Raw genomic sequence first — 141,921 nt, forward strand, 5'->3', positions numbered from 1 at the left:
TTTTTTTTTTTTTTTTTTGTATAATCATTATTCGATTTACACGTAGCTCTTATTATTGTTTTTGTCCACTTGGTGTCCGAGAACTATCGATCGGACACGGGTCGCGATAGCCAAGCGAAGAAGATTTATTCGACCTGACATATTAATATATCATTGTGTAAAAGCGTATAGAGCATGCATATATTGCAATGACGAGGTAGAATTTGATAATAATCACGTAAAAAAAAAAAAAAATATTGTAGCGTAATACATTACATTAATGAGGCGTTGATGTCTCATTGTTGCACCCCATTTTCTTTTCTAACTGATTATGTATAAGTGTGAATAAAAATTGATATGTATACATGTAAACCAAAAGATTATAAAAAATTTGTGACAATAGTATATTTTAGTATTATTTACTAGTTTTTTTAAGTTCAAATAATTTTTCGAACACTAGATCTAATATTGAAAATTGTATATAGCCTAGGTCCAGGCTAGTAAATATTAATAAAAAATTATTTAAAATTCACATTAAATAATTCGTTTTGGTGTTTAAGATAATCCGATTTTCAAAAAGTTGATTTAACTTTGAAATGTTACATTACATTAAGAGCGCTAAAAAATGTGACTATCAAATACTTGGCTTGTTTCCTTTTCTTCTGTTACCTATTGAATTGTCTCCTTTAGTGCTTATTATGACGTAAATTATATAAGACCAAACGTCGAGACCGGACGGGAGGGTGTCGGCTGATAATGGAAAACGCAGCAGCTTATTACACACATAGATAATGTCACGGGGAAACATCTCATAATGTACCCTTTGTTCGTGTGGTATAACATTCATCATAAGTACTGGTTAGTATTATTATTATTATTATTATTACTGTCTGTGTGTCCATCTCTCTCGTTTTCCAAAACCCGATCCATTAACGGCCACACGCCTCTTGTTTATGGAACGAAAAACTAAAAAAACCTAAAGAATGATCAATAAGACTGTGTGTGTAATACGACGATAATCGTCTAAAATGGGATTTACCACCAAACCCTGCGGTGCAGTTGCGGTTTATGGCTCGGACACCATATCGGACCGCAATCGATTTCTTCTAATAATCCTGTAGTAACACCTCCACATAGGTAATATGTACATTAATATTTATGATAACGATAATACACATCAAGTGATGCGGTTGTTGTTTTTTTCTGCTTCGTATGGTCACAAAGTCATTCAACTCTTAGACGCTATCAAAAATTCTTTACGCGGCTTAAAACAATAATAAATTCGTGTATCGATTTAGGAGTAATACCGGAGGTCTGAGGCACGACGTCTGTAATCCGAGTGAACTTTAACGGTACTGTTAGGGTCAGCTCTAGTTTTATAAGGTTTATCGAATGCACGCACATCTATATTGTATAGTAATTCTATATTGAATCATTATACAAGTAATGTTAATAAATGTAGAAAAGTTAAGTTATCAGAAATGTTTGTTAAATTACATCTAAAAAATGTTTACAGCGACATTTATATTACTTAAAGAAAATTGAACCGTTTACTTCCACTTTATTGGATTTTAAATGCGAAATATTTTATGTTAATCAATTCACCGAGTTGAATAAGTGGCAGATATATACATAATGGTATGTAAATATCTGAGGCACTTTATTGACTTTGGGAGATAAAAATAAAGAAACGTTAAACAATTGGCCGTCGATTAGCTCCTAAGGTTGTATTATACGATAAAGTTCGTCGGTCACGACCAAAACGTGGACACGACTGTGATTCGACGTAAAACACTACGGTCTTGAAATCCAGTCTAGATAAAAATAAGAGTACGTTGGAAATAATATATTACATAAAATATGGACGTGTGTACGACCGGTCGTCATTCGTCTACAGCTGACCACGATTACATTTGTATTATTTCATTATAATCCGTAAAAATGTAAAATTCATTATACTTATTCATTATAACCAATTAAAAAATGGTCACCGCGGCAAAAAGAAAAAAACGTCAATTTCATCTCGTCGGCAGCATACACAGCAACAGACATCGAAAAAATATTCAATCACGTAGTAATGTAACTACATTAATTATCACCTACAGTGGTAAGAGCGTGTAATGTACAGTTAATGTACAATGTGTTCAAAGTTTGGGTTAGGTAGAGAGTTATCGTTATTATGATTACCAGGTGTGTAATACGAACATGTAACAAACTGCAAGGGAAACCGTGGAATACACGAATAGGGGAAATAACGCTCATGGCTTTCAGCGGGTGCACAGAGTTCGGTTTTAAAGGGTTTCTTCGGGCACTACGATTTTTCAAGTGAAAGTCCTCCGCAGCCGTCACACAGATGGTGACTATAATATAGAACAGAAGAAGCCTCGGACTCCAACAGTGTAATCAACCGTAAACGTTAAACCGAGAGCATCGGATGATGTTTCACCGCGGGAAGACACGAGTCTTTCGGTTAAAACATTTAATATTTTTTAAATAAAAATGATTAAACCGCCGCTGTTATGTTGTTGATGCACACCCGTAATAGACTTTCGGCTCAGGTTACACGGTGTTTTGTACACATATGAGTAAACACTAGCAAAACGTCGTTTCCGTGAAATCGTATATTATTGTACGTAGGCTGTGTTTTTTTATTTATAATCATTTTTCTTTATAAAAAAAAAACCATGTATAGAATTTCGTGCGGTGTTCACTAAATAACCAGACGCTAAACAAGACGATACCATGTTCGACTTATACGCTGGCCGGTTAATTATGAGTGTGTAGAAAAGCGGCTTAAAGGAGAGTTAATCGTTAGTAACAGTATGATCGCGGTTAACGTTTAGAAATTGTCCTCAGACTGACGGTGGTTATTGGCTGGAATGTATAGAAAATAAAACCAGGGCAATTTTTTAACTATGTATTTACTTGTGTACATTCGTGGTCTGTTGGTTTTATACGCCATGCGATCAGTGCACCGCAATAATTAGGCGTGTATAAACGAAAATAATATTTACATATAATAGATGTGTACAATTATTTTTCTACGGTTTTACGATAGCGCAGAAGACTGACTTTCACTGGCATTACTTTGGTTGTCCATTGACGACCGTTTAACGAGAGCTATTGAGTCATAGCCAGTGTCACAGACATGGAGTTTAGCATCGACGAGTCATGTCGCGCTTACCGACTTCGGCCGCACAAATACACACACACACGTGTTATGAATGCGTTCGTATTCAGGTAACGTACAGGAAATATAGTTTAATAGCGACCAAACGCGGAATCGTGGCGACACGATGACGGCCGTGCTTAGGATAAGAGGATACCGCAAACTGGCAGGAGTGGCGTCCGTCAGATTGCATGGAACGCGCGTACGCTGCAAGTCTTATGGGCTTGCATTTTTCATTACTACATAAAAGTATTTCATGTGTTCCCGGAATAGTGAACGGCGAATAGTGAACACGTGCCGTGGCCGGCGGGCAATATAAAAAATAAAAAGCAAACAATGGTAACGAACAACTATTGTAATTATAAGAACGACTGCAGATGCAGCCAATACTTGTGACGTATGAGGGGAAACTCGTGGGCACAACTTTCGATGATTTTAGGTGCCTCACAAACCGAGTACATGTCCGAATAAACATCTTTAGTCCATCTTTGTTTTTCCTCTGGTCGAAACACTCTGGGCATGGGTGGAAAAATAAACGCTAACTGCTCGGGCCGTCTTTGCCGACGGGTACTTAATTAACGGCGTCGGTCTAGCGGCGTCATTTATCATCTAACTGCAAACACTATATGGTTAGGAGGTTATCCTACACATGCACAAGCCGCGACGGTATTTAAAAACCCGTTGGCCGCATAACACTATTGTTATTATTGTTGTTGGAACACTTGAGAGAAATCTGTTTGGCTCGTTTAAAATAAAAACCGTTTGATTAATACAATAAATACTCAGAGACGGTACTCGTGTGTTTCACTGCCACTTTCGTTTGTATACAGTACCGGCGTTCAAGTCATCGTCACTCCGGCCTGTGTGGGTTAATGATGATGACCAACGGCTCAAAAAATCGCGGGCGTCGTTCGTTATTTGGAAGCCTTATGGATATATTTGTTATTAACGCTGAAAATACGTTTTGTCGAGCTCATCGTCGGGCTTTTCTCTTTGCGGCGCGCTTCCTAAAGAAGAAAGGATATCGAATTGTACGAGTTGGTATTAAGGTTGTGACGTACGCCGTCATTGACGAGGATGTCCTCAAGGTTATGTCGCGTCGACGAGGAGTTTCTGTGGACCGAAACGCATCCTGGCTGTGTCAAATCTTGCGGAAATCTGACATTTCTGATCTCACCAGTAGAAGAACCGACAGAGGATAGGCCGCACCAAAATATATTCCGGTTTCAAAAAATTACAGTTTAAAAATAATAATAATAATAAACACTAAGCCCGCGGTCGAGAAAATCGTTATAATATAAACGTCGCCGTTCATCCCGAATTCCATCTGGTATTTATTATTATTATATCTGTATATGGTCCGGTGATTATCGGTCAACTCGCGGACCGGTTTTGTTCCCCCTTGACCTTCTTCCGTTCGACCCGTACAGTGTAGTACCGTCTGTGAGAAGAAAAAAACACTAACTCGACCCGAACCGAGAGGTGTCAGCGTACAACGATTAGCGGCTTTCACGGGGCGGACCCGATCGGCTACCGGTGTTTGTTTGCAACGTGCAATGACAACAAATTCTCAGTCTTCGTTTATGTACGCCCAAAAAACAATAATTAGTAATTATTATTATGTATAGTTATCGATGAGTAATTATTCACTCGTCGGAATAAATTAATAAATTATTGGTGTTTATGAACATAAAATACCAAACACCTTAAGTTAGGTTTAGGCTCAACTAATTTATGCTTGGAAATTTTAATTAAGTAAACTTAAAATGTGTATCACTAATTTAATTTGTTTACAACTAGAATAACAACAGAGACTATTATTTTTTTTACGACGTATTTCTAAAAATAAGTAATTGGTCTTCCTCTAAATGAAATTTGTATGATTATTCAATGAAAGAACATGCACAAGATAGGGGTGTATTATATATATGAAGTATACTTTTTTTTCGGCTCGTTCAAGTTTCGTTCGGTAACCTCGTTGCCGGCACATCATCCGAATAAAGCACCTAATAATAATATATGCAAACCAGTTTTTTTTTTTTTTTTTTTTGAGTTTAGGATGATTACACAGTGTTCGATCGAATCAATTATTTACATTTGATAATTTTCAAACGGATGGGTTCGAGTCCCAAAATAAATTATCATAATAATATTGCTATCCACATATTTTTATATTAAATGCGTAGTAATTATTAAAATGAATCTTCGGTCGACTGTCGGCTATCGCAATGTCGCCAACCCGGAATAGGTTTTATACCTGCGGCTATGGTAAGGTATTTATAAAATAAAAAAAAAACAACGATTTAACATATCTAAGCGCTGTGAAACGGTCCATGGGTACCTATCATAGTCCTACTGATTAATTGATGGCGCATCTAAGACTTCATGGAAACGTCGCCAGTCGGTCGGTAAGACCGGCAAACAGTACACGGACCGCACGACTGATCGCCGTGTCTATTTATGCGTTCCGGAAAGTTAAAAGCGAACTGCCCATGTTTAATACAACACAACATTATTGCGTCTTCTTGCCGGTGAATTATTACTGTTATCACAATCGTAAAACAATAAAAGCCAACGCGATACTCAATATAGGCCGAGCGTTACCACGATTCGACATGAAACCAGTTTCCGGACTTGTGTATTCAATAATATATTACTCTCTCGCAAGGTACACGTGTAAATAAATAATAATTTTCTATATGTTTTGTGACAAGAAGCGACTGTAGAAATAACAAATGGAAAGAAGAAACGTTTTGGCGATCTACTTTTTAGAGGACGCGACCGGTTTAAATGCGTCCGGCCGCACGTGGTGATTTTTTTCCCAAAAGGAAACTGACTTGTTGAGAGTATAAGCGCGCGACTACTAAGCGTTTTCGTATGACAGCTGTTATATGATTGTTGTTTATTGTATTTGTACACTTAGTCGATGATGGACGCGCGGCATATTGCAGTGAAAGCGAAAATTCTTGCAAAAAACCAACGAGCCTGCAACGTCGTATGACGGTGATTTTCATATTATTTTTTACTATTAGATGTCCATACATAATGTATAACAATAAAAATAATCGTTTTTAATATGGATACCGTAAAAATATCGCAGTCCGGCTTTACCTAAAATTCGGTCTACTTACGTCGGTACATAAATATTTTTCCGTTGGTATTATTATTATTATACAACCAAACTATATGTTGTTGGCTGACAGCAATTACCGTTTGGCTATTTTAATATAAAATTATCGTATCGGTTTAGAAAGACGGTCAGATCGATAATAATATACGTCAACAACTTGGTAATAAATTATATCATAACAGTTGATCACTTTTAATATCAATTAAAATCAAAAATATATTTTAAGTATTAATTAAATAAAAAGGGCTAAACACATACTGTTATAAGAAATTCTATCGGAAGATCGCATTTCGTAAAAAATTATTTCAAGATTAACCAAAGTCGGAGGAAAATTCAACAGAATCTAAACGAATATTCTAGAGTAAAGCTTTCTCACTCAAAATGCATTACCTATTGTCTATATACGGGTGTATATCTAATTTACTATTGATAAGAGTCTTACCTCGATATTGTTTATGATGTGTTTGCAGTTGGCTGGTGAGACGGAATCCTTAATTGATATGACTACGTTATCGTAGCCGCCCGACCGGTAAACGGCCGGCGAAGCGGTCGCTAAGCAGCAAAGCGCCGCCAAAAACCGTAAAACGGTAGCCATTTTTTTAATATTATAATAAAATTGTCAAAAACAGTTTTTTTTTAAATGTTCAAAAGTATAGACTTGAGTCTTGTGGCGGGTTCGTGGATATCCCTAATTTAATGTCGAGACACTGGTATTTCAGAAAAATTTGACTTCATCGTCGACCCGGTTCAGAAGGCACGACCATTAAATTATTATTTTTTAATTATTAGACTTTCAATACTTTGATAAAATAAAGGCAGCCAATGTCCGTTGCCAAGTGACGGTGTAATCACACGCACAAAACACAATTATAAAAACAGTTTATCGATCAAACTCGAACTGCAAACTAGACATTAAGCCGTATATCGACCGATGGTATTTTGTAACAAAAAAAAATTTTAAATCTTAATGTCAACTCGACCGAACACGACACAAAAAAACCAAAGGTACGAGACAAACGCAATGCTTTCAGGTCGCGACGAACACGACAAACTGTACGGCGACGGAGACGTGCTTTGCCAGCGACGTAGAAAACTGAACTGAGCAGTCGAGTGCTTTACGGCGGGGAACAGGTACACACTGAACACCAGTCACCGACGATACCGGCCGCTCTCGTCGGGAGGCGCTGTTGTCGGCATCACGATCAAATGGTTAATATATTTATTGTAAACTGTTAACAACGTTATATTTTTGTGGTGATTCCAATATGGTTCAGAGAATGGGTCAATCGTTGTCAACAAAACGTTATTTGTGAGAAATTTGTTCAAAATTTTATAAAGTGAGCACTGTACGACATAATTTAAATGTTTTTAAGTATAACATAATTTATACAATATTTTCTATAAATGAAAAAACTGCCCAGAATATGGACCCGTAATTTTTTTTTAATGTCTTTAATCTGTGTTTAAGAACACACATAAAGTAAAATTACATCATTAGTAGGTTTCAAACGTGATAAACAAGCTTTTTACAGGCGTGTAAAACAATGTCTCGCTTGCAAAAAAAAAAAAATTAAAAACTAATTGCTTTGGCTGCACCTAAAACCATCCGGTAGAAACAGGCTGGGAACTCTTGTATATGTTAACTAAAGAAAAATTATCGAGTACATAATAATAGTATTGAAATAATATTACTAGGTAATATTATAAATTATAATAATAAAGCATATATCAATTTTGTAATAAAAATAAACGTGGCTAATAAACTATTCATTTTTCAAATTATAATTGAGGTCGCATCTAAAGTGGTTTTTTTTTAACTCTCAATTTTTTTTAACAAGTTTTTTTAGAAATCGATAAGTGCGCTATCCGAAGATGATTGAGAATTATTAGAAAACTTACTGTCGATGTAATTATTCAAATCCGTATAACACTAGTGATTTATTGCCGGAAACAATATTGGGTAGATTTGACTAAAGTTTTTCAAAATTTAAATTCGTCGAATATTATTAATTCATACGCATAGATAAATTATTAGTAATACTATGAAAACGTATTGGTTTTAGTTTTGTCTTTTATCTCATTCAGTAGTTCTATTGCAGGTAAAGTATTCTAATATATATTTTCTGTTCCTAAAATATTTTAATAGAAAATCGATGTAAGATTAAAAAAATGTCAAATACAATCGTACAGGTAGTAATATTATTTTCGATGGTGTATACGATTATAATAACTATAAACGGATAGCCATTGATATGTCGGGTGGACTTTATAAGGGTTTTATACTACTCTTTCGTTCGACAATAATAATTTTATTGAAACTACTATAACTAGCTGTGGGTACTGTCTACAACTTGCTAATCAAAATTCGATTATGTCCGTGGCCCGTGTACTGTGAAAATCAAGTTCAAGAATAGCTTCAGTCGATTGTGGTTTGCTAGGTTTTATCATGTGCTAGTACTGTGTCGCATAGTAAACCAATAATTGATAAACTATCGTAGCTGACTACTTGACCGATTTTCTCTGCCGGGTCATCGTCGTGGAACAATGTAACATATATTTGGTAGTAATACATGCAGAAAGTTAACTGATTTTACTTGGCTGGTATACCCGTGCAAGGTATTCGTCATTTTTCGCCTAATGAATTGCGGACGTGACTTAACTTCATTATGCGGTTTGCGCGCCGCTCTATTACTTATTCTTACCGTTGTCTGGATCTTTTTAATATGGCTTTCCATTTTTTTTTATATTGTCTATGACTTCTTTAAATTCTCCTTAGTCTTTCTCGTTTGCCGCTATTTCCATCAATGACAGTTTTAACGGTAGTAGCGCATACATATAAGTGCCCAATTTTATTAAGTACACAGGATATGTATCACACACGTCCTCCAGTGGTCAGTTGAACGAATAGAGTCAGTCTTCGTTGTTGATACGCCCAAGTCCCTCGGTTAACAGGCTATCGCATACAAAAGGTTAGGCTAATTTTTCATTCATTACAGTTCAATTAACATAAAACATGCAACTAAACGAGTACAATAACGTAATTTGACTTTTTGTTGTTTAGATTTAATGGTTGTTATATAACATGACTATTAGACAATTTCGAGGTGTCATAAAAATTATAACACTGGAAGTCTCCGAGTAATTTTTTTCCAAAAAAAAATAAAATTATAGTATAAGAGAGTAATTTTCAAACGGTTTTTTTAAATGTCAAACTGAAGAATATGAACGTTTAAAAACGTGATTGTATACTCTGTACCTAAACTAAGACTATCGTGTATTATTTTCTTTAGTATCCATTAGAGCGACTAGTATATGAAATGCCATAGGCTACTTGACGCAGTAATACTTATTTCAGGACCTTTTACCACACGTCAAGAACCTGTGATTATTGTCACGGGATCATTGTAGCGTGACTTCTTTTACCTGCAGACATTTCTGCACCCTCATCGATGGAAATCGCGAATAAGGTACCTGTATTTCGAGGGTCGGTTTGATGTATCCCGAACTAAGTGGCTTCATTTAGCTAGCAGGGATAATGGGTACACATAGGTGGTAATCGAAACATTTTTCGATTATTATTTTGTATTTGTTTGTTTCCCCTATTTATTTTTGATAATATCAAATGCGTTTTATGGACTCAGTCGAAACACTCATAACCCATAAAATTTACTCTACAAGCTTTTTACAAACACAAACAATGTAGAGTGGCTTGGAATAAAACCATTGAATAAAAGCACAGGTCGAGTATAACTGTACATCACGCAGCAGCACTTACTCATACACAGGTGCACATTAAACTTGAGCTTATATACATGTTGTATTATAAGCCACGTAATACTGTAGTGTACAAGGGTGTGCCATTAACACACGAGTAAATAATTTTTGTTAACAAAACACATACGACGCAAAATTATATAGAAACGCCGGCAAAGTGTTTTCTATGAACTACATCGCCGGTCGGTCTGAGCCAATGGACAAATATCACACCGTTATTGTCATAAACGCCATTCATAAGTCGGAAAACGTGATTTTTTCAATTTTTTTTTTTTTTAATAATTTGTTTACATATGCACAACTTGAGGTCTGGTTTAGCCCAGTGTAGTGGTCGGGCCGTGTAAAATGACAAATTCCATTTGTTAGTGACAATTGAAATCCACCATCGAAGGGATCATTAGAAGATCCCGTACAAACATAATATAATCATTTTGGAGGACCAAACGTATCGGACCGGATGTCCGTGCACACGTTTATGTTGCTAACGGAACACACAAATCCTAAACATACACACGTACAGCGGAGAAATCCCTTACCACCCGTGAAGATATTTTCTTGAATTGCTATAAGATTATTTTGGGCGGTGTCGATCATTCAGTGCGTTATCGCTGTGTTCGACTATTGCACGCGTCACAGCAAATGGATTAACATTTCCCCTCTTGTGCAAAACACTAACCCACGTTTCTGGTAGTACCCCGTGCCGTTGATCAAACGGGTGCCTGAAGTTTGCGGGCGACAGGTCGGGTGGCGAAAACGTTATTAAAGATTCACTAGATTCGTCCGACCCTTGTACTCGCGACTTAATCGAAAAGCCGTTTTCAATAGCGCAGTAAAAGTAATGAAAAAAGTTATTTTTTCTAAAAGTAAAAAAGGTTTTTTTTTTTTACAAAGAAAAAAAAGTTTCCTTTCTGGTTTATCATTACAATAATAGCGTCAACGTTGAAATATTACATTCTCCCTTCGGCATCGACTCGTTTGACGACTCTTTCTACCACCTCCACCACTACCCCTTTTATGGGTACAATCGAGCGAGACAAATATAAATGTAAAAAGGAAACGTACCGGGTGACACCACACGCAGTAAACAACCAAACAGGATTAGTGTATCTCTTTTAGCTATTCTAACCGCTTATAAGAATTCGTGCATCCTGCTTAAAAAACATGAATTGTGTGTGCCTTATAATTTATTTCACTCTTTTGTACGCTGCTCGAGCTGGGGGTGACAGTTATTCGGGCGGCGGCTACCGGTGGCGCGAGGTTAAACGCGCACGTTATTTTCATTTACATTATGATGTGTTGGCGACTTAATTTTATTTTTTATGACATAAAAATATCTGCAACGGGTACCGGCACATCGATTAATGCAGTGTTAACGTTTAGTAGCAGGACGTGTTTAGGGGAACGTAGTCTGGGGGGGGAGGGTAACGGAGACAAAGTCAAATGCAATTGCTTGCACCTACATATTGAGTTTGCGCGTCGTCCGCAGGCGTTTCGCACCGTTGCATTCGAACAAACACAGTTTAATTGAAAACGTGACCTAACGTTGTTCACTTCAACCTATTTGGTCGCTTATTTTTCAGCTTATCAGTAAACAACTCGCACGGAGGAAACATGAAATTGTAAAAAAAAACGTTCTTTGAAAATTGTAACGGAGACGTATATTGTGACTTATGAACAATTATGTGTAATATATTTTGTTGTTTTTGTTTGTTAAAATTTCACATCGTGTGTTATGTTTTCCCGTCGAGCCTATAGTTGTTGAAGTTCTATGAAATCGTTAAGTGTTTTGGTTAAATTACATTTTTAGAAGTTTTTCTAGTTGTTTAAAGGTTATTGGTATAGTAAAATTATTAATATCCGACCGAGTGATATGGTCGTCTTGAGTATAATATTATTTTCCACATATTTTTGTTATAAAAAACGTTTATTTTAATGAATTCGAATAAAATTACATTATTTTTGTCGACATAGAAATATGATCACGATGAAAAAGTCGTAAAACAATTAAAATAGTTGTAAGAAAAAATGTTGTTTATAATAAATTAAACATTGCGGCGACCAAGGTCGTTTCAGAAATTCTGTGTTTGCTTTTATAGTCTTGGTTGGTTCGGTGTGTGTCTATCTATTTGTCATCACTATAAATATATTACACGGCGGTTTAATCGATTTAAGTTTTGATGAGAAGAAAAAAATTCTAAGTATTAACAATCTTGTTTGTGATTTATTACTACTCACTGACATATTGTTCTTTATCCTAAACGGATAGGCGGATTTTTTTTACTAATTGCCCAATTAGATTCAATAATATCTACTTTTACTATCACTGACTGACTTCAATGGACCGCATATTGTTCTAATGTTTTGCATGGTTCAACTGTTTCGATTAAATTGCGTTTTAATAACATTATTAAAGACCGTGTTTTTTTTTAATATAATACTCTTCAAACCATGTACCGGTCGACCACGAGTGTGGTTATGTCGACTGACCAAAATTTTTATTTGGCTTTCACTTGTCTAAAAATTTAACTGAATAGAACTCAGACAACAGCAATTGTCTCTTGATGTTTTTCAGACAATCGTACGGGGGAGAATTCAACTGCACACTTATTAGTAAAAGATTTGCCGTAATAATTTTTGTGCGGACGTGATGCTGCGACGAATTCCTCCGCATCTTCGGCGTCGTCACGTAACCAATCATTGAACAAAGATCTGATTACAAGCTAACCCTTTGATTGAATTTCAGTTATGTTTTCATAGCTCCGGCCGATGCTGACACCTTGACCCGTAAGTGGTATCTCTTCGGCCGATCGCCACCGACGGTCTATCCAACGCCGTGTACTTCGACGACAACCCACGGATATCATCACACTGCAATCGACAAGTATTTCATACGTCGAGTTACTATCTACAGCATTTCATCAAAATTGAAGCCAACCAAGCTTACCGGTCATAATATTGTTGATCACACGGTTCGTTTGTTTGAAAAACATAAGGTTGTCAAAAAATCGAAAGTCACATTGTATAAACAATGACATGTTACAAAACACCCCAACAGTTGTTATTTATTAAACTTCTGGGTGTACTATAAGACTTATAAGTTCATGCCGACCTTTAGACAGAAAATATATTCATTATTTATTTATAACCTTTTGGTTTACTCCTGCTGCCGAGGGGTCAGCTTAAAGTTACAATAAAAAAAAAAAATACGCATGGTCTCGCTCTATTCTAACTTTCTTTAAAAAGGCGAAGCAATGACCCTTTCGCAATTTTTCGTAGTCGTCGACCGACTTAACCGTTAATATTGCAGTTTTAATAGCCAAAACCGAAGTTTTCGTTATCTATAGACAAACTTCCATTGAAACATAGGATAGCCGAGGAATGATCTGTTTGTATCTAACACTGCAATATTGTGTTTTAATTAACAGAATTACACAGGTGTTCATGAAATGGGGTTTCATAAGGTCTCGAATTAAAACATCTTCGTGATCAATAACCGCGGCACACTTCACTTTATAGAATACAAGAGACCGCGAGTTATCAGGAGGCCTTCAAGCAATATCACGTACCAATGTAGTGCGTCTCAAAGTTGAAACAAAAGTCGACAGCAATACATTTAATTAACGCACTCTATTGTTACCAAGTATTTTACCGAGTGTTTCGTATTTCATTGTGTTCATCTAGTTTTTTTGTTTTTTTTTTTTGGGGTCGTCATATTTGAATGATAGTTTGAACTCATCGCTTTCAATGTGTCTCCGGTGGCATGGCGGCAGGTGGCAGAACCAAGAGCAGGAGCAACAACGCCCATATATACACACTAACATGTATATATTAATTATCATTGCATTATTATTATTACTTGCACTATCTCGGTATAAAGCACACATGCGGTCTTCAAAAACAATAGATTTTCACGGACGCACTGCCTGTTTTATACATGTATAAAAAAAGTTTTCTAAAGGAAACCACATGGGCGCTGCCTTATAGGACAAGTGTGCACTATAAATCTAACGTGGTGCCTAAGAGAAAATAAATGACAAACCAAGAAGTCTTAACAAATAGGTCGTAAGTATGTATAATGCACAAGCTTGGTCGCGTGCTTCGCTGCAGGATTTGAGGTTGGATGAAATAGGATGCGACGACCCTCCACCGTTGCCACAGAAAGTCTTTTTAAAAGTCGTTTCGCGTGTAAAAAACAATACAAATATTTTATTGTGTAATGATACAGCGTTTTGTTCAGAGGGGAAGAACCGCAAAAATTACGTAAAGTCTATAGAAGACTATGCCACGTATTTATGAATAGCACTTAAATTGATGGTTGTATAACTTTGCATTTCTTATATATTTATAATAGAAATAAACTATTACAATTAATACGTTACATGAATATCATTGACTCGATTTACTGTCCGTGGAAAATATTTTCTTTATTCAGAATACAAGTTTAACACTGCCAGTTGTGTAATACCTGAAATAATTTATATTAAATATCTTTTTAGATATTCTTCGAATTACTGCAACCGCTAGTATCAATTGTGGTTCATCACTAGGTTTGTACATACTAACGTTTGTCGCGTTTCCCGTTATTGTTTTACTATGCAAATTCTTTGAGGTAATATTAAAAGGGAAACTATAATAGTCCATTGTGACGATTGCACGCACAATATGTCTGAGTTCATGATCATTTCTTCTTATGCTTGTCTACCGTGATCATTTTTCAACATACGTTTTAGCACGTTAACTACATAATGATGCGGTTAAAAAAAAAAATAGAGGTAAGATCCTCGATGTAGGAGGATCATGTGCAGTTATTTGCAGTGAGAAACTAAATACCCAAAGGTTTTTACGAGGATATCACGGCGTACAAATCGGCGCTAAAAGCCAATGCCGACGGCTATTACCCTCAGACATTCGTGTGAACTTTATGATTGACTACACAGAGTACAGTTTTAATGTACGTTATTACGCTTATTAGTGTATTGTTTGGAGAAAAACAAACGTGAAAGAGGAAAAAAACGACAAAACAATTGTGCATATTTGTATCCAAACGAGATACTAATGAGACGTTACTCGGATAAACATCGCCAGCAAACCGATCGGTCTCTGCTTCGGTTACAGGTTATAATTTCGACCACTATCGTCCGTATGATTTACAGTACATTTGGTTTAATGTATGAAGGCTACGATCATGTTTGCGGTGCCATCGAACCCAATAAGAATTTTCAGAGTTCACGAAGACCTGCTTATCTTTCCGTAAAGAACATTGTTGTTGAGATCCGAGAATTTATTCATGTCTGCTGTAACGTATCACCGTTTTCGAAGTGAGCAAACGTCTCATTAATTATCATAAGTACTTTTCATAACTTTGTTGTGTCATTTGTAAAGCTCGCGCATACATAGGTANGAAAAAAACGACAAAACAATTGTGCATATTTGTATCCAAACGAGATACTAATGAGACGTTACTCGGATAAAAATCGCCAGCAAACCGATCGGTCTCTGCTTCGGTTACAGGTTATAATTTCGACCACTATCGTCCGTATGATTTACAGTACATTTGGTTTAATGTATGAAGGCTACGATCATGTTTGCGGTGCCATCGAACCCAATAAGAATTTTCAGAGTTCACGAAGACCTGCTTATCTTTCCGTAAAGAACATTGTTGTTGAGATCCGAGAATTTATTCATGTCTGCTGTAACGTATCACCGTTTTCGAAGTGAGCAAACGTCTCATTAATTATCATAAGTACTTTTCATAACTTTGTTGTCATTTGTAAAGCTCGCGCATACACGATCAAATGAGCGGGTGATGACGAAGGTAATTTCAACGAAAAACGCAATTAATAAAGAATGTTGTACGTTTATTAATTACCAGCAATTACTTTTGTCTTTTAGAGTTTTGTGTTCGTGCGCTATGATTACCACCGCAACGCATTCCATTCCAGCACATTGTTTTACTATTGATTGTAATTACTGGCAATGAAATTATACGCATCACAACAGTTGACACGACAATACATTACTAATATTACTGAATGTGATAATTGATATCTCTAAGTATGACCAAAGAGTGTTGTTGTTTACTAAACGGGTTGATGTGCCGGCTGAAACNTTTCGAAGTGAGCAAACGTCTCATTAATTATCATAAGTACTTTTCATAACTTTGTTGTGTCATTTGTAAAGCTCGCGCATACATAGGTACACGATCAAATTTGAGGGTGATGACGAAGGTAATTTCAACGAAAAACGCAATTAATAAAGAATGTTGTACGTTTATTAATTACTAGCAATTACTTTTGTCTTTTAGAGTTTTGTGTTCGTGCGCTATGATTACCACCGCAACGCATTCCATTCCAGCACATTGTTTTACTATTGATTGTAATTACTGGCAATGAAATTATACGCATCACAACAGTTGACACGACAATACATTACTAATATTACTGAATGTGATAATTGATATCTCTAAGTATGACCAAAGAGTGTTGTTGTTTACTAAACGGGTTGATGTGCCGGCTGAAACACTTGTGGATAAGGGCTCAATCTTAATTTTTACATGATGTTACTTTTGACGTTTGACCATATCCACTTTACACTATGAACAAGACGATTATGTACTCATGACACACTCTTGTACACGTCGTTTATTTAATATGAACCGCGTATAAATATCTTTGTGTCGAGACCAACCCACCTTGGGCGAGAGTACACGAGTATTATCTTTGTATTACTTCATATAATGTAATGCTCATTAGGCAACACACGTTAACTAGACGTTGATAAGACATATGATCTAGCGGTTGACTTGCACGCGACACGTCCTACTTTGAATACTTCGAACGCTCTTTTAGTACCGAGATTCTGTCAAAATGTCGTGCAGTAGTTAAAAGCTTTAACATGGCTGCCGAATCTATTATTCAGTAGCTGCACCGATAGTGCAAATGCGATGCGTTCGGTCGTACCTGTTGTCCTTGGTAACGCGTAACTGAGCACATAATCTGCAGTAAAAAACGTCGTATAATTTTAGCGCAACCGTCAAACCGATCATTGAAAAAACGGTTCTCGGTCGTCCCCTATCACACGAGGTGTTGCGTCAACAAACCGATAACCGTCCAGTGTATTCTTCATAAATTATATAGAACCCATTTAACCGCTATCAGATAATCGTTTTGTTGCGTAACCGAGTTACTAGGCAATCATTTTCTCTACGCCGGTCAAAGACTCGTATTTCTGGGATTTTTTTTGAAATGTTTATTAGATAAACAAAACGTATACGACATTAAAGTAATTATAGACTTATACCGGCCGATGAACATAGTGTTCTGTTCAAACGTTTATCGGTAAACAACACTCTTACTAAATGTTTTTTAGATTGCGCCATGGTAACCTTTATGTACTAGTCGCACTGTAAACAAAAACGTCCGTCGATCTTTTCAAGCTGTGTGTTTTCCAGAGCCTCTCTGTATTTCCGATAACATCAGCGCTGTTATTAAACAATATATTATTGCACCTGTGATTTTGCAACCAAAAAAGTACCCGTACAAAAGAAGAATTGTCAGTGCACTTTGGGGAAAAAAAATGAACTGACACAAAAGTTTTAATGGTTTCGTTGAGAATTCTTATGAATCGTGTGTTTTTTTTTTTACTCGTTTGTTGTTTGTCTGGTTGTGTTGTTTGACAGGCTTTTGTCTAATTGGGCGGACACCTCGTTTTATGCGTAAACAACTATAGCCCCAAACGAAACAAGTAGGTCGTACACGGTAACGATATTCTTAACACGCGGACTAATTTTCAATAGCTTACGGATAAAACAATAGGCGACGTCGTGTACGGTTAATATTTCTTGACAGTAACATTAGAACGCGCAGCTTTGTAACAGTATAGGTTTTCAGTTTACTGGTAACGTACGCAGAAGAGATTTCTATTTATTAATTATTGTAATATTGTGACGAAAAAAAAAAAAACAAAGCCGTCGTCTGAGAAACACTTAAGTGCGTGTGATAATATACGGTCACAAGACCAGCCACTTATACCATTAAAAAACCAGTGTGGTTATTGTTAATAACAGAAAATCAACTGTATTTACTCGTACTAGAATTTTAACTATACTGACGAAAAACAACAACACGCTCTTGGAGACACTTTTAACACGGTTTTTTTAAGTCGGACACGTGTGTTTTTATAAGACACTGGACTGTTTTTTGTACGATAAATTAATGTCCCAGTTTACAAAGTGGACAGCGTCGGGGTTTGAACAGTCGAAACGTTTGTGTTTAGGTACAAATATAGTCGTACGTTGTGGCGCACAGACATACGTTTTTGGGCGGGCGGCTAATGAAAGTCTGGAGATTAAAGTATCGCCGATCAGATTTTTATCGTACCGTAATCAATAGACTTACAAAACGTACCAGCGTCGAGCGGCCACACGAACGGATCGTGTTCACGGTGTGGTGCATTATGCGACAACCAGAGTCATCGCGATTGTGCCATAGAGTTCAATCATGTTAGAGCGTAATGGACATTCCTGCGGTCGAAGATTTTTGCCAGGCAGAGAAAGGCGAGCGGGTCACGCCGTTGGAGTGTACGTTTGCGGTAATTAAGCAGCAGCAGCAGCCGCCGCGATTAGTCGTTTAATAAATCAACTCGATCAAATTATACGCGCCGTTTAATGATCGACAAAAAACTATTAGCCGTCCGATTGGTTAATAGGCACTGGCTACTATTACATGACTGCACTGCGATGGCCTGCTGCTATTGATAGTGAAAAATAAACAAAATAAAAATATGCCATTAGCGAACCAGCCCGGAGACTCGGACGCGCACATTCGTTAATGCTTCTCCGTTAATCGGCCGCCACGACGTTACTATTTAAATAATATCGGGCTGCGAGCACCGCTCACTGTTGCTGCCGTTTTAGGCCGGCGATAATTAATCATTGTATTACAACCAAAACCAAAAGCTTGTTGTACATGAATATGCGTAACATTTAAAACGCCGTCCAAACCGAAATGTTCTATTAGGCGTAATTATTATTAATATTAAACGGATGGTGATAAATGATGCGGCCAACGGAATATGGTAATTCCATCATAACCATTAAGCGCCCATTAACTCGTTAATTGTTACCGATGTGAGCCACAAAGTCCTGTGGCAGTGATAACATTCTCGTCGTTTAATTAATTAGAATAAGCGTTATGTTATGGGACAGATAATCACGGGCTCATCCATTTTAAATGTGTATAGTGTCGAACGGACCAAAGTGTAACTCTGTGGTGATCCCGTAAGCGTATAATTCCCATGTTTCGGAGAGATGCCTCAGAGTCTTACCAGCGTCGGACTGGTCGGCGCGAACGCGTTTTTTAAGCTTGCCGGACGATTACCATATTTTTTACCATTATAGTTTGCCGAGAGCAAAGCCACCTCTGTAATCGTATTACTAAGAGTCTTGCGGTCACGTTAACATAGTTCAATGTTGTTGTTTGGAACGGACTCGAGTTATGAGGTTACGCCGGTAAACACGTCGCGGTGCCGGTCGCCGAGCGGTTTCGTCCAGTAAAAAGCGCTAAAAGACAAATAGTTCCAAGAGGTATTTCCGCACGGGAACACGGTGTGCCGGACGCTTTTTCCACACAGTAGCTGTCGCACAGGACGTGTAGCGTCGGCGTGACAACCGCCGTTTCAATTGACACGCCGTCCGACGCGACGTGTATTTATGAGCTCCCTCGGTCGATTGTTACCGTATGCGTGCATAGACAGCATACAATCCCGGCACAATAACAACACCGGCGTATACAATGGCAGCGGCGGCGTCCGGCTAATTATTGTGAACGCGAGTAGCCGTCGGGTGACAAACGCGACGTCACATACGGGGTCCCTTGTCCGTCCGCTGTGACTTCGGAACTACGAGAAAACGTCCGTGTGCCCATTCGACGCGTTCGTCCCGGCCAAAAGAACGAACAAATACAACAAACGTCGTCGTCGTCGTCGTATTGTGACCGTAGTCGGGTTACGTAAACGCGGTAGCGGCGCCTTAGCGTTGTCAACGTTGGCGGTGTGTTGTGTACGTTTGTCGTTGCCCCGTTGTCGGGACGCAGTTGCGTGCGTTGGGAAAATTTGTCAGTAGAAATAAATAACAAACGACCGACGGTGTAATTATACGTGTAATAGCCGTTCGTTTGTACGCGCCGAGATTGTCGGCCGAGATACGCGGACACACTAACCGTTCGATTGGTAATATTTTAAGTTGGACGATACAAACCGAATGCGGTCCACTGGCAATGCGAGTTTATGGACCGACTTTTGTGGCCTGCACATAAATCGTTGCCCGTTAATCGGTCGGCGGTCGGTAGGTTTTCCCAAACCAAAATAATAATATAATATCATGTGGTTGCTTATCGAAAAACCGCAGCCGTCCGTAAGTGTTAACAAATGGGGAATTTACCGTTTTCGTGGACGGGGTGCGACTTTATGCGTCGCAACGTTCTGATTGACCCAAGTAAGCGGAGAACGTTTTTTAACTGGAAGAGCACATGGTGCGTTTTCGTCCCACACTTTTAAAAAACGTAAACCTCTCAAAGGAGACGTGTGGCGGTGCTTTACACCCAGCCGAGTGTACATCCAGTAAATCATTACTTTACAATCAAAACAGGCGCATTCGAAACATAATATTTACACGTTCGAACGGTTTGTGCATAATAAATCGTGTGCCCCGAGCGTTTGAAAGATGGCACTCGGCTTATATAACTGTTTGGAATTCTTAGGGATGCGCCAACTGGTTTGACTATAAAAACCAATTCATTCGGGTTATGACCGTGTTGGTTTTCAGCGATGAGGAAATGGGCAATACGCCTGTGTATAATTTATAAAATACCGTACGCGGATAGCTTAACAGCGAAAGTAACCGGCTGAAATAAAACGACGGCCGTTTGAAAGTAACCGATTCGTGAACTTCGACCTCTGCGCCACGACACGAGTGTTTGCGTATCACACACGTCTGTTACTTTTCCCCTGTGTGCGCACGCGCTACACACGAAGGCTTAGGTCAAGAAGGTTTAGCAGCTATCAATCACCACAGTTTTATTTTGCCGAATCCGATTGATTCGAACGGATGTAATTTCAATAACTATACATTTGTGTTTTCAGTACTTTGTTAATGCACTGGCAAATAATAAAAAATTACCCAAATTATACAGAAGAAATTGACGAGAACAGTAAAAGTTAGTTTGCACAATTATTGGTGGTTACGTTACAGTTAATGATTAGTGTTGTTTTTCTTTGGTTTCTTCTTCTACACTTTGAATACAAACGAGAAAAAATTGGTGTAATTTCCGGTAAACAAATCAAACAACGATGGCCGCGTCCATTTTAAAGTAAATTCCATGGAAACTGTTTTTTCTTTTGTCTTCGCGTATTTATAACAGTCGGTTTCAGTTCGGAGAAAAAAATCACCATAACGAGTCAGGTTGTCGCCAAAACGATTATATACTGAAAAAACTGCTTATACGCAAAACTAAATGAATTAAAACGCAACGTCATTGATCCTAAAAAAACATACATCATGATTAACATATTTTGTTTAATAACGTGTTGTTACATTAATCACACGAGACTTTCCTCGTGTCATTAATGTAACAAATGCAATTGAACGGACGTTAAAAAATGACAATTACAAAGGAATAAAACATCAAGTTGAATGACCAAAATAAAATGTGTAAAACGAAACGTTATGCGGTTAATTTGTAATTTAAATATAATATCAAATTTTATGGGTCAATAAAAAAAAACATTTTGTTTGCGTAGTGAAATATCGAAGATCGTTTATTTGTTCAGCGTTCAAATGTGTTTGTGCAATAAAATCGCAAGTTATTAATTGTAATTAAATCATATAATCCATTTAACCAAACTGGTATCGGGTTTTTAAGTGCATGACAATTTTTTAAAAGCAGCAATAAAGAGAATATTCATGATGGACATAAATAGCTGTCAGTTGAATTTTCTTTTGTAAGTGAGAAACGATTACATTATACCTAATCGATTATCATCAGCAATAGCACCCAGTTGAATATACAGAAAAATTATACGTGTCATTACTTTATACCTATCGTCTGATAATAATAAAGGCGATAAATTGCGTTCTCTGGAGAAAAAACCAACAAAGTTTTATATGGTTCAATGTGTTGTTAAATCGCCGATGCAAATATTAGAATAATAAATTACTTTAAGTTTTAAATGTGTCAATATCATCCACGAAGTATTTGAAAGACAAATGCATTTCTGCACTGTTTGATTTAAAAAATATTTATTTACTAAGTACGCATTGGATATGTTGTTTTATTAATAAAAAAAGTTATTAATTAAGGCATCTCAAATTTACAAATTACACAATATTTATTTATTTTTACTATAAATCACTTTTGAGCAACGAAAGCCTGCAATATTTTTTTTTGACCTTTATTTACTAGATAGAATGGCAACGTTACGCAATTATCAATAGTTTTGCATACACTTATCTCTCAGTAGTGATGTCCAGTTGGTGTTGTAGTAAAATGTTCTCTATAATCGTATAAATATTTTGGATCAGAGCCGAGTATAGAAAATGTTAGGTACGCGTGATGATCATATAAATCGCCTACCTTATAAATTGTTTTACTTTTTTGGCTTTGTTCCAAGCAAACGCAATAACTTTTTGTATGTACAAACGATTCCGACACATGAACGACACGAAAAATATTTATAAAATACTTTGAGCTGCCGCCTGCAATTCATATAATCGTATAGCTACTCTATGACATAAAAAAAAAAAAACACTACACCACAAAAGGAAAATGATTTGAAGAATATGTATTGCAAATGACAAATGCATACCTAATGAAGAAATTTGATTTCCTGGGGCTCTACTGCGTTGAAATTTTTGTGGGAGGACGCATATCACTATACACTGTTTAATTAATTATTTTCGATGATTTCGACAGAAGTAGGTGGATATAACGTTACGTTATTGCTGCATAAAAAAATACTTTCAATGTATCAAACAATCTTGTAGTGTTTCAAAACTGTAATGAAATTGTCTGTTTTTTTTTTTAAGTTTCAAACGACGATTGGTCAATTTTGAATGCATATAAATATTTAAGATGTATGAAATCATTTAAATAGACTCAATTATATTAAATGCATTATTAATGAATTATTTTCGTTCTTTAATAATCATTATCTTTAAGGCCTTAATTATGTACTTGGTGTCCAAAATAGTAATAATTTGGTTTCATTTAAAGCCGATGTTTTTATACGACATTAATAAAATTGAGGTTTATTATTTCTCCTAAGTGTTTGGTACTAAAACTAGAGTAAAAAAAATATATTCTATGAGATAAATTTTGTTATTATTAATTTGCACAATTTTTTGTCTTTTTGAGAAATATTTTAAGATGTTTACTATTAACAAAAAAAATTGTACTCAATGGACAACAATTCAAATTTTTCGCAAATTTATGTCAAACACAAAAATTATTCAGTGAATTGTGTTTTTTGTCTAAAATATTGTATTTTAAACAATTTAATTAAACCTTCAATACATTTCTCGGTTCAAAAAAGTATTGCAGCGCCAGAATATTTATATATTTTAATATTAGGGATCAGTTTTTATTTATTTGAGTTAAGTAAAATTGTTTTTTAAATATTTATTTTGTTTCCCAAAATGATTTTATTTTTATTCGACTTCCATAAAACAGTTCAACTAACATGACGTTATTTAATAAAAAAAAAATATGTTTGTAGTTTCTCGGACTAAGTATGTGATTTTATTTTTGTTTTATATTAAATAAGACATTTCAGACATAAAATGACTATTAATCATGTTTTATCTACTTAACCGTCTGACTTACAACTCGACATAAATTTTCCTCTATTCTAAAGCTAAGGTGGNTGACATAAATTTTCCTCTATTCTAAGGCTAAGGTGGTTTTGAATTACACGTGACGATGCAAAAAATATATTCTGTCGTATTTGAGCGATAACTGCATTTTATAATTATATGAGATCATAGTTATTTATGTTAATTCATGTATTTATTATGTTTGCTAAAGTAAAACATTCTGTATTATTCTAATATTATTATGGTTAATTAAAAATATAGAGTACTACTTTAAACATCAGTATCTATCGAGTAAAAACTTAAATAAACTTATAAAATAACATTTGGCATATCAATTACAGAAGTGTGGTACAAAATATATATGGAGGGTGGATCAATTTATTTCTAAAAAATTAATAATAACACTGTTATTTGATTGTACATGTATAGTAGGTTTTTATTTAAATAAATTTATTTAAAATTGCTTTTATATTTTCTAAACGCAAATGATCGTGACGTTGTTAATACTTTAGAGGCTATTTAATATGAGAAAATTTTGAGGTGAAATTTAATAAAATTTTCAATATCAATTATTATAACGGGTTTTTTTTATTACATTACGACTTGTTTCCATGAGATTATATTATTCGGCGGTCGTTAATTTGCGCTGAACAAATAAATTAATAAAAAATATGTAAGAATTTTTCGCAGTAACGAAATTAAAATAAAATCGATGAGGAAAATCTTTGATCTAGAGTATGAATTTAATTTTTTTATCGTCAAGCTGTTTTCACGATCGTTAAGTAATATTTATTGCAAAATTACACAACGTTTCAAGGACTGTATGAGCAAGTAGGTTTAATGTTTTTTTGCAGGACGTGCATCGATATGAGTTCGTGATGATGTCAGAAAAACGCCCTACTCGCCATAAAACTTTATTAGTATAAATTAACTTTCTATGCACTTGGACGTATTATCTTTCAAACTCATTAATGAAACATGCCGTCTAACTGCTAGCGGATCACTTTGGGCAAACAAAGAGTTTTGTTTTTTCGTTAAGCGTATAAACTGCATTTTGCTGCTGAAAATTCATTTGCTTAGCTATTTCTATTTCGATGCTGACCCGGACACAGTTTTTACTTGTATTCCTTTGGGTGCGTGATTATTCTGTGTATTTTGGCATAACGGAAACCACTTGTTGAATACTATCATAAACCAGATGTGATGTGTGTTTTGGGACAGAAACGTGACAATCCCTACGTGATGCTGCTTATGGGTGATATCCTAACACGGTCCACAGACAAAACGACAACGCCGGTAAAGCAGTGAATGAATGGCAGTGAGAATTATTATTACAAACGATGAATATGTCGATTCGAGGACAGCTCCAGGGGACTTTTCTGTGAGATACTGAACACACGTATTCCAAGTGAACGACACTTTCGCACGCTAATGACAAAACTACTTGTTCTAACATAATTGCAGTACTTCCTTACTTATTCCGCTTTGGCATCACGACAGTAAGGAGAAAAAAACGGTATTCGTTCATTTTCTGCCTTTTCCGCATTTCTCACAAACTCATGCATCTTAATGGTTTTCCAAAAATCTTTTACATTGACATATAATCATAATGACATTATGACTGGACAGCAAGTTTTAGTTTCTAGTACAATTACGATGGGTGACACGTGTATCCGGATTTCTTATTTTTTCTTGTTTATTCTTACCCTTTCTTTTTAGAAAAATTCAAACGATTCCAGATAAATTGTAAAAGATTCAAAACAAATGAACACCTTATCATAGAACTCTAGTGTCGATACTGCGTCGTCTTGTTTCTTTTTTCTCATCGAATGTTGACCCTGTACGTGACTTTTGACTGGTTTTAATCAATCGTAAATACTAAGTGCACTCTAATACATGTGAATGTGCTTATAATTATTTATCGGTTCCAATAATAAAATGAAGACATTAAGAATTCAAGGATGATATTTTCATTTGATTAAAATTTAATACTAAGATGTTGAAATACTTAAATGGAACTTCAAAAAACATTTACTATTAAAATAGTTAGCATTATTCATACAAAAATTTGTAGTTACATCAAAATGTGTGATCATTTCGTGAAAATCTTAGAAATAAAAATAAATTGTTTTTTTAATTCTAACTTACATAATATTGAGTCAATACATAACATTTTTCATTATCTTAATAGTCTATAACGCTCGTTATAGGAAAGAAACTGTCAATTAATGAAAAGTTATGAGTTTTAAACACTATGTAATTTATATGGTATATCACATATCTTGCTACAATATGGATAACATTTAATAGCATGATAACAGTAATATGATAAGTGTTAAATATATATCGATATGAAGTTACACATAATAAAATATTTAAAAAATATTTATATATATATATAAATTGTATTTTTAACAATAATGATTTAATTTATTTTTTAACATATAAAAACATTTTCAACTGTTTATAATTGCATTTTAATTAAACTGGAAAAAATTTCTAAAACATTGAAAGTATGCGGTTTACTAAACTTAACAAGGAAGTTTAAACAAGTTGTTCAAAAGTATTAAGTTGTCAATATTAGGTGAAATGACACATTTTTTTTCATTTACTCTTCTCCAATAACGTCACTGAACAGAACGAACAATGATCAATAATCCGACCGATGTACAATCATGTGTTATGAGATTTGTACTTATCTGTGTGATGATTGCAACAGTAGAGTTGTAAACTTATGGATAAGGATCATCCAATAAGACAGCTGTTGATGCGGACTTAATGCTGTCGAGTTTGATTGTTGTTTTTGTTCATGGCTGAAAATGTGTGTAAGGTTTGCCATGGAGCATTATTATTCTGTGCAAAACCATCTGCGACTATCGAAAAGGGTTTTAGACAGATATAGAAGGATTGCGAGGGCGAAAAGGTATCCCACAATATGTAAACACCAATATGGATTTATAGTACATTGTTACAAATCGATTTCATGGGAACGAGGATGGTCTAAATGAGAACATGTGGGGTGACGATGGTGGATTTATAAGAAAGCAAATACCAGGTTTTCGATAAGCCGATTCCGGTTTGGTTTGGCGATAAAAAAAAGACTAGTTGCAATGGGTGATTTTTTTATTTATCGATGTAACAATAGTATGTAAAAAGAAATCATATCTTTGCGGACAGCGACTACACCCGGAAAAGCATTGTATTTTTTTTTGGTGAAAAAATAACATTCAACAACCAGTTGCTCGAATACTGTTTATTTTCCAATATATTATTCGTTAGTATTATTAAACAACACGAAAAGATATTTTTGTAAAATTTATTTTGTTTCTTTATTTATGAATCCACTTTAATCCAACGTCCATCATAAGCTATTCATTTTCCAGCCATTTAGTACATCATAAGTAACAATGTAGTATTTTAAATGTTATACGGCCATTGACTTCTGCTGCATACGTTTTTTATGAAACAATAGCGTTGAACTTTATGATTGTTGCGGAAAGTCATATAAAACGATGTTAATAGTTTTTATTAAATTATCGTTGCACTGGAGAACTAAGGTCATAACGAAAACATAGTGGAGGGTATGAAACCTCTTGGTAGAAAATTAATAAAAGCTGTAGGCAATAACGCGAGTTCGACTGCTACTCGTCTCGGCACTTATTATACTCTAGAGAGTATAATAATTATTAATAGTGTACTCTTTTGTTGCTCATGGCGTATTATACACCACCTTACAGCCGAACGTACTCCAAGTTCCTATACAATATTATTATTACTATCATGCTGTGGTTTTTAATATGTGGTGACGAACAATAGACATTCAGTCGGTATCAGAACATCATCATATATTGTAAAGGACAAAAAACAGAGGTCTCCCCGAGATCATTCTACTCTTTCTTCAAGGATAGACAATTATTATTATTATTAGATGTTTTGGTTTCTTACACGCGTCCTACGTATACAGATACAATATCAACACGTTAAGAGCATTAACCAATTGGATAATAATAATTAAAACGAAGTATTATTAAATCCAATTCCATGTACGGACACCATCAAGTGCTGTCTCGTTTTCTAATACAAACGGATCAGACGAGCGTGTTTCGTTTCAATGTTGTTTTATTACATTCTGAAACAGAACGGACGACACACAGGATATCAAGTTTTTGATACTCTTTTGTGTGTTATTATGCAAAAGGTAGGGCGTTTATACACGTTATAGAACAACGAAACTGTCGGAAACGTGAGCATCTGTGATGCAGAACATACAAATTTGTTCAACGCACGCAATATCACCGTTTGTTAAATGCTTTTAAGCGAATACAGTCCATTTGGTACTAAAATTTGTATATAATGTCGATGTAAAGCATCAATACACGTTGCCTGGTGCTATACGACTAAGTATTATTTTTTAATGAAACAAAGTTTTTTGTCATAATGTTCACCCCTAACCAGAGGGATGAATAAAATCCCGTAAATTATATAAGACTTGACATCGACTCTTTTCAGGAAATGCTTAATTATTTCATTTAAATGAACCTATTACGCAGTCATTCTTTGGAGTCGATCACTAATTATAGATCCCAACAAGATACAAGAGAAATGCTGTTAATGTAACTGTCAACAACAAAATCCGGTTTTGACGCAATTTATTTGCTGTCATTTGCCCATTTTCCATCGTGTAACCCTAGGAGGGGCCATTTCAAAATCAATAAACGTCTATTTATGAAATTTAATTTTCAGAAAATAAAAATATTTTACTGAGATAACTCCTTGACTAGACCTTGTAACGAGATGTTAATGACTATAAAGTATATTTTTAGATGAAGGAATCTTTGTGCTTTTTACATAAAATAATGGGAATTCTTTTTTCTAGACACTAAGTTGAAACAAGTAAGGTTAATTATAATATTTTGTTTACTTCAAATTTGCACGGTGAAGATGTAATTAAATAACAAGGACGTTGGAACAATATGGTTTAGGATTACTTGTTTATTTATATAAGGAAAAAATTTCAAATAGCAAAAAATGTATTGAATAGATGCAAATAACGTAAACAAGACAGAGAATGTTGAAAAAACAATGTAATTAAAAATGAACGCTCGTTGCAAACTATACATTCCATGTTATATTGTTCTACGATAATTATTGAAAAAAAACACAGACATTATATACCAATCATATGTAGCTACCTATAGGATGATAATGATACTAGCTACAGTGAAACTATTGTTATGATTTTACCGAGTAAAAAAATGCAAGTAATAGTAAACATATTAAATCAAATCAAACCATTCCAAAATTAATTTCCGGAGGAAATTGATTGAAATGAGAATTGATTTATTTTATCGATACCAGCTGATGCATATGTTCATGGTGACACGTCTTGACAGTGCCCATTTATATCCATTTGTCTTTAGCAATGGAAAGAAATATATCGGTCAATCTTCTTCACATATTTTTCGACAGTTTGACTGATTTAAGTGAACCTTGTTAATGGTTTCTAGAAAAAAGGGATAAATTCGACGGCGTGACGATTGAAAAGAATTACTCATTTTGTCGAGAAATAAACGTGAAGGTCATTTTATCAAACGACCGTCACAGTGTTTTTTTATGGGGTCATCAGATAGATGATAAAGAAAACTATAGTTCGGTTATCAACGGAAACGATTTACGGACGGATTTCGTACAAAATTATCTGCAGACACTGACATTACGCGTTGACCATCAGAACTGGGGACTCTGACCATGCAGACTTTGCACGTGCACCGGCAGACATAATATGCGTGTAGGCACCAGTACCTCGTGTAAGATACATTATTATACAAATATAATAAAATGGTTTATTTTCGGACAAAACATACCGACACACTCGGTCAAGATTCCGGGTGTAATTAGATGTTTAGCGGTGACTGACGGTGGCGGTCGTGGACCGGAGGAGGATGGATCGTGACCGGCGACTGTGGCCAAGGTATTAACAAGGAGCTCTTCTAATACGGTCAACATATTCTCAGTCACGATGCGATGAAAGAGACCCGTGAGGAATATGCACACAAAAAAAAATTCTACCGCGTGGATGAAGAAAATATCAAACTCACAAAACGTATTTGTCCTTATATCTGTTATTTTCGGCTGTACGTAATATAATAACGTGGTATTCGATGACTGGGCACGTATTAGCCGGCCTGGGTCAGTCTTTATAATATGCACGCACGGCACATGCATATAAATGTTTACTACCATTGTGACGGTGGACGTTTAAAGGCTATACGTGTATCAAAAACCTATACGTATTACTATCGCACCCTCGCAGCTCTTTAATACCTTTTATATACAATCACGTTTAAAAGGTCATATAAAAAGTCAAACGCACCCGTCTCCATTAACAACAAAATGTGATTTTTTTAAATGTATTTTTAGAAAGAATATTTTCCGAGTTAACCGATTATACCGGACCTTTAGAGAACCGATCATGCAAAATCGATTTTACCGTATTATTATTGTTATTACTTACTGACTGTAGCTCATGAATTCATCGAGAGCCAAGAGAAATACTTTGGAATTGACTAAACGACGAGCAATATACAATGGCTGGCAGATTTAATGTACTTAAGTACTGGTTTTCAAAATGTAGTTTTGAAGTATCTTATTTTAATTTATAAACATACGCATCGCTGCTTTCCTATAACTATTATAAGAGTTCTATCTGCTAATAGTTATTTTATATAAAATCTATTTGTGTATTTTTAATCGAATGCATATTAAATTAAGTGTAGGTTTGGTCACACAAGTAGTATTTAGTTAAAATTAAGTTTATACGAAATTACTTCGGTAAACAATATCTTAAAAACGTTCCTGTTGCATTTTATAAAGTTGTGGTTCACTACTTCTCAATATAATTTAAGTTTTCTCTTAATAAATAAATGTGTGCGATAAATATTTAACAGTAGTATTCAATTATGTAAAATATGAATACATGATACAATAACTAGGAAAGAGCGTAGAAACGAGCTATTTAAGATGTAAAACATCATTCAGAGAAGAATGATAACATTGAAACCAGTATAACTAGCCTTTTAACTTTCTCACATATCATTAATATCGAATTAGCATAAATTTTATAGAGAAAATCCGTTTAAATGCAGAATCATTAGCATAAAATAGCATCATTAGTGCACCACAATAGAGTATTATAGTGCTACGTGGACATTAATCAATGATTTAATAGGCTTACATAGGATAACAGTGAATCAAAAACCAAATTTGTTTTAAAAGTTTGTTTTTTTTTAAATTACCTAATGAATTCTATATAGATGTTTGCCTATTATTAATCATTTTCGTCTCATAATACTAAAATGTTTTTATTCCAAGTTACAAGAGTAACTGATAACAAGAATGAACTTCACATTGACGTTTTTTAGCTAAATTTATCTATTTTTATGGTTTTTTGAGTGAATACTTTAAGAAATACAACGCGTTTCTTAATGTTATGAATTTTTTTGAAGAATGAGATTTCACCTGATTCAACCCACGCCTCATTTTACATTGAATGTGCGTGCTTGTAAAAAATAAAACAAAAAGTGCTCTTAATAAACAGCCGATACGTGTTTAATACATGAATAGTATTACACGCAGTACATTATAATGTGACTGGAGTGGTTTTAATTCGACGCAATCGGCTGTTCTCATCATTAGACGTGCTCCGGGTCGGGTGTATCGTTTTGAAAGGAGAGCACGTCAAAAAGGTTATAATATTCTTGGAGACTTCAAGTGGCAACGGCGGCACACATTACATAGTCGTCCTCCCATTCTTCGGGGCTATGGCCGGCGGTAAAGACGACTGTCTAGTGCAACGATAAGTATCTGCTTGTCCCGGCGCACCGTATCGCTGCTTAACGCGTGTCGTAAGTAGGGCTTCTCGCATTTGCATAAATCCATATCGAATCGACCTCGCACGCTACAACGTTAATACACAATATATGCATCCCATACCCACTCGCGCACTCGGTAATCGTTCCATCGACATCTCGGTACTTGTGTACAATGCCATGTCAACTCCAAGTGCATCATACAGAAGCACCCCGTGTTCGGAGACAGACATCATTGTTTCGTCCAATCGGATTTATTTCTTAGAACAAACAAATTCATCAACTCGGAGTAATTCGCAGTAAAAACAACATTATTGCTATTGTGGTGGTCACTCGTTGCGCAGGATAAGCCCCAGCAGGGGGTAGGAAAGGCCAGCGATATAAAGAGTGTGGGCTACAAAAACAACGACGTTCGGCCACCCACTGTATTCCTCTTCATGCGCTCGGGAATCTCTCTTGAATCCCGTCGGTGTTGGCAGTTATGACTGATAGTGTGGTCATGATAAGTAAAACAATAACACAGATATTACATAAGGTCGATTTATATGGTTCTCCAAGAGTATTTACTATCTGACCAGGCAGTCATGGGATATTGCGTATTTGTTGTATGTATAGAGTCACTGCGTGGTTAATATTTTATGGACTAGAGCAGTGTTTCCCAAACTTTAAATATTTACCGCCCACTANGTTCGTTATTACTGTTGCGTTCCAACAGCAATATTTCTCCATAGATTGGTCGTGTAATTGATATTAGCGATTATTCAGCCAAGGACGAGAACAATAATCACCTATTATTTCCTCAAGAGAGTCCAACGGGCGTTNACTAGAGCGTTAGTTATTACTGTTGCGTTCCAACAGCAATATTTCTCCATAGATTGGTTGTGTAATTGATATTAGCGATTATTCAGCCAAGGACGAGAACAATAATCACCTATTATTTCCTCAAGAGAGTCCAACGGGCGTTCCGAGAATCGAGGAAAATTGTATAGATGAGCACACAGTACCGACAATATTATAGTTATAATTTTATAGAAAGATAACACAGTTCGTCTTCCAGCATTGCATTTCAGTACCTAAGAAATTTGTCTAGAAGAAAAAGTAAATCTCCAAGTTTGAAATTGTACAATAAATTATTCCCAGTAAAAACGAACTGAGCGCACAAAATAGACGAATAATTTGTAAACAGAAGCAAATTCAATTTATAATGTTTGAATATAAATATAATTTAAGATACCAACAACTATGACTTTTGACCACCCGTAGATACGTAACTAGTTTATATAGTAACAAAAGAGTGAATAAATTTTCCTGCAAAGTGAAATATTTTTGGTGTCTTATCCTAAAAATAAATCTCGCAAAGTTATGACAGCAATAAAACTTAATATTATTGTTTATTGATTTTACGAGCAAAATATGGAAATACAATAGCGGAGTGTATATGCACTGATACTGGACAGTGTTTAGTTATCATCGTATATAATATTTTAATGCGCTTAATAGAATATAAAGCGAACGCTGTGCGGGTAGTATAACATACACTAACATATTAAAATACAGGTACACATACATAAAGTAACGTACCGGGAAATAATAATAAATATATTGTTATTGGCTTGCGGATAAACGTCTCTCATTAAAATATCATATACAATTTGAATCGCGACTGGATACTCGTTTGCCACCAACGTAGCGAGTTAAGTTTATTCCCTATAAATGTGTCGTTTACCGTCTAAAAATTAGCTATAACAAAAATTATATACTAGTTACTAAAACAGTGGGTTAAAAAAAACACAAGCGTATAATTGCAACTGATTTATATGTATTTAAAACCTAACGTTGTAATATGAAGAGAAGGAGAAAAAGCCATTAACTAGTTTGGTCTCAAAGTAAGTTAGTGTTAAGCGTTACACCCAAAAATGACGTTTGTGGTTTAACAGTCGCACGATTCTTTCTTTTATTCTTTTAGCACCATTGCAAATGTAAATTTATATTTGGACTGTGGTTTTGCACACGGCCAAATACATTACACCATTTAACTGATTATAAATCTAAATATCATAAAAGTTGAAGATAGACGTGTACGTATTGGAAATGAATTTCTTCAGACATTATTTGTTTTAATGCCTTCGGTCATGGGATCATGATAATGTAATTTGCGATGGCAGAAGTAAAACGATGAGATACTAAACGACGTATGACCCCTGAGGGCATCACTTGGTTTGAAGATAGTGGAGAATTTGTGGTTTTCAAAGAATACGGCACTTAAAAGCCAAGTATTCAGCTCATAATTTGCCGTTTTTGTACGATTACCGCATGAGCGTTCGTTACTTTTTTTTTTTTTATCGTTTGCTATATGTTTAAAGTGCATTATGAAGCATGCACTTCCAAGGCCTTAATAATAACGACACACATAAAACTAATAGACGCGGGTGCGGTAGGCTACAACATTTTTTAGGTCACTAAAGAAAAGCTTATTTCTTAAGTTATTGTTTTTGTGATCATCTTAGATTAGGCGCGTTAAACAGTGTCAAAATGTTCAATATTTTTTTCGCCTGTCAAGTCAAAAAAAAATCGAACGATTGACTTAAATGAACAAAATATACGTAACTTGTAGAGTAAAAGGGAATTATAAAACAATTAAAACAACATATTGATGGTTGAAATATAAATCGTATTATAAGTTTTATGGCGTATTATGTTGTAAAGATCACAATGAGTTTTATTTATGCTGACTGACTTTCTATTGAAAATGTTGCATTCAATGACACTGTGAGAGAATACACTTAAGTAGTGAACCGATTTTTAAAAAGTAACAACACATTGTAAAAAAAAAAACACGGGAGTCCGGATTAAGTCGTGTGTCTTGAGTTTGCGTGTTTTAGCTACTGCAATTCCGTCTTGTAGCAGATGACAGTTGTTTAACATCGATGTAGCTGTCCTTCGAAGCACGTTTTCGTGCCAATGGTGCATGTTTAAGACTTATTCGAAACTAGGCTTGCAACAGAGTCCTGATCGCTACTGGATAATGTTCCAAGCTTACATGTTATAATGAATTGTCCATGTCATAGTATTATTTTTATTTAAGGATGATCATAACATACAAATCTTTAAATAGTAATTTTAATGTTTCTAAACGGGACTAATAACGTCATATTTCCAAATGGATTAAGATCTAAGAGATCATGGACTCTTTAAATAGTCGAGATAGCAGATGACTAAATTGTGATAGGAAAAAAACCCAGAGGAATGTTTTCTCCTATACAGATGAGAATGTTGAATCTTCTTGCCTAATGGTCTATTGATAACATTGTTGCAGAATTTAGTACGTTGAAATTATTTCGCACCAAATTATATTGTACACCGTAATGCGTTTCCCATACTATTTATTGTGGGCAAGTATAGCGTTCATTTGCCGGATTCAGAATCGGGACGAAATCGTGACAATCCTTGAAACGGCAGTTCTTTCTCCGTATAATAGTCATAACTCGCATATACATGTTATTATCCGTCGTGCCGCGAAAGCATCGAGATGAGCGTACCTACATAGACTCAATCTGTTGCACAATGATCGTCGAGAACGCCGCCACCTCTCATAGTCCGTACGGAGAGGGTTATAAGAAATAATTCTAATAAACACGTATAATAAAGACGGAACAACGGCACTAGGTCGACGAGATAAAGTTATGATTTTTTTAATTTTATGTGAACACACATATGCGCGCAACGCTTTTGATAAGTATTGAGTAATGTTCAGACATACGCGCACATAGCAACACCCACGCTGTTTTTTTTTTTGGCCAGAGGTAATAAAATAATAACATTACTATTGACTCCGACTGAATGAATTTTGGTTCTGATCGTTAATTTTCCCTACACGTGCCGCGTGTACCAGATGTATAACCGTCTTTTTACGCAATAATGATATGTATTGAGTGGTAAAATAATTACAAATCATTTTTTGTTGAATTCGATGGGAAATACTGTTACACTGTTTTCAATTATTTCAATCGTACACCGAAAGATGGTAAGCTACAAACAAATTGAATAAAGTATTTTCGAGATTTAAGACTCGAGACACCGTACAAACAACCCATAAAACTGCATGCACGAATGATGCATAATTTGACTAAATCATCTTCTAGTGCTTAGGTACTCCTCTAAAACTCAAGACATCGTTGTGTTTTATCGCTTAAAATGTTTTGAACGAAATGTCTGCGTGACCTTATAATTCATTTAGACGCTGTCGTCAAGCTTCAAATCATTAACATAGATAAAAATCAATTTTGTCCGGCAGTACATTAATATTCATTAACCACCATAACCTTATATCAAAACGGTGATCTCATTTCTTATCTTACGACTTGCGACACTATCATGAACACGGAAAATCATTACTCGGTATCAGCATCTTTTATTAATAAAATTTGCTAGCAAACAGGAAAATTGCATTGGAATATAATTTTTACCTTATTGATGTTATGAACATTGTAACGAAAACAACAACGAAGTATTTGGCTCGAGGCGAAAAATTCCACTGCGCTGTTTTAACATTTTTAACGTTAATTGTTGTGAATATATTATACAGATCATGCGCAAAAATAATTTTGATTTATGAGGACATACTTCAAACGCCTAAGATATATCTAATTTCGTTATATATAAATTTTACGTATATGAACGTGAAAGACGTTGTTAATTTTTTTGATTTAATGTATTTAGAGCTGTTGCAAACTGAAAATTTAGTACAACGACCGGTTGGAAGTATACTAAACAGCGTTAAATCATTCAAAGATTACATAGTTAAGTAGAAAGTAATGTATAGTAATCATTCTTGACCAAGGGTTGATATACTAATTAACGTATATTATATTTTGTGGTACTCGTATGCTTAGTAATTAACGATGCTCTTTAAAATCTACTAACAAAATTGTAACGAAAACTTCAAGATCAAATTATAAGAGCTGCTGGCTAAACTTTGCAATATTTTCTTTAAAACTTCTACGACCGAATTAGAATGCTGAATAATGCAACATATAACTTTTCTAGATTGACAAGAATTGAATTACAATTAAGTATTGATTAATTATTCCACGAGTTGGATGCATGCTTGAGCCGTTGGTCAACAATAATTATAATTATTGTATAATTATTAGCCAAAAGAGAGAGTATTATTAATTATCATTTAAGATAGACTCTCACTTACAGTCTAATTAAATTTTGTCGTTACGGTTTTTTTTTTTTACTAAGTAGCCAATTAGTTTTTTTTATAAAATAAGAAGTGAAATAGTTGTCATCGCGTAAGATCGAAAAGATGTTTCCGGGTTACACTTACTTTTTCTAATTGTAACTTGGCTACAGGAACCAAAGTACCGCTAATCATTAATTGATTACATGTTAATTTTATTGTAATCGATGATGTGACCACTACAGGTGAAACGACGAGTCAAAAGATACGAAAGAAATATTGGACCAAAACCACAAAGACTGACGTGTGTCTTTTCTTTCATCATGTAAACGATAAAATGTTGAAGCACGTCCGAAGTCCGTCGGTACTGTCCATAAACGCTCCAGTGATCACTCAGAGGGGTGTCCCCCGCCGTTTATCGGTTTTTATCTGTCTGACATGAATCACACACCACTTGTGCGTCTTCTATTACAGAAATCTGCCCCAAACAGATACATGAAAAAGCATATTGTACGTGACCCAACCGATTCGGACGTGACCGCCCGTGTTCTGTGGCTCGGCGAGATTTTTCCCAAGTACGGTGGCCACTTGGGTGTATTCCTAAAAAACACCCATCATCAACACCACCGCGTGCGTCAGTAAAACACGGCAATTAGAACAACATTACAATATATAGGTCGAAAACCGAACGAGGCGCAGTAGTCGGGGAGATGATGGCTCACGTGGTATCACGTTTTCATTGGATTAAAGGAGCGATTAACCGCTTTGGGAAAGCGTCTTGAACCGTTTCGGTATTTTGTCCGAAAGAAGGGCGGTTAGAAGGATTTGAATATCACGATTTTTGGTTTTTTTTTTACCGTTTTGTTATACTTAAAGGAATATTATACATTCTAAAACACTACGATTTATAAAAAAAACAGAACTACAATATTACTAATATAACATTAAATAACAATCTGAGACGGTTACGAGTGTAATACGATTGTAGTATTGCAGACGACTTAAGTACTCGCTATTAAGTTTTAAAAGGAGAACATTATGTTCGATCAGCTGATCCAGCCGTGCGAAACAAATAACTATCAAATCGGTAGTAAAATATTTTAAACCATCTACTGTTCGAATATCGTTGTATTGTTTTTTAAATATATTTTTCTGAAATAATTTCTTATCATAACCCGACAAACTTTACGACTATAACGGCTTGCCCAGGCTAATAATATTGTATTGAACACTCAGTGTAATAAATAATAATAATAATACAATACGTGGAACGGCTTAGTAATGTTGAAGTTTTAAGTGTTTCATAAAAACTGTAGTTGGATTGTTTGGAGATTTAAAATGAAAATAGAAGAAAACATGAATAATGGTGTGACACATAATGCGTCATACATTCAATACTGTGTTCATTAAAATATTATCAAAACACATGGGCTATAGATGATGTCTCTAAATATGACGTAAATAGTAATTATTACAAGAGTCTGTGGTATTTTATCACATTGAGAACCTTTCACAATCATGTTTAAATAATACCAATTGTTGTCCAATCGATTTAGGCAATTTCTTTCACGTGTAATCATCAAAAAACCGCCTAAAACAATAGTTTATTCATTTAACTACTTTTTACTTTCATTTCGCATTACGATGCGCATGTACGCACAAATTCAGTCTAGGTATTTTTACTTTTTAAGGAAGATTGTTATCGGCAAATTATTTGTCTTTATGCCAAAACGTGTCTTGTCTTCAAACATCATGTACGTGTTTATAAGGCATTGTTTTTGTTATTCAATACTCAAATATCATCCTTGTATACTTGTTTTAATTTCTCTTTTATTTGATGTGAATACAATATATTCTTTTATCAATTTTGTTCATCTATTATTATTATTATTGTTATTATTTATATTTCGTATACAGAGTGATCAAGAAGTAATATCATCTTCAGCAATACGTTTCACATTCACTCCATAAATCTGTACAGTTGGATATAATGAAATCTTCCTACTATATTGTGGGTGTATCGGGTCAAAAGGTTTTGCATCTATACATCAATTATTATTGTTTTTCTTTTTTTTGCTATAATTTCTCTTAATAATCTACCCACGAATTTCAATTAGGTGTGTTAATTTTATGCAGGTGACCGATTGCGTTTTAACAAACTCTGTTTTACTCAGCCCAACCTAAGTAAAACGAAAAGCGTATGACCACGATTTTGATGAACAATACCAATGCTGTTTTGGTTATCTATTACGCTGTCGTTAAAAAGAATAGGTTTTACTGCCAAAGTACGTGCTTGTACTACTTAAAGATATAGTTGTGATTTTCTTCAATCATTAGATTATGCAAAAGTTTTTTGTAAAATATTGTTGTCAATAACATAAATAAATTTTGATTTATTGCTCTAATACCTTAAAGTGACTTGATGAGCTGTATTTGTTTCAAAATATTGAGTAATAAATACTTATTAGTTAGTATTATGTAAGTAAGCTGACCAATGACACTCACATGTGAAGTGTTAAGAATTATCACCTATTCATTCGTTCGAAAAAACATTAAATTATATAACCGGCGCAATAAAATATAAAAATTTAAAAATGATATTTTTTACGATATTCGTGACTGAATGACTTAAAAATATTGTATAAAAGTTTACGCTTTCCCGGAAGTAAATACAATAATGTATTGTATAAAATCGGTAACACAAGAAAAATAAACTAACAGCTAAGCTGTTAATAATTTATTTGGATATTTTTTGTGTCTACGCATGAATCATCAGGTTGTCATGGGTTTACATGTAAGTCTTATTCGTAATTAAAAAAAAAAAAAAAAAATACTGTCGGGGGAAATGAACGAATAACAGTTAGTATGCTTAACTCAAAACTCAAATAAAACGTTTTAAATGAAATAAAACCGTTTTCTTTTTTCGTGAACTCTGTTTGATTTTTGTATTAACGAAGATATTGTACATAAAACGGCTGTCCAAACACAGATGCGAATAGTGTGTACGTATACACACTAGGCATTCAGCAAGCAACGAAATTGTCAACCGGTGCAGTATAACTGGCGACGACGGCAAACACACAAAAGGGAAATTTGAATGAGAGAATTACACGACACGATCGGATTAACACTGTCCTGGGCCCGAGCGTTCATTTTTCAAAATGGAAAAAAGACATTCTTCTTTAGATGCACACATACTAGACATTTATTATGATAATAATTTTCCATCAATTACTATTTGATGTCGGATCGCGAAAGTAAAGCGAAATCTATTGATCACATTTTTGCCGTGTAAGTAACGCGATAAAAAATGATTCTTCAACAACAGACACATTCTTAGGGCAATGGGTTGCACGCGCTCGTTTTGTAAAAGCGTTACAGTTTCTGAAGATAGTCATTTTTGAGCCACTGATGCGCGAATTCTCCTATAAGCCTCTTATTTCTTGAACGGCTATGATAAATACATTAGTAAAAAACGACTGTTTGTTGCGCTATGATAAGTTTAATGCACATGTGCATTTATTTCAGTAATCTAATTTCATCGCGTTATTTTGTGTTTTTCACATAATCGTAAAAATAACTTAATGTCGTTGAAAAAAAAATTAATTAATCTATTGCTTAATACAGATTATCACACATGGTACTTTTGTGTACAAACACATTTGACTAATACTCAGTGATATTAAAAATAATGTCATAAGTGTAAATGTTTGCGTGTCGCAGCATTGTTATGTACTACAAAACAAAAATATTTATCGTCTTTGAGCGTTATTTTTTTTTAGCATGAATTATTTTACTCATTAGATAATTATTCTTGATTGAATTTTGATTAAAACAGTGATGCAATTTACTTTGGCTACAATAAACAAGTATAATAAAAAAATTACGAACGTTATAAAAAATAATCATTTGCTGTACTGCGTAGGCTCCATACAGTACATACAATTATTTACACATGTATATGTTTTATAGATATATGATGCGATTCATTTCCATAGTGTTCAAAATGACGTGGCTTCATTATGCTATCTATACTATTTAATGAGTAACGACATTACAAAGAATATTTAACGCTGACAGCAATTTTTTTTTTTTGGATTTTAAACAATTTATCTTAAACCTCCAACCAATCCGATTTCTTGCGGCACATCATCTTGTTTTTTCTCGAAAATAGAAAACCATCGTGTATAATAATATATTATTTTACCACTTCACAGACCTGACCATAAATTAAAATTATTCGATTTTTTTTCAACCCTCTTAGGCTTTAATGAGTTCCATAATGTGAGAAAGTTACATAAACAGTGTAACAGCTACAAGTAATAATGAATGATATTTTTCTAGCCATTACCGTAGGGTGCTGACATCTGTTTTATTCTAAAACCGTCTGTTTTCTTGGATTTTGAAACAAACGCACATATTTTATCCTAATAGCATATTACAATGAAACCGTTCTATTGAATTTTAATTTTTTAATTCTAACCGATTTTACAGTAAATATAAATTTTGGTTTCGATACATCAGAGTGCATTTTCCTTGAAAAATAGTAATTTCCATTGAGTTCACGTGCAATTAATCACATTTTAGAGTCGGTCGAATTTCCGGTGATAANTAGATTTTACAGTAAATATAAATTTTGGTTTCGATACATCAGAGTTCATTTTCCTTGAAAAATAGTAATTTCCATTGAGTTCACGTGCAATTAATCACATTTTAGAGTCGGTCGAATTTCCGGTGATAATTTCAAACGTTAATGTGAAGTCAGGAGTGGTCATAATGTCAAGTTGTATCCCGAAGACCTGTTGCAAATTAAAAGTGAATTGGTGTGTACGCCAAAAACGTTGTCAGACATCTGTTTTTTTAAATATTGTGGCATCATACGTGCGTATGTTTATTTGTCCGTATGTATAATGATAATAATAAAAATACACACGTGATGCACGCGTTGGAAACGTACAGCATCACCCAAAAAAAGATTCACCTCATCTCCTCCGCGTGTGTTACACGTTGGCCGTTAACGACCATAAACTTCCTGGGCGGCACATTTTTCTCAATTTTTCCATCTACTGATGCGTAGTCCTTTATAATGCAACGGCGGATTTCTAACAGACTTACAAACATACATACACACACATGCGTTGGCAGTGGCATTGCTATACATATTTTTAATGCGCCAGATGCACACGTGTTGACTCTAACGAAATTCCACCGAACACATGCATTTTTCGTTTCCCCGACCGACAAGTGAAGAGCGACCCTTTTTCCACATTACCCAGTGCACGCGGCCTTTTCAAAAAAATAATGGTGTGTGTACGGAAACGTTTGGAAATATGATCTGCACACTATGCACTCGTTTTGATCTTTCCCTGCTCCCTAGAAGATCTAATTACACAAATGCACATGAAAACACACTGCTACCACCACCTTGGCCTGTACTCTATTGCGCAACGAGGTCATATAATTGAGTTATCGTGGTCACCATGCATAGGGGACAAAGTACAACACATGGGGTGAAATGTCTTTTTGGTACCATTATCTCAGCCTTCTTTGTACAGAACTTTTTAGAGGAAAAAACTGACACTGTTGTTACTTAGACTCAAAGTAGATATCTTAATGGAGTAACTGAGTTTTTGAATATAAACAGAAACTGTTTTTGCAAAGAGGGCCAATTTCATTGCATCAACTCCAGTTCAGACTTCTCCCTTCTATAATTGAATTTGTAGTCAAATGGAACTCACGCATATAATAACCAACTTTCTACGGGGAATTTCGGTNGGCAAAGAGGGCCAATTTCATTGCATCAACTCCAGTCCAGACTTCTCCCTTCTATAATTGAATTTGTAGTCAAATGGAACTCACGCATATAATAACCAACTTTCTACGGGGAATTTCGGTATAATCTATTTATGATGAAGTCGTAGAAGAAAATGATTTTAAAACAATTATAATACGGCTTTAATTTGAACATAACCGAATATCGTTTTTTATTATTATGCAACAATTGTATTAAATTTCGCTGTATCTCCTTTGAAACGAGAACTCATTAAATTATTCGCTGAAAAAGTTATTACTCATTCTGAAGGGACACGCAGCTGATTTCATGGTGCAATTTGCATGAAAAGCGAATTTGAATATTTAATTATCTAATGTCTTTCAAACAGTAATAACAAAAAGGTATTTATTTGAACACAAATGAACTGATTACAATATGAGTACATGCCGCTGTACTACACTGCTAGTGCTACTGTTTCGACAGGAAAATTCACACAGCAGTTGTTGCTTTGATTCTGTAAACGAGATTCGTTCAAACAATTATGTGTTATTATTACTTGTAATTACATTAGGACTCGGTTTGTCGTGAAACATTGGCTCTGTGAACGATCACGTTGAAATCGGATATATTCCCACGTTCGACTATTGTGCTCTTCATCCCACATGACAAAATATAATAGAATCTTTAGAAAAACTAGCATAGGGGAAGCGAACAGTCATTTAGATTTTGTAATCGGATATTTCATGTATGGTAATTAATCGAATACCGGGCGGGCGCGGTTTATGGTATTTTCTTTATTGGTGAATTAAGAGATCTAGTTAATAACGTGTCGATGGCAAGTGCGTGAATGTCGAACACGTCAACTGGACTTATCTAATCTCGATCTGTGAAATTAAAATTTTGGTTCAAAGTTGTACGGAGTGTTGTTGTATTGTTCTGTTACGAATAGTCACTATCGGATTTCCTCGGACACGTCGATCGAAGCTCGAATTTCAACTGTAACGTATCTAACATTACAGTGCGCGCACTTCGTTATCAGCGTGATAAATCGTATTTCGCCTTTTGACAACAACACAGCAACCTCGTGGCCAACGTTACATGTACAGTAAGTAAGCGAGCGTTCCATTCTTGTTCGTTTATTTTTTTTTATGCCTTCCATCTAAACCTTTAACACTATTTTCAATATTTGTAGTTGACCCGTGCCGGGCGTGTATACTAATATTGTGATGTCACGCGCTGTTTACATTTACCGTACCCACAACGCAATCCGCCTTGGCTCGATGTCTTGTAGCACAAACACTCGGAAAACGGTCGCGCACACATTATATGTAAGTACAAGCGTCGGTTTGACAGCATTACCATATTATTATTATTCTCGCTGTACTTGTGCTGCATTATTGTGCGATACGTTTATAAATATAGAAAAGACACACAGAGAGAGAGAGAGAGAGAGAGAGAGAGGGACAGAACGAGCAGCTAAAAGATCATGATGAGGGCAGGAAGTCAAAGGAGAAAAAAACAAAATGCGGCATGGCTATTGTCATTGCGCTCTGTACGTTTTTTAAAAAATTCTACACTGCGGTGCCCTTCGACCGCCGAGTCAATAGTATGTGACTAAAATGTGTTTATTTTATTTTACACTTGTGCGCAACAGAGCACGTACAAGAATACTAAATGATCGTGACGATTTTTGCTTCTGCCGATTGTGTTTGGCCAGCGGAATTCTATTAGCGTTTTCATTTGGTTTTCGTAATGCAACAGCGACGTCATTTAATAACTGGTAATAAAAATTTTAGCATATTTTCAATTATAACTCTGCCAGTGTAAATCCATGACTTAAACAAATTTACTTTTATGACTTTAAGTAATTAGGTTTTTAACGGAATAATAAACATTAGTCATAATGCAACTTTTGTTTACGATTATAATATACCACGTTCTCATTGTCTCACATTTATGAATATTACAAATTGAGTTATGAAAATAATTAATGGTTATGACAAAATCATTTTTACAGCATGAAGTTTATTGAAATGCAATGGCATATTTAATCGTGTACAATCGTTATTTCTTAATATGACAACGATTTTATTTTAAATAATAACAAATGCATTTTATTTTATATTAGTGCCGGATCTAGGGCTCAAAGACCTCTTGAGACTATTATAGCCTACTTAAAAAAGTATTTTCAACGATAAAATATGCGATTAATTGAAAAACGATAACGAAAAACCTACTAAACAATTCTGCATCTATTACTGTTGAGTAAAATTTTTACTTAAGTAATTTCTGTTTGTAAAAAGTAAAAAGTACACGAATATACATTTTTGTTTAGTTAAAATTTTTCCAAAAATAAACCTTTGGAATTGTAAAAACGAATAATCATTTGTTAATTAAATTTAGAATCTAGCAATGAACATAGCGAATATTTAATTAGTTTGATATTAATTAAAATGTTTATAAGACTCCTTTTAACACTAATACATGTTAGGTTTATTATTTTTTTATTTCATTCGCATTTTCCTGTAACTAAAAATTATAAATAGAAGTTTGAAATTTTACGACGATTTTTATCTTATTTATTACAATTGTTTTTCATTCATCTCACGTATCCAACAATTTTTTTATAAATTATTTTATACACTGCACATATATACATTTTACATACAAAACATATCGCCATTGTTATTTAGGACATTGCACTTTACAAAAATGTATTGTCTCGTTGAATCCACCTAACGCGGCTTACAGCTATTTGATTCGTTTTGTTTTAGTCATGATGAGTTTAAGTTATGACTCAAAAAAAAAAAAACAAATCATTTTTTCGAATTATATTAGCTTTGAGGTCATGATAAATTACTAATGTAAATATATGACTACGATTATTACCTATAAAACTCACATGGCAAAATTTGCGGTCAGAAAATGTATTTAATATGGCCAAGAAACTTTTATCTCGAATTTTGAAGTTTTTTGTCTTCGACCCGTTTTAATTTCAATTAAAATTAAAGTAGATGTTATTATTTATGTTATGAAACCTACAAAATATATCATCTTCTCCCTAAAAATCGTTTATGGTACATACTCAGGCCGGCTTAATAATAGACGGAAAAAGGGTTAGTGCTGATCGTGAACCGTATAACTGGTAAACGGGGTCAGTACTGACCGAGATTGGAGCTCGCGCTGAATGTTTTTTATCGACTCGACCCAACCGTCGCTAATACGAAATTTGTACTCTTGGCAATAAGTATTTTCAGGCGGATCACGAGCACATTTCGATCTCGTGTTTTAAGCGTTTATAATGTGGCGCATTGCCCACGTAAAATGCGTGCCATCAAGCGCACGAGCGCCCTCGGAACTCACACACACGCACGCAGCGGTCCGCTCACACGAACCCGGCCAATCCGCGCAAGTGCTACAACAATGACTGTGAAGAGTCGACGGGGTTTGTCACCGGACTAGGCTTATTACGTGTACACTTCATTTTTTTTTTTTGTATTTGCATTATTAGCAACATCATTGTTCGATTCTGTGCTACACCCCCGCCGTCGGCAAAACAATAGATGCTGCTCTGCACCGCACACATTAAAAATTACTCAGCGCATTAACATAACGATTAGGAGGCTCGTGCTCTGTGCTATTAGCCATGCGTTAATTGTCGCATCTGCATGGGCGTCTTGCCGTCGGCACGAAAATGTACGGCGAACGTTATTTGGCCACCCGGAACAACAATAATATGCGAACAGCCCGCATTATTGTTATTATTATTGTTTTACCTGTATCCGGGCTATCTATAGTAGTGTTATTATAACTTTCGGGTTCGTCCCACCCAGGACCGCGGGACGCGGAATAGAAACTACGTGTCATATTGTTTCCGCAGACCGTTTTAACCGGTCGACATTCATCACCGATTTCTAGTTCGTCCAGCCTGTAATTAAACTGTTTATCCGGCTTATTGTTTGTCGCCGTGCCCAACCCGGCAGAAATGCCTAGGCCATTTGGGGACACACGCGTATTCAGCAATAGGCCGGTGCCAACGGAGACACCGTTTGCAACATGTGCTGCCGCAATTGACTTCTACCGAGAAAAAAACCTTTGTCTCTCCGACAGGACGTATTATTCGACATTTTTTTATTGCCATCGTTCCGTCACCCACACTCGGTAGACAATAATCCTTTCGCCGTAGTTTGACGGTAATCCACTACCGAGTGCAGCTCATAATAACGATATACTAGGCCGGAGGATCATGAAAAGTGACGGACCCTCCTGGTATTGTGTCCAGCAGTCGTACATTATACACATCGCAATGACAGCGAAGCATCAGCTACTCGACTCAATTGTGCAGTAGACATCCCCTCGAGTCTTCTTCGAGTGAGTCTGTCCGACACTGTACTCGATTTTCTTCGCCGACTGCTGTAGTTTTTCGTGGCACCTGACTCGTATAAGACTCAGCGTACATTAAATCAGATTGACACGTGTACAACGCAACTAGAGTTTTGTGCCGATAAAAAATATAATATATCACTGGTTTTGTTTGACCGGACGGCGCGAGAAGTTTTGCCGCGCTTATAAAATCTTTGGCGTTCTGATGAAAATTATGTTTATTAGCGTTACGACATTGTTTGGATAAAAGAAATTCTCTTGACGTGCGTGTTTACCGCCTGCGTCGTTTTATGTAAATTGTAAACAAGATTTTTTTTTCACTCTTCGGCGACAGCCGTAAACTCACTGCGATTTATATCGAAAAAGGCCGATACGAACTGTCGGGCCATACATCTGATAAAAACATCAAACGTACCGCGTCGTCATCAGTTGTCAGATTTTGTTTGTGCATTGTTTCAATTATTTACATTTATACGAGAGGCGCCACACGCGTGTTCCCATTAACAGCTCTCCTTGAAGCTCAATGGATATTATTAATAATTTACACGTTTCGTGAACGCCCTTCGGTTTTTTGTGCCGTCTCGCGAGTCACTATCACAACTTACCCGAGACAATCCACACGTAATGCAAAGAACAGCGTCCTATTTTAATGAATTTTCGCGTGCTATTCAGTAGTATCTGTAGAATTTCAATTAAAAAATGTATACAATTATTGATTAGTCGTAGAGAACAACGACTAAAGATATCAATAATTTCTATTTGTACATTTTCGCCATATTTTATTTGAATAATCAAAAATGTTTTTTTAAGAAAAATGCTAAACATGAGTTTTTTTTCGCGCGAAGAACAAATAAATGTCTGTTTGGTGTTATCGAACAAAAGACTAAAATTATTGTTTTCGACTAGTTTCTTTATCAAATTTTGGGATTGATATTTACATCGCGATAAATAATAAAAATTCGTTTAGAAATATCTTAAAAATTTCTCGTATCTCTCCTGTCATAATTGTGCGTAGGTTTAATAAACGATTAACTGTACGAAATCAATACAACTGTGAAAAAAAACTTAAAATATTTCGATGACAACGTATTTTATTTATAATTAATTGTTTTTTTATTCATAAACTTGGTTATTTAGTCAAAACATCTTGTACATTTCACAATCGTTTTGACATTTGGAATCTTATCCGAGTTTGCTCATAGTAAACACGATGTGTACCATGGCGTGTTGGTGGATCGTTTAAAGATAAAAATATGATCGAACAGCTAAAAAAAATATTAATAACATAACGAGTTATACATATTCATAGACATAAGATTTCTTGTTTTCAACACATTTGAATTTCAATTATCCGTGTTAAACATTAAAGTGATTTTTGTTCAAAGCATCGCGTAGAAACGAATATTTCTACTCTTCATTCCCATCGGTGTGGCTGATTTTTTAGTGTACACGAAAACATTTTGTATAGACGTCGTTTGTCTAGGTGTGAATGTGTTTTGTTTAGTAATTTGATTCCATCCGCGGAGGGAAACCGACAGAAAATAATACACCAAAATAATGTGTAATTTTTAGAGTGTATTAGCATTTCACGTTGAAATCTCATTTGTATTCATCGTCGAAAGCGTCCGGTGTGATGTTTTTTACGTTTAACGGTATTTGCCGTTCGAAAATATGTAATGATATTTCCTATACGCTTGTCTTAAACTTATCCACCAACGATTATCACGTATGTGCTGGACAGGTCAAACGGACTTGTTGTGGCGGTGTTGTGCGAGTAAAAAATGTAATTCGTTGCCCTTCCACCAACTAAGTCAACTTGTCAAGACAGTCGCTCATGAACGCTTCTAGGTAAACGCTCATAAGTCAACATTCGCTCTTTCTCATTATATAATGTCAACACGCACATCAGCAAGTCTGAAGATAGTTAACGATCACATTAATCTCGCCTTTGAACGTCTGGAGTAAAAAATAAATAAAATAATAACACACGTGTTTCGTTAGGGACAAAAGTCAGAAATAAAATACACAACGCTAGTTTTTTCACTGTCGTTTGGAATAATAAAAATTGGGGGACCGACCGACGTTTCGGTTCATAATTAAGTAAATTGGATTCGAGCCAAGAGGATATTTTGTTTGCACTCGTTTGTTTTTACAGTCGGTAATAAAACCCTCTGCGACCCCTCTAATATGTTTTTAATTATAATACGTGACATACACCTTGATATTGAAATAATAAACTGATTATTATTTGACGGGTTAATAGGATTTTTATCAAACAGCGCATCTACATCATAAAGTTGATTTGATTTAAATAAATGAAATTGCTTTAAATTAACAAATCCACTCTGCTAAATAAAAAAAACATTTGGTTTAATGAGTGACCGAATAGCTGTGCCAACGTTTATGTGATACTCGAAGAGATTTACGTGTACTTTATATAATTAAAAATTTAATTGTGCATTGTTGTTAACAATTGAAAATTAAATACCATATCTTAATGTATTCCGTTATATTATCAAGTAATATAGATTAACCGTAATTTTACATTAAAATTAATTTAGATAACTAGTTTTCAAGTTTTAATGAGAAATTGGATTTTTGTCAGAATTTTTCATTTTAATCGATTTTTTTATACTTTAGGTAAGCATTATTTTATCTTGATACATGTTCTGGAGTTAATTTTTTTTTTTTTATTGTAGATACTGATTAAGTATGTATACGAATAGGGTACATTTTAATTAAGTAATAATCTATAGAATAAAAATAAACACTTAGATTCAAACATTAAATAGTATCTAAATACAATAATGTGTACATTGATGATCCAAGTGGTCAATGTCAACGCGAGAACATAAAAAAAACATCCCGTCTTATCTAAAATAGATTTCATTATCTTTATGACTCGAGTGTGTAAATTATTATCTTACTTAAAAACGAGTAGGTTTTGATCTCTCCCATTAAACTAATACGCCTTGTATCTAATCAGCAACGATCTCGATTACCCGAAAAATCTGAGCAACCCTAAAGTCACCGTAAATACAATAAGTTTTCGTTTTCAGTACTCACATTTGGATAATGTGTACCCTTTAAAAAAACGTGTGTGTAGACACAGGTCTGCGGACAGGTGCACTTGGTCTGGGGCGTTTTTTTTATTGCTCTACCCAACGGATATGTTTATGTACACGAAGAACACCTTAATACAAATTACTTGGACAGATAATTTGTAAAAATCTTGTCGAATACTTTAATTCTTTACGGTCATAAACAATGCATGAGGTACACAGATTTGGGTGCAGTTTTAAAAAAATTATATTTGCAACGATAATTCGAGTGATGACAACCTCCGACGCGTACACTTTTGATGACTTACACCATTCGTAATAATCGTAAACTTGTCTCTATAAAAACTAAATGGTGTAATCCGGTCTGATAGAATTAAGCAATCTTTAGATTTATAGAGGTAATTTGTATTAGGGATTGTCTTGAGTGAAATAAAACTTATACAACAGCAATTATTCACAATGAATATTATTAGAAAAGTTTATAGCAAAGCAATACAGATAATGTCTTACAAAAAAAATAACTGCTTTATTATTTTAAATAAGAATCTCTTAGTCAAATTAAATTGTATTCGTCCAATCATAAAGTAAATTTTATTCTTATTTATCACGTCTTAGGGAAATATTTTAATCTTTATGGTCCAAATAGTACTGTTGACGATTAGTATTACATCCATTTGACTTGCAATAATTATCATAAGTATCATTTTATTTTTTAAAACGTAGACAGCATTTTTGGCTATTATTTTATAACTTAAAATATCCAATAACAAATCAGCGAGAACTTGTAGGCAAAGAAATTAATCTGGTACCGGTATTTATAATTCCAAGTTGACTTCAAAGTGAATACTTTCGACTTAAAAGTAGAGTATGACAATTTGAGTTATATTCATTAGGTATGCGATTAAATGAGCATATCTTTTGCATGTGTACTGAGCAAGTTGATATTAAATGTTTATAAATTATTATAAGAATATATTATAATTATTTTCATGTTAACACCCTCGAGGCTTGCGTCATATTTGTAATTTTATATCATCAGGTTCACAATAAAAATAAAACGTAATAGCTTGTTATTGATAATTGAGTTACTAAATAACTTATACAAATTTCAAGCTCGACACGTTATCCTAACGTTAACTCATATCTACTTATTTTTCCTAGTCTTATTAATTTTTATAGTGTTTTTACATTAGGTTGTTCATTAGGATGTAAATATATTCATTGTTACATCGTTGTTCTTACTTTTCAAGGAACATCGTGTTTTTAAGTAAAAAAAAAAAAACTAGTTTCAAAAGATTTTAGTCTTATGTTCTAAGTGAAATTCTATATTAAACTTCTTAATTGATTTATTAGAATAAATACTTTCATGTCCCGAAAACCAAGATGTGAGATACAAAACAATTTTAAAAATATTTTAATATTTAATAATATTGTGCATTGGAAGCTGTAAATTAAAATTCGGTAAAGTTTTCAATTATTTAATTATGTAATTTACGAAATAAAACTGTGTAATATGTATCATTAAAAATACAATCACACTAAAAANATATTACAATATTTAATAATATTGTGCATATTGAAGTTGTAAATTAAAATTGGGTAAAGTTTTCAATTATTTAATGTAATTTACGAAATGAAACTGTGTAATATGTATCATTAAAAATACAATCACACTAAAAAACAACTTATATTAAAAACGAAGGATAATTAATAATGAGATAAATTTAATGATTTTTAAATGTTTGACTTTATATTGAAAACAATAATTTAAACTCAAGCTTGAGTTTAGATGACAAACTATGTATGTCTCAAAAAACGTTTGTCTAACTTCACCGCATTATAATTGTGTTTCATTTAAAATAATAATTAAGTGGTTATTTTAGTGAATATTATAACGGAATCGCTTCGTTGAACATTTTGAACATAAAACACGAATAATTTAATCGTGGCGGGCTAAACATTTTTTACAAGCAGAGTTCATTTTTTATGTAAGTATAATAAGACTTAGATAAAAAGAAAATACTTTGTCTTCCAAAAAGTGATTAGGCAACGGATTGTTAGTGTTGTATGTCACTGTGCACGTACCTACAATTTCACTTTATCACAAAATAAATTAATTGTAATCTAAGCAGATTTAAATGGAAATTAATAATTACACACATGAACATTCAGCAATCCATTACGTTTATATTTAACGCTGTCTCGTTTGTAAGCAATATATTGTGCGCAGATCTGTTTATTCAGCTGAGATTTGTCAAGGTGGATTTAAAAACCACATTGGAAATTACCGGCAAAGGAGGTAATTTGTCAATCCTATCGGAGGAGCTGCCTCCGGTGGTTACGTACAGACTAAAACAGATATTATTCTATACCTGCATAACCTTTCGAGCCTATTGTTCGTATGATAGGAATGGTGACTGTGAATGACTGCAGAGAGGACATATAACACGGATAGAATACATCTAAATCGTATTTCCTCGGTGTACGCCGAGACCACACCCGGTGTTTAGCCACACCATCAGTATGATATTATACAAAAAAGAACTATATATAGAGAGGTGTGAAATGTGTTTTCTACAAACAAGCGGCCCGAGGAGGCTACCGGGAATCGCCGACGGCTTTGTCGGTGAGGTGTCGGCGGCGACAGTCGTAAAAATCGTTGACCGTCTCCATAGAGAGGGTCTTGTTCCTCTGTTCGTAGATACTGAGAAACTTGCTATGGGTATGTATCACTTTTCATAATACCAACGTCAATAGTACACATACTTTTATTTGTTTTTTTCGTGCGATTGATGAAAAAAATAACACGAAAAACATTAAAAATACCTCAACGATCATCTTGACAAGTAGCGCGTATGCAAATTGCAATGGTGGATTTTCGCGACCGGAATCTCATAACGATATTTGTTTATGCTCCGGACCTCTGAGGTTGAGTGCTCATGTAGAAAAAAGAGGTTAAGTTTAAGGCACGAAATAAGTTCATTGGTTTGACTGAGAACGCGAGTCTCTGGGGGCTTACACCGAGAAAGTAAAAATCGTCGGTAATTATTACGGGTCTGATGCTCTTAAACAGTACAAATGATATGATAAGTCAAAGCAAACGAGATGTAATTAGGAGACACGACGAGTGTAAAGTTATTAACGTAAACGACCATACTGAGCACCTTAAAAACCGTACCGGACATGACAGTTTCTTCATGGTATGTGACGCTTTGAAAGAGTTTTTCCTTTTTAACAGTGCAACGCTATTATTGGTCGTTAATTTTGAAAAAATATAATGTAAATTAAATGAGACAATAGAAACGTTATTGTTATTACAGACAAATGGCAGCATGAATCATTGTAAAATCACACAAATGATGTTTGCGAAATACGGCCTGAGCAAATAGTTTCATTTGATTATATTGTTTAAAAATGCATTAAACAAGAACTCAACAAATTTTACTCGAGTTGAAGTATTGAGTGCCTGGTTAATTAAATTCTAAAGAACCTTTAAAATAAAAATCTTATTTTACAGTTTGTCGTCCAAATGTTATACTGTATTTATAACGCTGTGTAATTTTTTTTTACAACACTTGAAAGTTGACTTCATTTTTATTGTTTTAATTTCTGTAACACTCTTTTTGCCTAATTCGGAGAGTTTATTGCTCTCTATACTTGTAGTAATGAGTTTGGTTATATTTTTAATAGTGATGATGTTTTGTAACATTACATCAGGACGATTATAACTTTTATTTCTTTAGTAATATTTAATATTGAACCAATTATCTAGTAATTATACAATGTAATGTCTAAAAGTGAATTTTAAAATAATGATTCTGGCAGAAAAAACTTTAAAGAGCAATATGAATACGTTGATCTATGGTAGACTTAACGGCAAATTTCACAAAATGTAATATTACTCTTTAAAAAATGGAGCCAAGAGATTAACGTGCAACCTACGCTAAAACCAATCAAAATTATACGGTTTTAGCGTCAAATAATAGAAATAGCAACAACAACAATAGTGATAATGATTGTAATCATAGTGTTTGAAAAAAAAAATCAAATAATAAAACACTATACAGGATGAACGTCAACGAATGGACAACGTATTAGGAGATCCGCCACCGACGCCGTGCTCCTCCAACTGTGTTTCCTGCCACCCGCGTTCCGCTGCACAAAAAAATATACACCAACAAAAAAATACTACAGTGTATTTTTTATGCGTTAAACTACGTATAATATTATAGTGTGATATGCAATTGAAAAAATATACGCATACTTAAATACAGCGATTGTTTTATCCTACACAAACTCTTTTTCAAACTCGAACAATAAATCAATTAATTATAATACTATTCGTTCAGCGCTAATGTTTTACACGTCCAACGTTTCCGGTTTTCTCTCCGGTCGATTGCTTTAACTCGGCCAATTTCCCATTGTTGTACCTATATAGTACCAGGGAGTGTATTATGTGCTAAGTGCGTTTGCTGGATTTGTAATCATAATGTTCACCAACGTCAAAACGAGAAGATTGCCAAAAAATGAATCATAATATCACTATTGTGCGGCGTCGATCACGATCTAAGAAGAAATCGATCAACATTTCCAATCAAGGGTTAATTGCGTGTTATTATGAGGGGACAATATTAATATAGTCATAGTCATTTAAATTCAGTGAATACAATTAACGAATTTCTCTTTCGTTTGTGTATTGCGTCGAACTTAACACAATTATTACATTCGAATACAAATTGTTGTACGAGGATGTATACATGCAAAACAGATTGGACTGTAATTTTCCTATTTCGAAACGTGTCAGATTTATCCGAGTTCGTTCAATTGTAATATATTCAAAGTGCACGAGAAAGTCGGCCGTTGCAATTGATTTTCTTTGAAAAATATTATTGAGCATGTCATTTTTCGCTTTTTATACAATCTAAGTTGTTTCCTTATTAATTATCTAGGTTACGCCGTTTCATTTTATCTGTGCAATAATAATAAAGATTTGTGAATTATAACCTAGACTTGTCAGATTTAGCAATAAAACAATTGATCAACTATGATTAACGCTCAAAATGACTCTCTTTGATTCTTTGAAGTCGCGTTACAGAAATGGAGTTCGTTAAATATTTAGTTCACTGAGCTGTACATAAACTCTAAGAGACCTTATAATAGATAATGTATGCCACAATGTAAGTTGTGTAAGACAATATAATATGTTTCCAACGATTGCGCATTCGAAATATTATTTCGATTTTTTGTTTCAGATTATTACTCAAAGTGTTCAAAATGTATTTTGTAGTAATGACATATTTTAGACGTTATTTTTTCTATAAATTTTACACCGCGTTGTTATTATCGTACTTAATCATTCGTTCAGGCAATGTACCAAACATTAAGAGTATGTACAACTCACATAAGTGCTATTCCAACATGTGAACCATGTTAAGCGATAATAAAAATCGTGTGATTGAAATTTCTGTATTTGGAGCAAATGAACACGAGAAAAATGTGAAAAAAAAATTGATCACAAATGATTTTTTCTAAACTGATTATATTTAAACATTATTTTAATGTGTCAGCAACTCAGAACTAATATTAGAGTCGTTTTTCTCTTTAGAATGTTATTTGTCAGACCATTATCGACTAACGACCGCGTTATTTCAATTATAAAAAACAGAACGTGCAGCGGTCAACATTGACTATAACGTCAAGTACAGTTTTCTAAATTAGAATAATAACATTAACACATAAATCTCGATCTACAGACTTATTTTCTTTGGAACGATTCATGACCCGCACGCTTTTGTACTAAACAATATTATTGATAAGTTTTGCTGTGAACTCCTTGAGTTATCACTAGGCAAATTATTTATAGTGATCCATCGAGCATGTTACAGGGATTTCTTACTATCACTTTAATTTATATTTTTTATTAGACCGTATAAGTTCCATGTAGTTGCATGTCTTACCGTTTATTCATTCAAAGACCTCAATGAATACAACAATGATAATTGTACTGCTGCTTGTAGACGAACGGGTATTATTTTTGTGCGCTCTTGCGATAAGTTTTATGAAAACTGTCCGGTATATTAAAAGGAGATGATAACATAATAATACAGACGTATTGCTGAACGTTTATAGAAATATAAAATCTAAAACCGTTTTTCAGGGGTCGCCGTAGCGCGCGCACAACAATGTAAATCCTTTACCTGCGGGGCGTTAAAATCTCTTCTGATTATATGGAACACCTGGGGGATGATAGGTACGCCACGTTACTGGTTCGCTTCACATCTGCTATGTATCTAAACCGAATAAAATAATGTAAGAAAATTCATCTTTGGAACCCTTTTGCCAAACTCAAGCTGAACGCATATCCAGATGGGATTTAATAAGCTTCATACATTGTGTTATGGCATGCCCGATCGTCGCGTACAAAAGGCTCGTCTGCGGTTTGACGCCTTTCTTCAGCTCTATATGTGGGCTGTGTCTAAAAGACAACAATATTATTCGTAATAGACTAAAACAGCATAAGATAGAAAGGGGGAATGTACACATCGCGTGTAGGCTCACTCGATTTAACAAAACAAGTTCGAGGGTGCTCTTTAAAAATAATATTGCGTTATAATACGATAGGATGTAGTGATGTTAAAGAGATCTTGATGAAACTGTCGAGCAATTGGGATCTTATGACGACAGCTTGCTGAAAGAACTGTGTATTAGCTAGAAAAAAAATGATGTATACCTTTTTTGGGGAGATAAACAACGTAAAAAGATAGGTCCAATCATTATTATTAGAACCACAATAGGATACGGCTGTTAAATAAATTCACTGTCGGTTATGGAAGTCTTATTAATTCTTTTCTCAGAGATAATCTCTAAGTGTTTCTATAGTTTTTTTAATAGTAAATGTCCAAAAATTAAATGTTTTTAATCAATCCATAGCAGCGTAAATAATACAAATTATATAAAAAATATTAAGTTTTTAGGTCAATGGATTGAAAACTGTACAACTTTTTCTTTTAACTTATTACATATTGTTTATTGAATTGATTGGTGTATTGTTATTATGTCAAAACTTAAAATAAAATATTTCATAATACTATAATCAAATATTACGGATTAGTATTTCAGTATTTTTAAATGACCAAGACGTAAAAAGTGTATTATTATAAAACCCAAGGCTGAGATTTATTTTATTTATTACAGCGCTTTAGATACACCAATAATTAAAACAGTACTATTTTATTGTGACTATGTTCGTTCCATAAAGGATTAGTAAGTTTAATGCGTCTTTTAATCTTTATGGGTAACGCTTGAAGAAAGTGAAGGTCCAATACTTTTACTTAAATTACTATGCAACACATACCGACCTTTATTTTTTCTTTATATATATCAGTAATAAAATAACTCAATGACTACAAAGAAATGCAGTCTACTGCTGTTATTATAAACTTGCCTCAACTGCAATTTCACTAAAGCATCTAAAGAGAATTATTTGTTGTAAAACGATTCCATTTTTGTATGGAAAATGCTTCTTGCCGGTATACTGTAAATGCATTTCACGCTTAAACAGTGGGACATTGAACAAGTGTTTCGTTTTTTTTAACGATTAAAAGATTTTCGTTACTCGGTTGCACTTGTTTCTCTTCTATTGGCTATCGAAACGTAAATAACGCATCTGCAATACACTCCATAAGAGTATATAAATCCGTTCACAGTAATAATCCTAAGCCCTGAAAGTAACCCCTTGTGAGTAGTTTGCTGGGTGTGTGAATTTAAGTGTAGAAAAAACCGTTCTATTGTTAAGACACTTGAGGCTCTACATCCGGCGGCCGTAGCAACTGCCGTGAGACTATCGAAACGGGATAATCGTTTTATGTGTAACATATGAGCGGGTACCCTTAGCAGATTATTTATATCCAAGCGTTCGTATGATTATACAGATAAAGAAAAAAATATCTATTACATTTTTGACTGTTATTAAAATTAAAAAAATATATACCTACGGAAGGGATTCAATTTTTATTGTTTCGTGCATTATGTTTTTAAGGTATCCATCTACTTCAAAAAACATAATTACTTAAGGGCAGGGCGTACATGTTTTGCCTCAATTTCCGAGCTACCCCTAATGACTTTGACGTCCAGAATGTACAATTACTACCGGATAATTATAAGACGGCATGTCGAGTCGTTACTCATATCTCAAAGTGTACCTGCATTTTGTCATTTTGACGGGCACCAAATAGTTGTACCGTGATTGTCTTGAGGAAATCGTGTGACGTGTATACCATCACGTTAATAATAAAAAAGTACATGAGTAATACGTTGCGAAAGCAAACAATAAAGACCCAAGACAAATGAGTAACATTAATTGTTGTCGTACGCCGCTGGGTAAAAAAACGAACGACGGGTTAAGCTAAACTTCAATAAGTCAGCCAATTTGTTTTTCGCGCCTAATAACTGTAATTGTGCTCACACACTAAATAACATCCGCTACCGCCTATTATTCATCTGCGCCGTGTAATTAAAAACGCCAAGCGCACGAAAGACGGCGATGACTGACGAATGCGTGACACATGTAATGGCGTTTCCTCCCAAGACCTCACGCAGAGTAACGCCTTCGGGAGCTGTTTGTTAAGTCAAAGTGGTACGTTAAAGTCTATTCAGTTTTCCTACTTTTGGGCCAACGGATTCATTAACACCCATGACAAGTGCCGGTAAACGCGCCAATCTCAATTCGAACTTATCTACTTAGCCGTACAATCACGTGTACGCGACGGACAACTTTGCACGTTGTCATTCACTATGAAGAATATGTCTGGGGGCACGCCTTTGTTCAAAAGTAATCCTTGTAAATGCGTTGCAGATTCCGGACGCGTCCACTGTCAAAATGAGTAACGTTGCATTGTTAAACGTGTTTAACAAAAGAAATCCTATCAATTATCAATGTTGTTATTGGCATAACCCGAATCACGTTTTTTGCGTTCCTAACGCGGCAGTAATAAGGAAAACGCACGTGTGACATTAAAACCGGATTCTTTCGGCAGTAATATGTGACTAGCGAAACAAACTTATGATCACCTATTATTTTCCCTGACATCTTACAACGCACAAATGTCTTCGGTAGCCGGTTTTTGGGTTAACCGTTCTTATTTTGGATCGTGCCGCCTGTCGCGAATGCATGTGTACACATGGCGGTGACCCGACCCACTGTTTCGCCGATGGACATTGTGTCCGACCGTATCCGAACGTTCAATACTGCGAAAACCACCAGCGGTTTTGGGAGGATTTGTTTATTTAAGGAGGTGTCCCGCGGGGAACAATAAATGCGCACCTGTAGGTCGTCGTTGACCAGCGTATCGGCACACCAATTCAACAATTTGGTAGTGTTCATAGTACAGTGAGTACTTAATGTTCATGCATCAAATGTTCACGTGGAGGTCATGAAGAGCGCAGCGTAGTAGCTTTGAGCCGTAAAACGGCGGTCACTATCGAACCGTAAACCCGGACGGACGCTGCGCTTGTTACCGAGCCGACCGTGAACCATATACTGTGGTCGTGCTTAGAAACTCTTCTACACATAGAGCTGGACCTGAAAACCATTATTATTGCCCTGTTTTTGTGCATGAACTCAATCGTTAATTGTGTCCGTAAGACCCATAAGCTCTTCGCTGTGTGTGTGTATAATGTCCGCCTAGAGCGTCACGTGTGCTTACGGCAATTTTCGGAGGATTCGTCGGTGACAAAAACTGGTCTATACCTACATACCTTTAATTGGACTACACGCAATGGTCTGTAATTGTTAACGTTCGATTGTGTATTCGCCATGATCGTGCATGCGTTTCGTTGCTGTTTGTCGTCTAGTTATTATCACAAATCGTATCTTCCAAATCCTGTTGATGTTATTATAGTTATTAAATAGAATTATTATTGCTTTATGATGATGGTGGTCCAATGTGATTTGCACGCAACTGTTTCACTAACAAAAAAAATTTGAAATGAAATCGTTTTTTTTTTGTGTGTGTGTGTTCGTTATTAAAAAATATTAAATGTTGTCTGTCTATTTCGGCATATTTTCTGACGTTTCGACACGATTTTTAAAATTACAAACTCAATAAAAACCACAAAAATGACGAAAGAGTTCGATGAGATCATCTAAGGAGGAGTTTCCGTTCGGGATAATAATATGGTTCCTCAGCAGATGACAATTGTATAAAATCTAAATGATTTATTATGACACGGTTATTCTTAGTTTATAAATCTAAGTATCAAAATTGACTGTATTAACTTATTTAAAGTTTGACTGTGTTCGACGATAATAACAAGAGCTAGTAATGTGATATCGTCGGGGTTGTTAATCAAATAAAGAGATCGATACAGTATAACGTGATATTCAAGTGAGCGGCTAGGAAAAAATAAATCTTAAGCGATATTATTACTGTCCAATGCACATGAACGTAATAAAAAGTTGGTAGAGTTGGAAATAGTTCTCACGGAGAGGGTGGTGGAATTAAGCGGTGCACTGGTTGTTGACAAAACATGTACGGTATATTGCATTGGTTGCAGCAGGTGCGGTTTTCCATTAAAATCGCTGGGGGAATTCGAATACGACGCAAAAGGTTTAATGAAGACTTATGTGGTGCTATCATTCTTTTCTTTTCATTTTGCCCCTCTTTTTTTTTTACATTATTATCATTCTTGGGCTAATCATTTGGATATTACATAGTTTGTGTATGAAAAACTGAGGAGATGACCGTCTGACGCGACAGTAATGAAAGAGCCGAATATGATATGGGCGTTGACGGTTGTACACAATAAAAAATATACAAAAACGAGTATTAGTGTTGACGTCTCACATTTATATATACATTTTTTTACGGAGAGCATGGAGAGTACATCGGTACTTGCCGACTATGAGAATATTCTTTTTTATGAATAGTTGGACAAAAAATTGGGGGTGAAAATCCAGTAAATCTTAACAATATAATTTATTTTACACCACTGCTTTACCTATTAACAATACATTTGTATAAGACATTTTAATAGTGTCCTATAACAAATCATACAACACAATACCGTAATAAGTGTGTAAGCTTTTATATAAAATTTTCACATGTATTCAAGGCTGCAATAATGCTAATTTTAGCATTAATCTAATTCTTCTTTTACGGGTAAAAATAAAAATAAAAAAGTAATTATCATGTTATTCTAATATATATTGAAGAGTTTCAATATGTCGGATCAAAATCAAAGAGTGGTGTTGTTGTTTTGATTGAACGGAGCGTCTAGGTGCTGCTCCGTCAAATATTTGTCTTAAGGGCAATATTATACGTTTCATTTAATATGATAATTTATACTAAAGTGTTTTTATTTTTAAGTGCACTTTACGCCTCTTTTAATTTGCCCGAAATACGCTATTATTATATTGTTTGCGCGGAGGTTAAAGTAACTGTATTCGCGTTCCAAAAACTAAAATTTACAAATATTTGTGATTAGCATTGTTTCAAGCCTCTAGGTACTTTAAGAGTGCTGAATTATCTTGTCTATTCACGCAGTCACGGTTCCCGTGACATTTCATTTTATTAAAGCCGGTCGGGTTATGGTCCAAAAGCGTAGTAAAAATGTCAAAAATGTATCATAGACAGTTGTTTGACCGATAAATTCGTGAGGACAATCCAACGTATGGTCGAATTACAGTGTCATTGGACTATACGACAGAACTACGTAATGAGCTGCTCGATACAATAGAAGCGAACAATCGTGACCTAAAGTCAAGCATATATGTATAGTAAATCACTTTAACACTTAATAGTTATGTAGTAAAAACAACTAATCGAATGGAATCGGAAGTGTATTAGTGGAAATTGTGGGCCATACACTCTCACGCGTTGTTATTAACCTTAATCGACCGTCTAATTAAGAATCAAAAACGATTAAAAAAAACCATCAGTACTTCGATTTCTAGAAATACACCCAAAGAGTGCTTGATGCTCTTGTGACATTCAACTAATTTACTGTGGTTGGTATCGTCGGTCTATGAACGTCGTGCTACGAAAAGCTATTCCATTTATAAACTAATAGGAATTGCCTCGTGCGAGATATTATTTTATGAATATTTTTACCATTCGAGAGAACTATTCGGATTACATGGGTGACGAAAACTGGTTCCCGATGCTAACATGTGTTATAGGACAAAATAAATTATATTCACAAAGTGCTAACAATTATTGCTGAACCGTTCATTAGCGTCGACCAAAAAAAAAAAATAAATAAATAATTAACTATTCCAAATCATTAATACTACACAAATAATTAACGACAACTAATCAAATGCGATTGATCAGTCGAAAAACTTGTTTTAAAATATTCAATTTGTACGATTATAGATTGTGAATAAATTTGTTGTTTTTTTTATCTATCCCACTTGTCGTTTTATCTTTGATATTACATGTTTTACATTCGTCGCGCTGGTCCACAACGTTTGCTGGTCTATTTCTTCGTTCATTATGGCGCGCGTACGTTCATCAAAAGACCCAGCGGATACAGTCCGGGCACGCGTCATTGAGCACCGATTAACCCGCGACCACCACTCTAACACCACCCCGGTATTTAACGTGCTCTGGTTCCCATGACTTCTGGAAGAAATCGACAGCGAACGGCTATATTATAGTAATATCACTTTAAATCCGATAATTTTTCTCGTTATTAAGGAAAAAATGTGAACGACAAATGTTTTACGATTTATTATAATAAAATAAAAATAGTAATAATCCATCGTCGCACCTTCTTGTGCGGCTGTTCAAACGTCGAACGACATCACGTTTTTTCTCATATATGAACCCATTACGAAATTATCCAGTCACTACTTTACCAAGAATAGACTTGACGTTAAGCGTACACATCGTCTATACTCTGTGTACTCTCATTGTTCTGTTGTTAATAATTTTAATGACTAATATTTAGCTTATTTCAGTTTTCTTTGAAATATTTTCGTCATCTTACGCTCGGTCGACTAATATCTTCCAAAGATACGTTTTTTTATACATCCAGAAACTATTCTAACTTTAACTTTGTTAACAAAGAGTGACATTAAAATATAAATTGTTAAAAAACTATTTATATATAAAGAAAATATTCTAGTAATTTATAGTTAGCAGAGATAACTACGCTGAAGTAAATAAAATGCAGAAATACAAGTCATTTTTACGTTAAAAACATAACTTTTATATACAACGCAAATTTAAATATTTGCTTAATATTGTTGTTCGTGGTTAACAATTTAAATATAAAAAGAGTGATTTTTTAAACTTCTTGATATTATTTTTTAAGTGTTAAAAATGGTTAAAAAAATAAATTTTATGTTAGGCTTAATCATTGGATCATTGATAGCAGATTTTTCATCCGGTAATACAATGAAACAGTTAATGGTGAGTTTGAAAGAAAAACCATTCTGGAAATATATTATGAATGAACCTGTTTATGGAGTGGATCGTACAAAGACAAACTTAGAAGATTTATTTGAAAATACATTAAATGTGACACACGACTACAAATACGTTTACAAATATGCATATCCATTAGCTTATAAAAATCGCACGTATAAATATATTTCAATAATAACTTTGTTTGCTATTTAATAAGGAATATGATAAAAAAGATACATTTAGTATTGTACAAAATTGCCTTCTTCATATTTCTACAAATGTTCATAATTTGGATTTCACTGACATGGATGATATTATAAAATATAAAAACCGACTGTCTAATTGTCAATTATCCATAAATCAAGAATTAGAAATAATGTACGCGGAATTAAATAAGAAGATTACTCTAATATATGGAACAGACATGTCCGATTCTGAATTTTCTAAATTATCCTATCTCGGAAAGATAATGTTTATGTACGACTCAATTAAAAATTCTAAGTATGGTATATTTATGGCATTAGATGGAAATTATGTAACAGATATAGAAACATGGCATTGTCTACAATATACCACGTTGTTAAAAATTCAAAAAACGATTAAAGAAGAATATCCATTATAATTAATAATATAATTATTATTTTTTTTAAAAACATAAATTTAAACCTCCAGTCTATATTTTAAAATGGTGATAATTTCCAAAAAAAAGAATCACTCTATATAGTAATATAAAATTATCATAATTCAAAATATTATTTTTATGAATTTTAATGTATGACGGCGCACAAGAGGAGTCCCCAGGCTCATAAAATAAAAAATATTTTAAATTATTTGATTTTTAACGAATTACAGCTGTTTAAATTTTAGGAACAACCAGACAAAAGCGTACTTATGTTAAAAACCATAGCATTATCATGTTTTATATCAATAAACACTACTAGTTCATAGATATACGATAAATACTAATAATTTTACGGCTCTTTAAGTTGCCGTCTTTTAAAAATAGGTACGCTATTTTTCTTATAGCCTGTAAAATTTAAATAGTTGTAATTCGTTACAAATCAAATAATATAAAAACATTTTTTAAACCAACTTTTTTTTTCAATTGAATAAATCTGATTTAATAATAAAATTGTGATTACTATTTGAAAATTTAAATTTGATACAAATTTTGTATACTAGGGAAGGTAGTTAAATATAGATTTTATCTTTAAATAAGCTCAATAAAAAACCATTAGCTTTAAAAAAATAATAATAAATAGCTATAATATTATAAAAGATGTTTCATGAAGCGTAGTTAAGGGAATCATCCTGTATATTGGTTTTGCACTACAATTAATATAATACAATTTGTGTTTTTAGAAAATTATTCAAGTAGATTTTAAAAAAATGATATAGTTTTGCAATATTTCCTATATCTATGTTCAACATTAAATCAACGATTAATGTAAATTTAAAACCATGTCATCTATATTTTCATAACTTAAAATAAATTTACACAATTGAAATTTATCGTAAAAAAATTACTTATTTGCATGTTATTTGAAGTAAAATACGATTGTGAAATTAGATTTTGTCAAAATGTATAATAATATTGTTTGATAAGGTTATCATATATATACATGTACACAGCAAGTAGCACACCATACATTATTAATATATAGTTGTGGAAATACATATAATAAATATTGTTTCTGTTTTTAATAAATGTTGTATTTATTTTATTAATTAAAATATCATCAACGAAACAAATATTCTGAGAAAGGACAAGATAATTTAAATAATTATTGCATATGAAGCTATTAGCACTTGAGTGAATGCTTTAATTTTTTCATAATACTTGTATAAGTGAATGCAACAAAAATATAGACTTTACATTTCTAATCGTATAATAATTGAAGCAAGTTCAACAATAACTATTTTATAAACCTTTAAATAACTCATTTGAGGTTTCATGTGTAATTCAAGATTTTATAATGTGAAGGTAATTGAAGTTCAATAAATTTGAACTCTGAATAATTTTTAGTCTTCATTTGATAATCAAGGTGAATAAGGAAGAGGATGCTTTATCGATTTTGACGCGGACAGACTACTGGCTATGATTTTTGTGATAGTTTTTGTGGAAACATTTTTACGCACTTAGAATTTCAAATTGATAACTCGGAAAACTGGAAAATTACTCGAACACAATTACCTTTGGTTAAGGCATTAGGCTTGGCTGTACATAAGTCACAATGGGCAACTTACGAAAATGTTGCATATCATGTGCCTAAAAAGAATTTACTGTGCAACATGCTTTATATTGGATGCAGTAGAGCAACATCGGCTAAGGGCTTGAGTGTACACTATTTTCCATCTAATCCGCCAAAACCGACTGTTAAAGTTAATGTTGAAATGACTAGACTCTTGTACTATTAAACCTAAATTTGAATTTTTAGCATTAGACAATCACTGAATATATTGTGTTTCTCACAAAATAAGATCATTAAACAAATAAGTTGAACACATTCTTGCTGACAAAATATTATTAAAATCAAATTTACTAATTTTCCAAGAAACTGGAACTACAGATTCTGATTTTTATAATATCAAAGGATTCCCAGAGGTATGTAGGATCAATAAAGTTCATGACAATGGCAAAAGTGGCTCAATATGTTTCATAAATAATAATATACGTTATATTCTCAAGTCAAGTGAACACTCATTTATTACTTATAACAAAGAACACCTGGAAATTATTTGTGTTATCCTTGATAATTACACATATGTCGGATTATATGTTAAGTCTAAATTTCCTACAAACAAAATGTGTGAATGCTTAAAAAATATTATTGGTATTAAAGAAGAAAACGTCATTTTTATTGAGAATTTCAATATAAATTTCTATAAAATCCCCAATTTTCTTAATAAAACTATAGAAGAGATGAAGTATAAAATACTTGTCAATAAAATTACAACAGACTATGGAATTTGTATTGACATGTCATTACCAACACTGATTTTAATGTACAGTGGATTCCGCTTAATATGGGCACGTTGGGACCAGAATTGTTTGCCCACATTAAGCGGTTGCCCATAAAAACCGAAATTAGTTTAAAAAATTTTAATGATATCAAAAAAAATTTATTTTACACACGTTAATCATACAATTGAAAAAAATGTTAAATTACCACGTATATTAATTAAATTAAATATAAAGTACATTATTTTTAAAAACTTAATACATACATACATCATACGAAATAAAATTACTTTTTGGGTGTGTAAGGTATACAAAACGTTGTAATTGCTTGTTGTCTAAGCTGTTTTGTGTGGATCTGGTTTACAAAATGGGTGCACGCTTCAAGCTTATCAGATGGACTACCCTCGTTACCCTCTTGAATAAAGAACTTTTGCAACAAATCAATGCATTTTTTAGCCTCTCTAGTTGTAACTGGTGGTTCAGTATCGTGTTCTTTTTCTTCGTCGTCGTCGTCGTCTTCTTCTTCTTCTTCAAACTTTCTTTTTTTAAGAACATTTTGTACTATTGAATCACAAATGTCTTCATTATTATCAAAACAAGGAACATTTTCATCAATGTTTTGAAACTCGCTGTGGTTTTGAATAAGTAAAAATTGTTCATTCAATTCAGTCAACTCAGATTGTTGACCAACAAAATTAAAAAACCCACAATGAGCGAAACAATTCATAATGGTTGTGCAGCTGACTTCTCGCCAACTCTCGGATACAAACTGTATGGCTTGCAATATGTTTATTTTACCACTTATTTGATTATCAGTTAATCAAAAAGTTTTTCCTCGATCTTTTCAAGAATAAAATTAACCAGCTTTATTCTATACTTCACCTTGAGGTTTTTTATAATACCCATATCTAAGGTTATTACTTTCGATAAACATAATGTCATAGATATGACGAAACCCTATTAAATTAGTCGTTTTAACATACATATATGTATATTCTAACCCTATAATAAAATAAAAATTGCCCACATAAACCGAACCAAATGCTCATATTATGCGATTTTTTTTACCCATGTTGTTATACATTGGGATTGAACCAGACCATTATGCCCATATTTAGCGGATGCCCATATTAACCGGTGCCCACATTAGGCGGAATCCACTGTAATTGTTTTAGAAAATCTGATGAGTGACCATAGACCTTTGATTTTAGTGGACAAAGGAACCAAATATCTTTTTCCATCTAACAACCAGGAAAGGATTGATAACTACTCCACACCACCACTGAAAGAAAAACTACAATCCTCAGAAGATTTAAATAAACATATTGAAAATGCATTGGAAACAGTTGTACACGGTAAAGATGATAACGCTCTTATTGAAACTGAATATATGGAGATTATGAAAGATATGTTTAATCGTTCAATGAGCATTACCGATGACAATGAGCATTCATATGTATTAATTGCAAAAAAAAATATTGTGAAAAATAAAATAAATATAAGTAAAATAATGTGATAAGTTAGTAAGTGCGATTCATCAATGTCAAGTTGGAGAAATATTGAAACAACAGCTTATTGGCTATGAAGTTAATAAAGTGACTAATACGTTTGAAATAAGAAAATATGTTGATGACACTTTAAACAACATAATTTTTACTAAAATGAGCAACAAGATTGTGTAGAATTTATGGAAGCTTTAATGAATTGTAACCGTAGTATATATGATATCTTATTCAGTTTTACCGAAAGTTGTATAATCTACTGTGATTACTGCAAAAAATAAATTTGCAGTCAAGAGGGACGAAATCTCGTGAAACATTTAGAATTGCCTTCTAATTGTGAACATAGTATAGAGCTACAAAGTTTACTTGAATTGAATAAAAATAAATGGATATCCATTGCTGATTATTCTTGCCAAAACTGCAATCAAAAAAGAGGTTTCAAAAGACAACACGAAATAATAAAGGCAATTGATTACTTAGTATTACAATTGTCATTATTCAATTCTGCTTGGATAAATGGTCAAAATGTAATTACAGATATGAAGTTGAAAAATATTTCTAAGGCTCAATTTACAATCGAAAATTTTTTTTACACGCCTTTGGCTACAATATTTTATCTTGGCGATGATACTAAATCTGGACATTATACCGTATGTTTAAAAGAAAAGTTCAAATGGGTATGTTGTAATGATAAAAATGTAAATGAAAAGAGTATTTTAAAATAAAATAAAATACAAGACCCAAAATTTTAACATAAAAATAGCATACTTTTGAATACGGTAGTCATTTTCACCACGAAGACAAATACAATGCTCAATTTTTTTTTTTTCAAATGAATGTATATTAAATAAACTCTAATTAAGGTATATGTAAAAGTGTCAGTATTTTCGGAACATTTTCAAAAGTCAAGTTCAGAAGGTTCTACTTTCTATACACATGTTCTAAAGTTTGAAACCCTATGTATAAAGGGAAATGGTCCAATTTAAAGTTAAAACGCTAAAAAACACATCACAAATTGACATTGTTAAAAATTGTTTCTTAATGAAATATGATTTTTCGTCTAATACTATGAGATTTATTATATTATATTGTTAATCATATTATTAAAATTAAAACAATTTATTTCTAATTCTATACAAGTAGGTAACATCAATTAATATACAAAAAATTAAGTTGAAATACATTTTTTTTTAATTTGGATATTGAACACACCTAAGTTTAAAACACTAAGTTCGCAAATTATTTCCAAACTAGTTAATAAAAATATTTTTAATACCCCCCCTCATAAAGTTGACCTGAAGACATCCCTGAATTTTTTCAGTTCTATACTAAATAGTCTATTAACCACAATTACAGAATACTAATTTAACTTATAATAAAATATATCCAAATTTATTTAAGAAGTTATTTAGACAAGTGAAAACATTAAACTAACTTAACTGCCAACTTTTTAACGCGTAAATCTTCAGCGTTAGAAAAAATTAAAACAAATACTTTCATAAATTAATGACTAAATGTTCAAAAAGGTCATGTTATGTAATAAAATTTAAATACAGATTCAAATTTTTTTTTTGACCAGATTATGATGGAAAAAATCCTCTGTGGTCAATTAACCAAATTTTGATCAATCAATTGATATCATACCAATCTTAACTATTACCATTGAGAATTCAAAGAAAAGTTTATATCTTTTTATTAAAATGTATTTATTTTTCCATTGAAATTTACTACGAGTTTACAGTAAGAACCTCATTTAACTAAGAAGTTAAAGGACAGTGAATTGTTAATAAGTCTTTGATTCAAATATGAACATTAAATGTTCGTATAATTTTTGAAAATTTTAATCAAGTTAAATTCAATTATATAATTTAATTGTAAAAATATAAAATTTATTGTTTTATCTATTTTTATTCTTTTCAATATATAATTAATTGTTAATATTATTGTTGCAAGTAAGTTTTTGTATGGATTAAAATTTATTATAATTATAGTTAACCTATATGAAAATCTACTTTAATTAACCTGAATTTTTATAATTAAAAAATTTTCTGAGATTTTCATGTATAAATTTACGAATCATAGTTAGTTTTGAAGTTTGATTATTAATAAGCGTCTTCTTTTCTGTATATTTTTTTTTAACGGTTTTGAACTGTATTCCTATACTTTATTTCTCTTAATTTTAAATAATGCGTAATTTCTTAAATTATTATCATAGTTAATTAAATCCTATATACGTATACAAACTTGACAGATATGTAATTTGAAACTTAATGATTAGCTATTCTTTGGACTACAAAATACCAAAAAAAAAATGCGTACACAACTGTTCGATTGTGATGTACCCCATCGTTGAAGTAGATCACGTATACGTTTTGTAAAAACATCCTTTAATATTGTGAGATATCGGATATAGTGGGCGTTCGGAAACTCGAGATAGTCTTTTTTAGTGTAACATCCGAGTCGATTGAAATATCTCAATGATCGACAGGAAAGAGGCGTTATTTCTGTATTCGTTCTATCAAAATTTTTTTGTGTGTGATTTTCAATCACCTGCAAATAATACACTGATGTACACGGTAGCAGGTTATAGTCAGTCGGACAAGTATCAGCTGTGGGTTGTGCTATGATGGCAGACATTTTATTTTATTCATTTGTACTTCAGTGCAATATTCATTCAATGTACTCCTTTTTTGACATTTAGTATACTACTACATTTGTATTGAATTTATATAAAAAAATAATTGTCATTGTTTTTATGGTATTATGAAATTTTTATAACACAAGATTGCATATTTTTATTTATGATATTAAAAATGTCGAGCCTGGCTAGAGTGCATTAATACAGTTTTTTAAACTATTAAAGATAAAACAAAAACAAGAATCTGGGATCTTGATTACACTTTAGTGATTTGTAAAATATATACTTTTAAATTAGAAAAAAGATCTATTGGAATAATTAGGCAATCAAATCCTAAAATTTTGGTTCTAATACATCTCAAAATCAATTAATTAAAAAAAAATTATTTACGATGATATTTTCCTAGTTATAAGATATAATAATAACTTTAAAAAAAGTAGCACAAAAAATTCAGTAAATCAAAAGTTATTAAGATTTGTTAAAACACGTGAAAAGATTTATACAACTTTTTTTTAATATATTTATAAATTTCATAAAGTATTTTTTGCATTGTTTTAGGTTAGTTTTTATTTAATATTATTATTTGGATATAATATTAATTAAGATCTTAGCTCTTAAAACAAAACAAAAAAAAATTATGTGATTTGAAATAAGTTAATTAATGTTAATATATAACTTTATAGCCTATTTTATGGATTTCTAATATAATTTTATATTACTACACAGCCTAATTCTTTTAATGTTTATTTAATTTAAAATTTAAAATCTCAATTTATTTTAATATAATTATAATGTTAAGAAAGTTATTTTTGGTATTTTTTAGCTTCATATAATTATCAATTTATCAGTTAATAATTACTTTTTAATTCAACTTTGTTTTTAAATGACAACATACACATTTAACTAGATTATAAGATATAAAATGATAACTAAAAAAAATAACTGGTCGATAACAACTTTTGGTCCATTATTTCGAAAGCCATCACCATAAAATATAGACTGGAGGTTAAAAGTTATGTATTTAAAAAATACAATATATTTATACTATTAATTATAATGGATATTGTTTTTTAATCGTTTTTTGAATGTTTAACAATGTAGTAAATTGAAGACGATGTCATTATTTGATATCAGGGATATAACTAGTATAAAAAACTGTAAATATATCATAACTAGAATTTTTTATTGAGTCGTATTTAAGCCAAGCCTTGCTGATATAATATAATTCAAATAATTCAGACTCAGACTTGTGAGTTACATATATTGGAGAAATCTTCATATTTAATATCATGTACATTAGTTTTAATTCTATAAATGTGGAAATTGAAAATAATAATAAAGTAGGGCTATAAAGTTTTAAAATATCATACACGATTATAAAACGACGAACATTTGAAGAAATGTGAGTAAAGAAGTTTTTAAAACACTAAATGTGTCTAAATAATATTTCAATGTATCTGTAATCAGTGTTCCATTTAATAAGTCCAACTTAATGTTATTATTTTTAACACTTAAAAATAGTGTTTTTATATCTAAATTGTTAGTCTTGAACAACAATATTTAGCAAATATTTAAATTTGCGTTGTATATAGAAGTTATAATTTGAACGTAAAAATAAAATATATTTCTGCATTTTATTTGTTTAGTTGATTTATTGCAAGTGAAATTTCCTCTGCTAACTGATTTTAGATAATGATTTCTGTAAAAAGCTCGTTCAAATGTCACTATTTTCCATGGAAAATAAATCATATACTGTTGACAGTAAATAACGTAAAAAGATAAAATTACTCCATTCTATGCATACAAAAATGTAAGTTTTTTTTATAAATTTTACACTTCACCTGCCCACAGGGGCGGATTCAAAATGACAACTTTTTCACAGAAAATTAACTTTTGAAAGTGTTTCCGAGATACTGACACTTTTATATATACTTTAAATTAAAGCTTATGTAATATACATTATTTTGGAAGAAAAAAATTTCGTACTTTAGTTGGTTTCTATGGTGAATACTAACATCAAAGTTAATAAGAAATAAGATTTTTGTAAAAACATTCTTTTTTATATTTTTAATTTTATAATGCAATAAATTTTTAAAAATATATGGATCAATATAATTTTTTTATGAGAAATATTATTTATATACCTCTTTCATTTAAGATACTTTTATTTTAAATAACACCATTTCGCTTTATATATTTAAAATATATAATATATATTTTTATAAATATTATATATAGATTTATTTATCCATATATTAAATATATGTACATATTGTCAACCATGAACAATAATATTTATTAAAATATTTAAATTATATAAAAGTTATATTTCTGAAATTAGTTTCCGTATAGATTTTAAATAATTAGTAATAATAACAAATATTATTGGTGATAGAAAAAACAATTTGCGGATTAGAAATAAGTGCAAAAAATTGATAAAAAAAAAGTATATTTTTGACTTTGATAAAATTTCCTTGTAGACCATTTAATCATAATTAACAACAAATAATTATCTGAAAAGTTTTGTATCAAGCCATTTAATTTTTATACACGTTGCTATAAAAGTAATAACTATTTCATACTTTTTTAAATTCTACGAAAAATTTACAGTACTAAATTATTAAATATCAATTTCACATTACATTTAATTGTTCTAATAAATATTTATTCATACATTGTACTTCTAAATCAAAGAACTACTAATCAGGAATAATGAAGAAAATAGGAATTCATTTTGCTTTTAGTATAATCCATAAATTTCTTAAAATTAAACACTATCTACAAATTTTCATCAAAGCGTTACTTATTTTAGTGATTTTAATCACTGTTAGATATCATTTATACTTGTATGAACTATACTACGTCCACACTGTACCACAACCCTATTGTACTACCGTTTTTTATTTTGTCAACCTGTGGTTCCTATAAGTAAGTAGTGTACTTCTATGTAAAAACTGAACAGTAAAATTGGCATTACATCAATACGTACTTAAACGACATTATCTAAGTTAAATTGGAATCTAAGTATATGTGGAATTCATCGTAGTAGAGTTGTGGAAATTGTTAGATTAGTATTGATTGATATTTTACAATATATAATTATTAACCAGCACAAATTACGCTCACTCTCATTAATACCCACTGTATATATTAAAAATTTTTTTAATTTAATGAATAATTATTCTAAAATTGTCGTTGTTCAATCAAAATTTTTTTAAGAAACGTCTAAAAATTTCTATTTTGAAATTATGAAAAAAACTGAAAATGTAATTATTATTATTATTATTTTTATTAAAAAAAATATATGTTTTAAGCGTAGTTTAAGTACATTATAATTATAAAAAAATTCAATTATACGATAGTTAATTAAAAATTATAAGTTTTGTCAATTAGATCTGAAACACCAGTATATAAACAATTCGATTATAGAGTTCATCTTTTGATCAACAGATACAGGTCCAAACTTAGTCTATACTGACAGATTGGCTTGTTTTAAACTTGTTCTTTTTATTTTTATAGTTGTTTCAAAATCTATATATTATAAAAACATATTCTTAAAATTTTATAGAAACATATAAACTTAACATCATTTAATTACGATATTAAAATACCACTATCATTGTATTTTGTAAATAATCATAGTTAGTCATATTATGACAGCTTAAAAAAAATTACGAAAAAACTGAAAAATAGTAGCATATTATTTAATCATGAATTCTAAAATAATTAAATATCTGGTTGTATGCAAAACTTGATTTAATAGAGACCTAATATTATACAAATGCGATAACGGTTTAAATTTTAATGAACTCAAAACGCTTATTTCTTTACAAAACGAATAATGACATTTAAATTTTTTAGTATTAAAATTAAAGTTTTAGGTATTTTATACTTTAAAATAGTAAATAAATTATTAAAGGATTTTACAATTATAAAATGTATATCAACAAACTATGTATCAAAATTTAACATAAAACAGAGTAACATGAAAACTTTAAAAATAATATTATAGAAAATGTATATAGTAAAACTAGTTATACTCTTATTAGAAATATAATTTTATGATAATATTTCACTTATTATTCCCCGTCAGTGAATAAAATGACGAAATAACAATGCACATTTTTGTTTTTGACATAAAGTTAAAATTTCGTCATCCTTGTCCCAAATTAAATATTTTTTTAGAGTTTTGAGAAAAAAAGTTATTATGATAAATTAAAATATAGAAAAATAAAAATTGTAATAAATAATTTTTAATATGAACAATTGTTAAACTAAAAAATATATAAAGTAGGTTACTTTTTGTTTAAAAAAAAATTATCTTGATAAAAAATGTAATTTAAAATGTATTCTAAATTTATAAATGATCATAATTGGTACTTGAATTATTGTTTACTTATTTTTGTAAAAAGTATCATTGTTTTTTATTTGCAATAATGTAATAATTACATTTAGTTTCCTATAAAGTTTTATACAAATTGTCTAAAACATGAAATCGTGTAAAAAAAATTATTTATTTTGTTTATTATTCACTATTAAGAACTTTTTTTTATTTTTGTAAGAAAATTATGTTTAAAATTATATTTTTCTGCTTGTTATTAATGGTGCTCACACCTTATGTTATGACAGAAAATAGTGAACAAGAAATACTTCATAAGATTGTTAAGAGTCCAGGATGGAAATCTTTTACGGATGACGAAATAAATGTAAATAAAGGTACATTCAAGTTTAAGAGTTATTTAAATAAATTCAAGCTACAACGTTTTACACTTACCCTACAATATGTTAAAAATATTATCTCGTGCAAATATGCAAATATATTGCTTTACTATATAACTTTAATGTATCACATTTTTCAAGAATGCAGTGCATACAATCATAGTAAAAAAGTCATATCTGATTGTTTTACAAAAATAAATTGGAGAACGGGGGTTTCTTTTGACAAAACAAACTTTATATACAAAACAATAAAATTCTTAGGCACTTTCGACGAATCAAATTCATCATTCTTAATGTCACCATTGGACCAATTCTATAATAACTTAAAGTCCGATGAATTGAAGAAAAAGTTCTTAAATATTAAACAAGAAGTAGATAATTTATCAGAAAACTATACATCAACAATCGATTTTTTCAAAGTTTTTCAACCATTTACTACATTAAACGAAGAATTGGATAATGTGTTACAACAATTTTGTAAGAAAACTCAAACACCGACGTATACAGATTTGTTATATGAATATAAAAAAATGGACACCAAAATAAAACCACAATTTTTTTATAGGTTTATTGATCATAAAATTCACGAGTTCCTTTATGAAAGTCAAATTACTTATTTTCAAAATCAAGTATTTCCAAAAATCATCAAAAATTAAAGTTTAAAAGAATAATAAATTTGAATAGTTATTAATAACTAATTATTTCATTGCGTTATATTTATATAAATTTTATTTTTTTTATTGCACTATAAATGTCCAAAGAGTAAACGCTCTACTGTTTCCACTTTTAGTTCCTGATTATATTTAAAATAATGTACGAAAACTAGTTGAGTAAATAGAAAATTTAAGTTTCCCATTTAAATCACTTATTCAATTATCATTTTTTTATAAATAAATCCAATTATTTTTGCTACAGTATAAAAAATATGTAAGCCCCGAGTGATGCCCAGAAATGTTTGGCATCCGAATCATCATATTTGGCATTATAAAATTTTGTTTTTTTTTGTTAAATTAATAAATATTTTTGTTACTTTATTGACATTTTTGTTTTATGGGCAAAAAAAATGTTGTAATACTTATAATAAATTTATTGATTTTACATTGATTTATATATATTTAATATTTATGTAGTTTTTTTAAGTAACTCTCCTACTTTTTGGTTTAATCTTTAAAGATTAATGGTTTTGGATTGATTATTTTATTGATTTATTCTAGATTTAGCTTAACCACCAAAAATAAAGTTTATAATGAGTATTATTTTGCCAACTCATAGACAACAGTATATGTCGTATATGAGTTGAATGAATAAAATAAAATAAATGTTTTTTTTATTACATTTAGAGTAATGCTATGGAAAATAAAAATGAAAAACAAAAATATACTATATAATTTTGCAAAAGCTTAATAAGGTCTTTTTAAACATTTATTCAAGTTTTTTATCCTGAACGCTGAGGCGGTATTTATTTTATTCTGATGAGGTTTTACTTTGGTATATATTTTGTACCAGACATGCAAATTGATCAATTTTTGCTAGACAATTTTGCAAAATGATACGTTAAAAGATCATAACATGTATCTAGATTCAAATGGGGCCAAAATACGGTTTTAAAAACAGGACTCGGAGAAAAAAGTCTATAGAAATATTTACAAATTTCTTGTGAAATCCAATGAAAAAAACTGACCAAATTTCCTACAAATTGCTTCTTGTGTTAATTGATGAATGACTGACACAATCCTATATGTATAGAGAGGTAACATGTTTTTAATCCAATGATAAACAGGAGAAACAGGTCTAGGAACCGAAATTCTAATCTTTCACGGGACCAATTTTGTTGATCAATACTTTAATATAATCTGAATTTAATCTAGTTAATGATATCTACATCAACAATTGAACAAAATAACCATTAATTTTAGTTATGTAAAAAAATATGTCAAAATTTAGCAGCCATAATACTTGCTTTATTCTAAATTATTTTTAATTAAAGCTTGTTTAATGTAATTTATGATTAAAAAAGAAAAACGTTTCTACAACTTGTTCTCTGTAAGTAATCAGCTTTGTTCCTAGACGGGAAGAGAATTAATAGTTCCTGTCTATATTTTAAAATGGTAAAAACTTTTAAAATAATGGGACAAATTTTGTTATTGACCAAATATTTCTTAATTATATTATTTTCTACTATTTAATCAAGTAAAATATATATGTTGCTATTCAAAAAAATTAAGTTGTCAGTCCTTACGTTATAAGGGATGAAACTAAAAAGCTATTAACAATTGATATTGATAATTAATTGATACAGAAAACACCGTGGAAAACCGCAAGTAAGCTCATTCAAGAAAAATTTGACATAAACTATAGATGGAAAGGAGATATCAGAAAACTCTGATGTGCATAAACTCGTAACACACCCAACTTCTAAACAATCAAGATTTGAGCTAATGAGAAAAATTTGGACAACGCTAAACCGTATTAGAACATGCTAGAAGTGGTCATACGATGCATAAATGGAGACTGCGTGATTCCGAAGCATATACTGTGGACACGAATCACAAACGAAATATTATATGTGTATTCAATAATCATTTCGTTGTAATTTCCTTTTTTTGACAATTTTTCTTTTCATACTATTTCAAAAGAACATATTATATTTATTTGTAATAATAAACAAATTTTTTTGTTTTAAAACCTCTAAAAAAAGGCTACTTTAAATCTTTGAAAAAAAATTTTTTTTTTATTATTAAAATAAATAAACATTATGCTTTTAGTGTAGTCTAAGAATGCAAAAATTGTTAAAAACAAGTTACAGTAGACATTTAATTGTATTAAAGTTAAAGAGTTGTCATTATAGCTATTTAACTCTAATATGTAAAATTTAAATGTAGTCTGAAATTTATTTTTTCAGATCTCGGTCTAACCCAATCTAAATTTATATGTAAAATTTTAGACCTAGTTAAAAAAAATGAGTCCGATTTTGTCCATTCAATAAATACTATAATTTTAATTAAAATAATTATATATTTTAAGTTTCTATTCATTAAATTTTATTTTCAAAGAAAATAATCGTTTGTGTGATTTTATTTTTCGCATTCATACTTTTATTCAATATTAATGTCTGTTCTAGTCCGATATAAGTTGATTCGATTACTTTTAAATTAAGGTCCGACTCAGCCTAGTCCGAAATATGAAATTTATATTATGGCCCGACTAGATCTTGACCAAAACATGAAATCATTATTATTCCTCAACATAACTTTTAATCCGTGCTAAATTCGGATAAAATGGAGCTTTATTAAATGATACGTATTTTAAACACTATAAAATCAAATTGATCCTAATAAAAATGATGCTGAAAATTCGGTTTTGGTTAAGGTTACGGATATTAAAGTTTTTATTTTTTAGATTTTTATGAGTTTTGGTTTCAAAACAAATTTTTAGGTTACATTTTCCTAGTCCTGATCTTTGATATGGTATCAAATTAATATAATACTTATCTGTTATTTTTCAATTGGAATGATATTTTTAAGCAAAAACTCATCTTAATAAACTAAAATTACTTATGGAAGTATACATGATGTTCTTAAAAATTGAAATGAAAGTTTGCATGAAACTTGATTTCTTTTTAAATCAAAATTCTCATTAAATGATTCATTGATAAATTGAGAAGTAACTAAGAAAAACTAAATCAAAATGTTAAATATTATTTTTATTTTCAATTCTTAGTACTTTTTACGACAATTTAAATTAAAATATATGAAATACAATCGTGACCCTGAATATAAGTAATAGTTTTTTCACCCTTATAAAAGCAATTTTTTGTGTGATTTTTTATTTAATTCATTCATCAATTGTTGAGAGTACAGCGCGATTTTGAAATTTTGTGTATGAACCCTTTGTTATCTTATTTCTTTTTTTTTTACGAACGCATTTTGCCGTCTTGTACATTTATATATATGAGTTATACGACACAATACAATAAAAAAAACTGGACATGAATAACAGCTCTATTGTCATTTGCCTGGGTAAGAAATATTAAAACGGGATTTTTTCTAAGTAAAGCAATTCAAATATTTGCCAGAATAATGTTTTAAAGAAAAGTGAATATTTCAACAAAAAAATTGTAACACTTTTAATATAGAAAAGTATTTTTTACACTCCTATTGTACTGGTTACGTTATTAAGTTAATCCAAAGACAACCAGAGGAGAATAACTCATTTCTTTCATTCATTGGCAAAAAGACCAAGATCTACTAACATAGAGTACATGGGCAATATTTTAGTGTCAAGTTGTCCGAGGTGAAATCAATTATTTTTTATCCATGTCGCTTTTTTTTTTTTGAAAAACTTTAATTTAAAATACTGCGATGTGCAAACATTTAACAGAGAGGTATTTTATATAATAAAGCATAGAAGTGTATTTATTACAGATTAAAATATTGTAGGTGCATTGATTTATATTTCATTTGTATTGTTTACTTCATTTCAATTTATAACTGTTTTTTTAAATAATGTATACGTATAATATAATGCTGTATATATGACTACAACTATTTTCAAAAACCTATTATATCAACATTAACAATTTTATAAATGACCAATTAAATTAAATTGCTTGATATTAAATGAAAATTAATTTTTTTGAAATACAAAAAAATAATTTCCAGATAAAATAGATTTTTAAACTTTTGATTAATACAAATAGTAAAAATACACTAAAACTAATTTCTATCAAAACATTCTAAACTTTTTTTGGTTTAGTTTTTAGTTTTATATTTATGAACGTATCACACAAAATACTCTGAGAACTATGTTTTATACAATACTTTTAATGTAATTGAGTACATAACGTATTGTACAATAATCAGTGATTCCGGTTCAACAATTTTTAACAAATATATTTTAAAAAAAAATGTTATTTCTTTATTCATATGATTAATGAAATATCCTTTGTACTGCATTGAATCATGAATTATTTTAATTATATTCATATAATTAGTAATAAATTACTTTAAACGCTACTGTATAAGTATTTAATTAAGTGCTTATTTATTTATTTAGCCAATGTTTTTTTAGCTCGCTCTCATTTCTTACATTTGTAGCGAGTTGAGCAAGAATAATTATAATACAATATATATTACAATAACTAAATACGATTTTTAAATTGCACATCAATCAAATGTTTAAATTTCATAATTATTGTTATCAAACGGTTCGTCGTAAGCTTGATAATGAGTATTATCAAACACACTCGGCTTACTTTCTAATAATCGCAAAATGCGCATTGCAATTGTACCGAGTGAGATATTTTGATGTATACTTACAAATAGTACATTATGTAATGATCACCATAAATGAATTGTATAAAACATATGATCATTACTTTGAAACAGGTGCAAGTCAAAATTAGGTATAAACTTTGTGTAAACGAAGAAGTGCACAAAAGGTCAACGAGTGTGTAGTAATAAATTCAATACCGATCTTAAACGTTGAACTACCAAAACAATTGTTTAAACACCTTTGACAACTTAAATACTAATAATTATTATATATTATTTTCATAGGTTCACACAAGTGGTTCCACTAAATTTTTGTAAATCGGGGTCAAATTATAACGCATGTGTTATTACGCCTAAAGGATTATGATAGAGAGAGTCGGTAAATCACAACTAGATATTTATTACTCAAGCAGACTACAAGTAGACTTATAAAGCGTGGTTAGATTTATATGCCAAAATTTAGTATAATAAAATAGATCCTGCGATTACAATAAATTTACATGACAAAAATTTCATATTATAAAGTTATCACTGTTTAATTTGTCAAATTTGTTTTAGTCAAAAACTTGAACTATTAAAATTAAACGGTTTTGAAATATTGTATTTTTTTTTTTTATGAAACATTTAATTATGCCTATAATAGTAGGTTTAATGATGATTCTATGATTAAACCACTGGTGGGTATCTGTTTTAAAGTACACCGCGGTACTATTAGATTGCTAAATTTGATAAAAACACTTTTAGTGACCAAAGTTGATGTAGATTTTATCTTTATTTTATGTAATTTAGGCTGCAGTTTTGAACTACATGGTATGCATTTTCATTTTAAACATCTTCTCGTTGACTATAAAAACTGTATATCAAGTGTGAACTATTAGAAAATGACATATTTAATAACAAAATGGAACACTGATCTTTTGCCGCATTTCCATCATCTATTAAAAAAATCTACGTTTCTCCAGATAAATTTTTTAAAGATTATTTTCGATTTTAAACATCTGAAACTTATTGGATATTTACAAAATTTAGAAATGCCGTCAAGGATGGTCATTGTCCTCGCGCTATCTAATGGTAATACTAACAAATTGACCCTAGTAATAGGGTAGAGAATACATCTGTAATATGTTCTGTGCAATGTTACACACAGGAAACTCGTTACACACCCGTGAGGGACAGGAAGCCTAGATCCGGTATTGAACACACACTACAGTGAACACTATAATTGTGTTTTTTCTATATTGTTCACAATAACAATTATTCCAAACCCATTATTGCATGATGCACGAACTAGCTGACCACAAATATTATTATTTATGAAAATATTCCGAAAATGTATACTTAAAATAATTCACAGTAAATTCGTCAAAAAATGCATGTAAATTTTTTGTGATATCAATCCCATTTACAAGTTTTCGGCGTCAATATAAGACAATCTGGTCATTAGCAAATGTAATTATTTATTTTATTCAAATCATATTTGTTCAGTATAACAAAAAGCGAATCACGAAAGTAGGGGTCACGTTTCCGTGGTACATCACGACTTCTATGGGCATGTAAACCTGGTACACATTTATATTCCCTTTTGTCTTTGCGACCACTATATTTTTAACACCATGCCAGTTATCTGACAGCGTCATCTGCCGGACCTTGAACGCCTAGATCGTGTTACGGACCCCGATGATATAACGTGCCCTGTCCTCGCCACGGTACTCTCTTCCACCCAAAATCGTATTGCCGCCATCTTGCATAAACACACAGCATAATATATCACTTCAGTGGAAAACTAGAAAAACTGATACAGATTTGAGATACCTTTATACACTTGATCCGAGGTGTTTGCTATAACGGGCTAATGTACTTTACACAAACTGTTGGTACGTGACGAAACGTGCGAAGATTCGTCTATCATCCACACATTTATCGTTTTTTTCTTTCTTCACTTCCATAAATTTTAAATGTTTTATGTACCTGCCCGACCAATTTGTACCACGGAAACATGTATACGCGTATGTAATAAGGTGGTAAACGCTTTCAAACCGCACACACGTCATAATCAAATCATATACTCTATGAGTACGTGATGTAAGAAGAGTCTGCACGTCCTGTACCGGTTCTAGCAGTGACCACGTTGTAAAAAATCATAGAATATATGTATAAGTATATCATTAAACGTTCTGGAGAATTTTGAAAAACATTTTTTTTCGTTTATGAATATATCATACAACAAACGTTAGCCTATCTCCCACCCTTTTCAACGTAAAGCATAATGTGAGCATAAGGTACGCAGCATGTAATGCTCCCAAGTCACGTGCAGTGTCCACTGAACTGTGCACACTTTGCATGCACATAGGACACAGGTGGTCAACTTTTTTATCCATGTGCGTGTGAGATATGTTAGCTGATTTTTCATTTTCATTGTAATTTTGTTTAAAATTATATAAAAAGTTATTATTTTTTAATATTATACCATTAGGCGTTGGATATTTAAATTTGTCACATCCGTAAATAATATTTCTATCGTTCACTGGTGTTTTATGTTAAATTATGAATTAGCAGCGCCCAATAATGGAAGTTTTTTTATTTTTTAATATAAATAATACGTGATGATCTTATTATTATAATTTTTTTTACTTATAAAAATATGTTTTTCTGAAGAGTTTCTTTACTTATTTTTATTTTTAATATAATGAATACACTGTAAAAATACAATATTTTATTTTACAAAACATGAAATGTATAAAAACACAATAATTAATTATTAAAAAAAACACAATTTTATAGTCATTGATTTAGCAAATAATATAAATCTAAATTCTAGTTTATCATTAAGTAATTAAAAATTAAGTGTCTGAAATTTTTCAAAATAGTATTTTAAATTGAAAATAATATCATTATTTATAACAATCTAATTTATTAGCTTAGTTGCATTTAAACAACTGGTTTTAGAATTTTTATATGATAAAATTAATAGCTACATTAATTATTCTTAATAATAATAAGTATTACTTATTATAGCAATTTGTTAAAATGACTACAGTCATTATATTGGTAATTTTTTATTTTTTACATATTTTATAACAACGCAAATAACACTATTATATGATGTTTAAATGCAACCATTTAACATTTTAGTTTGTTTTTAAATCATTATAAAATGTTTTTAAATTCAGCAACATCGACAAGAATAAAAATAGTATTAACATTGTTTCGACTGTATACTCAGGAAAAACAGTAATTTACTAATTAAAATTGATTTAATTTTTAAAGTATATCATAATATAACTACTAAATAACACAATAAAATTTAACATAATGCCAATGTGAATATAAATAGAAAAGAAATAATGACCATACAAAATCATGTATTGCAAATATTAGCAACACAAAACATATGCAATACGAACAAAATTAAATTTTCATATTAAATTTTAAGATGATATCCAATAATGTATATTTATAATTCATATCATAAATTATATTTATATGTCATAAAACTGAATTATATTAAGTATAATTTCAGTTTATCATTAATAAATTTAATTGGAGATGAAATTTAACTGGAGACAGTAAATCTCAAATAAAAATTACTTTTGCCATCGTTTTATATAATCATATAGTAATAATTTAAAAATATCTATGTTTAAGAATATTTTATGTTACTTTTAAACAAACAAAATTTTATGAAGAAGTTATTTAATTAGAATAGTCTTAAACCATAAATATTTTAGCTTCGATGCGAAGCTGAGAAGGTATTGGTTTTACTATTATGTATTTTTTTTTTTTTTTTTGTGTCTGTACCACTTTTTCTCAGCTCTCACCGAACGGATATCTTTCAACGATAAGTCAAAAGATCACAAATCGTATCTAGTCGAAGACATTACCCACAAAAATTGAAAAAATTTCCCTCGTTCCCCGTAAATGAGGGAAACCTCCAAAAAAATTACAATTTTAAAATCGCTTAATTTCGAAATTTTTTCCATTTTTTTTAAATTAAAACTGCCATAACTTTTTCAAAAATGAACAAATCAATATAATTTTTTTTTATAGATGCTTGATGTCTTTACCTATCATTTNATTCCCCGTAAATGAGGGAAACCTCCAAAAAAATTACAATTTTAAAATCGCTTAATTTCGAAATATTTCCATTTTTTTAAATTAAAACTGCCATAACTTTTTCAAAAATGAACAAATCAATATAATTTTTTTTTATAGATGCTTAATGTCTTTACCTATCATTTGGTATATTTTTTTTATAAATTTGACTCTCTACCTGCCCACAGGAGGCATTTAAAATGACAACTTTATTACAAAAAATTTACTTTTTCAAGTTAACTTCTGAAAGTGTTCCAGAAATTCTGACACTTTTATATATATCTTAAATTAAAGCTAATACTTTATTATGGAAAAAAAAATTTCGGACTTAATTTTGTCTTTACTTGATCCAACTATGCTACGTCACCACTGTGCTGGGTTTTTTTTACCATTATTATTATTATTTTTTTTTTTTGTTTTAGATTAATACTGAAATTTTATTGATTGTAACATTCATTTATAGTCATTGTTTTCTGGATATACCATTATGAGAGTATAATCGTTGAAATTAATTACAGTATATTTAATATGTTCATCAAGTTTTACCTTGATGGTTATATTTTTTAAATAATGATGAACACTTGAGGGTGTTCAAAATATTTTGTTAAAATAATTTAAAAATAAATTACAATGTTTTGATCGAATATTGACTTATATTAGTTTCATCTAATATAGTAGTAATCAATCAAAATATCGATTAATAACACTACACCGCGTAGACCTACGGTATACTAAAGAAATACCTCTCAGAGTTATTACACTTTTTGAATATTAACCTCGGGTTTCATTTTAATAAATTACATATTCTTTTTTATTATAATGTACCCAATATTTTTTTGTTCATTATTAACTTATTGCTACTATATCACATTTATTAATAAATTTTCATGTTTTTTTTTCATGCAATTTATACAAATTAAAAACAAGTGCTACACTTAATTTTATAAAAGTTATTCAATTTCAAATATTTGGAAATCATAAAATATTTTATTTTGTATAATTTATGTTAATACATTATGATTCAAATTGATATTTTATTATATTTCTCGATAAAATTTTGCAATAAATATAGTTTGAAATGTTTAAAAGATAAACTGACTTAGATGGGTAAACCTAATAATTACAATACAGACAAGACTGACTAAAAAAAAGTTTTAACAACAAAGGAACATGTAAAGTCAACAACCGTTTTTATGTACAATGCCTAATTTTGATAGCACTTGATATTTTCTGATACATATAGTGACTGTATTGTATAGAATAATATAATTGTAATAGTGGGTTTGTGAGTAAAGTTTTTCGGGTCCGCTCTCTAGCATACAATAATATTGTTGTAAAAAATAATAATAACGATAACCTAATGTAAATGTATATATTTGTACTGTCCGTCCAGTTCACGTTGTTCGTGTTGACCGGCTTGAGTAGATTCACAAAAGTACTAATAGTCGTTAGGTATTTAACCAACGTGCATTAATGTTCGAGACGTTTGTCGGACGTGCAACAAGTACTGACAAAACGGTTGTTTCCCCTGCGAATCGGAGAAGCCTAACAGGAAACTGTCAGTCAAGAGGTGTGTCCAAGTAAAGACCCTATGGATTTGAAGGTTCAACCCCAGCTGCACTTCTTTATTAATGTACATGTATGTGGACCTTATGACGACGCCACCTTCCGTTGTGACATACTCTTGTGTTCATATAATCGACTAAAACACAACACGCGTTGACATTCGAAATTCTCCAACACATATTGTATTATCGGGATCGATTTTATGTTATTATTATTATTTTTATTGTGATTGTTATGTTTATTTTAAACGCTTTTAACCATAACAAATTATGCACAGTACTCGGACTCCTTGTTCGATGACGTGCAACCAAATTAATAAAAAAATATTCCAAAATTAATATGGACATATTTAAAGTGAAATGACTCAAAAATCGAGTAAAAGTAAATATTCACTATCAGATCAAAACAATCAACTGTATCCTTTTACTATTTTAATGTTTTGATATTTAAAAAAAACTTAAAAAGTTATTTTTCTGTAGTTTCTTATAAATTCTTTACCAAACAAAATATTATTGCGTTATCTGTTTGTTTTATATTTTATTATTCATTGTGTTGCATGAAAGATTCAGTAGATAACACAAATACTGTTCATGGAATAATATATGAAAATTTCTAAGCAGCGTTGTTTATGGTTAGGAAAAACACATATTCAAAGAGTTCAATTGTTCACATTTGTAATGCACGTAACTGAACAATATGAACATCAAGTTTTATTCTCAAAACGTCTGTTTTTATAGCGTATAGATAAAAAACACTGATGCTCTCTAAAACCATCGAATGTGTTCTTGACCTCAGTGGCCGTATCACCAGAGTTCTGTTATCTGAACATTACATCTGCATGAACCGTAATCCATAATACTGTTTTTTATGCACGGCGTTATGTATGGTTGTCACTTGTAGAGTATTTCTAATGACACAGAACAATAACTGTGATCAAAAAACAACGCAACTCCGGAAATGTAATGGAGTTATAATACAAAAATAATAAGTGCAGTTTAACGATACCCATGCACAAAAAACCAATGTAAGTGCCCTGTGGTACGTGCTGACAGATCATCAGGTGGACAACTGAAGAGAATTTGTCTGTCGTCGCTGAAAAAACGGTCCTCGTGACTTTCGAACACCCGCTGAGTATCGAATGCCACTGTTCGGTGTTCCGATTATTGTGTTTTTATATTGTTATCTCGGGCTCGGTGTAATTTACCTTCGATAATTTTTCAATTGCGCGATGCAACACATATTACACACGAGCCAAGCGCTACGGTCACTGTGTGTTGTTACACTATTCGAATTTTTTTATTATTTTTTTTATTTTTTCACGTTGCTATTGTAGTGTCCAAACACGCCATATCGGCACGTGCACACCGCTGTCGCTATTGAATGGTAAAAGAAATTATGTTCTATGTATCGAAACAGAAAAGAAAAATACGAACCATCAAACTCCATCGTCGCTTTTCTCCGTTACATCAATCTATCCTCCTCCTGTCCGTTTTTTACCACCATATACTGCTTGGCCCGTATCAAAAGACATTTTCCAAACGAAACGCATGCCAGCGCGTACCAAATGTCCTTTTTATTTTAATAACTTATATCAAATCAAAGTCTTACTCATGTGCATTCATTTCTACCGTTTCGATTTGAGTTATTATACTGTCGGCCCAATTTTTCTCATGATCCGTGACGATGTATTTAGACAAAGATGTTTTTTAACTGTTAAATTAAGTATGTTATCAATGAATTAATGTTAGAGTGTTATATAAAAATTCAGTTTAATTTTAAAAAGAACAGAAATGTTCTTAAATATATAATGAATGTTTATTTTATATGTCTTCTACAATATCAGTTTATTATTTTTTTGTAATTTGATAAAATACTAATAAATAAATCAATTAGTAAAGACATTTATATACGTTTAAACGTTGTTCTTATCAATGTTGTCCTCGTACATCACTTGACTAAATATATTTATTGCAAATAAATTTAATTTTTTTTTAAGTTAAATTTATAATTAAAAATAAAATTGTGCTAAATAAACACAAACGTTTTAATTGATTGTTACATAAAATGAAATATATTTTAAAATCTATGTATTATTAAGTCTTTTAAACAATTGATCCAGTTGTGGATAACATTCATGTAAAATTATGATTTAAAGAGAATATTTTTAAGTAATTTCTTAAAATTAAATAATTCAAGTATTTAAATTTTTTTCAAAATAATCCGTTTAAAGTACTGTTAATACAAAAATAATTAATTGGTCGATAACAATTTAAGGATGAGTAATTATTGAGTTACAATCATTTAAATACATAGAGTGTGTATGTAACGCATGTAGGTATAAATTTGAACAAAATTCTAATTAAAAAAAAAATTATATTTATTAATAGTAATCAATAATACAAAATATAATTTTCACCTAGTCTCTAAATGCAAAAATAGTTAAAAATTGAATTTCAGAATATTGATTATTGGATCACAAGTCATAAGAATTATCGGTTAATTGTGTTCCATTCTCCATATAATTGTAGAGTCAAATACACTCGCACAAATTATACAAAACCTGTTGCTCTATCTAAAACTCCCACAAACACAAAATTTGTATGACGAAATTTAGCTTTTCGTTTTCATTCCTCACACGAGAGGAGGAATTGTGTTGATTCAATCTAATTGGCGGGTTTGCAATATCATATAAACATGCGTCCAAAATCTTTGTAAAACGTTTTTTTCTGCTACCAAACTAATAAGTAACATGAAGAATGTAAAGTGTAACCGAGCATACACGTATTCAGGATCAATTTACCGGAGGGAGGGGTATTTAAAATATATTTAATACATGTATAAATACTACATAATTATATTATTAATGTATATCATACAGTACAAAATATATATATTTATACAAACATTGTAGTGGTATAATTCATATAAAAAAATCTTCCAATATTTGTATATAACATAGTTTGCTATGATTTAAAATTCAAGTCAGATGAAATAATTTTAACTACATACTATTGAATGTATTTACTACAACTGTACATTCAATTGTCATTATAACATTTATAAGATGAATGTAATCACCCACTACTTAACTTACTTTTAAAATTAACAGTCGAATGACTTACAAATTAGAACGGTTAAAAATATCATCCAGCAATTAGTTTTCATATTGGTACCATATTTTTAAGACTAGCATGCATTAATTTGATTGACATTAAGACAGAATCGATTTTTTTCTCATGGGTTCATCAAAAGATGTTTTAATGGATCGATGATTTAATTTTTACTAAACGTTTAACATGATCTGTGTATGAATACATTATAGTATGTGTTGAACCCCTTCATAATAGTTTTTGTAAATTCTTCATTAATTATTACCAGAATTGCTCAAATATTTTAATTCAGATATATTACTTATAATAAATGTAAAAAGTTTTATTTATATTTATATTTGCTTTTACAAACAGATCTTCAATGACATTAGTCATTGATAATCTCTTTGATTAAATTTTTTAAAGATCATATAGATAATTCTTAAAAAACAAATAAAGTATTAATTGCACTACCTAAATTACATGAAAAAAATATTTAATTTGTTTAAATTGGTTCTAAAAATGGACAAAATGATATTTTTTATTAAATGTAAATTGTGTCATGCAAACGTACCATGCTTACTATTAATTACTATTAAATCTCTTAAGAATTAAAAGTATAATATTATTTTATTCAATTAGAAATTTTTCAAATACTCTGTTAGAAATAATATATTTTTTTTCTAATTAAATTAATTAACTTTTATTAAAGTTCAAAAGATTTAAATTTCCGTAAATAGTATTAATGACAAATTCAAGTTACTTATGGGCTATAAAAATTGTCTCCAAATAAAATATGTAACATGGATGTATGTTTTTAATTATTAACTAATTTTAAATCGCCTAATCCGAGTGTAGTTTTCCGTAAACTAATATATTTTATAAGACAACCAATTAAACGCCTAACGTATGACTTGTTATAGGAGTATTAAGAAAATTGCGTTGGCGCAACCGCTGTCCTCTTATAGTTAATTCACCAAAAACATAAGACTGCAAAGACTGTCTCGGCCTACACCAAATAAAAGCCATTCAAATAAGGTATAGCTTAGCCGACAATTATTAGTATTAAACCTGTTGTCCAACACGTTGAAAAACGAATATGTAGATGCTCTTGCTAGATGGAATTAAACGCGTGATCGTATCTATGTTATGAGACGTTTTTAATGTAATAAATGTAATCTTGTGTTGGTTTTTATACACATCGTTTTTATTTAAATAGCTCGTTTCCGTTTTTTTACCGGTTGTTGAGGAATAAAAAATTACAATTATAGCACGATTCAACTCAACGGTTCGAAATAAATGTTCAATTTTTGTGATATAAATCTCAACCAAGAGTATTTAGCCTAAAAAATATAAATCATGATATTTTAAAAATTACAATCGGTTATTATTGATTATAATATTGTTGTGCATTACTTTTTTTTGAGGAAATGCAGGAAAATAGATTTTTCGGAAAACAATTTCGACCCGAGTTATAATAACGATTACTATTTTTTTTTTTTTTATATCTATAATGCATTTTTTGATTAAACCACCTTTAGAGTTGTAATAATCCCCATTGATTTTCATTTTCATTTACATATTCTGATTGAAATAAATAATAAAAATAAAATTAAAGGACTTGTATACATTCTTGTAACGTGATAAATTTACCAATAAGTTATGACGATTTATTATACAGGTATTAAGACCTGTTGTTTTAAGTCCAAGGGGAGTCAGAAGTTAATATGTACGAACACATTAATATGTAATGACCATTCTTACATGTAGTTAGACGTTTCTCACAAAATATAAAATATTCAAATAGGTAAAATATGAGTATAACACGACTGAGACGACTTCACGCTGCAATATTTTATTTTCTTAAAAAAATTTATTTGAATAATGACACACGTGATGGTTTTTAGTAACAAACCAAATTAAATAATTTAAATGGTAGTGACATATATAGAGTTAAATAGTTAACAAAAAATTGTATTTTTTTTAAAACAATATTTTTTTATTTCCACTACGATAATTATACTTGTTTTAATTTTAATTCCATAGGGAAAATTAAAAACCTATCATTAAATAATCTGAAATTCAGCAACTAGCACAAGTTTGATCCCATTATATTTTTTTAATTTATTATCTAATATTTGGTCAAGTATAAAATATATATTAATTTTTTTATGCATAAATCTCCATTAAATCACTAAAAAATAACATTTATAGGTGTTATATAAAATTAGTGATAAAATGAAATCTAATTCTACACATTATTTTTTATTCAAAATAATGATCGTGGCGCCATAAATATTATTATTACCAGTGCAGCAGTAAAATTAAATAGATTAATTAAGTACATTTTTCATAATAATTGCATTAGTGAGTTAAATAGTTAAATGGTTATACTAGTTGTCATGAAATTAGTTGTTCTTATAAAAGTATAAAAATTTCAATAAATTTAATACTGAATCAAATTCTACACGTGGACTATGTTTTAGCATTTAAAACCGTTCAGATAATTACTAATTAATAAAATAAAGAAATCATATAATAATAATAAATAACCAAAAAATTGACTTTAAATTATAGTTTTACGAATTTTGATTTGAGTAAAATTGTAGACTAATAAATTAATGTCTTTAAGAATTGAATGGTGCATAATTTTGTTTTACAGAAACTACAATATTAAGAAAACTTTGAAATTTAAACCTAACTTTTCTATTTGTAGAAAAAATATAATTGTTATAAATATTATATAATAACTTATTTAAACTATTAACTAAATAAAATTATATTTGTTTGTAAAGGTTTTAATTTCAAATTTATTGAAATTTAATTTAGTCAACAAAAAAATTTAACTTTATTTAAAAAATAAAATATTATAGCAATCATCCATCATAACTTGGAAAAGTGGTTTAACTGATTTGAAAAAAGTTAAAATTTATTGATCAAAGTTCAAAGACATAGCTATTATTTAAACTAGTAGACGATAAAAAATATTCAATACTGATCTATTTAACAATTCCGGTTATATCGGTTCAGTGATATTTTAGGCCATTGATTTCAATGACTAGCTAATACTCTTAATTATAAAGAAGGGTATTAAATATGCAAATAATCATTAGTTGTCATGTTTGGTTGCTCTAAATTTAGAATAATAACTGTATTAATTACGCAGATGTTTGAAAAAATTCTAAATAACTGTCTATAAATTTTCTTTTATAACCTTATATATGTACATATTGAGTGTACATTTTACACATATGACATCTTATTGCTCTTAATTGAATATAATCATAGTTTAAAATTCAACATTCATATTGTTGTGAATTTTAATTTTGGCTTTTGGTTATAATTAATTAAAACATTCAACTGCTCACATACCATTTTTAATGATAACAATTTTTAATAATTGGAAAATATTCAATTACTTAAAAATTTGGATTTCACAATTGTGTTTTAAACGTTGACAATTGACTGTAATTTCAACATAACAATGTTAATAAGTTTTAATAATAATTACCGTTAGTGACAAAACATATATTTATTCTAAAACGGAAAGTTGTAGTTTTGCTCATGTGTTATCTTTATTAAACCGAGAATACGTTAAACTAATCAGTGTTTTCAATAATCACTGGTTATGAATTGTTTTAAAAAAAATATTGAGCAAGTAGAGAAAACTAATTAGGTGTACCATTTGTAAAATATTCGATCGGTATTGAGAACTATTAACACTATAAAATAATGTCAATATATAAAAAGTGCCAATATTTGTATATATACAGATTAAAGATTTGAATGAGCCGATGTTTGTATGTGTCTTGTTTAATTTTATAACAGTAAACCTAAAAAGAGGGCTATAATCGTATAACATTACATATTTGAAATGATTGGCGATGGTCTTTGGTTGTTTAGTTACCAAGCCAAATGATGCACACACCACAGTTAATCACTTCCACAGTTAACGAGATTAGATTTCGTAATAACTGTTTAAAANGCTTATTGATCACTTCCACAGTTAACGAGATTAGATTTCGTAATAACTGTTTAAAAAAGAATGTAATAATATGCATGCCAAGTGCGCCCAGNACAGTTAATCACTTCCACAGTTAACGAGATTAGATTTCGTAATAACTGTTTAAAAAAGAATGTAATAATATGCATGCCAAGTGCGCCCAGTAATTGTACGCGAGGAACCAGTTGCGCGTGCAATTTACTAACTCTAATTGAACAAACCAACCATTTGTATCATTTGTCCTAAATAAGCAGCACCTTTGATTCGGTTGCATCACCTTTCGCAGTATTTATTTTCGATTAGACCGACTTAGTGTAATAAAATTCATACTATTTGTATTTTTTTACGCAAATTAATAGCTGAACCGTAAAAACGGTTATGTTTTAACAGAAAAATTATCTTGAGCAGTAATCAGTATGTACACTTATTTTTTCTTTTAACGCAGGTAACTTTTTACATTGAACAGCAAAATACAAAGATGACAAGATTACAATTACAATACTCACAACATAGTAATTATATCCGAACACCGAAAACATTAACTTTATTTCGCAGGTGCTTTCTACGCCTAATGTAAAAAATTCAATTTATTTTTATGCTTTCACATAAGTGCCATTGAAACTGAACTATTAAAATGACGTTCCAATTCTAGACTTAAAATTAACGTAGAAAAAAAGACGGAAAATCTTATTAACTTTCTTTGAATTCAAAAGTATGAGTACTGGGTTAGATTAGATTTGCTGTAACTATTAACAAATTATTCTATTGTGTTCACATACAATTAATTGTGAATGCCAATTTCCTACAGTAAACATAATATAAAGTTTGGTGTATATATATACATATTAAATATATATAGATATTAATTTAAATTGTCCGGCTACTGTTGGAAAACGATGTAGCTAATTCGATAATAATTACAGTGTTAACAATGAAGTACGTGTTCGAATAACAATGGTTTGTTAACTCAAAAAAATTAAGCGTTATGCGCTTGACTATCACGTTGTCGTCAAATGGTGATTTTGGTAAAGCCATTTCACTTAAAAATTTACGGTGTGATAAAAGCGTTATAAAAAAATGTCGTTTCTTCATTCTTAAAAAAAAATATAGTTACATTGTGTTACAACAGATACCGATCATAATCGAGTATCAAAGCAACAGAATTTAAACAACTTAAAGGAAATTTCGATAATATTTCCCAATGAAAACTTATGACATTATTTTACACTCTTGCAAATAAGAACATAAATTAAATATTATTTACCTTTTTTAACCTAAATGATTTAGGTACGTATCTATAGAAATAGTTTATATTTTCATTAACAATTTCATGTTTTACTAGAATCCTAGTTTAAAATTTATAGAACTATTCTAAAATTTGATTACATTTTATATGACATAAGTTATCATAAATAATAATTTTAGTAAGTTAGTGAAGCGAAGAAATTTCGAGAACTGAGATAATCATTTGTCAATTCTTCACACAACGTAGGCATGACTTAGGTAAGTTATTAAATGTGTAAAGAAGTCGCTGGAGCCATTAATAATGGTATAATTTTCATCCTAATCGTAGATTCTCTATTATACGACATACAGCAGCGTTTATATTCATATATTATTATTGTTATTATTATTATACATAATAATCGTATAATAAAACAACGTCCGTCTACCGGTACATAATTTTTAACTACTTAATGCCTAACGACTGCATAATTTTCAATGGTTTTTTTTTTAGGACGTCGCCTAATTTTCGACCCCAAGAGTAATCCATTAACGTAAAAAAGGAAAAAACAGAATGTACTTAAACGTCTCCCATTACCCATACGGGGTGAAGTCAATAATGATTACTTTACCCGCCGGGTCTACAGCAGCAACAGCAGGCGCATACGGTGTACTACACTGTATATATAAAAATTATATACTGAGGGATGTCCCGAATGTTTATCATAATTATATTATAACAACGAAGAAAATTAGTCATAATCATTTTGTATTACCGTCAAAACTCTAAAACCCATCTCTTTTTAATACCCCGGTAACCTCATTTTCCACCATAATAATTACTAATGGTGTGTACCTCTGAAACGATTATACTAAGAAATGGGTTTTCAATATAAAGAAATCGATTTCAATAAAAATTTTTGGTGTACGTTATTATTGCCTGGAATTCATTTATTAAATCGAGTAAAAAAAAACTAGGTGAATAGTGTGAATGAATCAATAACGCTTACTGGTAAGATAGACTGATGTAATAAAATTAATATACCACGAGGATAAATTGAGCGGAACAGTTTTCTATTAAAATATTTTACCTTTCCCTTTTTTCTCAGTGTAACAGCAGGCAATATCAATTCACTTTTCTGAAAACCTTGTTTTTTTTTTTTTTTTACTCTACTGTTTTTTGTTTTTAATAAAATTTAACAAAAATAACTCTTACATCATGTCCTACATTGAAATTAATTGTTTGATTAGTCGATTTAAATAATCTTTTTTCGATGTGGGAGTCCGACGAATATTTTCCCATCTATTAGTAACCGATAAAACTTGATTTCATTTTGTAGAACTGTTATATTATGATTAGATTATAAGCGTTGACTTAATTGGTTCCACTTTTAAAATTAACTACAAAATAAGCGATGTAAATCGATTGATAATTATAGTGACGTACTGATGGACCATTTAATGATGCACAAGACTTATTACGATTATTTATACTCGATGGACATATTTTATTCAAATGCCAGCTTTCTCATACGCTTACTTATCATAAGCTGAGTTGCGTACAACGTGTGAAATACCTCCGGTGGTGCGAGTTCTTTGAACGTTTTTCCGCATTGTGTACAGATAGGAATCGAACGCATTATTTGCATTTAAAACAAATTGCAACAACCACACGCAATTGGTTATGTCATGTGACTCACAACTCTTTCGAGCTCGGGAAAAAACCAGACGATCGTTTATGTACTCAATGACCTTTGAGCTATGTAAAAAACTATAATGGATTAAGAATGTAGGGGTTTTTTTTTTTTAAGATAACGCGTATCATCGGATAGAGCGTTTGAGACGTTTGCCATAACTCTTCGAGTGCAATATGCCAACGTCGGGTCCGATCGTGTATTCGAGCTGTTAATGTCGTAATTTATATGCGAATAATTGCGAACCACCTGGAAACGTGTCTCTTTAATGGACACATTTATAAATGTGGATTCGACCATGAAATTTACTAGAGATAATACATATATTTTGAATACAGCTAATCGCATGTGTAATTTAAAGATTCTAATGTTTTCGTATACTTATATATATATATATGATTATAATTTTGGAAATTAATATATTTATATAATATGTATAAATGAATAATTCCATTAATTATATCAAATTTATTTATTTAGTGAAGAATAACTTTCATATTTGATCCGTGAACTTCTAAAAACTATATTGTGAGAATGACGTACAATATAACGTTTAATAAATTTTGATTCACAATTGTTTTGTATTATCTTAAATGTGAACATATTCTGTTAAGTTTATATTAACTTCTTGCCACAACCATAAATTTTATCCGACAGATATTCTGCAACACAACTTGTAGGTCGCATACATTGACGTAAAAACGTGTCGATGAGTACATGTTGCGCCCACGCAAATTATACTTGCACACAATGAAATCTACTAGTCTGTATACAATATGTTTTATACATTATGTTTTTGAAGTGAAAGTGTTATACTTGTTTTTATCGTTATTTTACTGCACCGATAAAGTGAGATAGTGATGATAATCGGTTAACAATAAGCAACAATAACAGTTTGTGGGCCGAAACTGATTTCTCTGTATTGTTTGTAATTTCGCATCAACTAAACTGGAAACAATTTGTGCCCAGGAAACAATTCTCTTAAGCTGTATTTCTCATGACGATCATAATGGAATGTTTGTTGTTCACTCTGGTATTTGTTAGGGTAGTATACTTCTTGTATACTTCATGTACACTCTTCTTAACACGAAAAGAGTAATAGTTTCAAAAATATATATCTCTAATTAATTGATTGGAACATTATTGTTCACATTCCATTCACATTGCGAAAAAGAAGTATGACAAACTATTTCCTCCATTTTACCGTTTTGAATTTAATATTTCATTTATTTTTCAAGAAAATTAAATGAATCGTGTAAATAAATAAAACGGAAAATAATTTTATTCTCATAGTTTTATATATTTGATTGAGAGAGTAAAATAACCTTTGATACAAGTTTTTTAATTAAAAAAAATATCTACATAAACGTATAGATCACATTTAATTTTCAGAATTACCACATAACTACGATAATTGACTGTGTAACATAAATCATCTATTTATATAAAAAGTATTATTACGTTATGCTAATTCGACTTTTTAAACACACATATTATTTGAAATCCTATTACAATGTTTTATGGATATTGACTCTAAAAGTACATGTTACCTGTAATAATATTAATTTGTGCTAGTCAAGACACAATAAATAATATTATTTAAATGTATTTCTCACACTTTAAAAATATAATTTGACACTAACGCACCTGATTCATGCTAAGATTTTTTTTTTTTTTGAAACGTTTAACGAATTAGCTTTCATAGAATCTTTAACACTATAAATTTATATGAAAAACTCGGAAATTTTTTTAATTAAGATAGGTTTAAAAAAAAGTCTTGTTTTAAATAAAATATTAAACATAAATTATATGTCTGGTAATAGCTACTGAATGAGAGCTTAGTACGTTTAATGGGCAACAAGTGGATACACAACCAAGACATTAAATAGCTATATCATTATGTCTCGATTATACTTGAATAAAATCTGGAAATGATTTTTTTAAAAGAATTTATTTTTTGCTGTACAGGTATATACCCGAAAGGTACGCATGTCTATCATAATTTTATGTTATGGCACATGTGTGTTTATTAACATAATTTGACCAATTTGTTAATGCTCATAGCTTTAATATACTATATAATTCTGACGTCAATATAAACCGAAATTTGATTAATATACCTCGAGGATCACCCATTGGCAAAAACCAGTAAGAAAGTACATAAAATGCAGGTGTCTAAAGTTAAACAAAAAAATAGAATAATTATTTACCAAACGTTGCAGCATCCATCAAAACACCGTTGGTGTTATACGCATTTAATTTTGATGTATAAACATTAATCATTACCAGTTTTATATTGTAATACAGTCTGTATATAAGTCGAGACGTAAACCAACTAAAATATAATATTAAAGTATTAATTTCAAACAATAAAAGTGGAAACAACACAGTTTGTTACTATATGGAAGTTTGATTTATATTTAATTCCTAAATCTACTATGTAAATGTTTATATACCATTTGGTTTAATCATTACAATCAGAATCTTGTACACGTTAACTTTTCATGTATTCGAGGTGTATTTATTTCAAAATTTTAGCCGTTTATTTTACGAAATGGAAAAACTTTACTCAAGTCGATGAAATTTAAAATTTCAAAAAATAAAAATTTGGGTGGAGTCAACCACGTATAATTATTATTTTTATTTTAGTTAAAACAGCTTGTGCCAATAAACATTATTTCTTCAATCGTTATCAAAATTATCAAAATGTGACATTATTTTGGCGGTATTATGCAAAACAATTGTTCGCTATCATAGAAAAACGTACTTGTTTGTGGAATGTCGGGTCATAAATGTTAATAATACAACGTGACAGCTGACGTGCAACACGTTATCTTCATCATTGTTACTTCCACATCGATATGCTGAACACGTGAAAATGTGTATCGTTTTCTTGTATTTGAATAAATAATAATAAGTGTACTAACCATCCCATGTTGGTCGTAATGCGAGCACATTGGTCAAAGACTGCATAGTCGTATGGAGATGCATGGCCAAAGGCGTAAATCGATTATTGAAGATTAGCGTGGATGGAATAATCCACAACAAAAGGAGTATATTCTCTTCAGATGGCCGACGGTGAGTGCGTGTCTTTGGTCTAATAGCACGTGTTCTTTACTCTTACTCTGTTGCGTGCTTGTAATAGTACCACAACAGCATTACAATATTGGACTTGAGTTTGGATGCCTCGAGGGTTGAAAAACGTATCGACAATCCTATTAGTGCGAGATCTCTTTTCTCACACGATATCTACCCTTGAAGCCACCACGACTTGACTACCTCACTGCAATGTCGTGCTTTGGGGGTTACCATGTATTATTATAATTTATATAATTAAACTTGTGTTAATGCACGAGGAACATGAAATTACTTATACGTACATTATAATGTACGCACAACAATACGTAAGAAGTGTACGCCATTTGTTTGCACTTACCAATAAAAAATGCTTGCTTCTTTAAATATTCAACAGATGGGTTAAACGAACTTTAAATTAAAAATTATCATAAAAAAAATTTGGAACTACATCACGGGCAGTTACGTTTTTTAGGCTACCGATCAACCTAAGAACTGGAAATGTTATCTTTCTCTATAGTGACAGATTAGTCATTCTCCCAGATAATAAAAAACTCTTATGTTAAATAAATTAACAATAACCCTGAACGTGCAGCATAAAAAAAAAAAAAGTTGCTTTCATACGATAACTTTTATTTAATCTTTGAACGGGTTGCATTATACAATAACGACATGTATTTGTCAGTTTAATTTCTGATAGATTGTTTATTTTTTAATGAACGTAATCTTTGATAAAAGTATTGTCAAATAACGTTAAATATAGTTAAAACATATCTATACTTTATGCATTTGTAAGTCATATCTATATTGTAATTTAAATGTATTCTTGTTTTACACGTTTCATCTTGTTTTAATTATATCTTTTGATTATTACATTTGCATCATTATTAAACATTTTCCCTTTCTGTTATTATGAGTAAAGGAATTTTCCCCTTAAAAACACTGTTGGGTCTCTATACGACACGTCCTTGATAGTAACTTAACGAGTAATTTTTGCTGATAATAGTTGAGTACCCTTACTCTTATTATTCTTTTGGGTTACGGTTGATAGCTGTCAAAATAACCCTTGGTAGTGTTAAGGGAGAAAAAGTTTATTCTTGAATCAGTTAGTACTCAAATATTTTATTTATTTATAAAGCTGTTAGGGATACAACAAAGTTGTATCATCAATCGACAGAGATATGATAGACTTAGGCGTTTCAAATCAGTGTTATGTACGATTTTTTAAAGACAATTTTTTTTTTCATACAATTCCTCTATTATCAATTCCTCAATTATTTATTCCTCTAAAACCCGAACAATGTTTTTTCTAAAAGTGTACTAGTGTAACGTTATTTCAGCACCCGCTATCTTAAATTTTTCACTTTTCGAACATAATCAGTATTATGTACAATTGTATACGTATAGAATTAATTATAGTATATTTATTCTTACCTCAAGAAAATAGTATTTCCTTCTCGGATACAACGTAACGGCATTTGTCAATTTTAGACTTAAGATTTACAAAATTTTAAATAAAGAAGTACATAATAATAAATATATATTTTTTCAAATTTCTAACATGTGGGTGCCAGTAAAACACACCTATAAAAAATACAAACAGGTTTAAAACGAACCCTTTTGTTACGCGTTACTATAATTATTTATTTTACCATCTATTCAAACCTTAATTTATTATTATACATAATGTAGATCAGTATAAGTCCAAGCATATCAAAATATGAGTTTGATTTTTAAGGCAGTACGGCATATGTTACCCGATAGTCCTCTAATTTACATTTTAGAAGCATCAAAGTCGAGTTCTAATTGGTTTTTGTATCAAATCGAATGACGGTTTCGATCGTTTAATCTATTCACCTGCTTTTGAATTATTTAAAATAATTCAAACTCAGAACACATGATGTGTACCATTGAGATGAAGTTTCCGAATGAATAAGTTTAAAATTTTGAAATATGTAATTTGTGTGCTCGAGTACTAATTATTACATGGCTTTTACTATTTTTTCCATTACATTGAACTGTATTATTACATTCCGAGTTTTTTAGAAGTAAAAGGTACAATGAAAGAAATTCAATACAATGTATACCATATCTTTTAAGTTTTTTGAATACGTAGTTCATTTAATTAGGAAATTCAATCTTTATTTTCATAAAAATCAATAATATCTCTGTTATAATTTATTTAAAACACTTAGCACAGTATTTCTGGTGTTCTGAAATCAAACAATAATGACAAGAATATCATTACTCAAAAAATGTAAAGGGATAATGAATATTTATAAAGACACTTTCCGTTTAATATTATATGGTACTCTACAGCCTAAGGCAAAAACTTATACATATAACGAAGTATTTTCTACAATATATTAATTTTACGTCGAACAAATAATTCAAACTTAGTAACCTTGGAACAGTTTTATGATCATTGACATCCATAAGTCAAACAAATTGTAATCATTAATCATAAATTATGAATATGGCGGCTAACGATAACCTGTTAAAGTTTAACAGCTTAAGTCTGTAACGCACGATATGACAAAAACGACAACTATAAAATTATTATCTCCAAAAATATATTACTATTAACATTAGTTTCGCTTTTAATATTTCTCGGGAGTAGTAAAACAATATTTTATTATAATAAGTCTTCAATCTTACGTTTCTTCTTGACAACATTTTTATGTTGCCGCTGTCCGTTTTACACGATCTATCTTATAGAATCAGCAGGTTTATTACCTAAATTGCAAGGTACTTTTTTTTCTAAGAAAGAATAATAAAAATCCATATATTAATTTCATGATTTTTTTAATTATTCAATGTTCTACAATTTTAACTTATACACACTTAGCTCCATTAACGTTCGTTTAAGTATCTAGTAACAAAGATTTTTGTGTAGAATCTCTTTGTAGTGAAGTGTATTTTTTTATTTTATTACTTAAAATATTGGCTGCTATAAAAATTTTACCAATTTTAAAATGATTAAAATACTAGTAAAATTACAATCGACTATTAGATCAATCTTAGAAGAGTTAAACCAAAATTTGTGTGACGGACACATCCATATACCCATTGTAATTTAAGGGTACTCGGGAAATTTTAAATAAGATAAAATAAATCAATAAAACGAGTGAATAAATTATCAGCGTGATCTGTTAAGAAACATCCAACGCATTTGGATAGAACGTCAGACCTTAACACCTTTAACGGCGAATTTGAATATTGTTTCAGATGGCGTGTGTGGGATTCTTGTATTTCGGGTACGGTATATGCCCCATGGCCCCGGGGTCGTCGAAGGTAATTGGTATTTCTCGTCTATTATTCATATGTAAAGAGCATAACATTATAATGTATAAATCTGTAGATAGCACAATGTATATAGACAATCAATTTACTGAGGACAAAGACGGGCGACGAAAAAATAATAATAATAAAAACAAAGAATCGAATGAGGGTTTATGCGATGTGTTGTAGTTATTATTATTTCCGTGGCCATACAGCTCATTCCGTTGCCTAGTGCGTACTATGTTTCTCTGTCGAACGTTGAAGACCGTTGAATGTTTAAACATAAGTATAGGTAAACGAAGAAACCCTAAGTGCATGGCTGGAGGGAGCCGAACGTTTAACGTGTCAGCGGACCGGTTTGCCCAAGTATTTTATTGTCCAGCCGAACACATAAAATCGATTTATTTCTCACTTTGAAAATTTCGTACCGATATGGACGCTCGTATAATTTCACCCGACGTCGGCTGATGTATGAAGAAAATATTATGGGATTTTGGAAACCCGTAAGCCCTCAAGGGCACAGTGATCACGCAATTGCGCGTGTATACAACGCTGGACTTTATTATAAATAAGGTACACACTGTGTAATGCAGTAAATACTATTTATTCGATACATACGGTATTATTTTTGACATCCTCGGGGGCTTCACCGACGAACCTTATTCGACGCGCGTAAAAATATTGCGCCGGTAAAGAAATATGATTAAAAACGACGTTTTTTTGAATCCTAATATATCTACTTAGTTGAGTCTTCCTCTTCAATGCATCCTTTTTAAATATTTTTTATATTTTATTAATAAATTATATTATTTACACGTAGATTGCTTCTATTTTTCTTTCTCGGAATGTTAGTTGAAACGTTATTAATCGATATACATGGAGTACATAAAAACAATGACAAATCAAATACTTGTTCAGTCCAGTGAGACGTGTATTCGATAGGGCTGGACTGCTTTTAGTTCGACAAATTACATTAAAGTCTCCATTTACCTATACAAGAAGCAGTATTGGGAAAATGTAGATTATTATCTAAATAAAAATAATAGTATCTTTATACTAACTAGATGACTTTATAAATAGTTATCATAACGTCATTCGAAATAACAGTTTTTTTATTTGGATAAGAAATATCCTATACGAGTAAAGATGTGTAACTGTACTTAAAATTTTATGATATTTTTGAAAAATTATTTTATCATAGTCGTACACTTTTACATAACAAATAACGTCAAAACTATTAACCATGGAAGGGACAGTGAAAATCTTATGATAATATACTCACAAGTGTATAATTTTAATTAATATTCCTGTAATTTTTCGACCAAGCAATAAGAAAAAATATATCATGAACTTCTTTGTATAATAAACGATTTTGTATAGATATTCATGCTATAATAACTAGATTATTAAATAGAAAATGAATGTTCATTATTTTTTTTTATTTTATCAACTTGTTATTCCCTATAAGAAGTCGGTATACATTTATGAAAACACTGAACAATAAAATTGGCAATACATCAATGCAAATTTAAACGACTATATCTAATTTTAAATAGTTTATTTAGGATTCATCGTAGTAGAGTTGAGGAATTTTTTTTTTTAGATAAGTANTGTTATTCCCTATAAGAAGTCGGTATACATTTATGAAAACACTGAACAATAAAATTGGCAATACATCAATGCGAGTTTAAACGACTATATCTAATTTTAAATAGTTTATTTAGGATTCATCGTAGTAGAGTTGAGGAATTTTTTTTTTTAGATAAGTATTGATTGATATCTGGCAGTATATAATTACCAACCAATATAAACTACCCTCACCGTCACTAAATTCCCACGCTATGTATTAAAATGTTATTAATTCATTGAATACTTATTCTAAAATTGTCATTGACTAATCAAAAAAGCTTTTATTTAAGATGTATATAAAAGTGTCATTATTTCTGGAGCATTTTCAAAATTTATGTTGAAAAAGTTATATTTTTATTCAAAAATTACTATTTTAAATCCTCCCCTGTGAACCGGTTAAGTAACAGATTTTCAAAAAATTAAATCAAATAAAGATAAATGCTTAAGGATTCAATAAAAAAAATTATTTTGATTTGTTCATTTTTCATAAAGTTGTGGCAGTTTGAAATATCAAAATATTAAATATTCACATGTTAAACAGAGATGTTTATATAAAGATTTCTTTTTTTTTGTTCAATTCAATGGTCATTTTCTTATAGAAAAAAGTTATCGGGACAAATTTATTTTTTGAACATAAAAATTTTAATATAAGCAAAGTAAAACATCCATTCAACTTTTGGACAACTCCAAAGACATCAAACGCCTTAAACGTCATAAACCATATGACTTAGTTTATAAATTAGTTTTTAAATTAGGTTAAGGAGTCACCTCACTGGAGGTGTTACTCCACACACGTATATTATTTATTAACTGTTAGAAAACTTTTTCATGTACAATTATTGTAAAATATATTTATAAAGATAATTCTATCGTTTGAATAATAAAGCCATTTGATAGTTAAAAAAAAAAAAAATTCAATATATATTCTAATAGTTTGATACTGAAACCTCATTCGTAGGATAGTTTTATAACCAATGATATAAACATCATTGCTATTGTTCAACAAAACTTAAAAATAAAAACCAATTGAGTGATAAATAATATTATTAGCTGGTTAAGAATGTTGATAGTAAATTAAAATTTCGAAAAACAAAAATTTTAATAAATTATTTTTGATGTGCTTCCGTTGCATAACACTAAAATTTTGAGTAGTATTTCAACACAAAACAATATAATCTTGGAATCCCTCTTTTTTCTTGTGGTGTTTATTTAGATAGTTTAGTAATATTTAAAAAAATTATTAACATTTTTATAAATAATTGTTCAAAATTAATCAGATCTTGAATGTTTTGTCTACTTATCTTTAATTTACGTCGGCAATACTTTAATAGCTAAAAAATTATGGTACACAAAATTTATTTACACAATCGTCTTCAACATCAAAAAGTGCATTTGAATACATATTTTATTTTTTTTATACCTTATGTTACCGTTTAAAAATTTGTTAAATAAATATAAATTTATTTTATTTTATTTTTATTATTTATTTTTAGATATGCTGTGTAAAACTAAAGATATTTACACAAAATTATATAAACTCAACGATGATGCTGCCACTCAAATCGGTAATGTCAAGGAAAAAAGTAATGCTGATGATAATGAAAAAAAAAAAATATTATGGAACATCAAAATCACCCTAACAAGAATATAAAGACTAATTATAGATGCTATATAAACTGTAATTATCCCTCTGTTAAGTACATAACAGATTACATATTGTTATGAATGTGTTAAAGCTTTCATGGATTGTCTTGTTGCTTGAAATCCTTGAGCATATATCCATGTTTTCAGTTGGTTTCTGACTCATTGCAGAGTCCATCTTCAGAGTGATGATTGCTAGTCGGTGGCTGCAACTATACTGGCGGCTTATCTTGATAACAGTCTGTTTTTATAAAATTGATAACATCTGGTTTTTGACTAACGTTGTTTGCCGTATCAGGGTTTTTGACTAACGTTATTGACAACATTTCGATTTTTGACTAACGTTGTTTACGACATTCTTGACATTTCTGTCTTCCTTTCCTACACCGGCAATTATTTGTTATGCTGATTGTAGCCTCTTCATATATTGAATTATTTCGGCGTTGTTGGTTGAATTCCTTTTTGTCTAGTGTATGATAGGTAACCAAGTTTTGTTGATTTTCCATCCATCTTCTCGGTTGAAATTTTCCGGACATTTTTCGATTTCTAATGCTTCCTTGTACATCCGTTTTCCAAAATGAATTTCTTTGTTTAGTATTTTTACTTTATCGAATTGTATGTCATATCCTCTGTTTTTGGCACGTTCAGCTACTGCAGATTTTTCTGTTCTTTGGTACTCCACGTCTTTTTCATGTTCTTTAATTCTTGTCGCAATAGCTCTTCCTGTTTGTCCAATGTAAGATTTACCACATGAACACGGTAATTCATATACTTCTGATGTTTGCATCTCTGGCAGTTTATCTTTCAGGTTTCGGAGTAGTGATCCTGCAACTGTGTTTGGTTTGAAGACGGTTCTTAAGATGGACTCTGCAATGAGTCCGAAACGTCAGAAACAAACTGAAAACATGGATATATCCTCAAGCATTACATATTGTTATTCTAAATTGTACTTAATATAATATTTATCAAAAAATATTCAGAAGGGTTGAGTTTAGAATTTTTTTATTATATTACATTATAAATCATTCAGCCAAAATGCATAAAATGTAAATGTTTTATTCATTAAAAATTTAATAAACAAACAATTTTTTTTTTTAAAGGATACGACATTTTGTGAATATTAAATATTTTTTCTATTTATAAAATTAATTATAGTATTTGATTATAAAACATAAAAAAAATTATATTTTTAAAATCCCAACAAAATTTTTAATTTATAGGTTTAACAACCGTATCTATCAAATTAAGTACCAAAAATGTTATGGAGAAAAGATCAGCTTCTTTTGTGAAAAATAGCTGATATAGCTATTTTACTTTACTTCAACGTGTTGAGTTTAACATTTCGGACTCAAATTTATCACACCTTATTTTTATAACCATTAAAAAATACGATGTCACAGTGGGGTCGCATCACAGTGTGGATGTAACATAGTTGATCAAGTATAGATGATATCTTTAGTGATTAAATCACTATCATAAGAAACACTTCAATGCAAATATGTAGATAGTTTTTACTTCTAAGAAATTGGTGGGTAATTACAAAAGCTACATCAATTCCTATATCCTTAGTTATATCATGATTAGTAGTTTTTAGATTTAAAAATATAATTTATGAATAAATATCGTTTTAAGTATCGTTGAAAAAAATCGGTCAAGCGAGAGATGAGAAAAAGTAGTGACAGACACAAAAATATAAACACATCATAGTAAAATTAATACCTTCTCAGCTTTGTATCACAGCTAAAATATTATTTTGATTTATTGATATTTCTTTAAGTTATGGAAGTTTTAAGTACAAAAAACATCACGATATGATTTTTTTCACAAATATTACATTTTTTGTTGAAATTCGACAGCTCTTTGCACATAGAAGATACAGTGTCCGGACAAATTTTTTTTTTTTATTTATATTGCGTAATATAAGCTTTAATTTGACATTTGTTTAAAGGACGCAGTATTTACCGAACATTAGAAGATAAGTTGAAATAGTTCTAATTTTTATACGTATGTTTCAAATTTTGAACGCCCCCTATATAAGGGAAAATTGTCCGATTTAAATNATTTCAAATTTTGAACGCCCCCTGTATAAGGGAAAATTGTCCGATTTAAATAAAAAGTATATCAAATGAAAGAGGTATTATATTTTTCGAAGAGAAACAATAAATAAATACGTTCAGAAATAAAGAAAGTCTGGGTTTTGTTTCTTTTTTACTATGTAAATCAACATCAAATTGAAAAAATGTTTAATTTTCAATCTTTAAGACATTTCATAATACAAATATACAAATTATTATAAATTTACTAATAAATACTAAAAAAGATTGCCTTATTATATATTTATGCAGGAATTCTAAACACTTAAACAAATAACATCATAAATATAACTCTATATAAAATATGGTAAATAGTTAAGTATGAAAAATTATTAAATGAACTATATAATAGCTTGTAAATGTACAGAAAATTACATAAAACAGTTTTATATTTAAGTTTTTTACGTTAAAAAGACCAAATATGATTATAATAAAAATGTTATCTTTACTGCACATTAATTTAACGTTTGGATCAATCTATAATGATTTTCACTGTAATTTCATCAAATATATGCTAAATTTTTTTAATCATAATAATCGATATTTAACAGAAATTATTGAAAACGTAGAAAACTATAATGTGCTTAATTTGAACACATATGGCGACACAATAAAAACTCATGGTGACATTGTACTAGTAATGTTAGATGTTTTAAGGGACACTAATAAAACTATGTATTCGAATGAATTGACATCAGTTAATTTATACTTAAATAATGTTTCTAAGTATGTAGATTTCTATGCTAAAAATGATAAGGGAATATTTGATATGTCAAATCAAACTTCAAGTGTTCTTAAAGGTTACTTAATGTTCCATAATTTTTTTTTAAAACAGTTTGAGAAGAGGTTATTGAAATATTGCGATAATGTGATATATGACGAAGTATTTATTTATTGTCCTGATTACAACGATTCAAGAGAATATACTTTAGAAAAATTTCAATATGTTTCAAATAAACTTAAAAACCGATTATTACAAACAGATAAAGAACAAAACGGCAAAGATGATAATGTAAAAAATTTAAAATACAGTAAAGTGTATAAAGTTTTTAATAAAGCTATTAAACGGTCTCAATACTGGGAATTCTTACCGACAAATTTAATATTTTATGACTTTATGATGAAAAATCTCAAAATTGCCGAAAAAGATTTAATAATTAGTTTTCAAGATAAACAATATCCAATAATAATAAACGGACGGAATAAAAATGTTTTAGATATGATTCGATTTGCACCTCTCACTATGAAATGTCCTAATAAAATTCAATTGACACTTTTTGACATATTTAGATACGTCAAATATACTTTTTATAGAAAAGAACTAGATATATTTCTTACGCTAATACTTACTGCAACGTTTCGTCCCATAGCTTTAATAGTAAGACTCTTTGTTATAATTCTTAGAAAATTAGTATACAAATATAACTTTATGAGTAACGAACAAGAATATACAAAATACTATGAAAATATCATTTCAATCGGTAAAAGAATACTTGATTGTTTTCAACATTTTGTCGATTTAAATCTTTTTGGCTACAAACCAAAACAACTTTTTTTAATATTTTTAAATAAATTGTCTAACTGCTTTAACCACTTTATTCATAAAAGGAATAAAGATCTATTTTATTCGTGCACTGATTTGCAGAATTCAATTAAATCATTTTTATATCATAACAGATTAAAAGTTAATATTCTAACTGAGATTTTTACAAATGATATTATTGACCATTTCTTGAACGCATTGGTTGTGAATCTGGAAGAAACAGAAGAATTTGTAGCAGAATTAAAAAAACATGTTGAATTCTTTAAAGTCATCAAAAAATCTTATATTCATTGCAAGTTGTATTATGACAACACGTATATTTTTAATAAATATATAATAGGTAGGTATAATTATTTATTATATTTTATAATATTATATAATTGCGTTGAATTTTTCTGAAAATTTAATTTACCAGACATTTTTGAAAAATTTATGAGAAATTCATAAAATATGAGAAGTTTAAGAAATATCTCAAAATTTAACATTATTATATAATAAAACAACGAACAAAACGATTCCCAGGGATAATTACTTAGCGTGTTCGGATTTTCAAAAAAAATTTTCAACCAAAGTACTCAGTCTCGAGACTCCGGAAAAATTATTAGCGAAAGTCAGAAAATTTTTGCCGCTCGCCCGTTAGTGTTTTAAAATTTCAACCGTTTTCGAAAAAATCCTCGCTGACGCCAGCGTTTTACAACTTAAGGTTTAAAATTTTCACCAGATTTGCTCAAAGACATTTCTGGGATATAACAAAAAAAGTGTATACTTGGGGTGTATTTAAGGGAGATATGGGCGATTTCCCTCTTGAACCAGCGCTATCAATATTTTTTTAGGTAACTTCCTAGAAATATAGACCATTTTTTGATCATCACTTTGATTTTAAACAAAAAAAATTCTATAGCATGTAATACTAGTGTAAACAAAATTCAATATCCTCTTAAAATAAATTCTGAATACGCCCAAGGGAAATATCTCATTAACAAATGTTAACCTTAAAACCCAATACAGTTTACTTTTCTCTTTTTGAATTATCCTGATTTTAATAATTAAACGTTTTTGTTACACTCATTCTGATGAAATATTTTTCCTGCAAAACATTTATCGTACCTGTCATAACTAGGTACTCTTAACGGAATCAGTTGTCTACTCATGAGGATAGCCCAAAGACCCAACTTGGTAAGCCCAACCAGGTCTGGAGCGGAGCTCCAGCTATGCGATGCTTATTACTATTTAATATTTTTGTATTTTCTTTAAAAGTTTAATTTTAAATCATTTTTATGTTTCTTATTATTAGGTTTATAGAGTTTATAATAATTACCATTTATCAAAATAAAAATTAAATATTGAAATCAATGCTTACTAAAAAAATAATATGTTAATACTTTCTTGATAATTTCATTACTAATAATTATTGTAGTGATAGGTTTTATTTAAACTGCAACATAAATTAATTAGTTTTGATATTTTACACTTAAAAATATCGGAATATTTGCATTCTACATACTTTTAAAGTGTATCATATCAAATAAAAATGACATCATCATTTATTTTTAGATATTCTTTGTGAAACTAAAGATATTTACACAAAACTATATGAGCTCGGCAGTAATGCTGCAATTCAAATCGGCGATTCCAAGGAAATAAGTAATGCTGATGATAATGAAAATAGAAACAAAATTTTCATGAAGCATCAAAATCACCCTGACGAAAATATAATGAATAATAATAGATTCGATCTAACATCTCCTAAGTACTTAATAGATTACATATTGTATATATAAATTGTACTTAATATAATATTTATAAATAATTATTTAAAAGAGTGGACTTTGGGATTTTTTTTTTAAATTATATTATAAATTATTAAGTGGAAAAACATAGAAGGTACATTTTTTTTGTTTATTAAATTTTATAGTTGATTAATTCAGACTATTTAACTTTGCAATTGTTTTGAAAAGTTAAATATCTTATTAATTATTAGGTAAATAATTTATGCGCTGAGCTCACCGTATAACGGCTAAGGCCGTTCCCTCTCCTTAGATAAATGGGTGGTGTATATGGTTGGATTGGTATAGATCGCGACGAAATGCATATTTCCCCTTTCCATAGCCTGCTAGGAGGTTAAGACTATAGTCATAAATGGGAGGGATCCACTCTCTCTTTGCTAATACAGTAAGTATCACAGATATGAGTGTTAAGATTAAATTTATATGTAGGTGTATGGCAGTGGCTTACACATAAGAAGTGGGTATATGCGAAACCTAACTACAGCTATTTATGTGTCATGCATAAATGCATTTATGCATTTCACTATAGTGGGTTCCCCATTTTTGACTGGCAGATATATTATAACATTTGAATTACCTCTTCATAGAACGAAAGTAAAAGTAGTAATTACTCGTTTTCTAATATAGACGATATTTTATTCGGTGTATACAAATATTTCCTTTAGGCGGGAATTCATACATTTATTTGGTACTGACATTAAAATGAAAAAAGCAGTAATAAGCCCGTAAAACTTAGATCAACATTGTTTTAAATGGGGGATATTAACAAAGATATTTTCTTGTATGCCAAATTAATGCAATTCTGAGTGTCATTTACGATATTTTTGGTGCTTTGTTCTAATCTAAACTGTAGATTTTATATGTGAAAGATCTGCCCTGTAGTTGGCCCAGTTTATACTTTTAGGGTTCCTATACTACTTCATTTCAACTTTGTTTATTTTCAAAGTGAAGTAAATGTGCTTATGAGCAAAATAGAAGTTTCAAAGAACACTTTTTACCCTTCTATTATCTGAATTAATCTCTATGAGCAAACTGTAAAATCAATGACATCTTATCTGATTACCATGTAGCTATGGTTCCTAAACAAGTGCTATTTGTAAGGGTATTGATTTCTCTTAGCTATAGAGTTCTTAGCAATATATTTCTGGCCCTTTTACTTTGATGTAGATTTATCTGCGTGAATTATATAATATTCTAATATTGACCCCTGCATGGTTTGTTAGGCTTAAATTTAAGACGTTTAAATTTAAACGTTTCAACAATTACTCCCAGTAGTCTTGCGACTCCTGATCTGTATCTACTGTTATCGCATCTTTGCCAGTAGATGGTTCACTAAAATTCCCGCTGTTCACATTGGGGTTTTCAATTTCAACGATTCTTGTGTGAAAAGCCGTCAATTTACGTAATTGTACGTAAATATTGTTTTGTGGTTTTTTAATGTTTTTATTCATGTTGCTCCCATGAGCTGTCAATAAATACGGGTCCATCACAGCAGAGCTCGATACTGTGATAAAACTAAATACTATAAGGTGTACCTTGTGTCATAGAGTATCCTAACGGTCACTTTACTTTTCAGCTAACTTTTCTGCGGCAAGTTAACAACCACTTCACGTGATATGAATGTCTTGGGGGGACTATTCACTGTCAGCAACCATATACGTCCAGGCCTATAGGTCCCAAATAACTAAGATCATTAAGAATTTTTATTCAATCTCATGATTATGAAATTACTATTAATAGACAGATAATTTTGTGAAAAATTCAAAAGTATACATTTTTTTTACGATGATAATTTGGAAATATTATACGTAAAACTTAAAATTTAAAGAAGAATATTTTAATAAAAACTTTAAAGTTCTATTTAAACATAGTTTAGGAAGCCGATAATTATTAAAAAAAAATTAACAAAATGATTCACCGATCAAAAGTAAGATTTTTCAGTCGTCGTTCACCTGTAAATGTAAAAATTGATAAAGGCACACTAATCGCCAAGATAAAAATTTTACACTAAAGATATTTTGTTGTATACATATCTGCGAATAGGCATTCTTAGTAATCTTTATATTAATCGGATAACATCTCCATTATCATTGCTAATATGTGGTTACACTTCTTACTACATTCAGAACATTATTCTATCCATATGGGATCGCTGTACTTTATTAACATACATATCCTTTCAGTCGTAGTATCTATGTAATCGCCACCATTTTAGCCCTTACCAAATGGTTCTATGCCATGTTTATACGTATTTATACGTATATATGATGAATCATCAATTAATCTATTGCTATTACTAATTGTGTAATTTTGTGTAGCATTCTAGTATCATCATCCTAGTGAATACCTATACACTATTGGTGTTGATGATTATCCTTGCCATTTGTGATCAATTCACAGGTACGACATACTATTTAGAAATTAATTTTACATCGATAGTGATTTCATCTGGATATTAAATGCGCAACCCGGATTTAAAATTTACAATGAAGAGATTTTTTTTCATACAGCCCTTCTGATATTAACGAGCTACACATATCTGTTTAGGATATTACTACTAAGACTACTCTATAAGACAATAAAGACTTTTTCGATTTTACATATTTGTCTGACTCTACACCCTTAATACATATAATATAATTCTCCAGAAGTTATAAAAAGGAATATTCGTAAGCTGTACGTAATATGTACGAGAAGCTCCAAAGACGTTGACATTATCAAAATTTTCAATATTGACGATAAAGTACCAATTTCGACCTACGTATAAAAGTAGATACCTCCATTTCTTTTCCTACTAATACTGTTGTATATGTCTTTGTAAAGTTAGATCACATATTTTCAGACACTCATTTCGACTGTACTATCCTTATAATGTAACATTATTTTTATATATATTATGGTTATTAATAATATTATAGTATTAAAATACTATATATTAAAAACTTTTGCTATTATTATTAAATAAAGATATATTATTGAACAAAAAACAGCCTATATTTTTATATTAGATTATAAGATCATTATTAAAAAAATTAACAGGTATAAAGAATAAAACTAAAAGACATAATGAATATATGTATAATTTTATAACACTAGTAGGCTTCGACCATTACCCAAAAATATTATTTGTAGTCAATGAGTAGTTGAAAAATATAGGCCCATTATTTTCGTCTGCTAAATAATTATCCTAAAAAAAATTTTCATTATATTATGTAAATAGATTTTTTAAATATTTATAAAACTCACATTAATTTGAAGTATGTCTTCAGACCAGGATTGTATATAACCAATGGTTAGCAATTTTATTGCATTTTTTAGATACATGCTAAATTCTTCTATTCACAAATATAATTACTACCACCTTTTAGAATATAATCTCTAACTACCATATCATTCAAGTCTTTTATGAAATGAACTATTTCATCATTGTTCTTCTTTTCCTTCTTTTTCTTCTTTTTCCTCACCTTAGTCACAACTATTTGGGATCGGCCACCCTTATCCTAAACTTGACACGATCTTCCAAATCATCTACGCTCACATCAGCCATCCTCGTATCGCAATAAGTAACATCCCTCCATCTCTTTTTTGGTCAATCTCTACCTCTTCTTCCTTAAACATTTATTTCTATAACTGTTCTTACAGGTTCCGAATCCTCTCTCCTCATAACATAACCAAACCATCTAAGTCTATTTTCTATCTTCTTATCTACGAATGACGCTATACCTATATTACCTCTTTTATATTCGTTTCTTATGCTATCTTCTCTAGTCACTCCAATAATTCATCTAAGCATTTTTATCTCTGCTACATTAATTGTCTGCTCTACTTTATCACACCAGACGCTTCTCTCTACTTCAACCACCGTAAATAAATCCTGTTTCTTAAATCTTCGTTAATACCACTGCTCTTTTGCACAACTGATCCTAAATACTTCAAACTTTACTCCTCTCCTATAACATCCTCACCTATTGTCATTGATCTCCTCATTTCACTTACCTCGTGTTCTTCTTTACCAAACTCATACTATATAAACTTTGTATTTCTCCTACTTTTTTTAAACCCCTTATCTTCAAAAGCTGATCTCCATACCTCTAGCCTTTGATTAATTTTGGTATGATGCAAACTTATAAAAATTTCCTGTAATAAGAGCATTATTCAAATTGCTGGAATCGATCATCATGTTGCTAGTGCAGAATAAGATATTAATGCTTCTTTGAATGATCGATAGCCTAGAGTTCTTCATAGAGATGATGGTTCTTGAAATCATTGTGTTTTTATCAACAATTCCACGTTCATTTATACCGAAAAATAGCATATTTTCTATGGGGGATAAGGATTATAGAACACATATTTCTATATACTAATATTTCCCTTTACCTAATCATTTTTATCTCATAATATCATAATAATTGTACTAGCAATGTGAAGAGGGTCTCCAGACTTTCAACGCAGTTCATACCCGCAACTCGCACACTTACTACATCATACATTTAGTTAAAATTTACCTACCCCAATTAAAACTATTAAACTGTCTAAGTCCTGAATAGCAATAACAGATATGCATGGTATTTATGTTTTTTAATATTATTATAAAATGATTAATAATAGATTTTCTTCTGTAGTTCTTATGGTATATAGTTAGGTTAGCTGACTTGGTTAAAATGTTTATACAACTATTTGCAATAACTAGTAATTTAATCAATTTTACTGCTAAAAATTCGTAAATTATAACACAACTTTATCTTTTTAAATCTAATATAAAACCACAAGTTAAAAAAAATGACATACATTTTCAGACTAAATTTTAAATAAAAGAAGACTGATAGTTTATTTTTGACTGAATTCAATCATTTAACACATCAAAGTTAAGTTTATTAATTTAATTAATATATAAAGATATACTATAAGTATAAATTAAAATAATGAAACTATTTGCGAACATAGAAGGTATATTTGACATGTTCAGTAAAACAGACGCGATAAATAATAGTGAGATATGTTGAGNACAGACGCGATAAATAATAGTGAGATATGTTGAGTTGTGTAAAGGTAAAGTAAGGTTCAAAAATTTTCATTCCCCAAGCAAAAATGTCTAGACGACGCATTAAATATTTTCATATCAAAAATATAATAAATGAAAAAATATGTTTAATAAATGAACGATGAGTTAACTAAAATATAAATAGATAATGCAAATATTAAAACTATAATATAATAGAAGAGTGAATATTTGAAACATGAATATATGCCAATTAGCAATAAAAAATGTGATTTACTTTTATAGAAAATATTAATAATGAATTATTTTATATAATCGTTTAAGTTTAATAAAATTATAAATTTACCAATCACTTTTTTTTTCTCAACACTACTATGTGTTATAAAAATTTTAACACAAACATTTTATATCTATATTTATTAAACTGTTTGTTAACTTTATTTGTACCTACGTTGGAAATTGTTTTAATGAATAATAAGTCGATTAACATAACGAGAGCAAAATATATAAAATGTACTTATTTATCTAGTGCACTTACTCATATGAAAATTTCGCAAATTCTTTTAGAAAAACCTGAATGTACTCTATCTACTGCAGCCAAAAAAATATCTAAGTATAATGAAGTTGTTAAACGACAAATTAATACATTGTACGGAATAGAAACGATTGAAATTGGAGCACTATGGTTAGTTAATATTTATACTAGTATTGTAAGTGCTCCTATTGGTAATCCTGACAATGTTGAAGAAATTACAAAAGATAATCTCATCCTATTCAATAGTATTAAAGATACCCATGTCTATGTAATATTAAAATTGATTCAAGAACGAGAAATTGAAAATTGTGATGTTTATAATGCATTTTGTATGACTGATGAAAAACTTGACGAATGTAATTATATGGACATTGAACAGCTTATATTTTTAATTAATAGTNGACATTGAACAGCTTATATTTTTAATTAATAGTAATTATTACGAAATTAATCATATTGTCGAAATTAATTTTGGATATATACCATTTAATAAAACAGTAAGATTTACAAAAAATAAAATATTTTTGAAAAGTTTTGTAAAAACTAACAGTGTAATAAAAAAACTGACTTACACTTATCTTGAACAAGTCAAATGGCCAAATATTGTAGAAAAAATTAATGAAATTTTTAACTCTGCTCATACTCTTAATTGGTCAGCGGATAATTTACAATTCATTAAGTTCTATCTTGAATCAGTTTTTGATTTTTTTAAAATTATTATGTTACGACTAACTTGGAAACATTTTTTGTACGTCCAATATCAAAAAAGTTGTTTTATTGAATTTTTTATAACACAATGGATTTTATTAATTAATGAGTTTTCAACTACACTTTGTCTTAAAGATGATGTTGTTATATTAGAGTTGCATGACCTAATGAATAATTATGCGAACAATATCCCAAAGCAAAATGATGGTTCTATTGACGAAGAACAACTTCCTAGCTACAAAGAATATCATACAAATAAACTGATATCATTCTTAACAGCAAAATTAAAAAAAGCATGTAGATATTTTGGTTGTGTTGCATCTAAGCCAATGTTTTTAATCGGGAAAGAGCTTCCTGACATACTGCCCAGACCGTCACATAAGCTAATTGAACCCTCAACTATTGAATTTTATAGTTTGAGTAATTCCAAAAAATTTCTAAATCATGTCATCAACATTGTTAAAACTACTGATTTTAATGTAGTTAGAGCATTTATAAGATATATAGAAAAAATTAAGTAATAATCAAATAAACGTCTATTATGTACTGATTCGTCGAAATTTATTGCACAAAAATGAATTTTCATCTAATATTTAAGGTTAATTTAATTAATTAAAAAAGTATACAATCTAAATCAGTGATAGTGAAAATGCATTACTAATGCAGTTACGTAATTTAGATTAAAAAAAAAGTACTTCATATAATTTTTTTTTTGTTTTCTCTCAGTTTGCGATAGTGTTAACTTATACGCAGGTGTGTTANCTCAGTTTGCGATAGTGTTAACTTATACGCAGGTGTGTTAGCGTTTCAGATGTATTATTTTTTGCCTTCGTAATAATCTATTTTACTATCTATTAAATATTATTTGATAATTTAGTTATCGCTGTATAAATTGTATACTAAAATATTAAAATCGAAGTGTCACAAATTGAAAAATATAATTTTTTCATCTAGGGTCATAAGTTAAATCACATATGAGGTTCATCAAACTTGATTATTTTTACTGGTATAGTAAGCTATTGTGTACACTTATTATAATGACACATATCTTTTTTAAACTAACGTTATAATGCATAATAACAATATTATACAGCTGATTAAACCGATCACAATTTTTAATAAATGTATATATAATCTACCATTATAAGCGAATGCAAATAACAGCTTATGAATCATATAACAAATTATAAATGGTAAAATTTGAATTCAGAATATAATTAAGATAATGGGAGTTTATTTGTTTTTGAAATATACAACAGTTCCTTCTAAAAAGTAAACACTATCTGCAGATTTCTATCAAGGCTTTTTCTATGATAGTAATTTTATTAACTGTATTACAGTCGTACTAGAATTCTCAACTATGCCACGTTCTCACTCTGCCACGACTGTACTGTATTAGAGTTTTTTTCGTATGTATTAATCATTGCTAATATTGTATATTTTTTTCAATTTATACTTATATACACATATAAATAAATTCACAAAATATGCAATTAAAAATTCAATCTTAGTAAGTACGTATATAATTATTTTTATTTATTTTAAAATAATTTAAAATTCACAATACATTTCATCTGAAAAATTATTTTATTAGAAAATATTCAACAGTTCCAAATTATAAAAAATCTTTAACGGTGACAAATTTTTACCACTACTCAAAATATTAATTGAGTTGGGTATTGGAGATATTAAAACTTCATTGTATCGTAAAAAATCAACTCAACAGAAAATTCATGGGGACATAAAAAAACTGTACTTGAATAACATTTTATGTTATTGTGATTGCCTACATCATCATTTTTTAATGATACAAAGCAATGACTATTTTTAATGTTGGTCAATAACATGATATATAAATAGTAATATTTATTTATTACATAGAAAACCCAAATGAGCATAGAATATACATTAACAATATACATAAAAAAAATAAAAATTACACTTATGTTTAAAAATTAATACTAAAAAAAATGTGTCATATTAGACTTTATTGTAGAAATATAGTGTAGATAAACTATTAATAAAAATAAAACACACACATTTATCAGCTTATAATAGAAATTACAATAAGTAAAATAATTTTATATAACTTTTAAGCTGGTTTAGTGAGTTCTAAAAATAACACAGTTCCGCAAAAAAAATCGAATAAAAAGTGCTAGTAAATAGACCATGTTTACTTTATATTTGCAGGGTCGCTGAATTAGAATGTGAGGTTTGTTTGACGCCATCACGTCATGGTTTTTTATAATCTCAAAAAATGTGCTTAAGAACCAAGTTATTCATTTGGAAGTAAGACAGGAAAATTTGTAACTTAAATCTACTGTGCGCAGATCCTTAACCTGTAAAAAGCCTAACCATACTTGGACTAGTCTGACGCTAAAAGTACTTTTGGCATAATATAGTAATATAACCACATAATACTTCAGTGCTAATACTATTCTAGGAGAGGGCAGTGCTATTAGTATAGAAATTGACCTGTTGATTCAATTGAGTAATTACTTGGTTCTTTAGCACAATTTTTGAGGTTATGAAAAACCCTGATGTGACGGCGTCAAACAAACCTCACATTCTAATTCAGCGACCCTACAAACATAAAATAAACATTGTCTTTTTATTCACACTTTTCTTTAAATTTTTTTATATTAGGTTTGGAAAAGTCAGTGGAGAACTTGAGCAACCACCATACATCACGTTCTATGTACTGACGGCAAGCGTCCTCGGACGAGACCTGAACTGCCAGTACGCGGCGCTCGCAGCCATTGAAAAGTTGGCCCGGACGTCGACGCCGATATATTCGCGGCCGTTCTACTGATCGCCCGATGAACGGCGCCTGCACCACCGGGTTGACTCGTCTCTGCGAGTGAGGTGGCGGAAGAGCTGGACAGGAAGGTCGAAGTTGCGTGTGACTTCGCCCTCGACAAAAAGCGTCCGCCACCGACCCGAGGACCTACCGTCCACTGGTAGACCGCGGAAGTGGCTGCCCTAAGAGGAGACTGCGTCAGGACAAGAAGAGCCCCCTGGAGGGCTCTAAACCGGGTTCAAAGGAAAGTCGCCCTTCGGACCGTGTGCACTTACTGCACCATCTCCGGAGTGGCGGCCGGGGTCCTGGCTTCTCTGCCGCCCGCAGGCTTGATAGCCGTTGAACACGCCAACGGACACAAGCTCCTTGTTAACCATCGGTCAACTGCTTCGCGCGGAGGACCGGTTGCAGCTCCGGAGCATTACCGTGTCCAACTGGCTCCGACGACTGGTCGAAATCAGCGCCGTAAGGTTTTTATGTTGTATATGTTACTTGTGTCGTGAGTTATTTACCCTCTCGTAAAGTCCTGCCCCACCTCCACATGGTGCAACCTGGACAACGGATCCCACTTTGGGATCTGGCTAACGGGGAAGGCCACACTACGTTGTAAATCAGCTCATGATTAATTTCGGGCTGATTCACAACGTGGTGGTGCGATTTATAGAAGCGGCGAGGGCCGCCCTGAAGTTATGCCTAACGGCAGTTCTAGGGCAGCCGACAATAATGCCGGGTGTGAAAAAAAGAAAGGTTAGGTCAGACTAGTCCAAGTATGGTTAGGCTTTTTACAGGTTAAGGATCTGCGCACAGTAGATTTAGGTTACAAATTTTCCTGTCTTACTTCCAAATGAATAACTTGGTTCTTAAGCACATTTTTTGAGGTTATGAAAAACCATGACGTGATGGCGTCAAACAAACCTCACATTCTAATTCAGCGACCCTACAAACATAAAGTAAACAAAGTCTGTTTCCTAGCACTTTTCATTCGATCTTTTTTTTTTTTTTGTGGAGCTGTGTAATTAATTTCATTACCAAGAAAATTACATTTCAAGATCATATAGCTAACCGGTGAATAGTGACTTAAGTTCTGTTGATAGCTAGAAACATAAAATAAAGTAGTGGAACGTAAGAAAAAGTTTGGAACATTAAATGATATCAAACTAAGGGTACTAGGACAATCAATTGTGTTATTAATTAAGACATACATCTATTTTATGACGGCCATACATCTCCGAAATTCTAGAGCACACATATTTAACTCGGTTGCTGTTACAATGTTATCCTGGTCATATTTACCTATTTTAAAAGCTATTATTCGTAAAAATGTATATTGTAAATTAATCAAATTTTTCTGATAAGGAGACCGAATAATAAATCCATATTCTACTATAGATCAGACAATCGCACAATAAAAAGCTTTAAGGCATGTAATATTGGTAAAATCCCAACACTGCCTCTTAATAAAATCTAATATTCAAATTCTTTGTTATATATATAATTGTTATATGTTCAGTGAACGGTAAGTCACTAGAAAAGTTTATCCCTAAGTTTTTTATATGATTCACAATTATTAAATTAGACCCAGCAATAGTATAATTGAATAAATATGTTTCCCTATTACGAAAAAATGAATTTTGATAATATTTAGAAGTATTTATAGTTAAACCATTAGGTATACACCAATAAAGAAGCCTATGGCCAGTTATGTCATCCTAAATATTAAAGCAATAAATAATATTGTTAATTTTAACATCATCAGCAAACATTAAACATTGCGAGTAAATAAATACATTTTTTAGATCATTCATGAATATTCTACATGATACAGAAGATAAGTGATCCCCTTGTGTTACACCTAATTAAGTATTAATACTTGATTAAATGGCTCCACAAATTATTATAAACTGTTTTATATTGGATAATTATGAAAAAATTAAAATAACGAAGGATTACTTACATTTATTTTGCTTAACTTATATACAAAGTTGACGCGATTAACAGAATCAAAAACTTCTAAGGACAGTTCATCAACAATATCAACATGGCTACTTTTAAAAACAGCAGATAATATATTTGTGAAAGTACTAGAAGATTAGTGACATTAGATTGTAATGGTACAGTTTAGATGAAATATTGTAAATGTACTATTATTGTATTATTACTCGTATTATTGTATAATATGCGGCAACGTCGTGTGGGACTTTTACATTCGCATTATGTGGTGGCGGCGCTGGAAAAATGTTGTCATACCTAACAAAGTGATAAGAAGATAAAATAGTTGGTTGGTTATGATATCTATGTATTAAAAAAATGAACATTTTTGTTTTTCGTTTTCTCTCTAAAATAAAAACTAACAAGTAACAATAAGATTTTTTATGATGAATTAAAATGGAAATATCAACAAACTATGTTTGAGAGAACAGCGAATAAATACACACGAATATCAACTATATTTGAACTCCTACATCAATGAACACTGCATCACCAGTACAACTGAAATTAAGGTTAGAAATATAACTACGACTAATCGTACACATACTAAATAGTACATAGAAAGAAATATGTTTATTTTTGTATATATTTATATTTATATAAATTTTTAAATTGTTATTTAATACAGAAAGGAATTGTAAAAAAAAAAACCAATTTTTAATTTGTAAAATAAATTAAATACCATTTCAAGATATCAAGTATCAAAAACCATACTGAAAGTTAATCAAAGTATTTTTAAATATTCTTAAAATTTTAGATTCAAAAGACTTGAAAATTGCACTTTATTTAAATATGAAATATCTATAGATTTAGCTCCAATTTTAAATATATAGTAAATGAAGCTTATTTTCCACTTGTCAGGAAGAACACCAGATTTCAAGGACAGAGAAAATAAAAAATTGATAGAACGAGTTAACGGATATTTGCATTTTCTTCTTTTTCTTCACCTTAATCCCAAATACTTGGGGTCGGCCACCCTTATCCTAATAAGTGGAAGTTTAGGATAAGGGTTATCCTAAACTTCCACTTGACACGAACTCCCACACCATTTACGCTCACATTGGGCATACTCATATCGTAAAATAAGTTAGCAGATATTTGCAAACTTTTAAAATAATTTCTGATAAATTATTAGGACTACTACTCATATTATACTTTAAATCTGAGGAAACCTTAAATTGTTTTATCTTAAAAACTGAGATAGAACAAGTACTTAACGAAACAACGATGAGATATCTAAATCATTCTGGATGAGAGTAAATTTAAAGAATTTAGAATTAGAATAATTTGAGGAAATAGATTGTCTAAACATTTCTAAATTATCCTGTACATTTTTTAGTGAATAGATTGTGATAATTTATAGATTTTGGTAAAGAATTTATTGTCTTTTATTTATTTCCAAACAAATTTTAAATTTTAAATCATACAATTTTGAACTTTTATTAAATAACTTGAATAGCATTTCTTTGATAAAAATTTATAATTAACTCTAAAGTTAGAAAATATATTGCAAATTGACCGATTACCTGTTTATTTATACTTTTATGGATTTTATTTTTGTCACGTAATAATACCATAGATATTTAGAGAACCAAATAGAAAAGTATTGTTAACTATTAGAATATTTTAATTTTTGAGAATAATTGAATAAAATATATCCAGAACAGAATTAATATTTATACATTTATAGATGCTAGAACAATCAGTAAACGCTAACTCATTAATCATAAGTGTATACTGGCCTCGTCTAAAAAGGAACTGTTTATGTTTAGGATAAATTAATAGTACAAAAACATTTCAACGAAATTTAATAAGGAGAGCCGAATGATAGGGGTCTAAATGTACTAAAATATCTAGAGTTTGATAAAAAAAAATATTTTTAAAAATGTATTTAAATTGAGATACAAATACTTTTATAAGAACATAGAATTTATTTTAAATATTTTTTTAAAAATATATTTAAGAATAAATACAGATACTCTAATTTATTTAAATACTTTATTTCATCTAAATTTTAATTCACACTGAAAAATCAAAAATGCCTAACAACATGGAAATAATATTTAATATTTTCATAGTACATAGGCGTACTAAGAAATACATTCCTGGGGAAAGGGATATAATTAATTTATTTAAAAATATTTTATATACTTTTGCAAATAAATATAATATAATTACTCTTACAACTCTAGTTATTAAATAATATTTTGTTATTGTACACTTTATATAGATTTTCCAACTGTAATAGCGTAAAACAAATATCACTAAAACGTTAAACATGATGTAATATATATACTTCTAACTACAAAAAATATTGTAAAATTTATCAGATTTTAATGAATACAAAGCTAATTGCTTTAATATAATTAAAGCCATTAATTATATAATAATCATATAAAACATGATTTTAATCTTAGCAAAACCGTTTAATTTAACATTTAACATTTAGTTACTCCAACAATTTAATAGATATAACAACAAATCGTTTTTAACAAAATAATTTTGTTCTATTGTAATTTCTTTCAGTGTAGGTCTATTTTAAGAAAAAGTGTTGAAATTTACTGATTTTAAAAATTGTAGTTTTTTAGGGATTCAACCCATTTACGGAAAACAAGGAAATGTTTTCGAATTTTTTAAGGTAATGACTTTTACTAGATAAATATGATAGATATGTTATACTAGATAGATATGATTTGTGATCTTTTGACGTATTGATGAGAATTATCGATCTAGTAAAACCTGAGGAAAATCAATAAATAAATGAATGAGTAAAACATCAAAATTAATACCTTCTTGTCGAATGTACATTGTCAAGTATTATGTCTCATAACATAAAATATATTTATTTTTACTATAAGCTTATGACTTTTTTTAATATATGAACCCGAGTTTGTATATTTTAACGTATTATCTTGATATGTTTCGTTTAGTTATTATACATGTTAATGTAATTGTATAATTGAATATTAAATATTTTTAATTTTTATAATTTGAAGAAAATATTTTAATAAAACATACATAGTGTTGTAATATATCCCCACCTCAGATACCGATAACTCAGAACATATATATGTGACTCCTAATATTTTCTAATATCATAACGAATTTACTTTTTATATTTTGTACATTTTATTATTAATAATGATCAGTTTTACATCCTTATTTATTACGAGCTTAACATGCTATAGAAGGCAGTGGCCCCTTTTACATGTTAGAGAGTCAAAGATCATTCTTGACTAGACCAATGATAAAAAGGTCGAGTATTATGGCCGGCTTATACCAGAAACCATACATCACCAATGAGAAAATCACAAGAAAAATCTCGTTAGCACCTTAGGGGATCGAACCCGGAACCCCGTGCGCCAAAACATACGTTTTTACCCACTAGGCTAGCCATACTACTTATAAAAATAAATTGTCTTGTATACACAAATTAAATGTCTTTAGCACGATAAAAAATGCATTAATTTTATTGGTTAGGTTGGATTCAATGTATTTTACAAAATTTAATTTATCATTTTTTTTTTTTATTACAGTATATACAAAGGCTTACAAATTCAGACAACATTTTTAATAAAGAACAACTGATAATAGCTATAAAAAAATTTTATTAATTAGAAATTATTATTTAGGTTATAACGTTTGAATTGCTTCAAATGGTTAATTATCATGGCAAATCCACTCATTTTATAGGTAGGATAGCTGCCCTAGTGAATCTTAGGTATCTCAGGAGCGTTAGTTACAGGTCTAAGGTTAGAGCTATACTGCAGACTTAAATTGTTTCTTGTTTATGTTTGTAATTTTTGTTGTTGTTTTTGTTTTTGTTATTATTTATATTTTTTATGTTATTTTACTTTTATCATTATCGATGTTTTTGTTCTTGTTGTTATTACTATTTTATTATATTTGTTTTTCATTGATTGTGAAAAAAATTGATTAAAAAAAAAAAACCCAGCACAGTGGGGTCGCGGCATAGTGGGGATGTTGCATAGTTGGGTCCAGTATAGATTTAATCTGACAGTGATTAAAATCACTATCATAAGAAACGCTTCGATGCAAATCAGTAGATAGTGTTTAATTCTAAGAAATTGGTGGATAATTACAAAAGCTACATTATCTGCTAGTTTCTTATTAATACCCTGATTAAGATAAAGTATGTCGAATGAAAAAGGGATTATTAAAAAATATTATTTCTCATAAAAAAATTGTGTTGATTCGTACACTTTTCAATGAGTTATAGCATTATAAAGTTAAAAATGTAACCAACCCAACCCAACATCAACTCCTATTTCCTTAATTATATCCAGATTAGTAATTATTTTAATTATATATTATATAATTTTTATAATTAATTATTTTCAAATTATTATTGATTTTTAATATGTTAAAAGTAATCATTTTGAACCTACTTCTTTTTGTTCTTTAAAGTGAAAGTTTTAATAAAAAAAAAATGAATTTATTACCATAACTTTTAACTCAACTTGCAAGTTTGAAATAAATATTATTAAATAGAAAAAAATGAAATTGGTAGATTATTTCAAAAACAACAATAACACTTATTCCCTTAATTTTACCCCGATTTATAACTATAATATATGAATACATAATAATTACAGTAATTAAATTGAGTATGAAAGTGGTATTCAATAATATAATATTGTAATTTTTACGGAGATATTATAAAAATAAAAAGGAGTTGTATATTCATATACTTTTAATGCGTATACAAATTTAAAGGAATTTATGCAATACTTTTTAATAAAAAAATTTTGTTACTTATGAATAAATACACTAAACAAAAGGAACTTTCATCAGAAAAAAAATATACTTTTCTAAATAAACTTTTCGTGATGTTTTCAAATGTGCAATTAAACTTTTTCTATTACTTCTAAGTTTTAATATTATTACTTATTATTAAAAAATAAGTATTTACATATAAAAAAAAATAATTAAGAACAAAAAAAATTGTATTAAATTAATACTGATTTTGATTTTTAATATGTTAAAGGTAATCATTTTGAACCTATTTTTTATTGTCTTTTAAAGTGAAAGTTTTAATGAAAAATACCTTCTCAGCTTCGCATCGAAGCTAAAAAATGAATTTGTTACCATAACTTATAGTTCAACTTGCAAGTTTGAAATTGACATTATTAAATTGAAAAAAATGAAATTTTTAAGATTAATATGCAATCTGGAAATTTTATAATTACTAATTACAGTACATTTGTCAGAAAAATTCGATTTTTTTACATTTTTATCGTAATAGATAACTGAAATAGAAAGAATAGTAATCATATCCTAATAACTTTTGGTGTTTAAAAAAATTCTGCAATTGAAATATTCAGAACTTAATTAATTTTAATAATTTACTTTAATTAAATGAACCAATCAAACCAAAGTAGTTAAAAAGATTTACTCAATTGAGCATATTATCAAAAATATAATTATAATTGTAAAACTCCATCGTTAACTTCAGGTGAAACTAAAAATCATTTTTTTTTTAAATTTATGATTTATATAGCAAAATATTACTAAAAAATTTGGCATATTATAGACTGGTAGTAGCACACAGAAATAGAGTTAAAAAATTAATAAATTATAAAGTAAAATTATTTACTTTTGTAGTTGAATACTTTTATCATATCAAATTTAATTCGACAATAAATAATTTAAGAATATTAAAAATTAATGATTTTAATTGTTTGTATGGACAAATCTAGTTAAGCTACTTTTTATTTGAATAAGGAATATTTTTTTGATTTTTAAGAGTAATAACTTAAACTAATCATTAACTTAAATATCATAAACTTAAATGAATCATTTGACGTATCGTTGAAAAAAGTAGGTCTAGTGAGGGTTGGCAAAATAAATCGTAGCCAGAAAAAGAACCACATAGTAAAATAATATTAACATGAATATCAATTTCTTCTCACGAGGGGAGACTATAGTGATAAGATCCTTTATATTTATTGAAATTATTGAATCTAAATGAGATAAATATCAAATGATTTGAAAATTCTATTCTAACTCAAAAAAAAAATGCAAAATTTTAGAAGCCACAAACGGATTTGAACCTCGTACCCTAGGCGTTAAAGATCAAGGTGTTACCCATTCGGCAACTATTCGTTGATTTTTGTTGCATGATAAAATTGGCTATTTAAGCTAACTCAAATTTAAAAATTACTTTTTCGACTTTAAAAAAGTAAAAAATGTTAATAAGTATAATATCATATGTCTTATGAACTTTATTCTATGTCAATGAAATTATATAATATTCATGAAAGTCAGTTTATTCCCCTAATAAAATATTTTAAAATAAAATAAAATACAAAACCTAGAATTTTAATAAAAAATAGCATATTTTTAAATACGGTAGCCTTTTGCGCATAGAAGATAGGTCGTCGGGACAAATTTTTTTTTTTCATTTAGTAGTACATAAAATAAGCTTTAATTTGATATATGTTTAAAGGACGCAGTATTTCCGGAACATTTTCAAAAATTAAGTTGAAAAAGTTAGTTTTTGTAAAAAAGTTGCTATTTTAAATCCCCCCTGTGAGCAGAATAAGTGTTAGATTTTCAAAAAAAAATGATATCAAATGAAAGAAAATTACCTAAGGTTTCAATATAAAGAAATATTATTTTGATTAGTTAATATTTGAAAAAGTTATGGCAGTTTTAAGTACAAAAAACATCGTTATAAAAGGTGATTTTTATCGCAAATATTACATTTTTTTTATAATTTCGACAGCCATTTGCACATAGAAGATAAGGTGTCGGGACAAATTTTTTTTTTTCATTTTATAGTACATAAAAAAAGCTTTAATTTGATATATGTTTAAAGGACGCAGTATTTCCGGAACATTTTCAAAAGTTCAGTTGAAAAAGTTCTATTTTTTATACAATGTTTCAAAGTTTGAACCCCCCCTATATAAGGGGAAATTGTCTAATTTTAATAAAAAGTATGTCAAATGGAAGATGTACTTATAATGTATTTAGAAAAAAAAAAATTGTGCTGATACATGCATTTTTCGAAAAGTTATAGCATTTTTAAGTTGAAAATTAAAAATTGAAAATCGAAAATTTTAACACAAAAATAGTGTTTTTTTAACTACGGCAACCGTTTACATGCAGAAGATAAAGTGTCGGGACAAATTTTTTTTTTTCATTTTATAGTACATAAAATAAGCTTTAATTTGATATATGTTTAAAGGACGCAGTATTTCCGGAACATTTTCAAAAATTAAGTTGAAAAAGTTAGTTTTTGTAAAAAAGTTGCAATTTTAAATCCCCCCCCATGAGCAGGTTAAGTGTTAAATTTTCAAAAAAATTATATCAAATGAAAGGAAAATATCTAAGGTTTTAGTTTAAAAAAAAATTATGTTGATTTGTTGATTTTTGAAAAAGTTATGGAAGTTTTAAGAAAAAAAAGTGAAAAAAATGACAAAATTTGTCGATTTTTAAATTTGTAATTTTTTTGGATATTTCCCCCATTTGCGGGGAACGAGGGAAAATTTTTAAATTTTTAAGGGTAATGTCTTCAACTAGATACAATTTGTGATCTTTTGACGTATTGTTAAAAGAAATCGGTCCAGTGAGAGCTGAGAAAAAGTAGTGACAGACACAAAAAAAAAAAAAAATAAAAAAATAAACACATCATGGTAAAATTAATACCTTCTCAGCTTCGCATCGAAGCTAAAATGTAATATTTCGATGGTCGAGTACAAAAAATATTAAAGTATATTTTTGACGAAAATGAGATAATTAGGCATTTGTACTATCTTGATATTAAAATGTATAGTGTAAAAATTCAAAAAGCATAAACTCAACATCGAAGTAACTAAATTGTATTAATAATTAATAACACAGAAGGGTAGTAGTAAAAAAAATCGAACTGTTCTCCTGAAACAACAAAAACTTACTTTTTTTTGCATTAAGCACTTGTATTTATGTGCACATTACCAAGCAATATAATATAATATATATTATATTATGTAATATATGAATAATATATAAAAACGTGTAGGTTATAGTATGTTATTTTCAAATATTTCATTAATAACAAAATATCATCGTTGAGTTTACCACACGCATTTAAAGATAATTGATGAAAAAAAAATGTTTAATATTGTCTTTGTTAAAATCGATACTTATTGCTATTTGATTTTTAAAATATTGAGATACTAGAAAGATAACAAAAATATATTTTTGTGTTAAGTTGCATAAGGTATATTTTATTTTTTATTGAATTGATTTTTGGTGATGAATTTCATACCGTCACAGCAACTTCTTTTAGCTTCGATGCAAAGCTAAGAGGTATTGGTTTTACTATGATGTGTTTTTTTTTTTATTTATTCATTTTTTTTGTGTCTGTTACCACTTTTTCTCAGCTCTCACCGAACGGATTTCTTTCAACGATACGTCAAAAGATCACAAATCGTATCTAGTCGAAGACATTACCCTTAAAAATTGAAAATTTCCTTCGTTCCTCTAAATGGGGGAAACCACCAAAAAAATTACAAATTTAAAAATCGCTAATATTCAACATTTTTTCAATTTTTTTTACTAAAAACTGCCGTAACTTTTTCAAAAATGAACATATCAATATAATTTTTTTTTATAGATGCTTGATGTTTTTAACTATCATTTGATATATTTTTTTTGTAAATTTGACCCTGTACCTGCCCACAGGGGAGGATTTAAAATGACAACTTTTTCAAAAAAAATTAACTTTTGAAAATGTTCCGGAAGGTCTGACACTTATATATATATATATATATTAAATTAAAGCTTATGTAATATACTTTAATTTGAAAAAAAAAATTTGACCTCTGGACTTGTCTTCAAGGTGAAAATGGCTACTAAATGCTATATTTGTGTGAACATTTTCGATTTTGTATTTTATATTTTTTACTTTAAAGTGCTATAACTTTTTAAAAAATGTGTGGATCAATACAATTTTTTCATGAGAAATAATATTTTTGAATAATTCCTTATGCGACATACTTTATCTTAATCAAGATATTAATAAGGCACTAGCAGATCATGTAGCTTTTGGAATAATACACCAATTTTTTTAAAATTAAACACAATCTAAAGATTTGCATCGAAGCGTTTATTTTTGTTAGTGATTTTAATCACTGTCAGATATCATTATACTTGATCCAATTATACCATGGCATCACTGTGCCGCGACCCCCTGTGCTGGGTTTTTTTATTTGTACTATTGACAATCAAATCAATTTGTGTAAGCTATAAAATACTATAATAAATGTAATACAATCACTATATTTATGTCTCTTTCTACAAATTCTGTGCAACGGTCGACAACTGAGATGTTTAACACCTAGCAGCAATTGCGAAATCATATTGAAGGCGAATTTACCACTAACGAGACATTTAAGTAATACATTTTTCACTATAATAAATTTACCTCTTTATTTTTATTTTTAGATCATTAACCTTAGTCATTGTATGAAATAACAACTTATTTTATCTAGTGGCCATAAGCTCTACAAAGACATAAATCGATTTTCGGAGCATTTTTGTTTGGCTCGCTAAGTGTGATTGTATTTTTTGTCGGAACCGGTTTTTAAACTCTAAATGATTTTATGTTTTTACATTTCTGACAAATAAGTTTATTCTCATCAAGAAATAAACGTGCTAAGTATTTGTATAACGCCAGAAAAGCAATTTTTTTTCTATCAATATAACAATAACAAATATAACAGGACCATGGAAGCAGTGACGTCTAAGATATAATAATGACATTCGGTGGTCTTCAAGTCTCTTCATTTATGTGAGCTCTTCGTTGAATTTCCATTAGTATCGAGCTTCATAAATCATTTTTCCAAACCTCCATACTGCTGATATGCTGTCGCTGTGGGTCTTCTGTTGTCGTGTCCGGCGTGGTTAATCTCTCTACGGGGAATTTCAACGCTAATGGCTTTCTGCCCAATACGTCTTCATATTATTATAACATACTAAATGATAATATACTTTTATTATCAAGGCAATAACAAATTAATTTCACACCTTAACGACCTGTTCGACAAAACGGGATGTATTAACTAGCTCGGAAAAAAGTCGTTAAAATTTTTTTGGTATTTTATAACTTAAGCGGATACCATTCGAATGCACAGTGTTCTGTAATAATTACTGGACACCATCATAATGTGTTATTCAAAAGAAAAGTCTTCGTTTTTGAAGTTTGTTAAAGACACGTGCGTCAATATGAAACGTTTTGATGTAAATATTAAGCTTATTTGAACTATTAATTGATACAATCATTTATATAGTATAACGAATATTTACTCTTAAATTACCAATGGTAAGTATAAATTAAAGAAAAACAACAAATAGATCATTGTTGATATTTGCAAGTTTAAAATGAACAAATATATTTAACATGATAAATGTTAGTTGTGTAATATTACCACGGTGAACATGGATCATAACTTACTTTCTGAAGAAACAAGCTGTTAAGAATGGATCAATCGAAATAAGTAGACGTAGGTATACTTCAAATTTCCACGCAATATTTGAGTAGACGAAGCAATTATTATTGTTCATCCATTGATTTATACTTTAGACGTATATAGAATACCTATTAAATGATAATTTGTCACTGAATTAAATGAGTTTTTTTTATAAAGAGTGTGCACATTAACATTATAATTATTCTCTTTATTATTAATCCTAGTTAACTTAGAGTAGTCTACCTTCGTACACATTTTTTTTAATGGTGACCATTTATGTTTCAACTTGGTGAGACCTATTTATATGAATGTTTTATTATGATTGCTTTTTTTACAATTCTAATACAAACACGATTTAGCAATAACCATACAACATTTTTGTTTTTTAATGATTGATGGGTGTAATTGGTTGAATGGTAGTGAATGAGTTGTAGGAAAATTATTTTAGTTGTGGACTCAATATGTAGTAAATGTGTAAACTATATGGAATTCTACTAGTGTTTTGAGCCGTTAAAATTTAAATCAAATTTACTTTATTTAAATTTTATTTATTGCGTATATCTTTTTAAGTATTATAGATAAGAAAAAAAACACAGTTGAAATTTGATAGAAAACTTAAATAAAAAAAATTCTTAACAATTTTCTATAATTTATTATTATTCATTTTTTTCTATCCTCATTAATAACACTCACTTCATGTGTATTTCTATCATTTATTATACATTGTTCTATTGAAATACCATATCAACTTATATACGGTCAGCCAAACATATGTTTATGGAAATCTATATACATAATAATAAATTATTTCTTAAGTTATTGAAATGTTATTATACATTTTGTACAATTTTGTACATTTTAAAATTTGCTTTTTAAAATACAATTTTTATTTATATTACAATTATGTTGTTTCTTAATAAGCCATCTGTTTACTGACAAATCATAATATTATTATTGTTTTAATTACAAACTTATTTATACAAAAAAATGTTCAACGTATTGGTCTTACTTAAGTATGTTATTTTATAACCTCCGCATATTTCTCACCTTTTTCTCCCTTCCACTTAGTTTCCTACACACATCAGATATTAACTTTTCTCCTCTTCAATACTTCTACTAATTCTCTACTTCAAGCAGTTAATGTTCCAACATTTCACGTACCTATTATTACTTTGTGTCTATCTTTTTTTCTTATACATGAGTCCAGCCTAGTGTTGAGTGATGATGTCCTTACACCGTTGTCACTACAGCAATGGGTATACTTGTACACAATACAGGCGCACTAGTTGTCCGGCTGATATCAAACACTTTATTCTTTACCCTTACTTCATCTCTAATTACTTTATTTCCTCTCGCCTGTTGTCACCGTTTTCATCCTAAATGGGACAATCCATCTAAGTTCTGTTTAGAGCTCCTCATACTTTTTGACGAAATTTTGTACCAGCTGTCAAACTGACGCAATTTCATTAGTTGCCTCTTACGACTGGCAGAGGGGCCGTGTAAGTATTCTAATCCTCTATCTACAGGGACAATTTATAACAGTTATAATTTTTAGTTTTAACAAAATTATATTTTTACTATTATACATTATTATTTAATAAAATAACGTTGTATTAGTTAAATTCGCTATTGAAATACATTGAAAATATTGTATGTATAATAATCCACAGATATTTATATTTTACACTTGTCACCAGTTATTTTAGTTTTTAAAAAGAAATTCTCACCACAGATATATACATTTTCACACATTTAAAGGTTATTAAAAAAATTTTTTTCCAAATATTATATGAATGTGTACAAGTATTTAAATTTAAGCTAAATCCATCATCTTATACAAAGGTTTTGATTTATGCCATTCGATTTTCTTTCTTTCTTCGAAAAAAAAAATTTTTAAATATTCCGTGAAGTGTTGGAATACTTAAAAAAAGATTTCTATTTCTGTTTAAATAAATTTCTTTAACAGTATTTAAAGACGTATTCATATTACTTTTAACTTGTAGTATTAAAATACGTATTCTAAATACATTTTAAAAGTATTTTTAACATCAGTTATATAATACTATAATATAAACTAAAAAATATCCAGTACTTGTTGGATAGATTTGATTTTACTAGTTTTCTTTATCTTATGTAATTAATCAGGTTTGCTACTAACAAGTATCGATCTAATCATTGGGTTATTATTCTAATATCCATACAAAACCCTTGGTTCGGTACATGCATTTTGTATTGATGAATTAAAAGATAAAAAAATGTGTCGGAGGGTGGTGAGTTAATTTGACAGCTCTACTGTAAAGGCGTGTACTGTCAAAACGATTGTTAATAGAATGTTTGCCCCTCTTTTATTATTTTGGTTTTATTTTTATCTATTTATGAAAGACAGTGAACAATCATAATTTACATACACACATAGTTAAAACTAATGACAATAGACAATTATAATACTAGACTTAAAATACTAGTATTTAATGATATATCATTTGTTTTAAATGTCATCAATGATAATATCATTATAGTAATTATAATTATAACAGAATACAAATGAAATATTAACCAATATTTTCATAATTTGATTTAAATTCTTCCAAAATTATATTTTTATGATTTTGTACGTATCATTAAAAAATAAAATAGATCATATTTAACATACTGAATAGTATATTACTTTCAATAAATATTGTAACTTAATATTAATTTACATAATCAGAGAGAAATTAATTTGAAAAATTTCGTTATAATTTATAGTATGAAGAGGGTGAAATAATACTTGCTTAAGTACATAAGGTTATAAGGTAGACTTATAAAATATATTGTGTTAACTATAAATAGACTATTCTAAATTATTAAATTTCTGAATTACTTAAATAAATTTGAAAAAATATTTTTTAGCTTAAGACGCAATAAATAACGTCATAAATAAAAATAATGTAATGTAAAAAATTGCTGTTAATTTAATATTCTAAAAAAACTGTTTAGTTAAATAAAAGGTACTTTTTTTAGAAAACTTATAATTTAAAAACTTACATGAATAAATACAAAAATGATAGTTAATCCATTGAACATGATATATTTTATATAGATTAATACAGACGTGTTGAATCAAAGTAAACATAAAGGTAATATTAAGTAAAAATTAAATATTCATGAGAAATATATGGATGAATTCCAAATCCATAAATTAAAATTATTGCATGCAGCAAACAATATGAGGACTTTTTTTTTTTTTGACGCAAGTTTTCTCAGCTCTCACTGAACCGATTTCTTTCAACGATACTAAATTATTATACATCAATTTCATACTAAATTGAATTACTATAATAAATATTTATTATACTTATAAAACATAAAACTCGGATATAAATAAGGAATCAGGAGTTCATGTTGCTTTTAAAATAATTCAATAATTCCTTTTAAAAATCAAAAACTATCTATAACCCCACTGTGTTGGGATTATTATTGTATGTTGCCGTTTGGAAAAATTAAGTTAGCACCTTTATATGGTATTATAGATGAACATAGAAAATAGTTAATGATTGAGAATACTGTAAAAAATATAAAACTAATAAAAAAAAATTAACTTTATAATTTTTATTTTTCCATTAATTATGTGGTTCATGATAACTTAATTACCTAGTATATATAATAAAGAAACATTGTGGGATCAGAAGTAGAGGAGCTAAAGAGACTTCTTTAAAGTGCCATCATTTGTTAAAGTTCTTTTGAATTACTCAAAAACAACCTTAATATTTAAATATTAAATATTATACCATAAACTTCCAAAATTAAGTTTATTTAAAAATTACATTAATTAATTTTTTTTATATATCGTATAAATGATCTAATTACATTAAAATCAGCAGGTTTAATTAACTTATTGACATTAAATAGAAAATCTCTGGAATTATTCAAACTATAAAATTCAATAGTTGATATTTCCGTTGGTTTGTGAAATGGTCTGTACAGCATAATGTGAGGAAGCTCTTTTTCTAAAAAAATCATTGGCTTAGATGCAACACAACCAAAATATCTACATGCTTTATTTAATTTTGCTGTTAAGAATAATATCAGTTTATTTGTATGATACTCTTTGTAGCTAGGAAGTTGTTCTTCGTCAATAGACCCATCATTTTGCTTTGGGATATTGTTTGCATAATTATTCATTAGGTCATGCAACTCTAATATAACAATATCATCTTTAAGGCAGAGTGTAGTTGAAAACTTATTAATTATTAAAGTCCATTTTTTTATAAAAATTTTAATAAAACAACTTTTTTGATATTGGACGTACAAAAAATGTTTCCAAGTTAGTCGTAACATAATAATTTTAAAAAAATCAAAAACTGAATCAAAATAGAACTTAATGAATTGTAAGTTATCCGCTGACCAATTAAGAGTATGAGCAGAGTTAAAAATTTCATTAAATTTTTCTAGCATATTTGGCCATTCAACTTGTTCAAGATAAGTATAAGTAAATTGTTTTATAACATAGTATTTTTTTACTATATGTTTTAAAAATATGCTGTTTTTTGCGAATCTTATTGTTTCATTAAATTGACCAAAATTTTTTTTATGTATATGATCATTTTTTTTAATATTATTATTAATTAACCTAAAAGGGTCTATAATATCCATATCGTTACAATCATCGAGATTTTCATCGGTCGTACAAAATGCGTTATAAACATCACAATTTTCTATTTCTCGTTCTTGAATCAATTTTAATATTATATAGGCATGGGTATCTTTAATACTATTGAATAAGATAAGATTATTTTCCGAAATTTCTTTAAATTTATCAGAATCACCAGTAAAGAAACTTATAATACTAGTATAAATATTTACTAACCATAATGCTCCAATTTCAATCGTTTCTATTCCGTACAATGTACTAATTTGTCTTTTAACAACATCGTTATACATAGAGATGTTTGTGATTGCAGTACTTAAAGTATATTCAGGTTTTTCTAAAAGTACTTGCGTAATATTTATATGAGTTAATGCATTAGATAAATAAGAACATTTCATACATTTTGCTCTCGTTATGTCGATTGACTTATCATTCATTAATTCGGTTTCCAATCGTTTTGATGCAAATAATGTTGCCGAAAAATGTAATAATAATAAACATAAAATAATTATCACAAAATTATTAGGACACATTATTTTTTTAAAAAATAATTATTTGACAAACTTACAATTATTTTTAAATTTGCAACAATTTTATAACTAAAAGTTATAATTTATTAAAATGTCATTTAAAAGTAATTCAATATTGTTCATTGATTAATGATTATTTTCACGTTTCAAATGTTTACTCTTTTTATATTTTAGTTTTAATATTAGTAATACCTATTTATACTTCACTATTTTCTGTTTTTACTTTTAAAAATCATTAATTGATATAATTGTATTATTATTTACTTTTTATTTATCGTCATCATTTTTTATATTTAGAAATTTTTTCTTGCAAATGTAATTATATTTTACATATTATTATTTTACGTTAATTAAATTTAAAACATTCATTTGTATTTAACATTTTACATTTATATTGTAAAAAGCGCTTTGAAGAAATAATTTTTAATCCATTATTAATTTTTACAGATTAACGTTATTTTTACACTTTTGAATACTTATCAGTATCGATCAGCTGAGAAGGTATTAATTTAACTATGATCTGGTTTTTCATTTTTTTTTTTGTGTTATTTATATTTTTGTGTTATCACTTTTTCAGCTCTCACCAAACCGATTTCTTTTAACGATACGTCAAAAAATCACAAATCGTATATATTTGAAGACGTTACCTTACACAACTTTTAATAAAAGTTGTGATTAATAATAATAGAAAGATAAAAAAAAAATGATTATTTCATCATTTTATTACACGATATTATCTTGAGTAAATAAACATTAAAGCGTTTGATAAAAAAAAATTTCCCCTGACTCAACACAGGATTTTTGTACTATATACATGTGCAGGGCGTTGTGATTACTCCGAATTTCTCATTGGGTCTTACAATTATTATTATATACCCGTAAACAATCATATACGAATAAATGTCTAAGGATAAAGAACAAACGGCTTTTGCCGGTATGATGTTCCGGTTTAAACTCGGGCCAAAAGAAAGGAAATTGGAATCATTATTTTCTTTCAGACCCCCTACAACTAGCTACACAACTTCTTACACATTTGACGCACAGTAACAGCCGTTAAGCGTTTAATCGTACCATTGCATGTAATACATTTCCAATCTTTTTTTTTTTTTCATAACTCCGATATAACTTTAAAACAGCGGGGAAACTGATTTTAATTAGCTATACATCACAACCAGTTGGTTTTTTATTTTGTTTATCATCTTTGATTCGTATTTATTCTTGGAGTCTTCGTACTACTCATTACCGTATATTCTCATGTAACTTACTATTTTATACACATAATTTTTATGCCGGCCTAGTGGACAAGTCAGTCGTGGCCACCCGGCGGGTGTCCGCGTATACAATACAGCTAATACTTGTACTCTTCTCTAGGATTTGCATAATATTATGTAAACAAGATATTAAGCAGCAATTATAAAACAAAAACATAACCATAAACCCTCGGTAACATCGTACATTATAAACTTTTTTTTAATTTATACACTGCTCTCATCCATATATCCTAGTTACATGCTACCGAAAAAAAATTATCCGAAAGATTTTGTTATTTTTAGAACCATTACATGAATGTATTCTGCTGATAAGTGAAACAAATTAGTTTAGAGGTAGCGCGTGTAAAGTTATTATTTATATTCTGAATAAAATCATAAGTACATACAATTCTCAAGTTACTTGAATATGCTAAACAACAGCGTTCTGGGTCTAAAATAGTTTGATAAACGATTTTCATACATCAAAAATATTTTATATGCAAAAATATTTAATAACAGTGTACTACAATATTAATGTAATATATCTATGCCATTTTGCTTCTTAAGAGACTTAAACACTCGTATATGATACATCTGCAAACGCACAATTCTTAACTATGCTAATGTTTTAAGATTTAACAATAACGTATGGGAACATTAACATGCAGGCAGCGGACAATAAGCTAAAAAACAGTTTTGAGTTATCTCTAAAAAAATACATTATATATTATAATGCTTCAAATACAGCTAAGGTCTCATCCGGTTGATTTAGTATTGTAGTTTTCCATCAACATACATACGACGACGATTCTAATTTTCACGCTATGCTTGCGCTTACCAAAATTGTAATAATAAAAACACCTGTTAGTATTATTTTTGATCCTCGCATTTCCATGGTAGTTAAATTGAACATGTGTTTTATATTATACTAGTTTTCAACAGTACATGTTTTTAAAGACATTTTTCTAAATAATTTTAGATGTGCAATTGAATAAACATATTGAAATGCATTTGTAGACGTAATCATATGTACAATATTCAGTTGTATAAAAATAGAATCTCATTCTTAGATTAAAATGTTTTTATTTATTTTTTGTTATATGTTAAATTATATAGATGGTGCTCGTGTATAAGGATAAAATAATTAAAATTTTAAATGTTCAACATAAGATATAAATGATTACATGATTCCATTGAAATTTTTCGCGACAGCAATTTCGAAAATATTTAGAATAACAAAATACACGATAAGTTCAAACATATTTATGGTGAAATTATTCAAATTTTAAAATTAACTTAAGTAAACGGTTGTCTTATTTATAATCCATATTTATGATTAACCAATATGTATTAATTTACTAATAGTAATTTATACTCAAACAAATTCTATAACTAAAATAATTTATAACTGAAATGTAGTGACGCAAAACGATATAAGATCTGTAGAAAAATGTTCGTTAAATTAAAAAAAAAACATTTATTTTTCAATAAGATAACATTGACGTCTTTATTTTTGGACATTTCTACAACGCTTAGCTACTATAATTACTATACAAGTAGTTACTAAAACTAAATTTTCTCATCAATATTTGCATAAGTTCATAGATCTTCCTGTGAAAAAAAAATTGTTTTTAAACTTTTGGCAGTTCAATCGATCATTAACCTCAATTATTAATAACTTAAAATATAATAAAAAAATTAATTTAAACGTTACCATCAATTCCCAAATCAAAATTCTTAGAAAATCCTAGCAGGCTGACACTTATGTAATAAATAGGTGATGTAAGATACTTCATTGACAGATCTACTCGCATCTAAACAATGACTGAACATTGAACTTAAATTTTTTTTTCTCTGCTATGAGTATATATGGATATTATAATATAAATAGTGTATTTTACTGTATCATTTATAACATATATAATGGTATAACTTTAAATAGTATTATATTCAAGCATTCAGTGACATTTCAAGGCGATTGTTTAGTTACTTTTTTTTTATAATTATTTAAATAAAAACTGCGTATATTGAATAACATTAACGTGATAAATGATCCAATATAACTTAGCAAGTCACATAATCATTCATTACTCGTGCTTAAGAACAAAAAGTAACTTTCTAGCACTCAAATGCCTTTTACTTTTAAATCTATCTCAATACAGTACTCCATAAACTCGACCTACTACATAATTAATTTATGAAATCATTATTTATTAACCTAATTAATAATTATATTACTTTAAAAATCATTTTACTAATTTATTAAATTACTGACCCATCAATTAAACAAATGAAAATCATTTGTGTTATAACAAGATGAAAATTATAAAAATATTTACTAGTAATATCATATTAATACATTACATATTATAATATTATATGACACTTGTACATTATTTAACGAAATTATTTAAATGAACTTAAAAAAAAGCAAAGCTATTATATATTGTAAAATATTTTTAATTTCTTTTAAATTTAAATTAATTTTTTTTTGCGAAGCACTATGGTACATCAAGTTATAAACCTTTTGATCCTTCAAAAATTGCTATGAAATGTTAATAGTATTTCAAAATACCAGACTGAAGACAAAA

At 30.2% G+C, this 141,921-nt stretch overlaps 2 protein-coding genes and 1 long non-coding RNA gene across 4 annotated transcripts in view; 2 read left to right on the forward strand and 1 right to left on the reverse strand.

The window, feature by feature from the left end:
* Positions 1–7,393, reverse strand: part of LOC126902506 (calcium-activated chloride channel regulator 1-like) — a 14,264-nt gene extending 6,871 nt beyond the window's left edge. The window contains exon 1 of the mRNA XM_050679868.1: positions 6,721–7,393. Within this exon, the coding sequence (XP_050535825.1) occupies positions 6,721–6,873 (153 nt within the window). The 5' untranslated portion in view covers positions 6,874–7,393. The remainder of the gene's footprint in view (positions 1–6,720) is intronic.
* Positions 7,394–43,253: 35,860 nt separating this feature from the next.
* On the forward strand, positions 43,254–107,068 carry LOC126902550 (uncharacterized). 2 transcript variants are annotated; one of them, XR_007703249.1, is made up of 3 exons: positions 43,254–43,854; positions 43,938–44,073; positions 105,844–107,068. It is a non-coding gene; the product is annotated as an uncharacterized LOC126902550 (long non-coding RNA). The 2 variants fall into 2 exon arrangements; XR_007703248.1 differs by having other exon boundaries at positions 43,254–43,850.
* A 1,405-nt stretch (positions 107,069–108,473) lies between these two features.
* On the forward strand, positions 108,474–112,928 carry LOC126902514 (uncharacterized). Its single transcript, XM_050679878.1, has 2 exons — positions 108,474–109,967; positions 111,182–112,928. Exons 1-2 carry the CDS (start codon positions 108,506–108,508, stop codon positions 111,406–111,408), a joined length of 1,689 nt encoding a protein of 562 aa, XP_050535835.1. The 5' UTR covers positions 108,474–108,505; the 3' UTR covers positions 111,409–112,928.
* The last annotated feature ends 28,993 nt before the right edge of the window (positions 112,929–141,921 follow it).

This window comes from Daktulosphaira vitifoliae, unplaced genomic scaffold, assembly GCF_025091365.1.
Source record: "Daktulosphaira vitifoliae isolate Bord-2020 unplaced genomic scaffold, ASM2509136v1 Scaffold_3, whole genome shotgun sequence".
NCBI classification, from domain to species: Eukaryota; Metazoa; Arthropoda; class Insecta; order Hemiptera; family Phylloxeridae; genus Daktulosphaira; species Daktulosphaira vitifoliae.

Excerpts from the sequence above, each read along its gene's own strand:
- LOC126902514 (XM_050679878.1), top strand. The coding sequence starts at position 108,506 with ATGATTATAATAAAAATGTTATCTTTACTGCACATTAATTTAACGTTT. Across the intron at positions 109,968-111,181 it reads TTTTAATAAATATATAATAG|ATATTCTTTGTGAAACTAAA; the intron begins GTAGGTATAATT and ends ATTTATTTTTAG.